The following is a 144,179-nucleotide window of genomic DNA, read 5'->3' as shown; positions in this document are numbered from 1 at the left end:
TAGTCATACCTCCCAGTCGATAAATTATGCCCAAACGAAGGTTTTTTTTTTAATGTTTTCTTTACTGCACACAGCGCGGATGGCCCCGAAATACTTGCGCTCAATAAGCATCGCGTCTGATTCATTCTCATCTGTTGAATAATTACTGGTCCTGAAGTTCATGTAAGCGAGAGATGTATTGCAAATTGCAAATCACACACACACACACACACACACACACACACACACACACACACACACACACGCACACGCACACGCACACGCACACGCACACACACACACACACACACACACACACACACACACACACACACACACACACACACACAGTGGTCCGTTTCCCTACGCGAAGGCAAGCCGACATCGTTGCTGTTCTCGCCGCACATTTCACCACAACAAATGTGGCACACTTCCTTGGAGAAGCCGATATTCTTCATTGCACAATCCATCGCAGACCACCACTTCGTGGTTCGCGTTCGCTAGTAAAAAAAAAAGGCCAGCGTCGCCACGTTTTCATCACGCAGTTTACTGCACGCCGATTTTCTCCGACACACATTACTTCTAATCTGGCTGGCAAGAGAATTGTGGAGGTTCACGTAAAAATAAAAATAAATAAAAGAAATAAAAATACGCGTCCACGTGGCGCCCACCTACACCAACTACTGCGCGACTGCACCACGCAGAAAGCCGGCGGCGGCTGTTTTTTGCCTACCAGGGTCACCGCACGTGCGCCGCTGACGTCACTGTGACGTCCCTGGTGCGGTGTGACGTACCCCAGGAGAGGTTGATTGCTCGTCGCCGGGTAAGGACAACACCACCTAGACAGCTTTTGAGGTGTTGGTAAGGAGTAAGGAGGACGATAGCGTTCCTTCTCCCGTCCGGTCTGCAACGTTTCAACTTGTTGTTTGAGGCGTGTGGTTTCCGCAGTAGTGAAAAGAGCACACGCAGTGCAGTTGAAGATTATGTGTTTTGATAACATCTAAAGCATATCCAAAGGAAAGCTGCTAGATAAATGAAACAAAACCTTTGATTGACCCGCTAAAAATATTTGCCTTTACTTCTCCAAAAGCATTACACCCCACTATACATCATGCTTAAATCATGGAAACATCATTAAGTTGTGCTGGGGACGTATTCTGAAACGATCCACTTCGGTGATAGTTCGCCTAGGCGACAATTTCGCCTTCAGGCGCGCCCTGATTGGCTGGTTGAGCAAAATTGAACGACGTCGAGCTCAACCAGCTAATCAGCTCATCCAATTTTGATCAATCAGCCAATCATCGCCCACCATAAGGCGAAATTGTCACCTAGGCGGAACTATCGCCGAAGTGAAACGTTTCAGAATACGTCCCCTGCATGGTTTGTCCGATGCATTTCAGTCATCCCCAAAGTATCATGGATAATTCCGCGAGGTCAGAAAGATATTCGCTTACCTTGATAAACAGCTTCGATGGTTTCTGCGTAATTTTTGTTTTCAAATACTGTAAGCATTAAGCAGACTCATATATCACACGGCATACAAACGTACGCGTTTCTAGCTACAGCGTTGCAAATAAAGGCTACACAGTAGATTTGAGCGCAATAGATGCGAAAGCATTGTGCGGCGTCCCTATGTATATCAGTTCTCAATTCCATCATCTCTCTCCCTTACTGCTCCCTCCCCTCTATTGTCGCTTGTTATGTTTTCAGCTATTTGGCAGTCTTTATCACCTATCCACGGCCGCACCGCTTCTAAACGCGCAGACATTTGCTCGGTTGTCTCAATAGCCCGACGAGCTATTTTCACTTCAGCCCTATACGGCTGTATATTTAGTGCTGCTGTTCGCTCCTCCCTTTCCATCCCCACTGTCCAGTGCAGCGCGGTTGAGCTGTCCTCTTTGCGAGATGCTTACTGCGCGGCGCATCACCCAACTTTCCTCCCCGCAAACAATAATATTTCATGTAACTTAGAGTTACACTAGAAGTTAGAAGGGCCTTCAAAGACATGACCAGGGGAAAAGCTGCTGGAGAAGATGGAATAACAGTCTATTTAATCACAGATGGAGGAGATATCATACTTGAAAAGCTTGCGGCCCTTGCCTCACGACTTCAAGTGTACCAGAAAGCTGGAAGAATGCCAACATTACACTAATCCATAAGAAGGGAGACGTCAAAAAATTGAAGAATTATAGACCCATTAGCTTGCTTTCAGTATTGCATAATTTAAAATATTCACCAAGATAATTTCCAATAGAGTCGGGGCAACACTTCAGCCAACCAAGAGAACAGGCTGACTTCAGGAAGTGATATTCTACGATGGATCATATCCATGTCATCAACCAGGTAATAGAGAAATCTGCGGAGTACAATCAACCTCTCTATATGGTTTTCACATATTATGAAAAGGCATTTGATTCAGTAGAGATAACAGCAGTTATAGAGGCATTGCGTAATCAAGGAGTACAGGAGGCATACGTGAATATCTTGGCAAATATCTTCAAATATTCCACAGCTACCTTGGTTCTCCACAAGAAAAGTAGAAAGTTACCTATCAAGAAAGGGGTCAGGCAAGGAGACACAATCTCTCCAATGCTATTCACTGCATGCTTAGAAGAAGTATTCAAGCTTTTAGACTGGGAAGCCTTAGGAGTGAGAATCAACGGCTTTGCAGATGACAGCGTCCTATTCAGCAACAATGGCGACGAATTACAACAAATCTGAAAAGAAAAGTGTACAATCATTGCATTCTACCGGTACTAACACATGGGGCAGAAACTTGGAGGTTAACAAAGAAGCTCGAAAACAAGTTAAGGACCGCACAAAGAGCGATGGAACGAAAAATTTTAGGCCTAACGTTAAGTGTCGGAAGAGAGCGGTGTGGATCAGAGAGCAAACGGGGATAGCCGATATTCTAAATGACATTAGGAAAAACAAATGGAGCTGGGCAGGTCATGTAATGCGTAGGATGGATAACCGGTGGACCATTAGAGTTACAGAATGGATACCAAGAGAAGGGAAGCGCAGTCAAGGACGGCAGAAAACGATAGGTGGGGTGATGAAGTTAAGAAATTTGCAGGCGCAAGTTGGAATCAGCTAGTGCAAGACAGGGGTAATTGGAGACCGCAGGGAGAGGCCTTCGTCCTGCAGTGGACATAAATATAGGCTGATGATGATAGTTACACTAATTCTATTAGCAGCTGATAATGATGATGATGAATTACTTGCATCCCCTTTAAAACAGGGCGGTGACAAATAGTCACCTAACCTGATTGATTTAATCAGGTATGCTATACATATTTTCATCTAGCAATTTTGTATACATCTCTTTTTTACAGCGGAGCTGTTAGAACCTCGCTATAATCGCAGCTTCTCCGAGCTGGGGGAGAGAGAGAGAGAGAGCTGAAAGAGAGTGAAAGCAGAGTATAAAAATAGCATCGCGTAGCATAGTGAATGCGAGGTGAAGAGGAGGAGTGAGGCAGGTGGTAGTGGGACGCGTAGAGCTGCTGCCGGCGCCGACCACGTTTCCCCGTGTTCGCGACGAACGCGCCCGGTGTCCGTGACTGCATTATTAATTTTGTGCTTCAATACATAAAGCTACGTTTTGTTAAGAAACTAACTGGAACGCACTAACTGGAACGAACTGGAACGCATTTTTCCGCAAAGTTCGGGAATTAATATCTCAAAACTGATGTCATCCCGAGAATTCGTTCCAAGTGGATCCGTCTTGCGAACTCCACGGCTACAATTTGTAAATTGCAATATGGGCCATCAGGTAATTAGTTAAAAACTTAAATAGTGAATTTTTGTTAATTAGTCGATTATGCATTTCAATTTTTTGTGGAAATAATGTCCGCCGCTTCGAGTATACCAGCTCATTAACTATAATTGTGCTATCTGCCACAGGCAACCTTTAAGAATTTTTAAGTGTTCGCTGAAACACCCTGTATAGCCAGCATTTGTTACATACTTGGTGCACCACGGCAAGTATGGTCGCTTAACTGGGTTCTTCTATCCTATGTTCTTCTATGGATTCTATCCTATGGATTCTTCTATCCCCATTCCAGTACACCATACCTACGGCAACGTTACTAGTCTATAGTAACGTTGACTTACGGCGTCGTATTTCAGCCAAGAAAAACTGCTGCAGTGGAGGTCACCTATACCGGCCTATGGAGTACACTGTATGCTATGGGCTCGGGCTAGGAGGCGTTGGCTCGAGTGAAGCCGGCGGCGGCCATCTTGCGGGGGGCAAAAAGCGGCCTTCCAAGAGCTTCGCAGCGCTGTTCGCCGACTTTTGCAGCGGTTTTTAATTGCTTAATGGATTTTCAACTTCTAATGCAACACTGTGGGCTATGAGGCGAGCCATATTGGAGGTCTCCGGATCGCAGATATCCGAGTACCAGGGCATTTTTCCATTTTATCGGCATCAATTAATTTGCAGCTGCCGCAAAGTAGCAAAAAAACTTGCAGTACGCTTAAGCTTCGCCTTTAAGAGTGGAACGCGATAGCGTTATCGGGACCCGTTCGCACACGGCAAGTAGGCTTTATTCACTGCAACACTGAACGTGGGAAAGCCAGCTTACAAAGACCAATGCTTACACCGATCCCCTTAAAATCGGCTTCACTTTTAAACAGAAATGCATTGCTGGAAAGACGTTTTCCCAGGGGCAATATAAGTGGTCGTATATTAAAATGTGAAGGCCCTAGCACCTTTTTTATTATTTTATTAATTGTTTGATATTGCCCCGACGCGCGCGCGTGTCCAAAATTAATTTGCAGGCGAAGTCCCAATTTGCCCTTCCTTAAAGGGACACTAAGGTGAAATAAAAAGTCAGGCTAAAGTGATAGAGCAATGCTCTAGAACGTCTCAGGCGTCAATATAATCACGAACAGAGCTTTAGTAATCGAGAAATTGAGGTAAATGTAGGACACGATAAGAGACGCCCCAGGGACATTCCGGTACTTACCCGATGACGAAGGCACTCCTCAAAAAAAAAAAAAAAAAAAAAAAAAAAAAAAAAAAAAGCTGTCATTGGTTGTTTCGTTGGATTATAAGACGGAAGAAAATGCTACTTGTCTACTTCTATTAGATTCTTAGAAAAAATACCTTTTTGTCGTTACACTTGATAACGACGCGGGCGGTCAAAAGGTTTCGTTTTCGCTCGACTCTGCGCCGCGCTCGCTTTCGAGTTACAGAAGTTTCGTTATCGCGTAGTACTGCACTCATGGAGGAAAATATTTTCCTTCCTCCATGACTGCGCTGGTTTTGCTGGCTCGCTAAACTCGCACTTGAATTTGCTAGCAGCTTGAGAGTCGCGACGGTCCGGGACGTCCAGACGGTGACCAGCTTCGTCGCCCGACGTCGCATTGCAGGAGTCCTCGCTGCTTTCGCGCTCCGAAGAGCCGGTGTCGAGGCCGCCGTCGTAGTAGGCAACGACGCCGGCAGCGCGAGCCCTCAGCAGCATGTTACGCTCATCGGAGCTTAAATCACTAAAATCGAGCCCAGCATCGCAAGCCAATGTGTCGTTGTCAGGGTCGTCAACTAGTTGGTCCATTGCGACGAGCGTCGACGATCACCATGTTGACAATTCGGCGCGCGCTTTACCTTCCTCCATGGTGGCTAGCCACCATACTTTCGCTTTCGCACTGCCGTCGGCTCTGTCTTGGCTCTGTTTCTGGCCGCGCGTTCGCGCTTTCCGCAAAAAAAAAAAAAGAAAAAAAAAAAAAAAAAAAACCGTAGCGCCGTCTGCGGGCGCCGTTTTACTCACCGGCGGCACAACGTCACGATATGGCCATGGCGTCACCCATAGCGAGTTTCAGAGAAACTCTATGGCGTCACCACTCCTCTCTCGGGCGCGCGATTTGAATTGCGTTAGAGGTACGCGGACACTTCAGACGCAATTTTCTCTTAAAATAAGTCTTTTCTTGGCACGAAACAAGCGTTTCGAGGTTTCTGGTATCATATTTTAACAGTCCGCGTTGAAATAATATTTGCCTTTAGTGTCCCTTTAAAGGCTTTACCCTCATGGAAGGACCTCCATGTTTACCCTGCCTTAAAACCCCTATATATAAAAAGTAGCGACACTCTCCTCATCCGCTTTCCCTCCTCCTCGTTTCTCCTCTCTTTCGCGCTCCTTTTTCGAACCGCTGCGCCGCCTACACCGCTTGAAACACGTGCACTTGTTTATCTTTCGCCGCTGATCAGATTCGACGATCGCCGACTGTGTTCGCCGCTATCGTTGTGCTCCTCGCCAGTTGGTAGACTGCTTCTCGGGCGAAAATGGCGATGGAGCGTGATTGTAAACAAACGCAGCCAGCGCCCGGCGGCGCGACGGTCCACGTGATGCCATTAGGCCAATACCGACGCGGCGTCGGCCTCGGACAGGGTGTGCGAGGAGGCGGCGGCATTCTTTAAAGCGTGACGCTACTTTTCATATATAGGGGTTTTACCCTGCCTTAAAGGGACTTTACCCTGCCTAGGATGCGAGCGCCATCTGAATGTCATTTTCGTAAGTAAATTGTACCCGAACGTGCGGCTGTAGGTCTAGTAGAAATGCTGGAAAAGGGGTTTGTGTTTGAGTTTCCTCGTAGCAGAATTAGGTTTTCTCGTACATTCAAATTACAATCCGACGCCGATTGGTAAACAACCCAACGGCGAATCCAACGCCGAATGGTAAAGTTGTGCTTTACCATTTTTCTGACGGATTTCACTGTGAGAACTTCAATTTTTGTTCACCAAAACCTTGCACCACGTGGAGGGCCTGCGCGATCGATGTGGTTGGATGATTTTCTCCGCCACGCGCCGACATCACATCACACGCCGACGCCGGATTTTCTGCGACACGGGGCCCTTAACGCGTTAAAATTTGCGCAATAATTAGCGTTTATTCACCTTCTTTAATGCAATGGAGAAATTGATCACACATGAAAGCTGTCAGAACAAAAAGCAATTAAAAACTAACAATGTAGCATGAGAAATAGTACAAGCAACAAACATAAGTATTCATTATTATCTTAATTATCATCAGGTGTTGCCGGTGATTTAACATCCTCATTGCATGGAGGGTCTCAGAACTTTGGTGGCGGACGTTTACCTTTTAGCGTGAAATATAAAATTTTCCTTTATTCTGGAGCAAGGCAATGCTAATCTGCGACCTTAATTAAAGGAGAACGATAACGCTATCATCCCAGCGCGCTAGCACATTTTGGAATCCGCGCAGCACCGCGCACGGCAAGATACGACGACCCGAAACACATTAGCTGCGGCGAGTGGTATGCTTTTGCCCCCCGCAAGATGGCGATGCGGCGGCTTCACTTGACGGGCGCTCCCTCAACTCCGCAGTTTTTCTTTAACCTCCTTGATTTCAGCACGGCTTCCGACACTAGAGTCAACTAAAGACCACAGTGGTGCTAAAGGCCATCCATGCACGTTTCCGCCGAGTAGAGCCGAACAGGGCTCATCACGTGCTACCGGTGCGGTGTCACGTGGTGCAATGTCACCGCTCGCGCCCAGTCAATCCGGCCCCCATCCGCACTCTCTCTGGTTCAGAAAGCGGTCCTTTTCCACACCAGTGGGTGTATTGCCACAACTATCTGGCACTATACCGCAACTCCACCCCACAAAGACCTGCCACCCCTCCTGTATAATGATTTATCCAGGTGGGAGTAAATGAATTAAAACGCGGTGTTCCCTACCGTGTTCCCATTTCGAAGTGAAATTTAGTGAATCAAAGGGAAGTACGAGAATACTCTCAAACTGAATGTAATTTCCGATACCACGGGCGCTATTCACTCCTTTAGTGATACACCACTACTCCACTTTTTACATGGTCCAAACGGGAGTGTCTCGTTGCGTTCACTAGAATGCATGTCGTCCGTTATGTGGTGCTTCAAGGCAGCCCCGGGGGAAGGAAGGCTGTATGAGAATTCTCCACGTTGCCGTTGCACTAAAGTTCTTTTTATTTTTCAATAGAAAAAGATATTACGGAATAATCGGAATTGACACATTACACGCGTCCTTAAAACAAAGGTCGCTGCACTCCTCAGAAAAAAAGTCAGCCGACGGATTTCCCTCAGGTGTGTTGCAAATCGGAAGGTCCTGACCTTAGGTTGCCACAGATGCGCAAGTTCTCGTGTACTTGCACGCACGTGCTTCCAAGCTAGGATACGTGAAGGTCATCATTTCCGATCGATGACGCTCCCTACGCGGCATAATATTCGTAACAAAAGAGCACTAAGCCACAGATAAACATAGTACGTCACGGGAAACGCGACAGAAGGCACGGAGGCAAGAAACCGTACACAACGCTCACTTTGCGAGACAGCGGAAGGGGCAGACCTATCGCTATTTATAGTCATGCTCTCCGAGGAGCCGATCCGTCCGGTGATCGTCCCTGTACCACAACAACTCATGGCGCGAACAAAGGAGACCTGCCTCGCCAGGAAGTCACGCTCACCGAATGTGACGTGTTCTACGCGTCTCTTGGTCATATTGCGAGAACTTTCCACGTATACCGCTGCCTTTCTTTGTTTCTTTATGAAAGAAACTGCAACGTTGCTCTCAATGATAATATACTATGGCATGGCTTCCTCAGGACACCCTGACGGGGCACAGTGAAGACATATATATATCTTCATCATCAGCCTATATTTATGTCCATTGCAGGACGAAGGCCTCTCCCTGTGATCTCCAATTACTCCTGTCTTGCGCAAGCTGATTCCAGCTTGCGCCAGCAAATTTCCTAACTTCACCCCACCTAGTTTTCTGCCGTCCTCGACTGCGCTTCCCTTCTCTTGGTACCCATTCTGTAACTCTAATGGTCCACCGGTTATCCATCCTGCGCATTACATGGCCTGCCCAGCTCCATTTTTTTTTTTTCGTTTAATGTCAATTAGAATATCCGCTATCCCCATTTGCTCTCTGATCCACACCGCTCTCTTCCTGTCTCTTAAAGTTAGGCCTAACATTTTCGTTCCATCGCTCTTTGTGCGGTCCTTAACTTGTTCTCGAGCTTCTTTGTTAACCTCCAAGTTTCTGCATCATATGTTAGTACCAGTAGAATGCAATGATTGCACACTTTTCTTTTCAACGACAGTGGTAAGCTCCCAGTCAGGATTTGGCAATGCCTGCCGTATGCACTCCAACCCAATTTTATTCTTCTGTAAATTTCTTTCTCATGTACAGGGTCCCCTGTGAGTAATTGACCTAGATAAACATACTCCTTTACAGACTCTAGATGCTGACTGGCGATCCTGAATTCTTGTTCTCTTGTCAGGCTATTGAGCATTATCTTTGTCTTCTGCCATGCTAATCTTCAACCCCACTCTTACACGTTCTCGGTTAAGGTCCTCGATCATTTGTTTTAATTCGTGCCCATTGTTGCTGAATATGACAATGTCACCTGCAAACCGAAGGTTGTTGAGATATTCGCCGTTGATCCTCACTCCTAAGGCTTCCCAGTCTAAGAGCTTGAATACTTCTTCTAAGCATGCAGTGAATAGCATTGGAGAGATTGTGTCTCCTTGACTGACCCTTTTCTTGATAGGTATCTTTCTACTTTTCTTGTGGCGAACCAAGGTTTCTGTGTAATCCTTGTAGATATTTGCCAATATATTCAATTATGCCTCCTGTACTCCTTGATTTCGCAGCGCCTCTATGGCTGCTGGTGTCTCGACTGAATCAAATGCTTTTTTCATAATCTATGAAAGCCATATAGAGAGGTTGATTGTACTCTGCAGATTTCTCTATTACCTGATTGATGACATGGATATAATCTATCGTAGAATATTCCTTCCTGAAGCCAGTCTGTTGTCTTGGTTGGCTGAAGTAAAGTGTTGCCCTGATTCTATTCGAAATTATCTTGGTGAATATTTTATAAAATACAAGCTAATGGGTCTATAATTATTCAATTCTTTAACGTCTCCCTTCTTACGGATGAGTATAATGTTGGCGTTCTTCCAGCTTTCTGGTACACTTGAAGTCGTGAGGCATTGCGTATAAAGGGCCGCAAGCTTTTGAAACATGATATCTCCTCCATCTTTGGTTAAATCGACTGTTATTCCTTCTTCTCCAGGAGCATTTCCTTTGGTCATATTTTGCAATTTCCTTCTAACGTCATCCCTAGTTATAGAAGGTGCCTCTGTATCCTCTTAATCATAACTTCTAATGAACGTAGCTTGACTGCTCTGGACACTGTACAGGTCAGTATAGAATTCTTCGGCTGCTTTTACTATGGCATCAAGATTGCTGATGATATTACCCTGCTTATCTTTCAGTGCATACATTTTGCCTTGTCCTATGCCAAGTTTTCTTCTCACTGATTTCATGCTGCGTCCATATTTTACTGCTTCCTCAATCTTTTCCACGTTGTAATTTCGGATATCTCTTACTTTCTTCGTGTTGATGAGTTTCGACAATTCAGCGAATTCTATCTGATCTCTCGAGTTTGACACTTTCATGTTTTGCCGTTTCTTTAATAGGTCCTTTGTTACTTGGGAGAGCTTACCTACTGGTTGCCTTGGTGCTTTACCTCCCACTTCAATTGCTGCTTCTGAGATCAGCCCAGTTACGGTTTCATTCATTACCTCTGTGTTGTCTTCATCCCTGTTAAAAAACTGCATATTTGTTTGCGAGCACCAGCCTGAATTGGTCTACTTTTACCCTTATTGCGTCTAGGTTGGCCTGTTGCTTCTTTACTAATTTTATTCTTTCTCTCTTCAAATTGAGAGAAATCCTAGACCTCACTAAGCTATGGTCACTGCACTTTACCCTACCTAACACTTCTACATCCTGCACTATGCTGGGATCGGCAGAGACTATGAAATCTATTTCATTCCTTATTTCTCTATTAGGGCTTTTCCAGGTCCACTTCCTGTTGCTGCGCTTCCTGAAGAAGGTATTCATTATTTGGAGCCTATTCCTTTCCGCGAATTCTACTAACATCTCTCCTCTTGCATTCCTAGAATCGATGCCGTAGTTGCCAATTGCTTGCTCACCAACCTGCTTTTTTTTCCACTTTTGCATTGAAGTCGCCCATGACTACAGTACACTGAGTTTGCACCTTTCTCATTGCTAATTCGACATCTCCGTAAAACTGTGCTATTTCTTCATCAATGTGACTGGAGGTTGGGGCGTAGGCTTGTACTACCTTCATTCTATACCTCCTATTCAGCTTTATTACGACGACTGCTACCCTCTCATTAATGCTGTAGAATTCATCAATGTTGCCCGCTATGTCCTTATGGACTAGAAATCCTACCACGAATTCTCTCTCATCTGGAAGACCTCTGTAGCAGAGGACGTGGCCGTTAGTCAGCACTGTATAAGCCTCACCAGTTCTAACCTCATTAAGGCCAATAATATCCCGGCAATACCTGATAATTCTTCAAATAGCCCTGCTAAACTAGCCTCACTCGATAAGGTGCGAGTGTTGAACGTTGCCAGGCACAGTTTCCAGTGGCGGCCTGTCCGGACCCAGAGATTATTAGCACCCTCTGCCGCGTCGCAAGTCTGACCGCCACCTTGGTCAGGTGCTCCGCAGCCGCTGGGGAGTGAGGGCCATGGATAAATTGTAGGAGCCATGAGGGAGGTAGTGGCCCAATACTGCACCAAGGAGGCCAATTCCTGTTCTAGTGAGGGAGTGACTTTGTCGAAGCTTAGTGGGGCTTCCTAATTTGGTTGCACCTTCACTAGTATAGCCACACTAGCTCTCGGCGATTTTTTTATTCTTTTTTTTTGCCGGTTCAGGCGTGGGCCACTTCCATGCCTGAAAATGTAGTGGACTGGAAAAAAAAATCGAACAGAACACTACACGTCTATGCATATACAACACCAAAATCATCCAACTTAACTGCAGAATGGCCCTAAATCATTGAGAAATCATTGAAAATCAGTGCGATTCGCGCATTGAAGAAACAAAAACAAGACACTTGCGCAAATTACGCGTTCAAGACTACAAGAAGATTCGCGCTTATTTACAAGTACTTCCACGCACTAAATGAAAATCAAATCCTGCCGCTGTCTAAATACACGTGCAAGACACGCATTAGACATACCCTTACATAATACGTCGAAGAAAAAAGAAATCTACTAAAAGCGTTCCGCGCAGCCTGTTTCTAAGGCGCAGTACTCTCTACGTGCGTGCGGGAACAACCCTCCGGCGATTTCTAAAATCAGCTGAAGTAGTCTGCAGGATAACCAGTATCTAACCTGATACAGCGTTATTTTCATAACTCATGAAATCCAAAAAGAAAGTCTTAGTTTAACGGAAGCTCACGCGAACTATCTACATATCTCTGCGAAAAAACCACTGACGCTATCCTTTCTCGAGCGTTCAGCTGTGTGTGTTCTTGGTGTCTCACAGGAGACCAACCACCACGGGTTCGAGCTTAGCGAGCCACAGGGCCGCGTCAGCCGTCGCCTCCAGCACCGCTCGCGCGCGGGCTCAGAGGCCGCAAGGGGCTACCGAGCGACGCAGGCAAAAACACAGTAAAACCCTGAGTTGACGGAAACCGTTTATTGAATCCGTCGGCACCAGCACTGCACAAACGCCCGCGTGGCAGGGAACCAAAGGGGTCCCGCAACAGGACGAAAATACAATAACAGGCGCCTATAGCACGTCGCTGGAAGAGCACAGGTTCAAGCTGGGACACGCCGCTAGGAAAAGTCCCGGCGGCTATGCTACTTGCTCTGGCGATAACCAATGGGTCAACTCGCGAGAGTTCGGGCAATCTCCTTCGGCTTAGGCTTTCGGCAAGTGCGGCTCGGTGTGGTTACGCCGTGGTACGTCCTCGCGCGAGCACTAGGCACCGCTCGTCGGCTTAGCGTCGGGAAAGGATGAGCACTAAGTACGCGCTCCTAGCACGGGCAAAGGCACCGTGTGAGCTCCAGTCCTAGCCACAAAGGTGTCGGCGGACGAGAGGAAAGCATGTAGTACGTACCTTGTGCCGGTCCCGGAGATAAGAGAGCCTAGAGCACTGCACGGGCTCGGGCTTACCCGAAAGCCCGAGCCCGGCCCGGCCCGTGGGCCGGGCCGGGCCGGGTAGAACAGTTTTTTCATGGGCTCGGGCCGGGCTCGGGCACGGCGTGTGCTTTTGACCCGGGCCCGGGCCGGGCTCGAGTTTTTAGACGCGGGCCCGGGCTGGGCTCGGGCTTTGTGGTGGTGTGCATGCAACGTGCAGCGAGTTATTCTCGGGCGTCTCAACTCTGAAAAACATTATTTTTCGGTCTCGGGCCGGGTTCCCGTGAAGAAATCGAAATTAGTGCGGTTTAAATATATTGGCAAACTGTCACCCCCCCTCCCCCCCCCCCCCCCTGGCAGAGATCCTGGGTGCGCTACTGGGCCGCGTAGTGACGTCAGCGCCCCGCCCTCACCGCAAACCACCGCGAGTGGAGCGCCACCGCGGAAACCGGTTGGCAGCGGGACGGGGAAAAGACGGGAGACGGCAGAACAGGTGAAGCCCGCGCAATGGCGCCGGCGCCTCCCTCAATCCCCACAGCTGTACGTTTTCCTGAAACAATTATCAAATTAACTCGAATATTTATCTGCCTCTACCACGATCAGAAGAGACCAACACTGCCCTCTGCCTAACAGAAAGTTCCTAAAACTCAAAGTTGTTCCAAAGTATCCTCAGAGAAATGAATAATAATGATTGCAACTTGCCAAACGTGCCTAGAAAGAAAAGTACTACTGTCAAACAAAGCACGACTTGTCACGAGCTCGCGCAGAAGCGTCGCTCATCAACTGGCGCAACTTGCGCGTGACCTTCCAAACTATATGCCGTTGGTCAGCACAGAAGCAACAGCGGTCGCCGGCCATACGGCTCCCGTTAATCGGCGTATGGTTGTCTCGAAACTATGCCGTACCGTGAGACCACGACGTTTTGGCGCCCGCTAATCGGCGTGTCGCTATCTCGAAACTATATGCCGCACCGTGAGACCACGACGTTTTTTGCGCCCGTTAATCGACGTGTTGATGACTCGAAACTACGCCGCTCCGTGAAACTGCCCCCCCCCCCCCCCCCACTTGCACGAGTGGCATTTTCGGGCAAAAAAAATTAATAGAACAGAAGACTACACGTCTATGCATACAACACCGAGATCCTCCAACTGCAGGATGACCCTAAATAGTTGATAATTGAAATGTCATATATTCGTGATCTACATCCGTTATTAACGCACTAATAGTGCCATTGAGAGCCTCGTTGACTCACGGATGTATTATCATACTCTCTCTCATTAGCGGTCAAAACTCTTGCGTGCGACTCACGCATTGAAGAAACAAAAACAAAACAAAAAACTTGCGCAAATTACACGTTCAAGACTCCAAGAAGGTTCGCGCTTACTTATAAGAACTTCCACGCATATATATATATATATATATATATATATATATATATTGTGACATGTAGTAGTGGGAACAGGGCAAGCGCAGAGGCACAAGAAAAAAGAAGTGCGCGTGCCGTCCTCCAGGCAAAAGTAGACATTCCTACGTTTAGTCACGTCGTCCCATTCGTTGTATTCGGCGACGCGCTCGAAATCGGTCAATCCAGTCTTCGACGTCTTCTAAGACGTCGCCATGGAACGACTTCAGCACCAGTGGATTTTGAAGTGTGTACCGGTTCATCATTGCACGTTCCATACCGGTTGGGTAGTCTGAAGCGCTGCGGTGTCTTCAAGAGGACAGTTCCCCGGATCCTGCGGCTGGTCCGATGGACGAGAGTATGGACTAACACAGGGCTGGTGCTTCCGCTCCCAGGAGGAGTCTGCGGCATGAGGGAGAAGTGCCCAGCCCTTTGAAGGCGCGCGGCAATATATATATATATATATATATATATATATATATATATATATATATATATATATATAACGGGCAACGGACTCTGCACGCGTCCGTTCCATGTGCGGTGGCGTCACGCGGCTGCTCGGAGTGTCGACCCCCCCCCCCCCCCTCCATTTTCTTTCTCTTGACACTCCCTCCGATTTCTTAGCGCACATTTTGTATAATGAAGAATATAAAATAGTTTAAAAGGGCAGCGCTCTTACTTCTTGCCTGTAATTTGGCATATATTTCTGTAAAAAAAGAAAAAAAAAAGACAACATGGTGGCAGTTTGACATATCACATTTTTTTTTTTTTTTTTTTTTTGTAAGCGTTCTTTCTGTGTCAATGAAGGGAAAGCTGCGAAGACAGAGCGCTCAAAGGTGAGAGCACTTCTGAAAATAGTCCCGCGTTTAAATCCACGTTAGTTTATAGGCTGGGGAAGAGAAAACGCAAACACCTTATTAGCAACAGTTAAATAAGACAGAACGCACCACGGGGTGTAAAAGTGTGCTTATTTTGCGGTTTTTCCCTTCCGCGTCTCGGCAAACGCGAAACCGTCGCACGTGGGTAGCTGTGTCGATTCAGCGTCTGTTCCGAGCAGCCAAAAGCACTAATCAAGCTCTGCCGGACTACTTGGCGCGGTAACACATGTGCAGCAGCCACGCGCACGCAGCAGCTAGCTTTCCCTTCATTGCCGCAGAAGGTTGTCCGCGAGTATAGCAATTGTGCCGCTAGACACCACTGAACTGTGAGCCCGCAGTTTAGCAGCTAAAAAGACCCGCCGCGCTGGCTTAGCGACGATAGGTGTTGCGCTGCTATTTGTATATTCACCAGGTCGCGGGATCAAATCCCGGCCGCGGCGGCTGCATTTCGAGGGGGAGAAATGCAAAAAAAAAAAAAGGAAAAAAAAAAAAAAACGCCCGTGTCCCGTGCATTGGGGGCATGCTAAAGATCCCTTGGTGGTCAAAACTGATCCGGAGTCCCCCACGACGGCGTGCCTCATGCATATAATCAAATCATGGATTTGGCACGTAAAACACCAGAATTCAATTCGATTAGCAGCTAAAACATCACACGTTAACATTACATAAAGTAAAACAATGCCGTGCGCGATACAAACAACGCTTATATATTATAACTTAACAGGGTGTGAACTTGCGCAAGTTGGTAGTCCAATTTAACTAGCTATATAAAGCGCGTTACTGGCGGGACTTGGACGAAGAAACATGTAAGACAAACATGGCCCTACTGCCAACTGGCGTTTATTGAACGGTAACATAATATATACGAAATAAATACAATATAAAAAAACAGATAATGTTGTCATCAGCGTGATCAAATCGCGAAGGAGAGCACTGCGTCAGAGCTTCCTCCCTGTCCTTTTCGAACGAGGAACTGTGTTTCCTTGATCATGTGCCTTGATCACGTTGATGGCAACATTATCTTTTTTTTATATCGTATTTATTTGGCATATACTCTGTTACCCTTCAATAAATGCCAGTTGGAAATAGTGCCCTGTTTGTCTTATGCATTTTTATTTACACAATACGGCCAGCCGTCTGTTGGCAGCCAAAGCAGGGAGGGGTCACAAAAAATTGAAAAAAAAAAGAAATAATAAGAACGAAGCAACTGACAATGCGCGCGACGAATATTTATCAATTACACATGTTTCTCCGTCTATAATTCCAGTTAGCAACGCGCTTTAGCAAGTTAAGATGCTTATAGCAAAATATAGTTACTATTCTTTATAACTGGAAACAGTTACTTTTCATAAATGATCAGGCAAAACAGAAAAATATTGAGCGAACATTTTCAAGGGACCTTAGTACACCTGAGGTGTATTTAAGGTATAAAGAGCAAAATTAAGCTTACACGAAAGCACATTGAAATCATATTGATTGCAAAGCTTGTACGTTCAACTAAAAAAATCAAACGGATATGCATTACGAATAGCTTCAGAAGTGGTGACTGTCTTGCGCACACACATGGAAAGAGCTGGGAAAATGAATGCACGGAAAATACCGCTGCGAACTCACTGGCGCTATGTGATTACTGATAATAGAGTGTGGGGTCTCACACGTGCTCTTGGGTCAAAGGAACGACAACACAGTAGTACAAATAGTCAAAAGGGCATTTATTGCACCTTTCATACACTAATGCACGCTAGCCGAATTACTACGCATAGAACATTCACATGGGCGCGCGACAAATCAAGGAAGTCCGACTCACCGCGACCGGATAGCGAGTGAATATGTTCGCCCCATGCTATGACACCTGACACTATCGCCTAGTCGTTCACGTGTACGGTCACGCGAACGGTGGCGCGTTCGAACGATCCGTGTTCGTCCATACCGGTGCCCTGCTCCTAGCCACGAGAGACGGTCTCGCGAAGCGTGGATCGGCGCACGCGCGGGGCGTCCGACTGACCCCAACCCGAAGAGGAACAGCCTTCTCTCTTTTGCGCCCGCGCAACCCCCCCCCCTCCCCCCGCCGTCAGGTGGCGTTAGCAGCGCAACACTAGCGCCATCTCTCGTAATACGCTGCAACTCCGCCGCCGTAAAGCTACGCGGCGACGCCGGATTACAGGAGACAGGAGCCATGCGGGGAAAACAACATCGGGGGACGCGTGAGAGTCGCGCATCCCCACGAGTTACTGCATATGCTCCCTTTGGGGAGCAGAGTTGCGTATCTGATTGAACGCGCAGCTCGCGCCCCTATTCGCCAAATCTGGTCACATGCGCAAAAAGCATCACTTTAAGAGAAAGCCAACTTCACGGCTGCGCCTCCACCATAGAGTTTCTATGGCCTGCACTGCCATCCGCCGCGCCACCTGGCCTTCGCGGAATGAAGGAGCAAGCACACTCGGTAGCTCCCATTTAGCTCTAAAATTTTACAAAAAAAAAAAAAAAAGCGGGCTGCACTCGGGGCAGCTCCCCCCCTAGTGACGCCACTACTCTTGCGCTCGTCGCGTATGTACACTATGCATTCCAAAAGTCAAAACCTTTCAGGCCTCTTTCTAGACACATTCCGACGATCCTCACACACTTATAGATGGAAACATCAGTCATAATGTGACCACAACGCGAGAAGCCTCCGATGCGCTCGAAGTGAGCCAGACGGACACATGCCACTCAAGACGAATCTTTAATCGTTTACACTTGAACTTGAAATTAATCAAATGCCAAATAGGAGCTGTTAACTTTCTAAACCCGCACCAGTCTAAATTGCAGTACGTAAGCAAGTGAGAAAAAGGCTAGAAATGGAAATGAATTTCACCTGAGTATCCGCAATGACCGCGGAACGTATAAAAGCTGAACTGAAGATAGAACGAAAGACAAACGTGTGTTCTGGCGTCGTGCTCTCACCTCATATTTGTCCTCTGCTAAGTAATTATTAAAAACATAATAAAGATATAGACGCCGTTCCATAAGGTTACCCATTATCCCCGGCGTACATCAGAAATTGTGTGATAGACAGATTTGCGTTCGATGTACCATTTTTCTCACAAAACCTTCCTTGCGCATCGCTGGACAAAATAAAACTACGTTTACACACCAATGTGTTCCGTGGGAGTTCTTGGCGAAAAAGTAATATCTTGAAAGTGACACAAACATCAGGATTGAGTTCCACGACCCCAATTCCACATTTGCAACATGTGCACAAAAATACAAATTAATAAAGAGTGAACAAGTAATATCGCACGAATTTTTGGCACAAATGTCTGTTGGTGCTAATAACAATCATTGCCGAGGAAATAACCTTCATCTAATCTACAAAAATTCCTATATCAGAGCCAGTGTGTCGGAACGAAACAAAAGCGAAAAACGAAAAAAAAAAAAAAAACGGGCAAGTTTGCACTCGGTCGTGCAAAGCTTGGGCACAGCGTAAGTGTCAATCCTCAAGTCTTACTGGCTGCTACTGCTAGGTATTAACTCGGTTGCTGCTAGGTCTTAACCTGGTTTAACTTAACTACGCATGTAGGGAAGGTATTCTAGAGCCATCATTTTCGGAGGTACCTTCCCCTTCGCGACATTTCCCGTGACTAGCGCTGGACGCGTCGGCGCCTACGAGCGACAGCGTTCCTGGCATGCCACAAACGCAGGTAGACAGAAGCCGTGCCTGTGTCGGGCGAAGCGAGCGCGCACCTGCGCAGGCGGTTACTAGGCAACGCGAGGTGACGTCATCGCTACTGTTTCGGCGCATGCACGGCCAGGTAACGCGGGCGGTATCGGCAGAAGCTATGCGCGTTGCCTCGTTGTTGCTGCTACAATTTATTTATCTCTCTATCTCGTTCTCTTAGAGAGTTTTAGAATAGGGGCCCCAAAACCCAAAGAAATAGTGTCGAAGCCACTGCGCATGTACGAGACGCAAACTGCGTTTGGGTTTTGCGTCGGGTACACTATTTCACTGATATAGACGTTTTCCCGAGGGCGCTTCCGACGGTCTGCATGGCGTGGAGAGTATGTGTCAGTGTTGCCTGTTCGGTCTAGCTGGACGGTGAGCTTGCCTTGCGCTTGCATTGCGGAGTGGCAGCTTTCCTTCGATGTTTCCGTTTATTTTTGTCACGAATGACTTACGCTCGTAAATAATGGCATATATACTCATCAAAAGGCTACAGGCCAGCACTGTGCAGTTTATGGGTGCACAAACAACCAGCGGAAAATAGCGATTTGGGGAACTAAGTGTGTCCACAACACAGCACTCCACGAGACCACTGCCGCGATGTGGTATGTTCACGCTTCGCCGGTTTCCTGCGTCACCTGATGACTTGGCATTTCAGTCTAATGTGAACCAATGCACTCATCAGTAAAATAATGCATTGTGGTAAACTCGTTTCGGCACATTTCCCAACAGGTTGCGAGAATTGTCAGCTCTTCGATGCAATATCTTCTCGTATGTAGTGGCAGAGGCTACATTTGTTACTCTTTCAAACACGACTTCATTCCAGTGCCTAACACGGGGTCACACGGCGCACTTTTGATCGTGATCGAGCCCGATATGGGTCGAATTTCTTGATCGCGATTGGCTTCTTTGCTCAATCTGCGGAAGGGAGCCAATCGCGGTCGAACATTCCAATCCAGATCGGCCTCGATCGCTATCAAAAGTGGCCGTGTGACACCGGTATAAGACAAATTGGAGCACTCTGCGAGAGAACTAGTCGGTAAATACACTTTGCAACGATCTGGAAAAATCGTGTCCTATGGAAGATGTATGCAGACCCTGTGTCCACCAAAACATTGTCTCTGCGTTCACACGCACCCTGCGCGGCCCTGCCCATAAAGGTAATTAAGTTCAACAGTGTGGTGCTGCATCGAGCTCACCCACCTTTGAGCGTTGTCTATGTGCTTCGGCAGCAAGAGAATGTAAAACGAACGTGTCAACCTCATCAGTGCGGCCTAGCGCCTTTGCTAGAGTTCGGGAACCGTAATGCGCTAACTGTGCGTGGCGTAGAAACGCGCTAAATGAGCCCGCGCAAGTAAGAACGTAAAAAACGGTATTCGCATGGGTACGCGGACAATAGCATCATGCTTGCAAGAATAATAGTAATGAAAAAATAAATTACTCGTACAGTCGATCAAGTGAAATACGTGCGTGCAGTGACCGCTTCGCTGGCCACTAAGCGCTTTTCACTCACGGTCAGTAGTGGTTTACAGTCATATGCATATTCGACAAATGTTAAGACTCGACATAACTTTATTATGAACATAGCACAGTGAGATGGTGTAAGGGAAACAAGAGAAAAAGCAGAGATGGCCCTAACGCTGCAATATTATTGGCTTATATCGCTTCAGAGATAAGCGCACAGGAACAATTCATGCCGTACGCGATATCTTCAATACAAACTTCGCGCACGATCTACGTTAAGGTTCACCGCGTGAGCGAAGCTTGTTCCAAATTCAGGCATTCGAAAGAAAAGCCATTCCAGGTAAACAAACGTAAAAAATAGGTAAACAAATATATCTTTATAACAAGTCCTGGTATAATCCCTATTGGCATTGACAGTATATAATAAATAAATAAATAAATAAATACTAAAAATAAAAATCTAGCACCTGGGCTGTATCAGTTGCGCTGGCATCTGTGATCACTGTCGCGCGTCGGTTCGCTGTAGGTACCGCGCTGCTCGATTGCCACGCTTATGCTTTGACATTTGGTTATAAGCACCCTGCACTGCACCAGATCCAATAAATTTTGCATGATTGAGCTGTTCAGTTGCGTCGGAAGCGTATGGAGTAACCACCGCATATCTACCAACCACTGACACTCGTCGTCGAGCCACCGGCGCCTGGTTCCAAGCATTGCCCGACAGCTACGTACGCGCCTGCTTTCGCTAAATGAGGCAACCCTCAACCGCGAAACGTAATGGTGTTAAGATTCAATCGACGATACGGTCACATGTGCCCAGCAATAACAATGAAATATGCCGCTGATTAGCACGCCAGGCCTCGACGGCGGCTACCGACGACGAAACACCACATCCACTGGCTGGGCTTGCTGTTGCCATGGCACACTACACTGAGCACTCACACGAGCACGTGAAACATGTAACAAGTCAAGCGGCACAAGACAAGCGAAGCGGAAGAAAACAATCGAAATAATGCGCGGCGAAGATCACACACCCGAAGTGCGGCCGGCCTGCTCTCGCAAGGCTCACAGTCCAAAATGGCGGCATAACATGTTCTGACGCTAGACGTCGCCCGTGTCGGCTAATGGCGCTGCTCAATTGTCGGTTTGTGAAAAGGTCTATAGTGGGAGCCCCAAAAGCTGCCCCAATAGCTTTGCGTCAACAAATATGGCGGCACCCATCGAAGCGACGGCTCTAACCGAGCACCAAACTGGGCTCAATTCGTGGTAACGCGTGAAGTTCGTAAGCTAGGAGAAGTGACTGCGGTTATCGCTTTCTCTCAATTAACGTGTGTGAAGATTGATTCATTAGACGTAGCTGAATTGGATTGTCGATTTCATGGCTCGTAGGCCTAACATGGATTAGCTTGGCTGCTGAAGGCACGTAAAGTTGGTTGCTCAAAAGTAAGCGTAACAAATTAAATCGCTTGCTGCTAATAGAATAACCTCTAAATTGTAATTAAACGCAAGAACACGAAAGTCAAATTTGCTCTTCTTATCATAAAATGATATAGTTTATTTTAATATTTATAATAGTTTTTATTTGCCACCATAGTGGCGCTGAAAGCGCAGGACGCTATTCCCAAACACAAATCTCTATTCTAAAATTCTTCACTCCTGCATGCCCCAACGTTAAAACCCGCAAAGCTCTTTGGGGCCCATATTCTAAAACTCTATATTTTCTCTTTCCCTCTCCTTAACGTCCCCTGTCAAGGCAACGTGTGCACGGTACGGAGAGGAGACGAGGCACACGCCGCTCCGCGAGGTGGTTGCTAGGCAACGCAGTGACGTCATAGCTCGGCGAAGTTTTGCGACAGCAGGCGCCACTTTTACGGTTAGCTAGAACAGCTTCGCTGTTAAAAAAAAACTATATTTTTGATCGGTTTCCGGTTCAAGGGGAAAGTCAGCAATATGCAACAACCGTCGTCAGGCAACGTCAGAATTTGCGCGTATAGCAGACAGCGATTGTGCGAGCGATAGCCGGTCGAGCGCTCCACCACCTGCCGCTCGATGCACTAGCAGATCGGCATCGTAGCAAAACCCAGGGCTTGCGCGCTGAAGAGCTCATCGTCTTGTTTTCTACGGGTACAACGCTTTGTTACCGAAGCTTTATCGTTCTTTATGTCCGTTTAAGTTCGTTTTTTCGGAACAGTGGTCTCGCATTTTGGCGAGTAAACTCGATGACGTGCTGCTTCTGAGATCATGCTCAGTGGCTTGACTCAAGGCGCTGAGCATGATCTCAGAATTGACAATTGCCCGAATAGCGCGAAGCAAGGACGGCCTCACCGCGAGGACGAGACGGCTAGCCGCATCACATTATCGCTACCGTATCAAACCACACGCAAAACGGTTACCGCGCACATAGACAAATAAATTGAGAGAACAATATTTGAGAATTATATTGAGAAATCTATATTCAAATTATTTAGAAAAATAAATACTATGTTTTTATCGTTACTTTGCTTCGAAAATTTTTGCATGCGAACCAAAACCGTTATGAATCGTTACGGATCTTTTTTTTTTTTTTTTTCAGAGCAGAACCGGTGCAGAACTTTTTTCAGTGGAACGAAACTAAAAGAAGAACCAAAAACATTTCGTTCCGACACCCTGATTCAGAACACACAGCGTTATTGAGACCAGGGATTTCCCTTTAAAGAAAGCACTAATCATGCGATTCAGTGAACTAGCGGCGTATTCATTCCCGATGGCATTAAGACGTCAGCCACGAAGAACCAGTCACTCACTACTGACTGTGTCAGCAAAAAATAAAAAAGAATAAAAAAAAGGGGGGGGGGGGAATTTTGGTGTTACGTGCACGCACTTCCTCCGCCGCACACTTTACATAAACTTTTGTTGTGTGTGATTCGCGAGTGCCGACGTTTGCCGTAAAAGCGACTATGAGTGTTGAGCAAAGCAGTTTAGCAAGGCTGTTTTGTTGTGTGTGATTCGCGAGTGCCGACTATTTCGTTTGCCGTAAAAGCGACTATGAGTGTTGAGCAAAGCAGTTCAGCAAGGCTGCTTGATGGGCGAGTTGGTTCATGGATGCTAACAAACCAGTCGACCCGTCGATTAAATCCACACGCGGACGCACACATCATTCGTGCTATGCGCTGAGATGCCACGTACCGTACTTTATTTTTTTTCTCCTTCTTTACAGTACTTCATTACACCGGAACTATTTTCTCCACGGATCCGCAGAACAGCTTATCCACGTCCTAGACAAAAACAAAAGTGGATTTTTATCATGGTTTTCAAGTAATCCTTTATGCAAAAAAAAAAAAAATGAAAAACTATACTCAATTTCACAAGCTGGTGCAGCACTGTGGAAGCTACACGAATTCTTAGCCAATAGGAAGGCCGAATGTCCCTCGAGATGTGCTCATCCGCGCCGCGTCGTCTGCTCAGCGTCTGATTGCCATTCTGTTACATGCTCCATGGTTGTTGGATTGACGCAAAACATATATTTTGACGCCGTAACCATAAGCTGCGTTTACATGCATGCGACAGCAGGGCTTCGCTTTACCTGTACGCTTTCCCTGCAGTTACCTTGCAGCCTCCTTAGCAAGTAGTATGGGCGAATGCCCTTACAAAGGTCACCTGTGCCACAGCGTCTGCTCGGCTTCTACTTGGCGTTTGCTGGCCACCGTCATCGCGTGCCATGCTAGAGCGGGGTAGACAATTAATGAACGCATCACCAATGCTAATGCTATGACGCCATCTGTTAACTAAAAAATCAAACCAGTTTTACGGCTCGGTGCCGTGTCTGTAGTCATAGCAGCGTGAACACAAACAGCCGATCTCAATAATTACGACAAAACATATCTAATGTTTCGTACATCAGGTAAACATGGGCTAGAGGATTCTTGGATGACGCCCTTGGCTAGCATGCCGTCGACCTGTTCAGCGATGATCTTGCGCTCTGACACGGACACGCGGTAAAGCTTCTGCATTATGGGATGCGCGGAAACCGTGTCGATCCTGTGGCGAGCCCGTGTAGCTAGAACGCGAACTATGCTAGCGTTCTGCTCGAAATCAAATAATGACGCATGCTTGCGAAGGACGCTGAGCAGGGCTTGACGCTTCTCTGAAGACAGTGACTTGTTTATCATTTTTAGAAAGGCAACGAGTCTTCAGGGACACCGGGGCCAGCCCCGTGCTCTCGGGATTCGTGTGACGTGTCATCAGTTAAAGCGCCTATGTGGAGGCTGGTATCCACTTCAAAAGAGGCAAGTCGCATACCCCTAGCTGGGTAGCACAACTGACTGGGAGGCTAAATTTGACACCCACAATGTAGTTATTCCGCAGACCACAGAGAGGACGCATCGAGGTATAGGCGTCTTGCACTGGAGTTTGAGGTATAGTAGCGGTGCCTGGTGGCGGCGAAAAACGTCCTCTGGGTAGTACCAGCTTGGAAAGTATTGAGCCCTGGCTGTGGCGAAGCACGTTTCTAGCCCGCGTTTTGCGTCGATTCGCACTTTTTTCTGCCCTGTTTCGAGTGCAAAAAGGCTCGTCACTTCTCACAGACCATGGCGACCAAGCTGCGAGCTGGCCGCAGCCTATAGTTTTACAAAAACGGACTCTCCGTGTGCCGTGGGACGTAATGCTGGAAGCAGAAGACATCGGCGACGCCGATCCGGAGAGACCTAGCTCAGCCTAGAAAAAGCGTCACCGTCGTTATTGCTGCGTCGTGGGCTGCCATGAACAAGACGGCCTGAATCCCAACATCAGATTCTACCGTCTTCCTTCAAGGCCTCACGCTGCGGAGCGTCGGGCGCGCTGGATAACTGCAGTTCGTCGCGCTGGGTAAGCGAAATGGGAGACCGACATAGCAGCAGGCATGGCTGGTGATTCACGATCCGAGACCCGGCCACAGCGACAATTAACAATTCGACCGGTGCGAAGTGGTTAAGTGACCAAGTGTGTGCAAATGACCACAAATGGTCGGGCTGATTCGGTGACAATTCACTACCCCACTACGAGCAGCACAGGTTAGAGAGTTCAATGTGCTCATCCTTGACCTCAAGCCAGCACGTTGAGGCAGCACAGCAAGGTAGTATTGATTACAGCTAGCACATCGATGTTCGAGCACTGTCATTAAAAGCTACATCAAGCGAGCAGTGCACGAGCGCGCGCTGCAGCGCGATTCGTTCGTACGTACGTTAGTGCGAGCTTATATGCATTGCATCAGTTATTTATCAATTGCTAGACAGATGGCCACTACTACAGCGCAGGCATAAGTATACTTGTCTAGCGACAAGCAGTCAACAAAGATTGCAGGAGACCTGTCGTTTCGCGGCATGTCGAAAGACCGCTGCCGTCGCGGCGCGTACGATCGTGCGCTCGAGCAGTTCGTACATGCACTGCGGCATGCTGAAAGACCGCTGCCGTCGCGGCGCGTACCGTCGTGCGCTCGAGCAGTTCCGTACACATCTCTGCTTATCGCTGCTGTGAATTCATTTATAGAAAGAATTTCCTCGCGTTTGTGCGCCTGAAGCTAGCAGCGTGCAAACCTTACCTGAAGTTCAACTTCGCAGGAGCGTGACTCGCTTCACTTGCGATTGATACCGCGCGAAAACTTCGCCGCTTATTTCTTGAACGGCGTACACGTATTCGGGTTGCATAATTTCTTGCCTTTACGCAGCATGCCACCCATGGAAAAATCTTCGGCGCCCGATATTCGCTGCAAGCCGTGGTACAACACAACCGAAAGTGGCGGGTCCATATTGTAAACGTGCTTGCCGAAGCAGACGACCGAGCTTGGTACTACCCAGTTTCGGATTGAGGGCGCTTTTTAGCACCATTTTTGCAGCGCCCCCTGGGGCAACGCAAGAGCCCCCATACGAGCACACTTTTCTTCAGAACCATTGAAGGCACAGGCTCAACAATTGCATCAAATGTATCGGCGTCGACACCGCAAGCAGCAACTCGAACTCTGGATAAGGAACGTGCCGCACGGTAGGACAGCATCTTCAATGACGGCGAGAGTGCATGAACGGGTAGCAGGTTGGTCGGCAAGAGGAGAGAGGAAAAGCTCGCCAGTACCGCAGTCAACAGTGGCACGGCGCTGAGCCGTGCTCCCTCAAGGGCTGCAGAAGATAGCGCCAACCTTTCCCTTTCCCAACGAACCACTTAGTAGTAGCACTGTTGTAGGAAATCGAGGCCAAGAATTACGTCGTGAGTGGATTGAACAAGCACTGCAAATTCGGCTTGATACACGTTATCAGAGAAATAAACGTTCGCGGTGCACACTCCAATAGGTCGGAGCAATTCTCCACTCACAGCACGAAATGCATTAACCTTATCCCAGGGAAACATCACTTTACGGCCTAGTCGGGTTTTGAAATCCAGGCTGATAACGGAGACACTCGCTCCTGTGTCCACTAAGGCCAACGTAGCAACTTTGTCCACTAAAACACGAATCTTGTTATGACACATGGTGACTGGCGGAGGCATATGGGCGTGTAGCTGATGATGACTGGCGACCTCACCTCCATTGGTCGCGCCGCCTAGTTTCCCCGGCGGCGGTGACGTCATACGTCGTCGCGGAGATGGAGACCTGCGCTGGCGTGAAGGCGGTGGCGTCAAGCTCAGCACAGAAGCTGGTGAGTCGCTACGGTAATTCGCCTGGTGGTTTGCCCTGCCATCGGAGTCGGAAGGCCAGCGTGTCCCGTCACCGTGCCGATTGCTACGCCGATAAAAAGTGCGCGGTCGCTCATACTGCGGTGGTGACGTGCGACGGCGATGAGGACAAAATCTGGCGACGTGTCCGCGAATACCGCATTGGAAGCAGATGGGACGCGCTCACGGGACGCACTGAAATTGTCAGTAGTAGGATAACTGGCACGGCCGTCCCACTCTCGAGAAACTGCAGGTGGTCTGGGTGAGTAACCGCCGTGGAACTGATAACTGGGATGCGCGTTCATAGTAGGGTTTGACGTTCTTGAACGAGGAGCGAGGTTGTAGGCGTCTACGGAGGCGGCGGTGATGGACGTCTCACCGAAGTCGCAGTGAGAAAAGGGCTCTCGAACCCGCGGAGTCGAGAGGGAAGCCGCCTCACGTCGGTCAAGCTCTTCGCGCACGACTTGCCGAATGACTGACGCAAGGTCGGATGAAGCTGGGACCACGTCAACACTGGCGACGTTAGTTACGTTGGCCAGGCGGCCGAACTTCGGTGTGATACGCCGAGCTCTCAAGGCGTCAAACGTGCGGCAGTGCCGACTGACGTCACTGACGGAGTCCAGATTGTCTTTTCCGATGAGGAACTGGTACACGTCCTCGGCGATCCCTTTTAAAAGATGACCAACTTTGTCCTCTTCTGTCATCTGAGGGTCCAGGGCCTTGCACAATTTCAGCACTTCCTCGATGTACGTCGTGCATGTTTGGGCTCGCTGCATTAGGAACTTGGGCTCGCTGCATTAGGGTTTGTTCTGCACGCTTCTTTTTAGCAGCTGGATCTCCGAAGCACTTCTTGATTTCATCTACGAACCGTTCCCACGTCTTCATGCTTTCTTCGTGGTTTTCAAACCACACTGACGCGGTTTCCTTGAGGAAGAAGGCAACGTTGTTAAGTTGGGCGGTGGCATTCCAGCCATTGAACCGACTGGCGCGTTGGTAAAAGCTGAGCCATCCGTCCACGTCTTCCCCGGCTTTTCCGGCGAAGGTTCGTGGTTCGATGTAGGGCTGCCATTGGGAGCTGGAAGAAGGCGGCGGGTTGTCGCCGTCGGAAGCCATCTCTGGTGGCAGACCGGCAAGTCGGTGAAGTTCCACGGATTGCGCTTCTGCGGGCGGTTCGTCGTCGTTGTTCGGGGACGCCGTTGTTTTACCCAGCACCTCCACCAAACTGTTACGATGGGGTGCTTTTATTTAAGAGATGAATTAATGAAATGGAGCCGCGCCGACACCGAGCCGCTACAAAGACAAGCGCACTTCGTTCTCCTCTTCTTCCGTCCTTGCCGTAGCTTCAGCGTAACAATACCTTCCCACGGAAGTGACCTCAGCTTGAGATGAATCTTAGCGATGAAGAATTTTGCCCCCTTGTTTCTTGCTGACAGGGCAGAGAGCCAGTAAAAAACGCCAACTCGGATCGAAGCGAGTGGTCGGCGCTGTATGGGCATGCTGCCAGTGATCTGCGGTTAAGGTGGCTATTACGGTTACCGGCGGTAACTGCCACAGTGGTTTAGCTTGTCCGGTAATCGGGTAAACGCGGGCGCTCCGGGCGTTGGGGCGTGTTAGCGGAACCGTAAACGTGAGTGGCCTGTATGGTGCTGCCACCTGGTGGCGCAGAGCTCATACTGACAAAAACAGCTAATATTGCAGTAACCAAGTGTATTCTACTTCGCTGCTGATATAAATTTTCGGCAGTGGCGCAATCGTGTTGCTGCCGAAAATTTACACCAGCAGCGAAGTAGAATACACTTGGTTACTGCAATATTAGCTGTTTTTGTCAGTACGAGCTCTGCGCCACCAGGTGGCAGCACCATACGGGCCACTCACGTTTACGGTTCCGCTAACACGCCCCAACGCCCGGACGCCCGGACCGCCCGCGTTTACCCGGTTACCGGACAAGCTAAACCTCTAATCCTCGGCATACGACGTGCATGCGCAAAGGTCTTAACATGTCACGTATCGCTGTACCGTATCATGTAGCGAGCAAAAATAAAACACTTTAATGTGGCCAATAATCAGCCAGTTACGCCCGGAACTATATATTGCTGCGCAAGGATATTGCCTGTGTACGCCTCGTACCTTCGAGAGTGCTGCAACCACGTTGTGAGATTGATGTGATCACTGCGCTAAGAACCTAATACCGGTCTCACGCGGGGCACTTGCAATCTCGATCGGGCCCGACCCGAATCGAATTTTGCTATCGCGATTGGCTCCCTTACCTGCGCAAATGAACCAATCGCGATGTAGAAATTTGAATTCGATCGGGCTCAATCGCGATCGTAAGTTTCCTGTGTGACACCGGCATAACAGTAAAGGCTCATTCACACCGGCGACTTGAGGAGGTCGCGCGACCATTTGCGACTCGCGAACAAAAAGCGACCGAAGGCGACTGATGTTCACACCGGCAAGCCCGGCTACAGCGTACTAGAATTCTAGTACACTGTAGCCCGGCTGAGCGCGACCTGCAAGTCGCAATCCCGGACATTCTCGTGCTTCAGCGAGAATTCTAGGGATCTACGCAGTTAGCGCGCACTTCGCTGGCACTGTGTAAATTTTTTTCGCGTTCCGGCAACAGCCATGGATTTTGATTCGAGCGAACAGGAAGACGTCGTCCCTGTGCTGATGTGCTCTGCCGGGGTGTCAGCTGTGGCAGCGCGAAGCCTCCGAACAAAACGCGACGCTCGTGGGTGCGCCCGTGCCTCCGCTCGCGTGAAGTGACCGGCCACGCAAGCCGCCTCCTGCCCGAACTTTGTGCGCATGACAACGAGTATTATCGAGAGCAAGTTGTAATTTCTAGTTCGCATTGCGTGTTATTCGGTGCATAATATTAAAGCGAAGCTGTTCACCTTTGGGTGGCGTGCTCATCCAACGAACGGCAGCTGGAAAAGGGGTTTGTGTTGTGCTTTCTTTTCCTGCTGTTTAGCTTCCAGCGAATGCGACCGCGTACATTCGGCACGTTGCAACTGCTGCGTTCCAGAATCACAAGACAAGACACCAATTACTGGCCTGTAGCCTGCATATCGTGACGCGGACATTGCATTTTGCGTGGACGACGACACATAACATCACTTTTGGCGTGGCGCTGATTGGTTGAGCAGCTTTGCGACCACAGTCGCGCGACTGAAAAATCGAGCAGTGAGCCACTGGCCCAAAGTGGTCGCTTTTCGAGAAAAGCGACCATTTGCGACTAGTCGCTTTGCGAGCAACTTGGTCGCGCGACCACTGTCAGCCGCCGGTGGGAGTGCCTATGTGACTTAAAGAACCCCAGGTGGTCAAAATTAATCCGGAGCCCTCCACTACGGCGTGCCTCATAATCAGAAGTGGTTTTGGCACGCAAAACCCACCAAAGAAGTAACTCCTATGTGACAGCGTCTTCTCGACCGTATATGAATGTACCGCCTTGCCGTTCCCATGAATTGTTGACCCGCTGAACGCTGAATGGCGGACATCATAAAATAGACGCTCGCAGCGTCACCGTTGGTCACATTCGAAACTATGCAGGCAATCCGTCGTTTGCATAGAGTTTCTATGGTCGTTTGGACAAAATAGCTAATTTCCCGAGTTGTTTCTGTTTGCTATTTGTATCACTCAAGTGTGTGACATTTAGTGAGCAAGGAGTATCCGCAGTGTAGTCATGTAGTCACTCTTGAATACCACACCTGTAGCACATACTCGAGACACCGAAACCGAAACCTAAATAACATTAGTTTTGACCCTGAGAATAATTGTTACTCTGAAAGCACCGTTGAATACATTTTGCGATCTTGAAGGCCTAGTGTACATGCAACTTTCTGCTACAATGCTAAACAACTGCACTTAACCTTTGCTGGAATATGCTTCTGCGACTTGCTACTTTCTCTCAATGCCATATCTGCTTTTACAGATGAAAGCGTCTCTCTGCTTTTCTCCGCATACATTTGAATCATGTATATCGGGCGGCGGAGCTGCGCAAGCTTTGACGTTCTTGAACTGTTCCAAATCAGGGTTTGATCAACGTTACGACATTGCACAATTTTTCACCAGTCTGCACTCGCATGGCAACATGGGATCAATAACGCAGTGAGCTTTACGTCAACTTTAATGAGGTAACAATTTGAGTGACTGGCAATACTTTCTTCAGCGCAAGAATTTTTCGGCACGAAGTTTACATATTTGCATCGGTCTGCGTCAAGTGACTCTACGCTCAGGAACAAAAATGACAAGTTGATCTAAAGCCAAAGCAACAAAAATGGCGTCGGCAGCGACCTTGGCATTACCCTCGCCGTAAACCGTGATTGTGGTAGCAGCAAGCAGCAGGAGCAGCGCAGAGCTGTAGCGTTGTAGGTATTCTATTCTGCGGTTGTAGCATATGATCCCGGACGAGGTGATCCATGCATTTGCTCTCGATTTTGGTGGCAGGTATACGCAGAGACGGTACCGTGAGTGTTCCTCGGCGAAAAACATATTTCCGGCGTCGGGCTTTTGGTAGTACGGCCCGACCTGCCACACAAACCACGCGGTTCGCTAGGCCCCCCGTGCGAATGGGAAGACCCGAAAGCATTGTTCTGTGCTGATAGCCTAGCATCCAGTATTAGGCTTAACATCGGCTCAAGAAAAGAATTGTCTGCATTTTCTTGCGGATCCGTCCGCCAGCGGTGCGAATGTGGCCAGTCCGCGTTGGGGAAACCGCCTCGGGTGCCGTATCGGCGTGCTACGCAATTCGGCGGCCGCCTTTCGCAAACGCTGAGGAGCAGCACCACCGCCACTGAGTTCCGCTCCGAGTCCTTCCCCACTGCCTCTACCCCACCACCACCTCCCGCGGAAGTGAGCGGTCGCGTCTTCGTCGGAGGCTCGTACGCGACTTCGTGCGGTGTGCGTCTGGCGATGCCGTCCGCGCGTCGAGGACACTGTGCGTGAACGAGCCCCGGGCCTGGTGGCACGTTTGTTCCAGGTTTCTCCTGCGTGCTAGCGTAAGATGATCACCCTTTGGAGCTGACACAACCGCCGAGCGACACTGTTGCCACAGCGCCGGGAGACCCTCGCCGGTTCCATTCGTTGAGGTGAGTTCCTTCGTATTCTGCGTGCGCGCGCGCGCGCGCGCGCGCTCAGTCCTGTGCGTTTTTCGCCGTCCGCGCTTCGGGACGAGGCTTCGTTGCCATATTCTTTCATTGTAACGATAAAACGTAAGGGTGGAAAAGTCGCCTTCGACATGTTATTCTCCTGTGGTTCAGCTTCGCGCATGCTGCGGCGCCGGGGAATTTCTCGCGTGCGTTTTCGTGCGAGGCCCTGAACCTGGAAGTTTTTGTCGGGAACGGAGGAAGCGGTGCGAACAGACTCGCGAAGGTAGAGATTTTTGCGAGCCGCTCTTCCTTTCGTTTTCATTTTTCTTTTTCGTCTGTATCGACGAGCAGCGCTAACGGACATGCCGCGCCTCCATCGTCGTCCGTCGTCGTCGTGCGAGAACCGGCGTTGCTCAATCAGCTGTCGCCTGGCCACGGCCTTTTTTGTTTCTTCTTGATCGTGGCTTATTTTACTGAGAAGGCTAAGGGATTTTTTCTTCTTCAGATTTTGCCTGTGTAGCGCTGTATTTCTGCTGCCGAGTAGCGCAGGTTGCTTCAATTGCTGCTGTCTGAAAGGGATTCGTCGTTTCGTTGTAATTGCACGTTCCTGTTGAATTTTTGGTTGAGCACCTACTGTGGAGTTTGCGCATTGTTGAAAAAGAAAACGAAGTGCCGTTTTGCGCGCTAAATGTGATTAAAATCGTAGCAGTGAGCTCGTGACTCCTGCGCGTGGTGACTGTGCGCGTGTTTCGTCTTTCTCAGTAGCGGTCATTGAGGTGCGCGCGGCATTTCACTTCGTTCCATGTAACTTTGTGTGCTCACGTTGACAGTATGAGCTCCGGGGACAGGCCTAGAGAAGGGTTTGGCTGCCGTATGTGTTGATAAGTAACATATATTTCCATTTTCGTTTGCTGCAACACTCTGTGCTGTAGCAGAACGGTTTCGTACGTTTCGGATAATTTCTCGCTGCAAGTGGGTGTTTTATGAACTACAGTTGTGTTCGAAACGAGCCTTGCCCATGCTCTTGAAATGCAGTTGCGTTCGAAACTATCCTTGCTCATGCTGTTAATTCGACGAAATTGACGCAGGATATGATTGCAAGGTTTGCTATTGAACATGTTTTTAGGCTGTTGTAACTTTTAACAATTTTTTTTTTTTGTTAGCTCATTGGTTACTTCGCACAAGCAATTAAATCTGGATAAAGGGCGGCTGGGCTTATTCAGAAAACGAACTACTTTTTCATAAGTGTCATCTGTATGGATAGCGGTTTCTTTTAGGTGGTTTTGCCCGCAGCGGTAGCTCAGTGGTGCAGTTCACGATACTCAGTGGCGATGGCGTTCCGTTGCTGAGCGCGAGGTTGCTCGTTCGAGCCCGGCTGCGGTCGCCGCATTTTTATTCGATTGTAATGCAGTGATTTGGCCTTGTTGGTCCCCATTCGATTGGGGACCGAATACTAAGTACGCTTGTGTACCGTGCATTGGGTGCACGTTTAAGAACCCCAGGTTGTCAAAAATATTCTCCCCCACTATGGTGTGCCTCATAATCAAATCGTGGTTTTGGCAGATAAAACTCCAGAATTTAGTAAGTTTTTTTAAAGCGGTTTTGTAAGTTTTATTTTTTCTTTTGCTACTGCAATTCTGTTTGCGAAAAGTGTGCGCACCTGCATGGAGAGCTAGTTTTTATTTCCCTCTGTAGTGCACATAATTAACATCAAATTTTCATTCTGCCACACTTTGTGTAGTTCAGTATTTAAGTTAAGTTCAGTATTGTTTCTTCATGACCCCTGGCCTTGTCTTTGTTGCTCAAATTACATTTCATTTCTGGTTCAGATACACAAAAGTGAGAGTTGCTTGTTGGGCTAGTTGAGACATGGCCATACTAGAATGCCAGCAAACTTGCAAACTTGAAAAAGGAAAAAAAAAAAGAAATGGAGAATCTCAGCCACCTTCCTGTCGCTTTGTCTGTCTGCCTCTCGATTTTTTTTTTTCCTTTTTCAAGCTTGCTGGAATTCTCCCAGTATAACCCAAAAGTGCAATGTATTTGGATGATGGAATGCCAGTTAATATTGTGGCGTCTTTTCATGATGCTCCGCCAGGGCACTGGAAACCGTGTCCTTTGGCTACTGTAGCCTTCTTTCAAATTTCCCCGTCTCGCCTACGTAGCACACCTGGCAGTCCTGGCAAGGAATTTTGTAGACGACGCTGGGATATTTTTCTTTTTTCAGGCGGTCTTTGACTTGGACGAGTTGTTGTTTTAGCTTGCTTGAAGGGACATGGTAGATTTGTACTTTGTAATCTTTGAAAATTTTTGACAGAATTTTCAAATCTGTTGTACTCCCTGAGTTGTACGCAAGCTCATTACGTCTTCCGACGCATATATAGTAAAGACCACCATGCATTCGTTAATTGTGAACAGGGCATCCGTATTGGGCACCGAAACGTCAATTTGTTGTTATGGTGTTTTTTCAGTTGGCAAGTGTATGTTTCTTCAGCCATGTTTTTCCTTGCCAGACAAGATTTCGTCAAATCCTAGACTCAAATATATTTACATATTAGGGTTTGTACACCTCTTTGAATTCCTTGAGTACCCTTGAATGAGAAAATTCCTTGAGGACCCTTAAAACTCCTTGAAAATAAATGTGCTCCTTGAATTTTTTGAAAACTGTGGTTGGAGGTGACTTTTGAACATCGAAAGTAACAAACTCCGCATTAGGACTGTGCCATAGATACTGGGTGTCTTTGCTTTGTTGTCCTGGACTGTCCAGGACTGCTTGAGATGCAGCCTATGCAACGCCCATTGGCGGAAAGCACCGCCTCGGGCAGTTTTGGGCAGTCTGAAATGGCAAATTGAAGAGCCCCATTGTCTATCAGGAAACAATCCTTGATGTTTTCTTTTCAAAGTGCCACTAAGTGATGAAATGTGGTATGTTCACAGCCACCAATGACAGGCTTGTTTAAACTATCATTGCCATCATGGAGCTAGACGAAGCCAGACGAAGTGACCGAGCCGTACCACTATATTTGTTGTTTTGCTAGTTTGTTCATACCGCAGCCATCATGGCTTTATTTTCAAGCCTTAGGCTCTATAAAAAGGCCTAACGGAAAGTAAGTTTCAGCCATTTGGCTTTAACGCAGTAAGTATCTTTGGCTGAAGCCAGACACCACTAACCATCATGCAAACCATCAGGGGACTGACATCGTTACATTTGGAAAGTTAATTTTGAAAAGCCAACTGAAAAGCTGAAAGCGTGTGTGCAGCAGTTAGTTGCAAGAAATTGCAGCTTAGAAGGAAATTTCACTATTTTCTAATGTGTATGTATGAATAAGAATTTGTTCGCTGTGGAGCATAGCAAATCAGTCGTAACATCACTATCATACTGTTGCTGTTAACTTGCTGCTGTCATCACAAACACAAATAAATGCTCGCCACAAACATGTTTGTCCATCTGGTAATGCTTTGTAGAACCCCAAACCCTATTTTAGCCACTGTGACCATGGTGCCGCAGATGATGTTGGATAGGCATCTAGCTGCAAAATCCTTTGCATAACATTAATTCGAACAGTGCATGGGACGTGCATATTTTTTTGGAAGTCAGTATTGAAAAGTGCTTAGCTAGCTTGATATCAAGCATCTCATGAATAGGATGTTGCTTATGCTTGTAACTTTTTTCCAGTCAGCTATTGTGCATAAGCGCTGTTTTAATGGCTTTAGTAATGGCACCATATAGCCATCGTTCATATTGAGATATTACTGTGTTAAAAAGTTTAGTTACTCAACACTTGAGCTTATTTATGCGGATGCTAGTTAAAGTAATCGAAATAATGGCTGATGCATATCTGTGTGACGACACATACTGGTTGCAAGTCACAGCTGCTTACTTGGGACAGATTGCACTGCTAAATCTGTGATTTCAGTTTCTTATTCTTTGATTGTGTGGTTTCATAGATGTGTGGGTCTTCAACTGGCTTATGCATGCAGACCACGGCCTATATGCCGGATTCTTGCAGGTTGCCCACATAGTTTAGTCAAGTAATAAAGTTTAACAGTGTAACGGCATATGTGCTGGGTGACTGCTCTGCCAAAATTTCTAAGGTTTAAGTGAACGGGTTTGCCGAGACTAGCAGTCAGTTTAGGGAACATCGAATGAGTGTGTTTTTTAGACACATCTCAAGTGTCGGTGTGGCTTGGGATTGCTCTTGTGTCGATTGAGGGTCTTCCTGGTGATCACTATATATAAAAAAAAAAATGTTCCTTATGCAATATTGTGGTATCTGCTGGTGCAGGGTGGCCCTCCCCATGTTGGTCTAGGATGACCATGACCGCGCGCATCAAACAGGTTGTGAGCAAGAACAAGAAGCGATACCAGGATGAGGACTTTGACTTGGACTTATCGTGTATCCTTTGCTGCCTTCTCGTGGTTTTATATCCCTGAATTGTATCCGTTTACGTTATATGGTGCCTGTCATTGACATTTAGTGGGAATAACAGCCCATCATAGTTTTGTCACTTGGTCATACATTGTCTCCTGTATCATATTTATGTGCAAAGATGGATGGTGCTTGTATTGGCAACATATCTAGCAAAGAAGAGAATCGGAAGGGTAGAGAGCTGCACTGCATGCCTTAAGTTATGACACAATACTTGGGGATGTTGTTTGAAAATCCTTGGAGCTTCTAGCTTGCTCACATAAAGTGGACAATCAAAAATCTGACCGATGCCCGTGTTCACAGTTGCTACTTTATCTCAGGTGAGCTGCACTTCAAAGTGAATGCTCCAAAAATAGCAGATGAACTCTCCAAAATTAATGAGCGCATTTGATTGGCTTTCTGCTGCAGCGGTTGTTGTGTTCAGTGTCACGTTGATGAGAACTTTTGCTAGACTTCTTTGCCTAAGTAGGTAACCGGTAAGTCGCAGTTTCTTGCGACTTTGTCTTTGTTGTTTTGACCGATGCTCAGTAATATTATGCTGTTTGTAGTGGCTAGTAGTAGAATCGATTTCACCTCAATAAACAACTTTGGTTAAACATTCAACAGTGGGAGTAGTGTGGGAATGATGTTACTATAAGAAAACAGAAGAGACGAAGCCACATGGATAAATGCCTTGTGGTAAATGCCTTGCTAAACATAGCATTCTAGTGGTCTATTTTTATGAAAGCAGCTTTTTTTTAGGGCTTGTAAGCCCACCTGCCTTACTTAACATTCCGAAATGCTTCAGTGGTAGCTGAATCACCATTATGCTCTTCACACGACTGATAGTGAAGCAAACATTACGCCTCTAAAAACTTCTCGCTTTCACTTCTGCAGTGCTTAGTTCATAGCTAAATGTAAGTAGTTATCACTCACCCGCCGGGGTGGCTCAGTCAGCTAAGGCGTTGTGCTGCTGAGCACCAGGTCGCGGGATCGAATCCCGGCCGAGGCGGCCGCATTTCGATGGAGGAGAAATACAACAACGCCCGTGTGCTTGCGTTGTAGTGCACGTTAAAGAACCCCAGGTGGTTTAAATTAATCCGGAAGCCTCCACTATGGCGTGCCTCATAATCATAACTGGTTTTGGCACGTAAAACCCCAGGAAGAAGTAGTTATCACTACCAGTGTGGATTGTGTCAGGCAGTGAGCTTGTCGAAAGCCTTGTCAGTTCCTGCATACAGCCCGTATGTTGCGACGCCATAATGTCTTCATGCACACTATGCACAGGCCCATCCAATTCAAGAAGCAAAACTTGTGCCTTCTTGCCTTTGATCCTTGCATTTAATTGGAGTTTGCACAGTAGTGAAGGGATCCACTGTGCTAGCAATAATTTTTCCTAGTTCCATATAGGAGTACAAATGTGGAATTCCTGACTTTTTGCAATAAATGAAGGTCCCAACCCTCTAAACCATAGAAAACATTCTGGCAAAAGTCTCTCAGCATCCTAAATAATTAATTACAATACTTATTTGTTCCTATGAACCAGTTTTAGTATCGGTACCCAGGAGGTGGATGCATTGTGATGCCACGACACGTTGGCTCACTCAGTTAGTGTGGTTGCTTCGGCTGCCATACATGATCGCAGCCAGAAGAAACATGCGCAACAGTAGCCATATTGCTACACGACGTCAGCAAATTTTTAGGTGTGTTATGATGTCGCATTAATGTAGGTCACCAGGCCTAGCATTTCAATACCAAATTATTTGTCCTTCCCAACCTTTATACTTGCAAAGTGTCATCCTTTTACATGCGAGAAGCATGTGGTAGAATTTCTGCAACTTCGAATGTGCGTCACTACTCCTTTAAGGTGGGGGCAACAAATACTAGGAGATGATACAAGGCCATGTGAAAACTGTATACCGTTGCTTCACTGCATGTGTCGATACGGAAGGGTTTAAAAGGCAATATTATGGGTCTGCAATTGTAAGGCTTGTTTTTGAGTTAGTGTGCAAAATTTTCTTGCATGGAAACAATGCTATTAGTACAGAGGGAAGTGTCTAAATGCTTGTGAGTTTAGTGCAGTTCAATTTTTGTGAGCTGAGATAGGTGTTAAATTAAAAATTAAATTATGGGGTTTTACGTGCCAAAACCAGTTCTGATTATGAGGCACGCCGTAGTGGGGGACTCCGGAAATTTCGACCACCTGGGGTTCTTTAACGTGCTGAGATAGGTGTGAATGCATACTGTGTGAAAGTGTATGCAACCTGTACTGTGCTCGTAGCTTTGGCATTCACCCTACTCACTGGAGTATAGTGTTAATTTAGAGCAGCATGCTAGTTAGAAAGTAAATAGCATTCTGCACCCACATCTGTTACATGTTTTCAGGTGGCACCTTTTTGTCAGCATAAAACACTGCAACGCAGTGACTAGCGAGTGTCTTCTGGCCTGCTCAGCGAGCCATTTTGAGCGCACCTGGGTGTGAGAGGCACATTGGAGCCACACGTGTAGGCGCTCTTTAAGGTGCTGATCCATATCCTCTTATCTAGCTATCAGAATGGGCCATTTGGCACAGAGGCTGATAAGGTCAGTGTATAGTTGTATGGGTTCCTTTGTTGTATTGGAAAGCTCGCATTCTATTTTTTTTTTTGCTAGGCATTGTTGACTTTTCCGGGTGCTTTGGTGTGGTGCCTACTACATTGAAGTATTCTTTGTGTCATTGTATGTTGCATACATAGAATGGGTTCTAGTTACCAGAAATGTTACATTATTCAATGGATCTTTTGAATTGAGGTTTTTCTGCCTTTTGTCCCTGCCTTGCACAACTGTTGCATGCATGCTGTAGAGTTTATCCTAATCAAAAGTTTTGACGAAGTTGTGGTGTTCAGGTGGTACTGGGCTTTAATTTTTGCACTGTGCAAATATATTCACTGGTTGTACCACACACAATGCCTTATGTACTTTTGTGTGTGTGTGTGGAGTAGGGGGCGCATGAGTGTGTGTATGTCCACTTTTCGATATGGAGTGAAGATATTCATATACGATGTCTGTGTCAAAGGCTTATGGCTACTTCATGCATTACTGCAACTGTTGCTTCACCATGTCGAGCTGGGTCTTGAACAAGTATCTTACATTACCCTTCTACTAATGGTAAAGGAGGGCCTCAGACATGTTGCTCTTCTGTGTATTGCTCCCTTTTTCGCCCATATTGTTTAAATCTTAGGCTATGGTGCCACTCACCCAAAAACATGCTTCTATGCTGATCGCGGTGAGTAATGTACTGCATATGTGGTGTGATGCCTCGTGTGAGTTTGCGACCTGTAATGTACAGGGCCTTCTGTACCTTCAGAGTGCACTGCTTGTGCTCTTAAGGTACAGAGGTTGAGGAGGGCATTTCTTCATAGCTTTGACATGCCATCAGTACTACAGAAGGCCCAATACATGGTGTGCTGTAGGAGTCACAATGCAAAGAGTGGCTTTTAACATCTGACACGCATGGTTCACATTACACAGTACCAACACAATGATATTTCATTTTTGATGCACTCATCGATGGTAGTGCTATATGAATGAGTGAAAATTTCAATGCTTAAAAATACTTTATGGTAAAGCACATTGCATTGCACAGTGAGTACAGGCTTTAATTTTTGCTATAATGGAATTGTTGACAAAACATTAATTGTGCTGGTTAAAGTTTATGATGAGCATTAATGTGCTGCATGTACGTAATTTAGTATGCTAAGCTACATGCTGCCTGTAAACTTGAATTCACAACCAGTCCTGTTCTGTTTAGTGGCAGTCTGTCAGAAGGCTGGACTAGATGGTGGATAGGGTTTATCTTTGTGCCATAGTATCCAAACAAATGAAATATTAACTAGCCTTGAGGTAGCTAGTTATGGAAAGAATAAACATGGCCCCCAATAAAGGAAAGGGTGTTGAGCTTTGGCCTGGCCTTTAAGTTTTAGAAGATATACTTGTGAACATGCTGTCTGGTTATGCACATAATATATATATATATATATATATATATATATATATATACACAATGAAAATGCCTGCCTTTGGGGGCAGCATTATCATAGAGTAAAATGCAAAAATGCCTTTGTCCTAAATCAGTTGCCACGCAAAATCTTTTTCTTTTATGAATAGCTGTCAACTCAATAATTATGGTGTGAAGCCTCAATTTCTTGAAGGTTCAACGAATAATTACTTACATTTTATAACGTATTGCGACCAACTCAAAATGTGTCAAATACATCTCGACAATGGGCTTGAAGCATGACTCCTTGTTACACCTGGACATCAGAAGTGGTGGTCAAGCAGTACCGTGAATCACCGATGCGTGGTAGTAGTTGCAAGCTACACCATAACCATGTCACTGAAAGCTGGGCACGTGCCCAATGCAGTGGGCATTCGTGGGCAATTAGTGCCCTCTTTGCTCTGTGCTTCTCACCATTTGAGATAAGCCTGATCATCTGCTGTTGTTCTTCCAAGAACACTGAGAATCACTCTCACCTTCTGTTCTTTATCGTCTCTTCAATTGCCTAGTAAGCTCAGATTTTGGGAATGTGGTCATGGTGTGGCATGCGACCACGGTACTTGGCTGACTTGTGCATTAATGATTTGCAATACCACTTGACTGCTACCTCCTACTTCAGTGCTATGACAAGGGAGTCCAGCTTCAAGCTCAAAGCAGTGCTGCACTTGGTCGCATTTTGTATTAGTAACATTGAAATATGATTTAATTGACTCTTATGTGTTTGAAGAATTCAATGAGTGCCCCTTACCATGATTATTTAGCCAACTAAGCAAAATTAAGGGCAATAAGTAGTTGAAATTTTTGTGAACTGTCCACTGTGATGTCTGTCATGGCTGTGATACAGCTTTTGAGGTGTATGGTACTATAAGGAAGTACAATGACAAATTGTTTTTGGAAAAAAAAAAAGTATTGTTCGAGGGAGTGATACATGCTGGGGCGGAAAGATTTTCATTTTATTGCAAATTTTTCAGAAATAAAATATTTGTGTGGTGTCACTAGACTGCACAGATATTTGGACGCAATATTCAGTCTCTCCATTAGAGTTAGCAGCTTGAATTTCTCATGTGTGGTTCTCAAGTCGTCTTGGGCCTGGGTTCATTAGTGAGCGGTTGAATTACTGGTGCAAATTGCGTTCCACTTCTGACATTGTGAAGGTTTGTCTTTGTACCTTGACTCGCATTACATCACAGACATTAGTGACAATATCATTGCCATGGGCTTCCCTGCTGAGAAGCTGGAAGGCGTCTTCCGCAACCACATGGATGATGTTCAGAAGTAAGTGGTACTTGCCTGCTTCCACTTATTTTCTAACCTGGTCTCTTTGTTTGGTCGCGCTTTTGCTGAGAGTTTCGAAAAGTGGTGCTCTGGAAATACATACGAGCATTCACATACACAAGAAAATGCTAGTTGATTTCTTGATTGTCATCTGTAATTGTGCATTCTCAGTAACAGCGCAGAAAGCAGCTTTTGCTATTGGGTTATAAACTTCTGCAAGTGCCCAACACTGATGAAGAATAGGTTATGTCAAGCATGTATATCCTTTGAAATCTTGGAAGCAATTGGATATGAAGTAACAGGCTTTTAACAAATTTAACTTTGTTTAAACTGCTTTCAAATGGCTAGGCTACTGAGAGGATAGTGTTCCCTACAAAAATTATTAGACGGAAATCTTGTGTTAGTTTATTTGGGAGCTACATACTAGTGGTTCATCCAGCATGGGATTAATCATCGGGTAGTACATAAATGAAATTGACTGAACCCTCTCCCTCTGGCTTCAGCTGACGTGCTTTGCAAATTGACCATTTTCAATTAAATATTGGGCTATGCATGCAACAATTTGCAGTGATGAATTGTGTCGGCAAAGACTATTGTCATCACGTGTTTAGAAAAAGATTGCTTGGAAATTGAGGAAAGTTAAGTCTTACAAATAATGCAACAAGAATGTCTGAAGCCACAAGCATGAATATTAGACAGGTAATATACTAGCCATCATGGCTGAATGTTGGCAGCGCCAGAGTTTCCTTTAGTAATTTCTGCTAAGCGTGAAGGTGCAGAATCAAATCTCGACCTTGGCTGCCACATTTCGTTGGGGGTGAAGTGTAAAAACCCCCATGTACCATGCATTGGGTGCACGTTAGTGAACCCCAGGTGGTGAGAATTTATCTGGAGGCCCCACTACGGTGTGCCTCATAATCGTATTGTAATTTTAGCTTTGTAAAACCCCAGAATTTAATTTTAATCATAATTGAATAATTTCTGTAGGAAACTTATTGAGAGAAATAGACACTAAATTGAATGGAAAGTGCATGAATCAATGACAGCTAGAGTCACTAAGGTTTGAACTGTTTCGAGCATGGTGCTGTTGCTTTTCTTGCCAATTCCTTTGACTGGCATGGCACTCTGTTGAGCAGTGGAGCTGGTCTATTAATAAGCATGATATTCATTTGTCTGGATTTGTGTTCTCTTTCAAAACAAATTGGCAATATCAAGTGCCTTCTTAAATCTTGTATTATCTGGAACTATTATAAATTGAAAGTTACCGTTAGAATTTAAAGGGGGCCGGGCCCTGCAACGCCTTTTCTCCAAAACTGGGAAACACTGGAGTAAGTGTGATGCCTCTGAATGAATCTTTTCCTGCGTAAATTTCTGAAAAGGACCTCTTTATTTATAACTGAGATGTAGAGAGCATATTGCTTACTTTCCCCATTTCTCCTCAACACATCTCCTTTCAGCTGGTGTGGCGCCGATAGCAATGCCCTGCCTATGGCTCCTTTTTTACTTTTTCTTCTTTCCACGGTGCATTTATGGTAACCCTTCAAGGTTGGTATCTGACAAAGGTGATGGAGGGCAACAAAGGAGCAGTGACAGAACGGGCAAGATACAATAACAGCCGTGGCTTTTCTGTTTGATAGATGAGTGGAGGGGTATATTATCTGAACCTATTATGAATTGAATGGCTGAATGGCCCTAAAGCTGGTGTCTATGGCCTCATTCTCCCGCATACTGCAGTCTATGGGCTGTCGCACAGGTCTATGACATCATAGGCAGGGCATAATATGTCTATGGAAGGTTTTGCATCCAACTATTGTGATTGTCATTGGTGTGAAGCAGCAATATGCTGAACTTTCCTTGCTGAAACATTTGCTTCTGCTACTATTGGTTTGTTCCAAGAAAAAAGAAATTGGCAGGAAAGCTAATGCTAAGTACAACAGCACTTCCCGATTCAGCTGCCTGAATTGAATGAGAATGTTATTGCCAGAGCATGTAAGCATAGCTATCTGACTGAAATTTTATCAAGATATTTCTTAAAGTAACAGCTTTGCTGCTTTGTTTTCTTGAAGTTTTTTTTTTCTTTTTTTTTGGGGGGGGGGCACACTTTTTATTCGGTGTTTATAAAAAGAAATGGTTTTCTAAAATTGGACAATAAATTCTGTGACTGCAGCAGCTGTGCATCTTAACCTGCATAACATTTTTGTTGTTGTGCTGTACGTGTTACGAGTAAGCTGTACACTTGCAGAGGTTCAGGGAAAATGCTTCTGTTTGGTAACTGAGGTGCTCATCACACTTCAGGCACTGCATTGTGCATCTTTTGTCTCACCTCATTTCTTGCACCATTCCACAGGTTTCTTGAAAAGAAGCACAAAGGCCACTACAAGATATACAACCTGTGAGTGTTCAGAATTTTCTCTAGTGCATGATACAAGTGAATGATACTTTTGTTTGCTTTGGCAGGCCACTTTCATGCTGGGAATGGGGCATGGGTTCAGAGGATTTGTCATGTCGTAGCATGGGCACGAATTTGGATGTTTTAGGACATGGCACATGGATGCCCTTGAAGGCTTTCGTGCTCACAATCTTATTTTAGATTGAACTGGCAGCAGGTTGGTTGCTTCATGGGCATCTTCAGTGGCCAGAGTCCGACTTGGCATCCTTGATTGTGGTAGGAGGGGGGAATGCTAGAGGAAGTCCTGAAGAAAGGGTTTCACAGTTTAGGTTCCTGGTATGGTTCCAATTATGCACTACCTACAGGTGTTTGTAGGTAGGAATATATCTTCAGCAGGCTTCTTCCCAGAAATTTTTAAGGGTTTGACATCTTGCGATCGAGAGGGGGGATTACACTTCAAAATTTAAAAATTTCGCCAGTCAACCGGGGAGTGACGGGCGCCAATTCCACAGCCACCTATCATGGAGAAAACCGAAATCGTGAGTTACCAGCAACAATGAGGAGAATAAAGGGGCCCTGAACCACCCCTCGGGCTTGGTGAAATAAGAGTCTGCGGGTAGCATACGCTGCTGTGAGCATCTCAGTGAAGCTTTGCTGTCGTACGCGGTGCGTGGAGCTCGCAAGCGGAGCACAAAGTCACCTTTCTCTCAAACGCCCTCGTTTCAACAGAGCCATAATCCTCATTCTCTTCTGTGTGCTTTATTGCGCAATAAAGCACATTCCAATACACGGCTGCTATTTTTCGCGGCGGTCCGTTACACCGCGGCCACCGCGGGGTGCCGCCACGAGTCCACTGGCTTAGCGCACTGCGGCTCTCTGAGGAGAACCGCGTTTTGCTTATGTGTAGTGCGGCGTAGACACCAAAATCGGAAATTTGAACTGGCGCCACGGGGGGGGGGGGGGGGGGGGGGGGGGACGTTTTGAAGGCCGAGCGTTGTGGCCCCGCCCCACTCTGCTGTAGCCTTCGCAGTTCAAGGCATTGACGAAGGGAGGGGGAGCACAGTGGAGGCTGTGTTTGATTGCCAATAACTCCGCTTCTGCTGAACGCATTGAAGTACTTTTTGCGGCAAAGTATTTCTGAAATAGCCTATTTTTACCTCAAATGTTTTTCTCCACTTCGACAGAAAGTGGTTCAGGGCCCCTTTAATTCGTTGGATCAAGCAAGCGCAGTTCAAGAAAAGTGTACTGAGCAGCTCGAGTGTTATTAGTATCTCAGAAAAAAAAAGAATCACCTTGTATCAAAAAGCTCTGCCTAAAAAGTAAGCTATCTTTTGTTAGAACCTAAACACATGTTATAAACAGCATTTTTTACTTGTGCAGAGCAATTTCTACAGGCTGATTAATTTGGGGAACGGGAAACCAACATTTGTGGCTGTGTCCTGCGATGCACGTGGCACAAATTGTTGGTCATTACAGCAGTTGCTGGGTTTCACTATGTGGCAGTGATGTAGTTTCAAACCTGAAGGAGCTTGGAAAAAAAAAAAAAGCTATAAAAGGCTGTTCACTGCCTTTTGAAAGTGCCTGTGTGAAGTTGTTGTATATACGCCAAATATGGGAGATGCCGCACAAGCTAGTGTACGTGTTTGGCATAATTGGGACTGTTAGAAGTGAATTTGCAAGTGCAAGTGCGATGGAGCGGAATAAATTAGCTTTCTTTGACAGGTTTTGTCTGGATATAGTTCCCCATTCAGCAAAGAATTGGAATCTGTGTAAAAGCCCAGTCTTGATTATTTGCAAGTAAATAGAGCTAGTTTGACGGAAAAAAAAAAAAAAAAAGCTTGATAGCAACCGTAGTAGTTTGTATTCTGAAACAGACTGTTGCGTGGAAGCTTGGGCATGTTGGTGATTCATTGGGAAAAAACACCGCGCAAAAAAGACACACACGAAAGAGCAACACGCACACAGCGTTGTGTGCGTGTCTCTCTCTCATGTGTCCCTGTCTTTCTTGCGCTGGTTTTTTTCCCAAAGACTGTTGCTGTACTTGCTGGCTGCAAGACTTCAATGCGAAGGATCATGCACGCAGGACACAGATGAATAAAAGAATCTGTTGTGTAAACAGATGGGAAACTGAGTAGTGCTAAAAGGACAAATATGTGTAGTGTGTATTGATGTATAGTGTGGTAGCATATGGTGCTAACTTCCACCTGTTTATTTTGAGGAATGTACAATTTTTAAATAGAACATGCCTGGCAAAATCAAACGAAGAGTAGGCACATACATGATGACTCAAATTTTTAGCAGACAAACGTGCAAGCACTGCTTCCTTTTTGCTAGTTAAGAAGCTGGCATTCTTGAGTGGTCATGTATGGGCACAGCCTTTGAAATGCCGTGCCTTTTTTGCTATGCATAGTGCACTGGATAAAAAACTGCATTCCTCAAAATAAGCATTTGCAGTTAGTGTTTTGTATTGTCACACTTCGTATCTGGTCTTTTTCCTTTAACCCTACTCAGTTTCTCAATGTAATAGGCCAGCTATGTCAAACTGCTGCCTAGGTAAAACGTAGGAAACGGGAAAAAGCCTGATGTACCAGAAACTTGTTGCAAGATTGTGTTCATTTGGGCTGTTTGGTTTTTGGCATTGTAAAGGCAGTGGGCACACCGGACATAGAAAAGAAAGACACCCAGTGCTGATGTGTACCATCACTTGATGGAAGTGGGTGTCTATTTTGTGTCATGAATATGTACTGTTTTGCCTCAACTTGTAGCCCTTGTGGTGGAGCACTAGGCCAAATGATAGCAATGGTAATTATGTTTACAGCTTTCAACAGAAATATTTCTTTTAAGAACTTAGGTGTAGCTTAGTTCTTAAATAAGAACTGAGCTACAAGTGAGAATGGACAGGGACAAGAAAATGCATCCATCATTTTGCATGATAGGGGGCATGCTCGGTGTAGCTTAGTAATACAAAACAAACTTTGATTTTAGCGTTGATTTAGCATTAGCTTAATTTTGGTAGCTTGCTTTTAGAAAAGGCTTCAGAAATGGACATGAGTTGGTAAATTCAGACTGGTTTGGGTAGTTTTTCTTCGTGTTTATTTTAGTGTTGCGTACTTGGGTAATGAGCAGGGTTAGTGTTTAAATTGCGCATGAGGGTGGCGAATATGGTTCATGCTGCTTAAAGCAGTACTGGGTGAACAGACGGGGATGTTTTTTTTTGTTTTTTTTTCCACCTAAGCTTCTGACCAGAGCTTGCGTGTGACACCTTAGCTTATCTGAAGTTTGGTGCTTTCAAGCTTGTAGTTCCATCCATGGTAATTTATACTGCTGATGTTTTGCAACATTCTACTGAAAACCCATCTTGTGTGAATGCACATAATTCACTACAATAATTTCGCCCATGCTGTCTCTGCATACCTGTCTGGTATATATAAAGGCGATAATAATCTGGCCCACTTACAGTACATTGTGTGCGTTGGCTTGCTGGTATTACTTCGAAATATTACCAACCGCTAGTGCCTTACTTGGGATAAAAATGGCGCAACATTAGTGCAGTATAAATTAGGCATCCAGTGCCCATTGACCTGAAGGGAGCGCTAAAATAATGGTGGGTTTCAATTTTCCGAGTTGATGTCTGCACCTGCCTACATGTGTTCTGCATGTCGAGCTCGCAAGAGAGTTCCCTTGCATCTCAATTGCACGGCCTGGAATTGGAGGGGGCACTGCGTAGTGACACAAGGCCTCATACACTGCAAAGTGCATACCTTCATTTGTGGGTTCATGCTTAGGTAGCAGATTTTTATGGGTACTAGGTTTTGAAAACTTGTATGTCCCAGTATAGTAAAAAAAAAATTCTTGTAATACGGTGCGACATTGGTATATGGAAGATGTAGCACTGTTCAAAAACTCGCTTTTAAATTTGAAAGATTTAAGGTATTGTATGACATTATCCAAACTCTGGTACAGCTTAAAAAAAGTGTAAATGTCTCTGTAGACATGCTAAGGTGAAAATTTCTGCAAATGAAGCTCGCTGTGAAAGCATTTCCAATCAGAAATGCTTAATTTTGGGATGGCTACAATTTCTTGCTGTGATTTTTTTTTCCTCTAGTGCACTACCACCCGACACTGTTGCGCAAGAAATTGGTTTCGTGCCAGACTTATGTCATTTTGCAAACTAAAAACAGATGTTTCGTCTTGCCTGTTTGTAACAAGTGATATCAAGTGTGACATTGTTTGATCCTATGTGTATCAAGGCCTTTACACTGCTACGTAATGCACTTGTCACGGCTCACAGTGCTTCGGGGTGGTTTCAATACCTGCAGTTGCTCTTATCTCTTTCTTCCCCAGCGTGTGCTGTTCATTGTCCTGCACCATCTTTTTTGTTTGCCTTTGCTTTGTTGAGACATTGATATGAGAAGTTCGTCTGCTGCATCCCCTTACTGGGTTGATAATGGTGTTGAAACAGCAAGCAGCAGATAATGTATTGGGAAAGGGCAACACTACTTGGGGCATCAGCAGTATGACGTTTGTAACCATAGAGACACCATGTTTCGACAAAAGCCCAACTTTCAATGTGAATTCTAGGCGGTATTTGTCTTCCAGACTTTGAGCTTTAAAGAAATACGAAAAATGCAGCCTGTGACCAGTTCTTCACCTGCTTTCCAAGTCGTGCCTCAACTTTGTGCTGCACTTTTGTGAGCCTTTATTGTTTGGATGAGATTTGTACAGTTTCAGGGAAGTGTATTCGTTGAAAAAGGGCTATTTTAGTTGGCTTAATGCACTGTGTATATGTAGTACGTGTGTAGTGAACTGTGGGGGGAAAAATTGTATTTTGAATAGGGAGGGTTAGTTATATGTACTGGTAGCTTTGTATATGAGAAGATGCAGCATACACTGTGCTCATGCGCAGTGTGAAGTAATCTTTAGCATGCAGTGCACGTTATTCATAGCATAACCAAACTTGCATAAGAAGTGCCATCTATAACGCTCCCTACATATGGTAACGCTCCCCTCCTTATGGCAATTGCTTACCTGTGACCAAGTAAGCTGTCGTTCTGCGCTGCTCACCATATTCGTTGCCAAAAAATGTTATGCTGGCTTCCACTTTGTTCAACCTTGCAAATGCAACAGATTGACTGATTACTTTGGTGAAAGTGCTTACGGTGCTTCTATGCCTGTTGGATATGTGACCTCCCAAGGGCATGGAAGCAGCGGAAAGCATTCTGGCAGAAGTAAATTCATTTTTAAGTTGCCACTCACTGTTCTGCATTGCTAGTACTGTCTGTCTCAAAAGTGTGAAGACCACTGCTGGTAAGCTCCTCCGCATTACGGCACCATTGCTCAGAAAATAGCAGACCTCTAGTGGACCTCTTCTCTTTTTGATATTTATATATGATATACGTAAACAAGTATTAAGCCATCTCAGATTGTATGCCAATGATTGTTGTCTCTACCATGAAATGAATTACTTAAAATAAATGATGGTGTTCAATTACAAAGTGATCTTGACTCTATATTACTGTGGTGCAATCTTTTGGAGTATTACACTGAATTTTTCCAAACGCAAAGTTGGCCAGTTTACTAATAAACGTCACATTCTAAGTACCATGTACTCTCTCGATGGTGAAAATCTATCCATAGTTTCAACTTTCTAGTACTTGAGTGTTTTGTATAAGAATAACCTTTCCTGGAATGACCAGATTGACTATATAGCAGCCAAGGCTGACCATGTCAGTGATGGAAGTGCTGCTTCGATTGCTCCAAACTGCTCCAAAAGAGAAGTGCTGCTAGATGCTGCTGCAAACTCATTTTTGTTAGTACCTGCTCCGAACCTGCTCCGAAACGGCACTCGGAATCTCATACTGATCACCAACTGCTGCTGTGGCAACTGTGATATGTGGCTGATTACTTTACATTTTGATGCTCAGCTTTATCGGCTTTGATCTCATTTCTGGCACAAGAACTGGAATTTTAAATATATAGCTCATTTAGCTGTATTTTTGAAATTGACATGCAGACTATTTTCGTGAAATATGAAAGTCATTGAGATTACTTCTCATACCGATTATCAACTGCTGCTTTGGCAACGGTTATATGTGATTGTGGTTACTTTAATAATGTGGTGCTCAGCTTTACCAGTTTGATCTCATTTCTGCCACAAATACTGGTATTTTAAATATATAGCTCATTTTACTGCACATTTGATAATCATCCATTTTTTTTATTGTTTGTTTCTTGCAATTTGCGTTGATTATTGTATGTACAATATCTTTCATAATGAATGTTAAGGGGAGACGCGGGTCGAAAAGTCACGGTTTTCTAAAAAAAAATCACTTTTTTGTTTTAATTCGTATTGTCATCTTTTGTCTATGAACTTTTATTTCTGTAAATATCAAGCCGAAATTCGCGCAAGAAGTCACCGAAAAATGCGCCGAAGTGAGCGGCGGTGACACTAGAATTCACCAAAAGTCGCAAAAGTTCGCGCCGTTCGCATTGTTCCGACGCGGTCGGGCAGCGCCGCCCGCCATTTGCAATCATCAGGGCGCGCAGCGTCACCCCTCTCCTTCAAGGTTCAATAGCCGCTAGTCTCGTATCTTCTCGGAGAATAAAAGAAAAACGAGAAAGAAGACGCGACCGTCGCGCGTTTTGAATTGCGCGCCAAGCAGCGCGGGGCCGCCATTGGACGGCGGCGCTCTTTTTGTGTAGTGAAGCCGAACCACCGCCGCCGTGCGTTCTCGCTAGCAGCAGTTTTCCGTGTTCTCTCCGCGTTTCCTTGAGATGACAAGCCCGAAAAAGTGCAGTTCCGACGTCCGGAAGTATAGAACTCGGCACAAGTACCGAGGAAAACGACGTAAGCCGCTCCGAAAAACGACAGCCGGGAACGACGCCTGCGACGCTCCGACGGCGGTTAGGCCTACCGCCGACATCGGCCACCACGACATCGGTAACCGCGACAGTGGTTCTGAATTCGACGCTGCTGTGGAGTTCGTCAGCGCATCACAGAAGAAGATAGAATTCTTCAAAAGTGAGCCAAGGTCGGCTGGTGCTTCTGCTGCTAGCACGGTGTTGTGCGAGATCGGTGCATTGACAGCACTAGTGGCAGGTTCGGCATGCCCCACTTGCCGCGAACGGAAACTCGCCGTCCGAGAAGCAGCCGAGAAGCGCAAAGGACTTTCGTCCTTCCTAGAGCTACGCTGCGACAATGCCGAGTGCCCCGAGTCTGTGCTGTCATTTACGCATACGTCGAAGCGGATCAACTCGGCCTGCGTGAGCGGTGACCCCGGAGCGAACATTCGCTACGACGGCGGGAGCTCGCGCGACGGCTTCGCCGTAAACGTGAAGGCGGTTTTGGCAGCGCGTGCCATAGGTGCAGGACATGACCAGCTTTCGCGATTTTGTGCGATCATCGGCCTTCCAAAACCGCTGCATCAGAAGACATTTCATGGCATTGCCAAGAAGCTCCATTGTGCTGCTATGGAGGCTGTTAGCCAAAACTTGGAAGAGGCACGAAGGGTCACGAAGGACGCCGTCGGCGGCGGCGATGTGCCGGTCATGTTCGACGGCACTTGGCAAAAAAGGGGCCATAAAAGCCACAACGGAGTAGGCACAGCTGTGTCCCTGGACACAGGTCTTTGCCTGGACTTTGAGGTCCTTTCGAATTACTGCCTCGCTTGCAGTATACACAAGGACATAGGCGATGAAGAAGAAATATGGGAAGCCTTCCATCGTCCTGTATGTGAAAAAAACACCGATTGTTCATCCCATGCAATGGAACCGGAAGCAGCAGTGCGCATATGGCAGAGGACAATGTCATACAAGACCCCACTGCGCTTCACAAATTTTTTGAGTGATGGCGACAGCAAGGCCTACACTGCCGTCTGTGGGGCGAAGGTGTATGGCAATACTGTCATCGAAAAAGAAGAGTGCACCAACCACGTTTCAAAACGCCTAGGCACTGCTCTGCGAAAAATGACAACGCCACTGCCACGAGGGGAAAAACTAAAAGTCACAGCCATCCAGAAGCTGCAGACATATTATCAAATAGCTATAACAAACAACAAGGGCAGCGTCCGCAGCATGTACACTGCTATATGGGCCTCCTATTTTCATTCTTGCTCCAGTGATGGTGCCAGTAGCCACAAATTTTGCCCTGCTGGACCAGATTCGTGGTGTAAACACAGGCGTGCTGAAGCACTGGGGGAGCCTACACCATGCCACACCCCCTTGTTGACTAAAGCACAGGGCTTGGCAATTATGCCTATTTATAAGCGCCTTACGGATGAGAAGCTCCTGGCTCGGTGCCTTCATGGAAAAACACAAAATGCAGCCGAGTCACTCAACAGCAAAATATGGCTGCTGTGTCCCAAAACAAAATTTGCCTCCCGGACATCTGTAGAGACAGCCACGGCTATTGCCGTGCTGTGGTACAACAAAGGCCATGCCGGCTTTGAGCATGTCCTAAAAGAGATTGGACTACTTCCCCCAGAAGAGTTGGCCACACACACTGACCGTTGCGATGACCTGCGCATAAAGAAAATGAACTTGAAGCGTACAGCAGAAGCAAGGGCGCACCGTCGGAGTGAGGTGAAAAGGGCTCGCACCGAGGAGACCAACCGTAGGAGCCAAGCTACAGTGCGGGAGGATTCTAAACACTTTGTGTGCTTTCTGTAAAAGCTGCTATTCACTGTGATCGAAGATTCATGTCATAACAATTGCATTTTCAAGAATACATGCTTTTGTAACATTCAAGCCTGTTTTTCTCATTTTCAAATTTTTGGAAATTTTCATGTTTTCCGGGAAGCCTTTTGTTCACTTAGAATTGGCGCATACTAACGAAATTTGGCGTACATATTCTTGAAGGTATGTAGAGTGCCGATATCTACTTGAAATTGCGTTATCTCTCAGTAGTAATTACAATAGTACAAGGTTTTGTTTCATGGACCTGAGAAAACCAATGGTTGAAATGTCATAATTTTTTTGGCAAACTTCCAGTAACTGTACACCTTTTTTCACTAGATATCGGCACTCTATGATCTACAAAGAGCTAAATAAACCATAGCACGATACCTTTTGTGAAAGTTTAGTACATAAAAATGTGCCCGTACAGATAGCTATAATTTGTCATCGAGTATAATATAACTCAAGAACTATATCAGCTACACAAAAACTAATTGTACATTTGAAATCTACATGAAAAACTCTCTAATTAGCTGAATTTCCAAGTCTCTAGCACAAATAATAAAAAAAAAAGTTGTTTCGAGGAGTGTCTCCCCTTAATATTTAGGAGACGCTTCAGTGATGCTTTTAACTCCGGGAGTCATGTGGTATGTTTTGCCATCTGCTCCAAAACACCAATAGCTGCTCCAAACTAGCATTTTTTCTGCTCTGAAATCTGCTCCAAAAATTAATATGTTGCTTCCATCACTGCCGTGTTTTTAACTTCCTAAAATGAAATTTCAAGCAAGCCCCTGCTAAATTAAAAGAAACTCTACTTTTCAAACATGCGCACTATATTGGAAAAAGGATGCTCTGCTTGGGGACCCTGGAACAAAAACATGTATTGCCGAATTAGAGTCCATCCAAAAGCATGCAGCACGATTTGTCGCTTCGAACTATGACTTCATCCAAAGCTCCTCGGACGTAAGAATCAATTTAAAGTGGCCCCTTTTGCAAGAAAGACTGAAATTCATGTGCCTAAAACTATTCCACAAAATGTTTACAGGTGCAACAGGTTTAAGGAAAGAAACATATATACTTGATCCCACCTACAGGTCTGCCCGTGTTGATCACTCCCTTAAAGGTCTGAGAATAAAAGTGTCGAATCAACATTTGCAAACATTCTTTTTTTCCAAAAACAGTCCATGATTGGAATGGTCTGCCGGAGGAGATTGTCTTCGCGTCACCCACATGGTTTGACGGTGCTCTTGCTGAATTTGTGTTTAATTAGGTATCGTATAACATTTGTGTGACATTTGAACTTTATCTACCCTAGAGTAGTTTTGTATCCACCTTTTTCTATCTGCAAGAGCACCGTCATTGACAGTGCTGTTCAATTTTTTTGTTTAATTAGCTATAGTGTAAGATTTATGTGACATTTGAACTTTGTGTGCCCTACAGTAGCTTTTGTATCCCCCTTTTTTTATATTATATGTCATGTTGTACTCCTTTTTTTTAGTGTGAATGCGTTGAGAATGTTGTGTTATTTTCGACCAAAGCTTTAGTTTTTTTCTCTTCTTCCTTTTTTTTTTTTTGCTGTTGTGTTGTACTACCTGTACTACCTTTCTATATTCCCCCCTCCCCCCCTACAATTATGCCCATATTAGGGTGCTGTAGGTATTTGAATAAAAAAAAAAAGGTACACTTTGGTGGCAAGGGTGGTATGTCCTTTACAGTTTTTCAACACTGTCCCCACTAAGCACTCGTGCATGACAGCAGTTCCCAGCTGCCATGCACTGATGCTTGGTTATATTTTCTTCATAGTAGTACACATACACACATTCACTGATTATAGATACTATGCTATCTGCCATTAGTAAGCTATTCAAAAGCAGGTTTTTTTTTCTTACAATTTGGTGTCAGATCTTTGTGTTGTTGAACCTGATGTACTCAACAGCATGATGCCACAGATTAATGATAACATGTGCAAAGGTGCCCAGTGTGATTGCATACAGCAGGCAAAAAAACACTTGTGGTTTGGTGACAAGGCTTTGTAGATTTCAAAGTTCATATCAGCATACCAGCTGCCACCTCCTTTATAGATATGTGCTATTCAGTGAACTGTGACGTCATTTTGAAGGTTACTTCCAGAAATTGAAACTAAAATCTGTGGCAAAAACGTATGATAAAAAATTTTGTGAACATTTAGAAATTATGCACTAGAATTCATGTTGAGAGTTGAAATTTCAATTCTGATATAAAGGTTGATATTTTGATTCCATTTTAAGTATAATTCAGTTGCCTTGCAGCAGCTTTTTGCATTTTGTAAAGTGCACCACACTACTTAAACTCATTGAAATTACTTAGTGGAATGTATTTGCAGAAATGTTACGGACATTGCAGACCGTGTAATACCATGATAAAACAACTATTAATTGGTGTGCATGTTGTAAAGAATACCCAAGAAGTGGCAGAGCACACGGTAGAGCTATGGGGGGGGGGGGGGGGGGCAGTGTCTATATATTGTCTTAGATATGGTACTTGAAGCATTGTGAGCTAGCTTGCTTGTACCGTCTCCTTACTAGGCAGATGTTACGAGCATGGGCATAAATTCTTCCCAGATACACATTACCTATGTCAGCTGTGTTTTCGGTTCAGAGTTCCTGTGTGCATCCTGCTTAAGGGTATGATTTTCAGTTACAAGCAAGATTCATAGGAGCAAGCCAGGTTTGAGACAGAGCATTTGTAACTTGGTAGTGTTCCTTGTCGTGGGAAGCAGTGTTTCTGCTGCCAGCTAGTCTGACAGCATTTCTGCAACACTTTGCCCACCCCATGATCATACCACAATGTGTTGCACATTTTTGCACACCATTGGTTGCATGCTGGGCACTCACTAGGATGAGAATTCATAAAAAAGAGCAACAGTTCTTTCTTTTCCCCTCACTCTTGGAAGAGTAGAGAGGAATGGGAGGCTGCACAAAAACACACAACTGTCTTACTCCTTTCGTGCCTTGCAAATTTATTCTTCCATGTTTAATCTTTCATCGTGGTGTGAGACTGCAGGGCAGGTGAAGGGTCTTATTATGAAGGTGGCCTATGTGTGGCAGTGGGGAAAAAGTAGGCTGAGACTAACAGTGCAGACGGTCGTTGTGAAGTAAATATTGATGCTTATGTTTCCTATCGTAAATCGCCATCATCCACCACCAGCCTGTTCTCGTGACATTTTCACCTTTCAGACATTTCTGGCTGAAAATATGTCCCTGACATTCTTTGGCCTATCACAAACATAGTTCATCTCATGAATGTGTGCAGTAGAGTTGGCAAGTGGTCTTGCATGTGCAACATGCACAAACTTGTATTCTCCCAGCAGTGATGCTAAGGTTACGAGTGTGTGCATGTGTTGCTCAAGTTAACTTCGATATGGAAAGAGGGGTACAGGTTTTGGGAACAGCCTTGTATTCCTTATTCAACTAACTGAGAGCTCTGGCCTGCCTTCTGCTGCAGGTGCTCTGAGCGGCAGTACGATGCCAAGAAGTTTGAGAACAGAGTGGCACACTACCCATTCAAGGACCACAACCCTCCGAAAATTGACCTCATCAAGCCTTTCTGCGAGGATGTCGCAGAGTGGCTGTCCAAACACCCGGCCAATGTTGCTGTCATCCACTGCAAAGCGGGCAAGGTACATGCAAGCTGTATTGCATGTTATTGTATTATACCTGTCACTGGGCTGACACGGTGTGTGCTCTGAAGTCGGTATTTGTTAAGTGTGGGTGTGTTATGTGCTTGTTTGTTGTAGTTGTAGGCTTGAGAGCTGAGCTTTTGAAAAAACATTTTCCTGTTCTTTCATTCTAAGGTTGTGGAATTCATGGTAGTATTCATAGAATTCTGTTTACTTTTGAAAACTCATTTTTTTGTCTGTATTTTCTGCCTTTTGCATTGTGTTGTCTAATAGAGCAAAATATATATATTTTTTCTTTTTCTGTGCACTGCTTGGCATAGTAAATGACTGAGTTATTGGCCTCTTCATTGTCATGAAAAGTGGACATGAAATGTAGAAATAATACTACAGTGGTTGGATGGAAACGCTGCAGTAAACAGATAAAAGAAAAAAAAATTACTGCATGATGACATCGTGCACGCTTCGGGAGGCACACAATGTGGTGAAATTTGTTACTTTTTTTGTCCACATCTTTTGTGCTGCCCCATAAAGCACATACTATACCAGCTAACCTGAGGACGGCAGTTATTTTCCCAGAGCACTGCATGGGCAACTCTAGCTGGTCTCTGAGCATGATTGATGATTGAAAAGCAATGCAAAGCACGAAGTGTGCGAGGAAGAGAGGTATGTGGTTAAATGGGAAAATTTCTAGCATGTAAACTTGACCTCTCTCTCCGGGTTATCATTTAAAAAAGAGAAATGTGGCAAAGGGCTCTAGCAGGTTTTTTAGCTAGATTACATTTCAGTACTAACAATAGAAGACCTCTACTGTGTGTGCTGTTCTCAAGAAGTAGCCCATTTAACTCTTTCTGTACCGCGCCCATTGGGCATGGTTATCCCTCTATCGATGGTTTGAAACGCCACTTTCGAGACCTTCCGCATGCTCACGGACATACTGCGCTATCAGATGTGAAGGAGGAGAACTATATTTTAGTTTTCTAAGCAGTTCGCCTTTTTCCCACGAGGCAGTGATTTTTAAACACACTCCGAAGTTTCGCGATCGTCAAAGGAGAACGAAAGAATGGCCGCCTGCTGTCGATAGTTTGAAACGCTGCTTTCGAGACCTTCTGCTGCCACGGAAACACTGCACCATCGGACGTGAAAGAGGAGAAACTATATTTTTGTTTTCTAAGCAGTTTACTCTTTTCCCGCCAAGCGGCGATATTTAAACGCGCTCCGAAGTTACGCGATCAGCGGAATGCAAAAATGTCTGGCTCCGGAGACATCGCGCACGCTTCGGGAGGTCACAGATAACGCGATTCCGCTGCCTCTGCGGCTGTTCGTATCGATACATCGAATAGCAATGAGTCGGAGGACGCTGACTTTTCGTCGGACTTTGAGTCTGAAATCGACGACGCAAACCAGTACGGAACATCGGCGGCCGCAGCACGGCAGGCTCAAGTGTAATGCTTGCAGTTAAATTTTTGTAGCGGAATACCTGTTCAATTAAAAATTTAGATTTTTTTCGGAGATAGTGCCTAATAGAGCGCAATAGATTTTGTATATCTCAGAATTTTCGTAACACTTTTTTCTTAGTAGATACAGGCGTGTCTTTACAAACTTCGTTCAATTTTATCGCACAATCTTGATTTTAACAATTATATCTTTTTATGACGTACATCTCGTTAATTAAACATTTATGCATGAAAAGTGCATTCATTTTGCTTTCTGTTTATGCATTACATTAAATACATCTCGTTAATTAAACATTTATGCATGAAAAGTGCATTCATTTTGCTTTCTGTTTATGCATTACATTAAATATTGAGTGCTGCAGTAGTTCCTTCAGAAAAAACATCTGCTGTAACACTTAAAAAAACCTATTTTTCCCATGGTAGGAAAAGAGTTAAAAAAAATTTGTCACAAATGCATGAGCCAACCATCAGTGGCTTTGCATGACAATGAGTTTGCTCTTTTGAACCAATGTTCCTCGTCGTCCAGATTATCTGTGAACTTTCTTTTTTTTCCCTTTGCTTAGCTGTCTAATTGTTTCTGCTGTTTTCTTTTTCTTTACTTTTCGATCTGCTGATGTTGCCATGCGTGCATTGTAGTGTTTGGTAACACCCTCACCTTCTCTGTTTTTATAGATATATTCTTTGTCCTAAAACATTTTAGTTGGTCCATAGTTCTTTCATTTAATTTCGCACCTCTCTTCCTTCCACTCTTTGTGCTGCTTTTCACTGATGAAGCTCTCTCAAATTCATGTATTTTTGTTCAGTCTTGGATGCTTCAACTGATTTTGTGATATAAATTTTCATTTATTTAATTGTATGATCTTTATCCCTTCTACCAGTAGAAGCATGTTGTAACTGGACTATGCATGTGTGGAACAGGTATAGTGAAAGCACTAAAACAAAACACAATACAGTGGAACCTCGATACGATTCTGCGTAGTACGTTTTTCGGGATGATACGTTTTTTTTTGTCTTTTCCCGATAATATCTTGGATGATATGCTTTATTTTCTGGTTCCTGTGAAGATTGTATCAGCGAGGTTCCACTGTAACTGTCTAATAGAAGTTGCATTTTATCAGCAGTCAGAGACTTCTGGAAATGTGCAGGAAAAAGCACAGTATGGGTGTATTATTTTCTTCCCTTTTTGTTTCTTTTTAGATAACACATAGCATTCAACAGCATTGTATGCTGTTCTTCACTGCATAAATTTTTGTTCATTGATGGATGTTTAGCCTCTTCTGCTTAACAATTGCACTCAAGTTGGCCTGAATGTCTGATGGGGATATTGGATATTTTGTAAGCTCGAGTTCTATAATTTCTATAATGCAATCTTACACTCTTGTGTGTGGTTTTCAATTTCTTTGGGCTGTTTCCACGCAGCAAAAGTTTAATACAAGGACCAGTGTGGTGGCTTCTTGTGGCTGGTTGGGAACAGGTGGAGGGTCACATGTGGCCCATAAGTGAGCAAGCAGTTGCATCTTCGTTAACTAGAGTGAATGGAATTGCTGATAAAGTAGAATATGAGAATTCAGCAGGTGACATACCTAAATTGGAAGGAAGAATGAGTGCATTGCGAATCTTATCAGCTGTACTGAATGCTCGTAGCTTTCAGTGGACTAGCAGTGAAAAAAAAAGGAGAGCGGTAACATTGAAGACAGCTGTAGCGAGCCTCTGACTGCTGGTAACAATGCTGGGTAATCCTTGTCAAGATAATAGGTTAATAATAATGTTAATAAGGTGATGCTCATTTATTCCTGTGACATTTTGGTATAGTGAGTTATTGCAAGATGACTCACTAACTATTGTGCTTTCTGTTCATGAAACAAACTGCATTTCCACCTGCAGGGTCGAACGGGAGTGATGGTGTGCTCATACCTGGTACACAGCCGCATGTTTGCCACTGCTGGGGAGGCTCTCTCTTATTACAGTGAGCGCAGGACGAAAGACCTCAAGGTATTGAAGCACAGATGTTTTCCCTGGTTATGGTTGATTTCCCTGGTTATGACCTTGGCTGTAACTTTCCCAACATACAGAAGTGCCACTGGATTGCAAAATGCAGCTTCTTGAAGGGATGGCTGTTGGCACAGCTTTTAGTAGGAGTAACCGGGTAGAGATATAGAGCTTTCGGTGGAGCAAGAGGTGTGCCATTTCGTAACCTATGTGTAAAGACAGTGTCCTAAACACAGGTTGCAAAAAGGTGTCATGTGCTTCCATTGTAATTGAAGACAGTTACTACCCAAGCTCTATTGCAAGGCTTGAGGTTTGCTGGTAACTATAAAAGCAGCTTGACACAATTGCAGGGAATAAAAAAAGATGTGCACGATGACTGCTAGAAGTGTTGATACTGAAATTATGATCACGAGCAAAAGTTTGAGACTTTGGCAGTCACAATTTCTTTCTGGTGTGGCAGTGTAGATTTAAATTAGGGCATGCACAGTGGATGACCGACTGCACCATTTGCACCATTTTGCTGCAATTCTACTTGTCTGCGCCCACTCAAGTGCCATTTGTGCCAATCATGCCAAAGTGCAGTATTTTTGCCTGCTTTCACGGCAATGGAATGTTTTCACTAAAGATGTGCAAATACTCAAATACAGTTAAACGTCGATATAACAAGCTTCACTATAACAAAATTCTCAATATAATGGAGTATTTTACTTTTTCTTACTTGTCCATAGAACACCATGTATTTAGAACCTCAATGTAACTAAGTGTTTATGTATAATTTCAATATGACGAAATTTGACTGTGGCCCCGAAGAAATACCGAGACTATGAATGGAAACTTCAGTTGATGCAGACGATCGTCAAATGGTTGAATTACAAGAGATGGCATAGCATCGTGCCAGCTCTCTTCCCGTGCGTTTAGTACTAAAGGTTGCATAATCTCAAGTTTCGGAGACGCGTTGCGAATCATTCACTCCCTGCTGTTTGCTGTTTTCCTGATAGCGTCGTTGCACTGCGGGCGAAAACTATCAGCTGTGGGGGCAGAGTGGACGCGAAAGTGTGGCTGCATTTGCTTCGTACCGCCGACATGAAGATTCAGTTCAACAAAATCATTTTTTTCTCATTCAAATTTTTTTTTTTCCGATTGCCCAATAATTTAGAAAATTTTGCAGCCCCTTCCATGTAAGAAAAGTCCATTGGCGGCTGCACTTACTTGCATAAAAGGTGGCATTTTAGCATAACAAAACTTCGATATAACGAAGCAAATTGCCGATTTTACGTAGTTCGTTAAATCGAGGTTGAACTGTATACAAATACGAATTGAATTGTGAACATTTGAATAATTCAATTCACAAATTGATTATTCACCACTATATTTTTCAAATATTTGGTAAAACACCCAGCCGATGTTCGTACCTTGCATGCAGCCTTTTCACGGTGCTCTGTCTGTCTTGGTACAAAAAAAAAAAGAAATGAAAGAAAACAAAATTCTGTGGTTTTACGTGCCAGAATCACGAATCTGATTAAGGCAAGCCTGTCTTCTTGGAACGAAGACAAAAGCAGCATGTACGGAAAGCGCTATAGTAGTGTGAAGATAGGACTGATTAGCCACTGGAAGGCACGCAGATCGTCTTGTGTGTTCACGCACACTATTTGGAACTTTCTGCTAGCACGCGGTAAGCACACAAACAAACTACAAACCAAAAGTGCCAGTCATATGTCTCATTCTTGTTTTGCCCCCGCTCTTGTTTTTTTTTTTCCTTAGTTGATTGGCTGCTGCTGGCTGGTGGCTTGTCTACCTTTAAGCAGTAATAAGAAGCTGCACCAAGTGGCTACACATTACTGCTGTACTGCTCGAAGTGTTACAAAAAAAAAAAAAAAGGCCTACGTTTCTTCTTCAGAACTGCTCTCAAACGTTAGGCGTGACTGCTTTTAAACTTCTGCAGAAATTTGCTACAACTCTTGTAACTGGTTGGACTACCACTGCATGTACTGCACTGTGTAAGCAAGCACATTTGCATTGAGTCAAATTTTTGTCTAGGTTGTGGATTTTTTTACCCCACTTGTATAGTACCGGAACTTTTGCTCATGATTATATGTATTGTTTGGGCTTTTTGCATGTGCAGGCGACTTAAGTATAGCTGAGTGTGTGAAAATGCTCCAGTTGGTGGGAAAAGCCTGTCAAGTCGATGTTGACGTGGGTTTTAATAATCATAGCTATAGTAATGGGATGATTCTTTTCTGTTCTGTCTTTCTTCTGTTTTCTGTTCTGTTTCTGTCTTTCTTTGTCTTTAATGTTGTGCATTGGCTTTAATGAGAAGTAACTTGGTGCTGGCATTTGACACTGTCTACATTGTCATCCCAACCTGTTGGCTGCAATGGAGGAAAAAAGGGGATTGAATCCAATTAAGTTTATGGTTAATAAACATGGTGAAAACATGTTTATGGTAAAAGACGCCCGTGAATACACGCAAAATTGCCGTGTGACTGGCCGCTCAAGGCACTTTGCGTGTATTCGCAGGCTTCTACCACGCTTGAAAAAACTTTTATGTAGCACGTATTGAGCAACAGAAAGCTGTATCAGAAGTTTTTTATGTAGCTCTACAATTTTCTCAATGACACTTTTCATCTAATTATAATATCTGAGAAGTTGATTAACTAAGACTAATTATGTAATTAGGCAGAATGCAAAAAAAGAATCTATCTCCAAGCGACAGCAAACAACTTTACCGTGGTTCTGTCCAGCTATGTGGCATTTGCATATTTTTAACGGTGCATTTGCATCTTTGTGCATCATAGTTGGGACACCCTGTGTGCGTGTGCGTGTGCGTGTGCGTGTGCGTGTGCGTGTGTGTGTGTGTGTGTGTGTGTGTGTGTGTGTGTGTGTGTGTGTGTGTGTGCCAACAAACATAGGCACCAAGGACAACATAGGGGAATTTACTTGTACTTACTAATTAAATTAGAGAAATGATAGATTAATGCAAATCAAAGTGGATGAAAAAACAACTTGCTTCAGGCGGAGAACGATCCCACGTCTTCGCATTATGCTTGCAATGCTCTTACCAATTGAGCTACCGCGGCGCCGTTTTCCCATACACTTTCTGGGGTATTAAGAACTCACCCGGAAGTATATATATATATATATATATATATACACACACATACACAGTAAAACCTCGTTAATTCGGATTTCACGGGACCGAAAAAAATGTCCAAATTAACCGGATGTCGAATTATCGAGGGTATCCAGAAAACACTAAGGAAATCCTTATTACGTCAACGCACTTTTATCTCGTGAATGAGTGAGCTACTCCTGTTGCTATTTTGCACAACAGCAGAGTGGAAGCTGAAATTCTCGTCATCTCGTGACTCATTGGCTCTCGCAGCGGCGATCGAGGCCTCACAACTTTCTTTGCAGCACGGCCGCGGTGCGCGCCTTCATTTGCGACACGCTTTGTACTATCACGTGCACATCGCGATTATGTTTTGCCAGTGAGCTGGCAAAAACATAATCGCAATGTAGCCAGTGCTCTTCAACCTCGACAGCTTCGTGCCGAGTCAAAACAAAACTGTTTGCCGCAACCGCTGCGGAGAAGACCATGGCCGCTATTGACGCGATTATGAATGGCGACTTTGCGGTGCTAAAGGCACGCGCCCAACGCGCGCACTGAGTCTGAACGAAGCTATCATTCGCTGCAACAACTGCGGACGAAACCGCGGTCGCTATCAATGTGATCGTTGATGACGACTATGCAATTATGAAAGCCCGTGGCCAACGTGGTGCTATGCGCAGCGGTAAACGCAAGAATACAGGCTTTAAAGACACAAGTAGGCATGAATCGTTCCGACGTTGCTGTCATTCATGTACGATTTCAGCTGATGACTATGGCAATGCGGACGTCGCCGCTTATTTTCGGTTGGACGCTAGCACTGTTGTTCTTTTGCGTCGTACATTTGCGCCGCTCCTCACTCACCGGGCTCCGTAAGTTGTCCAAATTTACCGATGTGCGGCCAAATAAGTCCGAATTAACGACAGTTTGATTGCACTGAATAATGCATATGCCGGCCGGGACCAGAGGACGAGCCTGAAATAACTGATTTTCCAAATTAATGAGGGGGGTTGAATTAACAAGGTTTTACTATATATATATATATATATATATATATATATAATCCCCTCCCATGTTGGCTGAACCGTCATACTTGCAGCTCCCAGTGATGTGGAAAATCGGCGATCTGTGGTGGGTTCATTTAAGGACGTATTGGTCTTCCCATTGCCTTGCTGCCATTGCATTGTGTCAGCGCTGTCTGATTAAGTGTGCAATGCAGGGGGTGACAATCCCAAGTCAGCGGCGGTATGTGGAGTACTATGCCAAGCTAGTCAGCACACGTGCAGAGTACAACCCAGAGACGCTGGTGCTGCACTCGCTCTCTCTTGAGCCCGTGCCTACCTTCAATGGAGGAACCTGCTGTGAGTTGCACATCCTTTTACTCGCCAGTCTATGGGGGTGACCACTTTCAGTTGTGAATCTGTACTATTCGTTAATACTTTTATGTACATCTGGCATAGGTAGAGGGTAGACATACCGTTTTTATTCGAATGTAAGGCGAGGTTTTTCCCCAAAATTTTTGGCCTCAGTCACACCCCGCCTTATACGTGTATTTTGCCTTAAGTGTGGCTTCACGGCAGCGTGTGCCGTGGTGCTGTGAAACCACACTGTAAGGAGAAATTTGCATTGCCGTGAAGCCACACCTAAAGGCAAAATTCGCATATAACGCGCACTCCGTGTGTTGGCCACCATTTTGCATTTTGGCTGTGTTAGTAATTCATTATTTCGGGCGACCCCCGGCGAGTCTTGATAATCCGTCGGCTACCCTGTATCGCCTTATATTGGTTTGCAAACTCAAGTGTTTTTCTTGGGTTCCCCCAATTGCACTCTCGCCTCATAATCATGACCACCTTATGATCGAATAAATACGGTAGAATGTACAGCATTAGTGCATTTCAGGGTTTACTGCTGCTTGTTTTCCTGTTATCATGGACGTGCTTGCTGTTCATTCATTTGTTCTTTTTTTTTTTTCTACCGTTCTCTCTCTCTTTGGACAAAAAGAAAGGTAGAAATACTGGAGTTCTTCAATCACCATATTTATTTTATTTTGGTTAGGGTTTAGAAGATTCTTTACTTCATGGGTACTCTCATTTTAGCATTTAATGGCTTCGAAGTAAAGTGCTATGAGGTATTCTGGTCCATCTTGCATATTGTTCCAAAAACAACACAGTTGGGCGTCAATGTAACCAAGCCGTCTTTTCAGTTGATAACAATGTTAAAGTGAGGCATTATGTGTTGCCAGTCCCAAAAACTCAGTGGACTTCTAGGCAGCTATTGGAGGATGAAACTTAAAGTCAATAAGCAGTTATCCATGAAATCTCCTGCAAGAAAAACAAAGCAAATGTTTTGTGACGAAGCGTGCTGGCCATCACATGGTGAATGTGCCAACTCTCCTGAATTTTTCATAAGCATTAAGAATTTTGGATAGTTTACAATTTTACGAATATGGCATCAACCTTTACGAAAAATGTTGTTCGCTAAAAAGTTCTGCTCATCATTCTCCGAACTTCCGTTGGAAGCTTGCCTAGGGTGCAACGTGGGTCCTTCCTTCGAGCAAGTTAGTTTCCTGAAGCAGGCAAAATCTGCAACATAGCTGCCGAAAGAGCGACTTACCGTGATATAAAAAGCTATGCATTGCTTTTCAGTCTCGGATGTACCAACTTTGCTGTTGCTGCTATTGTGCTGCAGGGTGTCGGAACGAAATGTTTTTCGTTCTGGTTTTAGTTTCGTTCCACTGAAAAAAAAAGTTCCGTTCCGGTTCTCCTCCGGAACGAAAGAAGTCAGGCCTAGATTAGTGGAGCGCTCGACCGGCTATCGCTCGCGCTATGCCTGCCTGAGATACGCACTTATGCGGACCCCTGAGATAATACACGTTAATTTTGATGTTGCCTGACGGCAATTGTTTCGGATTGCTGACTTTCCCCTTGAACTGAAAACCAATAAAATATTTCGGGTTCACTTGGAAACAAAATAATAAATAACGTTTCGGTTGCGTTTTCGTTCCTGTCAAAAATGTTGTTCCGTTTCGTTTTTGTTTTTGTTCCATTCCGACACAATGTTGCTCTGTGTCTTAAGCTAAATTGTTAATAAAGTGCTTACGTATCCCACGAAAGGCATGTGCTCGAGGAAGACATTAAATGAAAATGTGGTACGTTTTCATTTAATGAAAATGTACCCCCCTCTCTGTGGTTGCCTGTCGGAAAAACTTTTATGAATTTTAATGTTCAGAGGTTGACAGGAATGCCATCATGTTGATTTTAAGGAATGTAAAGTAGACTTGTGCGAATATCAATTTTTTGGTTTGAAGCGAAGTCGAAGGAAATTGTAATTATTGTCGAATAATTTCGAAGCAAATAGCTCGAATAGTTGTGGGATTTGCATAGAACCTTGATGCAAGTGCCAGATGTTGACAAATATAAAAAAAGTTGGTTCGTTACTTGCCAAAAAGGAAACTGATTTATCTCTGGAGTCAGTTCATTTAGAAACGGCTGTCATTAAGATACAGACAAACCCACTTACAATACCAGGATATAACAAAGAGCAGCCAATGCACTGTCAAGTTTTGTATGTGTTCTACAGTAAAATAAAACTGCTTACTACAATGGTCCCATGCCGCATTACTCGTTATAACTAGGGTTGTACAAATACTCAAATATCATCGAATCGAATATCTACTACAGTATTTCATTTTTCTATATATTCGGTGCACACGCACGCAGTGCCACTTGTCATGTGCGGAGTGGAGCCGCTCGTGCATGATGCCGCCCAAGCGAGCGTTTCACTTCATTTTTGGCGCGAGAGGAGCGCTGAGCGCGCAGTGGACGAGCCTCCTAAGCTGGATGCGGTTGTGGGCTTTGTCACTGCAAGTGCTCCTCGCATCGGCCCGTTGTGGAAATCGCACACACTGCCCCGCAACGCTGCAATTTGCAGAACAGCGCCGCGTCAGCGGGGCCACCCTTGTCAGTACAGAGTTTGTTGGGTTGACAGGACTGAACGAAATGATAACGCTACGCGGACAGAGGGAATGCAACAAAACCTGTGTGTACTTTGTGAAGGGCGAAGATCGGGCCGATTAGCTGCCGATAGGCAAGCAGATTGTGTTGAATACACGGCGACGAATTCCACGCCACTTCAACAGCCGTCAATAATCCACATGCGTGATCTCTGGACCCATCACTGATGAGCCATCCGTACGAACATATTAACGGCAAGCATATTAACGGCCCGTTACCACATTCGCCAGCCGCAAAGAAAAAGACTGGAAGCGTCGCTGGCCTCGCATGCCCCTCTTCCGTTTCCCTTCCACGCTCTCGCCGACGTCGGAGAGTTGTAAGGGAGAGGGGCGACGCAGGCTTGCCGGGTATGCGGCACAAAAGCAGGTGTGGCGAAGCGGCTCACATTTTTTTTCTTTTCCGGGATTTCGCAGTCCCTTTCTTTTTGGCGCAGACACCCAGTAGCCAGATTTAATTGTTATAGCGAATAGTGCGGTAGTAAGCGATTTAGCATGTTGTAGCCTAATGGACCTTGGCCGGGACCACTGAAAAATTCGTATCACCCCGAAATTTGTACGAGCCATATCGTATTACCGCAATTCTATTGTATTGCTCATTTGAGTTCAATAAATGAAAAATATATGTCTGCGATCTCAAAAAGACAGAAAAACCATTTCATCTTTGCACTGCTGGTCTAAACACAAAAACTGTGGCAGTGGTATTTTAACAAAAAAGGGGGTTACACCCTGACCCAGCTCTCAAATTAAATCAAAGCCTGTTACCAGCACGAACAAAAGTTCTTAGGAATGATTTTTGATAGTAAACTAAACTTCATCGCCCACATTAACAGCGTAAAAACTAAGGCAAACAACGCGCTTAACATCCTGAAGGTCCTATCACGTAAGCATTGGGGCGCCGACCAAACATGCCTGTTATGTATTTACCGCTCTGTCGTGCGCAGCATTCTTGACTATGGTTGCATAGTTTACGGGTCAGCAAGGCAGTCGTACATCAAACGTCTTGATCCCACACACAACCACGGACTACGCTTAGCAACTGGTGTGTACAGGACCTCACCAGTAGAAAGCCTATATGCCGACAGTAACGAACCCTGTTTGGAGCACCGAAGAGCCTTGCTTACAATTTCTTATGTGCTTAGAGTCACAGCTCTACCTAATCATATACAGTGGAATCTCGATGATACGATCACGGCTAATACGAATTTCCGGATGATACGAATTTTTCCGTGGTCCCGGCCGAGCCCCATTACTTTGCAGCGTGCTAAAGTACGGTTGTTACGAATCGATTTTCGACCCGCGTTGGTTGATACAAATAAACGCCGCCCCACCGACGGCCGCGAAAGAGAACGGCGCGCAGTCACGCACTTTCTCCCTTTCTCTTTTTGTTCGGAGGCGCGGACGCGACGCCGGACAGCGCAGAGGCCGCGACTGGGCGCGAAGAGTTTGAAGCGGTGGCGCTTTTGTTGCTTTTGTGCTTTTCCACCTTTTCGGCGGCCGTCCATCGGACGGAGTGGCTGCTGTGCTTCGGGCCGCGTTCATTGCGTTTGCGCCATTTTGCCTAGTTGCAGCGAGCTATGTCGACCGAGATACGATCTCTGCTGATTCGCGCGGCGGTACGTCGAGGCGCGGGAGCCTCAGTTGGGCGCGTCTTCCGTCGACTGCGTTATCGGTGCCAATGGCACAGGGCGATTGTCGGTTTCGCTGCTGGAGTCACACGGTGCAAGGTAGCGCGGCACGTTCAGTGGGGTGCTCCTCCGCTTCTCTTGCTAATCGCCGTATTTTTCTTGCCGTAGGAGGCTTGCGTTTCCGTATTCCGAAGGTGTGCTTCATCCAAAATTTCTTCTCCAACGAGCGACGATCCATCACTAACCTGGGAGCTCTCAGTAATCCGAATTCTGCGTGTCAAGTGCAGACGCCGGCGTGATTTACGAAGCAGACAACTGCGGTTGTCATCTTGCCCCTGCCACAGCAGCAACCAATGGACGCCTTTCAGCACGGCAGCCAATCGGAGGCCCGCTTTCATCGGAGGGCCCGTGTGACTACCTATCACAGACCCGCACTTCTTTTGAGTTAGCGCGTTTGTTACAAGATGGCGACGACGGACGAATTGAGAAGCAGAACGGCAAAACTTTGAGCTTTTGAACGATACCAAGATGGCGGCGCTCGGTGGCGGAAAATACGAGATGTCTCCGTGAATTGCGGTGATCTGGCGCGATTTAAAGCTGTTTTCTCGCCTTGCGCACTGACGAATAAATCTTTTTCGGCCACTTTTAGTGCGTTTTCAGCCAAACCATTTTGATACAGCGTAGATTAGGCGTTGCAGATACCGAAACGCGTGGTTTCCAAAAATAAATTTTTCTCGCGATTTCGGCTAATACAAATATTTTTCATGACCCCGTGAGATTCGTATCATCGAGATTCCACTGTATGCCATTCTTGTTACTTACACCACACACAGAATACACTATGTCAACAAACCAAATAGCGTGAGACCACTTATCCTTCGATTCGAAATTATGTGCCAAAGCTACAGTGTTCCGAGTGAAACTCTCAAAGTCGCCGAAAGACCGAACAGACTGCCCCCGTAGTATGATTTCGCACATTTTTGCGATTTTACTCTAACATGCCGCAAGAAAAAAGAAACACTGCTTGAACACATAATGCAAGATTTCTCAGAATCGCAAGAAAAATACAGTGACGGCACAGAGTTTTACACTGACGGTTCCAGGAAAAATGAACACATTGGAAGCACAGTTATCGGAACACTGGGAAAATTGTCTTAGGTTGCCACAGTTTGCTTTGGTTTTTACAGCCGAAGCATATGCCCTACTTATGGCCTTGGAAAAAATAGTAACAGGAGATTATACAAAAGCAGTTGTCTACAAAGATTCCCTCAGTTCACTTAATTCCCTCCATAGAAAATCAGAGTGCGAACCTTTCGGGCTCCATCCTGAAAATGCTTGGCAAAAGTGAAAAGCATGGTAAAGTAATTCGTCTCTGTTGGGTTCCAAGCCACGTGGGAATCCCGGGAAATGCGCAGCAATCACAGCCCGTAAAAAAATTACACAAATAAATCTTCCATTCAAGGACTGTGTCCGGGTTGTCCGTGTTGCGATCACCTCAAAGTGGCAACAGGAGTGGGGCTGTCAAGTAAACAACAAGCTACAAATAGTAAAAGCCATACTACAGGAGTGGAAGACATGTCACCAGGAACGTTTCATGGAAGTCATTCTATGTCGCATTTGCATCGGACACACGCATCTCACACATAACTTTTTATTGAAAAATGAACAAGCGGTTTGTGATCAGTGCCAAGAATCTCTAACTGTGAATCACATTTAATAACATGTCCAGCGTTGGAGGAAAAAAGACAAATATTTTTATGAACTTTACAAAACACTAACACCACTTCATTCATCCATGATCGTAGCTGAAAATGCACTTGTATCTCTAGACGATGTTTTTAAGTTTTTAGATGAAACATGGTTCTTAAACAAACTCTGAAGTAAATGATCTTTGTTGCTTGAAGCACTTTCATCAAAATATATATTTTCATGCTGTGCATGGCGCATCATAGCCTTAGTTGCTTTTGCGCCATAAAATCTTACATAACTATCTAAACATGACAGTTGCACATTGCTGCGGGACCACCACTTGGTGCTGCCACGAGCCGTCTCATGTTCAGCGTTTGGGTGGGGCCATTCGGGTATTGCTCCCTCGTGCCCCCACGCCATCGCCCCTCTGTAGGTTCCAGCGCGCTAGTGGAACTGAAAGGAATGAAAAAGCCGCTGATTAGTCCAATAACTACATCTAGCTTCGCTTGTGCTTGAAGGATTAAAAAAATTCTTGTGGCAGGAGGTTCGTGAGTCAACGTAATAAAATAGTGATGTCATTCTATGATTAGTTAGAAAAGTGTTTCATGGCCCCTTTACCCCTTTAAGACTCTGTGTACACAATTTTATACGCCAAGAAAATGCGTCAACTGCAATAGCATTCATAAAAGTAATGATACAGTGCAGTCGACTTATAATGATGAGTCGACATAAGAGTGTCAACTTATGCATTAGGGTTATGAGAAGAAAAACCATATATAACGATATGTTATTCATCACATATTGGATATAACGATAGAAATTTTGCTTCTGGGCAGCGTTTTTCACGCAGAATAATCGTGAAATTTGCGTTCCTAAGTTGCCCTTAATCAAGACGGGGCAAGAGTTTGCCTACGCGAGTTCGTATCTGCCGCCATTACCGCGCAGCGCATCCCGCCCGCGTGCCGATTGTGAACAAAAGCCACGGAGAGCATTGCAAGTTGGTGCAGCGTGCACAAGATGGCGCCAGCTGCTTCGCGTCCGCGTCGCCGGCGGTCATGCGACCATCCAGAGAGGAGGGGGAAGAAAGCGATAAGCGAGCGCCGCCTGTGCAGCCTTCGCCGCCTACACTCTCAGCGAGCGCGGAAATGCGCCGTGGAAGCAGCTAGAGGTGAACCGACGAAGTGGAAAGCTGTGTCTTTTGAGATGAAGCTGCAAATTTTGCAAGACTTGAAGAAGTACGAGCTCGCGCAGTCGATGATATCGACGATTATGAAAACCGGGAGTGCCACTATCATGAAGGCTAGAAGCAGTGGCCATGCCGATAAATGGAAAAAGCGGGGCTCGTGCGCCCGGTCCAAATCCCCATGGGCGAAACCAACACGGTGGAAGCCGCTTACATTACCGAACTCTGTGAGCACGTCGCTACTGACGTCGCTATGAAATAGGAGGTGCTTCGATGGAGGAGTTTCAAAGTGCAGATAGTAGTGCCTCTTTCTGCGAAGAGATCTCCGATGGGGAGATCGTTGTTGCGACAGACGGCGGCGTTGTGCGACGGAGGTGACGACAGCAGCGGCAGTGACGACGAGATTGGCAATGGCCCGTTTTTGACACCGACCCCGATGTTCACCCAAAGTGCACTGTCGTCGATCGAGTCGCTCATTCATTTCATGCACGCTAAATTACAGCTGCCAGTGTTGGCGCAGCAGCTGGACGCTGTGCACACGGCGGTTACGAACCCGAAACTTCTGCGAAAGCAAGTGCAGATATTTCTATTTCAGTGCTCCTAACGATTGAGACGCTGTTTATAGGAATAAATAAACATTTTATTTTTCACAGCCGACTTTCTACAACGACGATTTTTTATCGCAAGTGGCAAATTTGGTTTCGGGACGGCAAATATATATATATTTTGTTTTTTTGTGGCAGTCCAGATATAGGGATCGGTTATAACGATCGGATTTTTTGTTCTTCTTGATATGGTTATAAGTGAACTGCACTGTATTTGCAATGTGTCGCGTACATCTTGAAACTGTTCTGAGTGAAATCGTGTTGCAAGTTTGAATAACGGGTTCAAAATGTTTTAGTAAAACGAGTGGGAAAGTAGACGGTTCGAAGGAGCCTGTACTTGTTTGGTGCGATTATGTCGTTGTATGTAGTGGGTGTATGTACTCCTTCCATTGTTTTTTACAGTATGTTGCATCAGGCATAATTTTCCAGTACCTGGATGGCTGCTTTTCAAGCCTTCTAGACATGAAATAGTTGATGTTCTCATATGTAATGTTCCGGAGTTTTTGCATGGAGTTCTGTAAACTTGACAAAACTCACTAGAGAATTAAAAATTCTTTATCTATTTTGCAGCTGTATACTTTTTATGATTCTGAATGTGCAAGACATGCGGTAAAAGTAAGTTTTCAGTCAACAGAATTCATTGGCGTCTGAAAGGGTTAAAACCCATTTGTAACAAAACACAATTCGCAGTTTGCCTTCTACAAGACCGTTCACGAAACAACACATACTGCTTTGTCTGCTGTATTTATGCCATTGTATAACGTTCCTTGGTTTTAAACATTGCAGCGCCATTCTTCCTGGTTTGGAAGAGTGATGCCAGCAGCATGGAGAAGTTGTACGTGTCTCCTGTGCTGGAGGGACGTAAAGGCAACTCCGCGTCGCTATGCTTCCACCTAGGACGCACAGTGGCCCTCAAGGGCGACATCAAAGTGGAGGTCTACAACAAGCCCAAAATGATGAAGAAGGTGCGTGCCACTGCTTCCTGAAAGCAGTGTACAGTGGAACCTCGTTCATACGTTTTTGAAAGAAACATGAGAAAAAAATGTGCTAACCAGAATAACATATGACCTGAACTCACTAAAAAATCTGCAGCCTTGTTGTTGTTTTTTTTACTTGTGTTTGGCAGAATCAGCTTCACATAATGTGAAGTGTTGCGCAAATAGCAGCAGCACAAGACGACGCACGTTGAGCTGGAGCAGGGGTTCTCAAGCATGTTCGTTCCAGGGAACCCTGCTAAGCTCCATGAAGCGCCAAGGAACCCCCCCTCCCCCCCATTTAACCGAATTAAAATGTCCTAATTAACCGAATGTCGAATTACCCAAGGTATCAAGAAAACAATAAATGAATGCTTACTACGTCAACAGGCTTTTATTTACTGAATGAATTAGCAAATCTTGTTTCTATTTTGCACAAGAGCAGTGTGGCACCCGCCGCGGTGGCTCAGTTAGCAAAGGCGTTTCGTGGCTGAGCACGAGGTCACGGGATCGAATCCCGGCCGCGGCGGCCGCATTTCGATGGAGGCGAAATGCAAAAACTTTTGCCCGTGTACATGCTTGTGTTGTAGTGCATGTTAAAGAACCGAAGGTGGTCAAAATTAATCCGGAGCCCTCCACTACGGCGTACCTCACAGTCAGAACTGGTTTTGGCACGTAAAACCCTTGAAAGAAGAGCAGTGCGGAAGCTGAAGTTCTCGTCATCTCATGACTTATTTGAGCTAGCAGCGGCGAAGGCCTCGCGACATCCTTCGCAGCGTGGCCGCGGCGCGCGTCTTCATCTGAGACACGCTTTTCACTACCGCGCGCACATCCCGATTATTTTTTCGCTAGTGTGCTGGTCGCCAACAAATTGCCCGCCCATCGCGATGTAGCCGGTGCTCTTCATCTTCGACAGCTTTGCACTGAGTCAAAGCGAAACTACTGCTTACCGCAACCGCTGCGGAGAAAACCGCGGCCGTTATCGACGAGATCATGGTCGGCGACCTTGCGGTTCAGAAGGCAGGCGGCCGACGCCATAGCCGACGCACTCACCAAGTCAAAACGAAACTACCGTTTGCTGCAACAAGTGCGCACGAAACCGCGGTCGCTATCGACGCGATCATGGATGGCGACTACGCAGCTGCGAAAGGCACGCAGCCGACGCGCGCACCGTCAAAACGAAACTACCATTTCCCGCAACCGCTGCTGCGGACGAAACTGTGCTGGTTATCGACGCGATCATAGATAGCGATTACGCACTTATGAAGGCACGCGGCTAGCCGCCAACGTGGTGTTACGCGCGGCGATTAATGCAAGAATAAAGGCTTTGAGGACACAATTAGGCACGAAGAGTTCCGGCGTTGCTGTCAGTCACGTATAGCGTACGATTGCCGCTGAGGACCATACCAATGAGGACTGCATCGCTTCGTTTTTGGACGCTAGCGCCGTTTTAGCTCTTTTGCGGCGCGCACTTGTGGTGCTCCGCGCATCAGTTTTTTTTATTCCTCCGAAGTATAACATCAGTGCGCATGCTATCGGCACCTACCCTATCTACAAACGGGAGAAATGCGCACGGTCGTAAGTTAGAGCCTCCGAGATTCAAGTGCGAAAGCTTAGGCGCGCTGCCCATGGCTGCCCGTTTTCGGAGATTGGGTGGCTACAAGCTGCTTGCGGATTTATTGCGCAGTTCGCGCGTTGCCGTTACGCACTGTGATGTGCTTTTTGACACTCGGGCATAGGTAATTAAGGTTATGTGCATCAAGCGCACCTCGTGTTCGCCGTTTTCGCCACTTGGCGAGCGCGGGACCACGGAAAATTTATCAGTGGCTTGCGGAACCCCGAGCAGGGGCCTGCGGAACCCCCGGGTTCCGCGGAACCCACTTTGAGAACCCATGAGCTGGAGCACAGCCCGGCGCAGTCGAACAAACAGCAAAATCTAATACTGGATGTTCAGTTGTCGAATCGAATTATTAAAACGTTCACTATTCGATTCGGTGCTATTCGAGTATTTGCACACCCCTAATTATCAGCCTATTAAGAAAGAGTGCCTGGCATACTGCTGCTTCCAACAGCAGTATGCCACACACCTGGGCGTTGAGCAAATCTTTTATTACTATTGCTACTATAATAATTAAATTTACTGTTACTAGGTAATTTAATGGACTAGTTGCAAATATGCAGCTAGTCTTTCTCTGCCTAATGAAAAAAAATATATACAATTCTTTCTGTTCCAAATTTTTGGCATGACTGGCAGAAAATGTTTTACTTGCAGTAAGCAAACTAAATGTTATGTGAATTTATTCCTGAATACTCAAGAAGTGCAATAAGCATTGTTTCATGTTTCTAACTCTTATTTTATCCAAAGTTACGAGAGTTCAAAATTTTAAATATGAATTATTTTCCTTACTGTACTTTCCAGCTTATCAGACGCATTTTTTTTTCTGATTTTTTCGTTGGTGCATCTTATATAACGACTTATATACAGTCAAAATCGGATTGGATTAGCCGCGCCCCTTATCGAGCGGACATCAAATGACCCTCCACCGCGCGTCGCCTTCTGCCATGCACAGCAGTTCTTTTTTTGCTTCTTTTCTTTAGTCACACTGTTATTTTACTATTTTAATTCTTGTTACTACTTGTTACCATGCACTAGCACCCGCCCGTTCGGTGAAGCCACGTCAACATCAGCCACTTCATTGCACTCGTTGCTGTTGTTGCTGCTTTCGTGTTTCGTCGCAGCCTCTCTAAACATGGTGCGGCGTGCTGATTTTTAAACGAAAAATGTTGCCAAAGGACTTCTTTCCTCCCGCTGTGGTGGTTCAGATGAACACAAAGGGATGGATGGATCAAGAAATGATGGGTGTGTGGCTTGACCGTTTTTTTTGTTTTTTTTCACGTCGACCCGATGGATTCTTTCACGTGACGCCAGGAATGCTGGTGATGGACAGTATGCAGGCGCATATCAGCGATATCATCAAGAAAAAGATAAGTTCAAAGAACTGCATCCCAGTCATCATACCTGGCGGCATGACGAAGATGCTTCAGCCACTCGACATTTCTGTGAACCGCAGTTTTAAAGCGGTTCTGCGACGTTTGTGGGAGACCTGGATGTTGGAGGGAGCATAGCTTCACAAGAACAGGGCGCATGGGGCGCACGGACTATGGAGAAGTGGCCAAATGGGTTAGTGAGGCATGGAACCCAATTTCTGAGAAAACCATTGTTTCAGGGTTTCAAAAGGCTGGGTTGATGCCGTTCACGGCCGATTGCGATGTTGAGTTGGATACTAGGGAATAAGAAGACGACAGTGATGTGGCCAGCCGAACCTGAAGTAGCTGCATTGTTTGTCAGCGACTCGGAGGCCAACGACTTCGATGGCTTTGACTGAACGCCATGATGTAAGCCATCATTTGCACTGTTCGTGCTATCAGAATAAAATACTTTTGTAAAGTATTGTCTAGACATTGGAAGGCGCTTGCACGCGTGTCAGCGCTGCCTACCGCGGTATACGTGGAGTGGCGGCGACCGCTGCAACTGTATATTTTCGTCACACTTCCTCGCGACCTGATCCTCAACGAGTTTTTAAATCGCTTACCGAACGAACAGGTGCGTCTTGTATACCGGTGCTATTTATATACGCTTTTTTCCGGAAAAACGGCCGTTTTGAGGGGGGTGCGACTTATAGCCCGGAAAATAGGTAATTCCTCAAAATTTGAAAATGTTTCAGGATGCAGTAACATGGTATTGTAGACTTATTGCATTCTTTGGAAGACCAGCTATGGGATAAAAAATTTAATGAAAAGAGGATGATTAGGAGAATAACTACGCCTTTCGGAAAATTGCTGACGAAAAAGAGTTATCTTGGAAAAGTAAAAAAAACAAACAAACTATCACCATGTGAGAAAAGCATTTTATTCCCCTGTATGTGGAAATTTTTGCAGGAAGGGAAACATTCTTGGCAGGAAAGCATGCCAGAAAAGATGCTCTCTCAAGCCAGGCCAATATGGCTTGGCTTTGATAAGGGATTTTGGAACGATGAACAGCAAAATTTCTCATTTTTTGCACTTTCATGGGCAAAACTGAGCATTTTGTAGGGATAAAAACGGTGTTATTTTATTTGACATGTCGCTCTAAGCTAGTTTTTTTCCACCATGTGCGCTATTACATGTAGATTAAGTAACAGAAATTAAAAATGTCCCAGCAATATTTTTCAGTGAAAAATGCTTCGTTTTAGTGATATTTTTGTCTCGCCAAGACCCAGGGCCGGTATTTTGTAGCGATGCCTTTAAAGTAATAATGCCTTTTCACGCTTATCGCGCTTTTTCAGTGGTCGGAGCGACGATCCGCTCGTCTTATCAACGGGATCAGCCGGCCGTGAGCGGTGGATGATAAGACTAGAGTAGAATAAGTCATAATGCGTCGCTACAAAATCGCGGCCCAGGTCCCTCCTTAATGGGGGAGGTGGGGATCAGAGGGGAAATCATTTTTTGTAATAGAGCAATGAAATTTGGCATGCTTATTGGGAAGTGTGCTGGATGACTAATTACAAAGTTTCATTAAAGGGACAGTACACTAAAGGCAAATACTAAGTCGACGTGGACGGTTTATATACCAATCCAGGAACCTTGCAACGCTTGTTTCGTGCTAATAAATGACTTAGTTTAAGAAAAAAATTGCATCTGAAAGGTCCAAGTACCGTTATAATAATAATAATAATAATAATATCCTTTATTTCATGAAAATAATACAAATTCAATAACCGGTCAGCCCAAGCCATGAAGGCTTGTCGGGCTGTACCCGGCAGTCAGCGACAAGTACTAGAAAATAAAGCAAGTTAGCAAGCTATAAACGGAAGCAAGCTGCAAAACAAAAAGCAAACTACAACACAAAAAGGTGGTTACAACACAAAGGCAAAGTACCAAAGAGGAAAAAAAAACCACTTAGAACCAAAAGCAAGCTATAAAATGAAGTGAAACAGACAAGGATACACACCAATCTAGACCAAACGAAACTAATCGAAGCTATGGCACGGGCTTTATGACAACTAAACAGAAGAAAAATTCAAATCTCCAGCTTCGCCAACCAGGGAGTGGTGACGTTGCATACGCCATCAACACCCTTTGGTGCCGTCGGTGAGTGAAACCGCTCGACAGATGGCGGTACAGTGCGCCGCTAAAGCTGCTTTGGTCTAGTGTCGTGGACCGTTCGGGCATCCCGAGACATCACATGGAAGTAGAATTATTTGCTACCTGCAGTTTTGCGAATTTCGCGAGCCAGCAAAAACAGCGCAGCACTATGCAATAACGGAACTACTGAAACTCTGGAGTGGGGGCGGCGCAAGTCAAGTGAAAACTAAACCTTTCGACCGCCCGCATCGTCAACGGTGTAATGTCAATGAGTGCCTTCGTTATCGGGCAAATACTTGAATGTCCTGCAGGAGTCGCTGATTGTGACCTGCATTTACCTCAATTTCTCGATTTTTAAGGCTCTGTTTGCGATAGTATTTGATGCCTTAGAGGTACTCGAGCACTAATCCATTGATGCTTTAGAGATACTCGAGCACTTATCCATCACTTTAGCTTGACTTAGTATTTGCCTTTAGTGTCCCTTTAGTGTCCCTCAGTAGTTTTGACATACATTTTTATTTGTATCATCGTTGTACTAAACATGCAGAAAGCCTGGCGGGACAAAAAAACATGGTAGAAGCCCGCAGTTGCTCTTATATTTTAGCCATAGGAATGGTTCATGCGGTGACATTCTCCAGATATTTTTATCACTGATTTCTTTTTACACAGAACATAATATTCATGTTTGTATAATGCGGTCGTTATCGCCATGTCAAATTAGCAAAGACTAAAAAAATGAGATAGTAATTCAAAAACATAGGAATGTTACTGTGTAGAGAATTTACTAAGGAATACAATACAACAGACCTTATGAAAATCCATCAAGCCATACTCGTGCTACGGTTTCTGCTAGCAGGACAGTCGGGTCAGAACACTCTCGTGAGAAAACTGGCACTAACAAGTTGCACAGCCACTACATGTCCATCAAAATGGCCCGGGGCTGTAATATTTAGTGTCTTTGCTTGCAGGGGTCTTCATATGTCCTTGCTCTTCCATTTTTTCTGCCCTGCATGCTTTTCTTTTTTTTATTGGTCCTTTTCCTCAGCTCTTTGAAGGGCGAGGCTACCAGGTTTGATGCCCACAGACTTGCATATGTCAGTGTAGGCATGCAAGTTCCCAAAGTTGGTAGCGTGGAACTGTTTCATGTACTGCCGTCTCCACTGCAAACAATGAAGTGTGCTGATATTTTGAAGTCATTTACCAGATGACTGAATGCAGGCTTTTTGCCGCATTCTGTGTCTTGTTGCCCTTGCACCGTTCCAGCAGTTGAGGGTCAGACAGGCGTTGGTAGACAGGCAGCAATGCCTCTGCTACTCGTCTCGACAGCTTGTATTTATGAGGTGGTGGTGGCTTCATTTTGGCCTGTGCTGACCGATGCCTGCACCAACTGTCAGGGCCAGGTGGGCACAGCTCATGATGAGGCTCGTCATCTGTAGAAGTCACATGATAAAATGTGGCCATCACTGCTCTTTGCATGTCACTGACGTCTGTGTTTCTGCGCCAGGCTAAACCGTAGTAGCTGGTCAGTTCTTTAATTAGGTCCTGTGTGAGTCCACCTTTTCCACCCAATGGCTCCCCTTTCTTTGCTCTTGTCACCAGTGTACGGAGAGCAGTGCCCATTCTCTTCTGCACATAATTTATGCTGTCCTCCTTATTCAGGGGTATAAAGCCATATACCTCATCTTTGCAGAGTGCAAGATAAGCTCGGCTGTCACCATCGCATATTATATTCGTGTAATGAAGGCCATAGCTGCTGCAAGAGTGCCTGAAAAGCACCAGTGCAGCTTCCACCTCCATTTGTCCGGAGCCAATGTCTGTATTTTTCTGGCACTGATGCTGCTCAATCCAAGTATCAAAGCTAGGGTCACTTTCTGCTGGTCGCTGACAGCACCCTAGACAGAAGTTAAAAAATACGATGCAATCCAGCTAAAGCCTGGTATAAAATTCAATGCAGCCTTCACCAATGTGAGAGCTGTGGCCTCATGTAAGCCACGTGCCATCATAAAGGACAGTGATGTTATTTGTGCTAGATGGCTGCATCTTGCTGTAGATGTCTTTTACTGCACGTACAGCATCTGCAAAAATGTTTTGTGCAGCTTCCTCTGCTCCAGGTTTGTACATTTTTTTAAGATGTTCCTGATAGGTTTTTTTTGATGCAGCTCATGATGTGAGATGTTCATTTTAGCCCAGAAGTCATTCAGGGCAGTGGGCCCTTTTCTAATAGTCTTGATAGCTTGCATAGCTCTTATATTCAACTCAAAAGCCCTTCCTCCAGACTCTTTTTGATGACCAATGTGAATCAATAGGGCCACAAGTAGCACAGAAAAGCACCAATTTTACTGCTACGCCCAAAGTTGTCTCATGCTGCGCTGACAAACTGTTTTTAAGACAATTTGGGCAGAGTGCAGGCACTATTAGTGACTTCGTTGCACCAGCCTGTATTAATGCGAACTGATCCTCCTTTGGGGCCGATTCTTCCTCTGTCCGCTGTGCGACCCTGAACTTGCACTCCATCGTCGACACCACGCGAAGTGTATCGCAGAAGCTGCACGCTTGCTTCTTGGCTGCTTCCAAGGTCACAAAACGAGGTTCCAGGTGCACCTCAACGGTGTGCTTCCGCCTAGGCAAAATATGCTGTCGTCCTAAATAGCTGGCGCCGCATCGTCACTTGCTGTCGCAAAAACTGAACTTTTTTCCTGCGTCGAGACTGCACTGGGACGTCACGGCTAGTTGACGGTGCTGGGTCTTTAGATTCACTGCCGGGCGTTGATTCCGAGCACAGGTTGACTTCCAACAACACATCGGCGTGACTGGATGGCAACACGGTCCTCGGTTCGTTCGGTTCAGTTGCTCCTGATCGCTTCTTTTTCGGAAGAGGAGGCTTGCGTTTATGCTTCCCGTACGCATACTTTGTCCTGTACATCTGGCCCGTGTGACGCTCCATCGCTGGCACACATACGAAGCCTCATGCAAAGGAAGAGCTGATGAAAATGCACATCGTACAGCAGTAGTGGATTTGCGAACTACCGAGTGAAACATAGCGTGCGCAGTACCACGTGACTGTAAGGTCCCTGTATGTTCCAGAGGTAGCGCAAACCATTGTTCAAATAAGAAAGGAGAATATGCTCCCCGCCCTCTACCCCTCTCCTGAATTCGCCGTTTTCCACTCTCCCATTGGACGAGGCTTGACACGTGACGAATAACCTCCGATGACCCCGCGCACCTTTCGTTTTCGCGGGAAAACGGCGCGATTAGTGAGCGATAAATGCCGGGACACATGTGCGCTGTGTGTGAGTGTAGGCTTTTTTTTATTTTTGAAGACGCCCTTGCCTGCAGCACGATGCCGACTTGCTGTGCTGTTGGACGTTCAAATAGCATTGCCAAGTGGGGCAAGCTTTTTGCGGTTCCTCGTGGCAAATAAAACCTCAAACGGCAAGCGATATGGCTCCACCGTATCGGAAGAAAGAAATTTGATTGCCACCGAGAGACGCTTTGCGAGGTTGATCGCTACTAAACGCTTTTGTGTACACGTGCTCCTCGAAGCCTTTCAGGTCAACAGATGCTTGATACTGACGCTTAGCTTGAACGAAAAAAAAAGCAGCGTGCAGTTTCGATACCTATGAAAGCGAGACTGTTCTAGCTCGCTCGTATTGGACACCGGGTACCTGAAAGTGCCGACAGTAATTACAGCAGAATCTTTACTATTCGGAATTTTTTTACATTTGCGAACAGTTGTGCACACGCCCGTGAATCACTTATTAAAGAAGCCACCCCGCAGCCCATTTATTTCGCGAAATTTGGTTGCCACAAATTGTTTGAAACAGATTCCGCAAAGGTTGGAGGCTGCGAAACTGGGGGCTTTAAAGGTATTCGCAAGTTGTTTTTAGGGTTTATTTTTCTGCAGTGCATAAAAAGAGGGGGATGATCAGATGCGTACAATAAAAAGGAATTGGCACATACGTAACACCAATTCACCAAAACAATGTAACTTGCAATACAGGGCGTTTCATTTTAGCTGCACCAAATTTTTTAAAATTGCCTGTGGCAGATAGCACAATTATAATCCTTGATCTAAACTACTCGATGAGGCGGCCATTACTTCCACGAGAAATAGGAATGCCTAATTGAATAATTAACATAATTACGATAAATTACTTTTTAATTATTTTACGGCATGTCTTTCAATCTACAAATTATAGCCGCTGAGTTCGCAAGGCATATCCACTTGGAACGAATTTTCAGGACTGAACCAGTTTCGAGATATTAATTTTCAAAGTGTCCGACGAAATGCATGGGTGTTCCAGTTAACTTTGTGCTTCAATGCATAAAACAGCGTTTTCCTCAAAAAGTTAACTGGAACGCCCATGCATTTCGTCGGACACTTTGAAAATTAATATCTTGAAACTGGTTCAGTCCTGAGAATTCGCTCCAAGTGGTTACGCCTTGCGAACTCAGTGGCTATAATTCGTAGATTGAAAGATGTGCCGTACACTAATTAATTTAAAAGTTAATTAGCATAATTATGTTAATTATTCAATTAGGCATTCCGATTTCTCGTCGAAGTAATGGACGCCTCATCGAGTACTTTAGATCAAGGATAAAATTGTGCTATCTGGCACAGGCAATTTTTTAAAATTTGGTTTAGCTAAAATGAAACACCCTGTATAATGCGAAGCTGCCCATATGCATTTTGGAAATAGACAAGAAAAGCACGTTGGGGGGGGGGGGGGGGAGGGTATTTACTGCATAAATGTCTCCGCCGTGTTGTGTGTGCATAATATGATGTAGCTCTTTCTTTTTTCGTAATTGCGTCAGGTAAACAGAACACCATTCGATTCCGAGAAACAATCAGCAGTAGTAAAGACTGCTTAGGATTGTGTTTAACTTGTTCTACCTTTCGTTTTCCTCGTCTGAGCAACGCAGTTTCTACTAATAATTGAAGGTACTGCATATCTTGTGAAAATGCGCCCAGAACAGTCGTGTTTCAAGCAAGCGCTTCAACGCGCGCTGCATGCGATACGAAATGAAGTGGACGGTAGCGGGCGGTCGCACTATGCTCACTAATGGCAGCCGAGAGGGAGGGGCGAGGAGGAAACGTAGCGGAGAGGAGTTTGCGCTACCTTTGGAAAATACAGGGACCTTATGTGACTGGAGCGACCAATTGGCGCCTAGCTGTGGCTTCGTGGAGGCCATCGTATTTTTCACGTTTGTGCGTTTATTTTTTATAGTAAAAATGAGGTTCCATTGGGAGAAGTACTGCAGTGAAACAAGCTTTCCAGGGATACCAAACTTTTTGCGATCGGCGGTGAAAGTACGGACGTATCGTGCTAGGAAATTGGCCATTTTCGCGCAGATTTCAGCCAGCTTTTTGCTACCCGTGGTCAGAAAAACATTTTTTAGGCACACTTTGAGACTGTTTTTGGCGGAAATTTTTTTAGATGTGATAAAAAGGTCATGCAGAATCCAATCTGCCCTTTTCTAAAATCGATTTTTCACGAGAATTTTGCGATTTGATTCCCGTGTCCCCCCTTAAACAGATAGGTGAAGATGCTTATCGCAATAGGGCTGGTGGCAATAGCTGTGGATGCGACATACCGGAAAAGTGAACTGAGTGTGTGCTGGCAGCATTTTCATGTGATACGGGTGCCTACTGCTCTCTATCCCTATCCTTCTTATGTGATCTAGTGGCTGGAAAATGTATAATTCAATCGCAGTTTGGTGATGTACTGAATGTTGGTTCATGCTTTCCGGGAACATTACAACAGTAAAAAAGGAGCGTTACTGTATTGGGTAATTTTTGTGTTCTTAATCTCTGATGTTGGCGCTGGGAAATCATACGAAATGGGATCATATCAACGAGGATGTACTGTACTTGCTAATGGGTGTTTTGCGGTTTTACACATTTCGAGCAGACCATTGCTGCTCTCGTGGTGCGCTGCTCAGCCTCACTGGAACAATAGCATCTTAGTTACTATCCATTTGTCCTGCTTGATTAAACATACTATGCATGCTCTGCCATGTGACTATTATTAGTTCTGCCATGCGAAGTTTGTGGTTGCCATGTTTTCAACATCTCACATGCGGATGAGTTTGAAAAATCGAATGCAGCACTGTGTGGCATCCAAAATTTCGGTCACTGTTCCACATTGGTTCTTTGGAGTAGGTGGCATTGCCGTGGGAAAATCCACATAACTGAGCAGGTCCGAAAAATCGGCCGGCGTTCCTCTATAGCTTTTCTTGCCCCCTGTGTTATTTTGTCTGCTTCATGCAAAGACTGTGGGTGCTTGGACATTAACCTTGCAACGTTAGTAAATTTAAACAGATGTAGTGTGGATATTCGCGACTCCAGCAACTTATGTTATAAGCGCTCTGGGTGACACTGTTTTCTATAAAGACATAAAAACTAGGTATGAAATCAGGTCATTGATGGAATCTCATCGGGTCGGGACGGAACACGATGAAATGAAACAAAACACCAACCATGAAAGATTTAGTAAAGTTATCGTTTCAGCTCCCCCACAGGAGCCTTGTTCACAAATGTGACTCTTTGTGAACTTTGGTCACAAATGTTAGAAAACTTTGTTCGGAAATTACTCTTCAGTCTCATTTGTGAACAAGGCTCCTGTGTGGTAGCCAAAATGTTACCTTATTAAATCTTTTGTATTCGTTGTTTTGTTTTATTTCATCAAAAACTAGGTTTGCATTAGAACCGGGTAAATACTGCCTGTGGAGCAGCGGTGTGCTTAGACATTTCTTTTTCTGCCTCTTCTTTAAAAATAAATAGATCAGTTTTCTCAGTCCCATTAGGTAGAAATAATGGACCTCTCAGCACTAGTGCTGAGAGGTCGTCCCAACTTCTTCAGTCTTGTCTAAAATTGCCTGCTAAGTATCTTCTTCCTTTTTCTTTCCCATTCAGTTTGGGAGGAATATCAAAGGGACACTAAAGAGAAACAGGAAGTTCAGCTGGAATAAAAGAGGGACCTTCAGGAATGCGTGCAGTTTTTGTTGGGTGCAAAAATATGAGTTATTAGCGGAGAAATTCGTAAACAAAGACCAAATATCTCTTCCTCAATTTCTCTCACCCCAGATTTGGCGCTGAAGCAGTGTCATCACAGATTTCATTGCTCTCGGCGAATCGGAATGCGCCATGATACGGCACCGCTTGCGTAAACGGCCGAGGCACTGGATGCTTTATGGCTGCATGCATGGTCGCTGCGTTTGCGTTTGCCGCGATGGATACCGTTGCTGCAGCTGAACCTTGCAACGAAGAGCTCGCCAGGGAAGCAGGACTGCATTTCAGCGATATTCAGTGAAACGGAGTGCGAAATGATCCTCCATGCTCGAGCGGTAGGTGTTTCCGCGTGCGATGGCGGTGAGCCGCCGGCCGCGCCGGCGGAGAGCTTCATTTTCGTCGACGGAAGGCGAAGCGTCCGGTCCGCCAGGCGACGATGTTCCCGACAGAACAAGTGTAGAAAGTTGCGCACGTACTCGGTATGGTTATTTCGTGGCTTTATTTAATGACATTCAGCACTCACCGAGCCGCCAGTTTGCTGCTGCAGGGGCACCGGAAGGGGGTTTGATGAAGGCCGCATTGAGGGAACAGCTGCTCGAGAAAGGACTGGCCTCTGGGGCACGCCAAGATACTTTCCGAGGGCGAGAAATGCAGAGAGCACACCTCTGGCTCTTTTGCCGTTTTATCATCGGCAGAGCACTGAGCCATTGCAAACGCCGGGGAGCCGGGGCTCACCGCGCGACACCACATGAAAGGACACAATTGAGTCACCACTGCCGCTGCCCCTGAGCAAGCGCCTTGGGCCATTTATACAGCCCTCAACACTACACACACGAGGCATTTTCAGGCTGTTTCCCGCGAAGTCAACGTTTTTCGAGCCACGCAACACGCAACCAAACACCGTAGAGCGGAACAGGCGCGCGCGACGATGCATTGACCAAAAACGAAACTACGAAACGATCACGACCGGATGTATCGCCATGCAATTTTTTCTTATTTATTTAATTTTGTGCTAAATTTGTACTTCCTCGCTTGAAACGGTTTAAAAAGTTAGCAAATGCTGTTTATGTACGTTTAAGGTGTATTTCATTTTGCGTTTTATTAACAGCGATAAATCGCTCTCGACCAATCGCAACCGGCCTGCATTTGTAATCTCCGACGTCGGAACGTGTACTGCGGGAAATTCGAAGGGGCGTCAGCACCTATCCTTCAGTTTTTCGCTATTTTCTCGCCTATTAAACATCTGTTTGCAGTAAGAATGGTATGGCTGTGATCGTGAAAGGAAAATATACCATTTAAGCACAACTTCCGGTTTCTCTTTAGTGTCCCTTTAATTGAACCAACTGTTGTGCTCCTTTTGTATGTTCAGCCAAAGGTTGCTGGCTTTTGCATCAATTGTATTTTATGTTCATGCAGGAAAAGATGTTCCAGTTCTGGTTCAACACCTTCTTTGTACCTCCAAGCTGCAATAGTAGCAGTGGTGGCAGCAGTGTAGGGCGAGGTGACGCACACTCACACCCCAATGGTGTCGCATGGGGGAGGAGCAGCAGCACCTGCAGAGCTCAGGTGAGAACTGCCTGGTCGCATTGTCGTGAATCCACGGAGAACTCAACATTATTTATTGCTTGGGGTTACAGTGCTCCTTAACCCTTTGAGGGTCGAATTTTTTTGCCAAATGCGACCTCCGAGGGTAGATTTTTTTTATTGCCGATTTAAATTCTTCGAAAGAACCTATTTCGAAAAAATATGCTTGTAATTTTTTTAAAGTGACAGTAAAGTGAGGAAAAAATCGTTTGTGTTGTAAAATACACAATGTTTATTCATGAATAAGAAGATAAGCGCACTGAAAAAAGTTGTCGCAGTTTCACCTGAAAGGCGAAGCATCAGTTGCGATAGCAAACTTGTAGAGAGCTATACGGAGTAATGATATTAGCTTTATCAGCTGTATAAACTTGGACATGCAGCAGCATCGGCAACACGCAGAACTGTTGTCGACGCCATCGGCGTTTTGCCCGCGTTCGCTCAAAATGCGTGCGGCGTTGGTGACTGTTGCCGGAGCCTCTGATATAAATAGGCACTGCGTGCCGCAGCTAAACGTCGCCTCCCTTCCCTGCCCCTCCCCCATGGCCTCTCGCTCGTCGGAAGAAGGCGCGTTTGCTCTACATACATGGTGATTGTGAAGGAGAACAGAGACGCCTACTTCTGCAGCCCTTAAGCGAGCACGGCGCAGAACGCGCGTTTGTTCTCCGCCGTGCGTTCACTCCCCGTGAAAGACGCGCCCCTCGCGCCCTTTCACTCGCACATACAGCGTTCGGCGCGCGGCGACGATTTCTTCTCCAAATGACGTCATACGGAACCTCACGGCGACGGCGACGCCGACGCCAGAAATCTGCTTTTGAGTGTCCATATAATTGCTATCGCAATAAAATGGTTGTGTGCACGTCCGTAAACTGAAACAAGTGAGACGCCTTCGTCTTATCGCCAACAAGGTGCGATAGGGCTTTTGTGGTCTCCAAAAAAGGAAATGCAAAAACGGCAGCATCGTTTGTGTATATACGCGCTTCCCTGGAAACAGGTGTAATCGCGCCGCGGTGGGCGATAAACGATCGAGTGACAAGCGGTCACCCTTTGAGAGATTTGAAACGAGATAGCCATCAGTTTAGCGTGCAACAAGCGGGATCTGCCGCAGGAGAAAACCGTAACTTGCCGCTAGTGCCGCGCACGCGCGCGCTGATGCGCAAGCGATAGCTGACGTGCCGTTGCCATAAAGAAAAAAAAAAAAAGAGACGGGGTTCGTAGCGGTCCTTGAAACCCTTGAAAGCCCTGGAATTTAAAAATGGCATTTTCAAGGCCTTGAAAACCCTTAATTATTTTGAAGTCCTTAAATATACTTGAATTTCGTCAATAGGCTTCCGTTCAGCCGGTGTTTAGAGGATGTCTTTTGGACGCCTGGCAACTACGTACTCGAGCCAACGAAAGCATCCAATCCAATCCGTTTCTGTAGCCACAACGCAGTAGTGTGGTTACAGTGGCGGAAACGACCGCGACTAAGCCTACCTTCGTTGTGGGAATGCATGGTGTGCGAATAATCGCTGTCGTGCCTTTCGTAGCTGCAATATGCCGGGAAAGTGCACTTTCCAGCAGTCGTGGTTAAACACTGCTGTTTATAGGGAGTGGATTTCTCCGGATACGTCAAACTCGCATCGGGCAAAGTGCAAGTCATGCGGGAAAACCTTCGATGTATCGTCAATGGGTGAGTCGGCCCTCAAAAGTCATATGAAGAGTGCAAAACACATTGCGAACATGAAAGCAACTACGGCGCATAGTACCATGCGGAGCTACTTGACGGCAACTGTTCATGAGCAACGCATCGAGCCAGCTCCGTCAACGTCGTCGGATGTGAGCAGCCTGTGCAAAGCGCACGAGTGTGTGACTGATGCGGAGATACTGTGGACACTGAAAATGGTAACATCACACTATTCCTATGTTATTATTATAGAGCATGCTAATGGCAACTATTAGTTCTGGTTGTTGCCTGTGCACTGGTTGGAAGAGGGTTTTTGCCAGCCTCAAGAATTCTTTCCATATTTAGGGTATGGCTGCCACTGACACTGAGAATAAGAGGTCACGGCTGGAACCCTTCACTGGATTTAGGAAGTGCCTTTTGAGATGGAAGTTACCGGAGTGCGACAGCAGAGTAGTAATGAGACATGTCAACTATGCCTCCTCATATCCGTATAATCTCCGATAGACATAGGTCTGTCATGGATTGTATGGGAACGTCTTTCACTGTTTGTGAGCATATTCTTGTGTGGGTGACTGCCGTACAGTTTGTCGGGTTGGGGGAATGCCACTACTCTGTGCCTCGGCACACCGAGCCCCGCGGTTGGTGCATGCCTGCTCATCAACCGCGGTCCGGTACAAGCTCGAGGAAACAATAGACGACAACCACGTGTACACTCGGAAAGCATTTATTATGACTGCAACTAACACTTCGAGCAGGCCAGCTAGCTATAGTTGACATCGCTGAGGGTTCCCTCGAAGAGAATAATACACTAGGTAAAGAAGGGCTTCCGACTTACCAACTGGGGAAATACGGGGGGGGGGGGGGGGGGGGGGGGGGGGCGCGGCGTTTGCCGCGGCAAGAACGCGGTTGACTAACTACGTGCGGGAATACCGGAGCGGCGGCGGAGACTGCCGCCGTCGCCGCTTGCTGGCGACCAAAGAGACGGGCGATGTCCGCGGGATCTCACGTGACCCACCCGGTGGCGCTGCTAGCGCTTGCGATTCCCGTACACCGCCCGCGGAAGGAAAGTTTCCCCTCTCCCAACTGTCCCTGGCGCGCATGCGTCTGCCGCGACGTTCGCTGCGCGTGCGGCGGTCATGGGACCTGAGGGTTCCCACAAGTTGATCCTCAATATAATGAACACAGATACAACTAATTATCAGATATAATGAATGTTACGATGTGGTTCAGAGAGCAGGCTTAATTATAGAGTTTTAGATTACAATCTAAAACTCTCTATTGTGTCAGTCAGAGACGCCTCCGAGGGCAGCAAGGACGGAATGGCAACAATCACGGCACACAAACATATATTCCAACACACACAAAATGCATGTACAAGGGCACAGGGCATGGGGGCAAGTGAACACAAGCGTCCCTACCAAGTGTTCAGAGTGACTACCACCGCGCACTCACAGTTTGGCTGGTGTTGCGTCGCTGGATGAACGGCAGCAGCGGAGACGGTAGGTGAGCCCTCGTGGACTCTGGTTCGTAGGTCCGTAGGTCGGCTGGTTTCCAGGAGTGGAAGCCGTGTCGTTAAAAGGTCTCCTCGAGCGTTGCTCGACTGGATTCCTCCGACGGGTGGTGTAGTATGTCGTCCGACAAGCTGCACGAGCGGAGACGGCCGGCTAGCTCTCGCAGACTCTTGTTCGTCTGCTGGGTGACAGGAGCGGAAGACGAGTCGCCTAGAGGTCCCCTCGTGCATTTACGCCCGACCGGGCCCCTCCGACATCTGTTGGCCTCCCGAACGTTGACGGTCTACCCAAGCCAACGCGTCTTCCTTCTTCTGCTGCTCAGCGAATGGGCAAACAACGCGTGGCTAAAGCAGGCTACAGAAGGTGAACAGCCACGTCGGGAAAGCAGATGGAGCTGAGAAGCAGAGGAAGGAAGACTCAACCGGGTCCCTCTGCTACAGTCGAGTCCCGCTACAATGAAATTCACAGGACACGCGAAAAGTTTAGTTTCGTTGACGTGAAATTGGTATGTACATACGTACGCCAAGCGGCAAAGCCACGAACGAAACCGAAACCATCGTCCGGAAAATCTCTGCGATGGCATGGGGGCAAAGGTTGAGATGTACCGAAGGCAGTCGATAAAGTGTGAACTTCACTAGAGAATGCATTTCGCGCCACTGTTACAGTGTTACAGCATCTTTCATTCATTGCGGCTGACGCCTAACCCAATGCGCGTGCCCGGCTGATCGCGAAACACTCATTTTGCAGCACACGCACCGTCGCAATGAAGCGATTTGGATTGTCACATTTTCACTGCATATTTATGACAAGGTCGGCAAGCTTGGCAAGCTTGCGCTTACCGGAAGTTTTATTTCCAGAAGTCGGTCAGCCTGGATTTCTTAAGCTTCACGGCAATCAAAGGCGTTATGCGAGTCTCACAGTCCCTTAAAAGAGCGATCGCAATGTCATTCTCATGGGTTCTGATAACTTTTCTGGTGAGGTGAAAAGGATCTGTTACTTTCAAAGCAGTCGCCAGAGTCTAGCGAATTTTTTCCCCAGACGACGAGATGTTAGCATCTTCTGGACAACAGCGGCTGCGGCGCGGCTGCTCGGGCACTATCTTAAAAGCAATCTGCGACGTGCGACAGTGAGCGCCCGTGCGGGCCTCATCTTTAAAACGATCTGCGATGTAGGCAAAGTGCAACCAGTGCCGGTAGAGTCGTGTGCGCTGTGCTTTCGACGTTTAGTTTGCGGTGAAGCAAGAGACGACACGGAGGTCAATTCGCTCGCTGCTATTGCTGCGCCTTCTCACACCAGCGTGTTGACACACAGTTTCCGCGTTCATCGACCGAGATGTGTTCATGTTTACCTGTGCATGCTTTATACCGTGCTTGTTAATTTAGCTAGTAAGCGAATGTTTGCAAGTTTATACGACCGATAAAACTACTATCCTTAGTTCGTATAGTTGTCTACTAATTTGCTATCGCAATCGATGCTTCGCCTTTCAGGCAAAACTGATTTTTTTTCTTCTGCTTTCTGCCTCGGCGATATGTGCCTTTTCCTCGAGAGAGAGAAATTTACGATTCTTCGTTGGCATAGCCATTTCAACCGGACACAGACTACAGAAAACAGCGATTACGGTGATCCCCTGCAGTCTCGCGCAGGCGCGTGATGGCCACGCGTGGCTATGGGTTCCAGTGGCTTAAATCTATACTTTAAATTTGATTTCGTTTGCGAAAACCTCGTTCAAGCGGACACGATCGTCACAGCTTTGGAAGGGCCTTCTAATTTAACTGCTCGGCAGTTCCAATTTCAATTCAGTCCCTGTTTCGTTCTCTAAAAGTTAGTTGAAGCAGAAATACCGAATAAAACGCCTTCGTTATGAAGAGACTTTTTTTTGTATTATTTTCTATGGGCAGCTGACGAGGAATCAGAAAACCTTCGTCGACGCAAGCAATATCGCGATATAGATCGCGATATCTGCGATTTGAGATCTCCCGAAGTGGGTGCACTGTTTCCGGAGCCGGACATTTTTGCGTTTTGCTTTGACGATCGGGAAACTTCGGAGCGCGTTTAAAATTTACTGCCTGGCAGGAAAAAAGCGAACTGCTTAGAAAACAAAAATATAGTTTCTCGGAAGGTCTCAAAAGCGGCGTTTCCAACCATCGATAGCGGGCGGCCATTTTTTTGTTCTCCTTTGACGATCGCAAAACTTCGGAGTGCGTTTAAAAATCACCGCCTCGCGGGAAAAAGGCGAACTGCTTAGAAAACTAAAATATAGTTCTCCTTCACGTCCAATAGCACAGTATGTCCGTGAGCGGCACGGAAGGAAACCATAGAAAGAGGGGTAATGATGCCCAATGGGCGCGGTACAGAAAGAGTTAATCAAGCAGACAAAAAAAAAGAAAAAGAAAAACTTTTGCAGTAAAAATGAATTTCGTTTTTTTTTACAATGCCAGCATTACAATGAATTTGCCTAATTTTGCGCTGTGTTGTGCTTCGTTGAAATAGTCTTTACTTAAAATAATGTGAGGGCTGTGGCCGCAGGGTCGCTGGCCCATCATGCAACCTGATGTGTGTCGCGCATTGTCATTAAATTTTGGTCAATTTGGAACTTTCTGGCTGCACCATTATGTCCAGTAAGCGTACAAGTATATAAGTAGGCGAACTCGTAGTAATTACTGGTGGATTGCCTGTGGACCCGATCTCCGCTACTGTGGCCGCCAGTTTAGTCCGTGCACTTGATCTTGCGTCCGGTTGCCAATGAGGTCTCTGGTAGGAATATGCAGACAGCAAGCATTCCACGACAGCTTGCTGCCCACCACTCCACTGACTGGCCAGTACGAACTTTCCATCATGGCCATGTGCTGCTAAGCCTAACCAGTGCCACTTAGTCAGGATCCTGCACAGAAAGTCGAAGTTTGGTGCCTAGCCAACGAAAATCTTTTAGTAGCAACCGTATGGCATTCTGAAAGTTGAGAAGTCGGTTAAAGAAATGAGTGGGGTTAGGGCAGCCACACGAATGGCGTAACTTAGTTCACAATCGCCGTGTTTGCGTCATCGTGTGTGCAGATCGTGTCCAAACCATTATTATACATTGATTCTGTATGGACTGGGGCGGATTCACTGTAGCTTCAAGGGGTGAAGGGAGGGGTTTGCATGTTCAACTTTGTCAGCGCTTTAGTATCCCCCCTTCCTTTCTGGATCTGCCAGTGTCTGTGGAGAACACGGCTGGGCTGTGCTTAAGTCTGAACAATCGGAGCCGGTACGAAAAATTGATCAGCGATGTAAATATAACAATAGAACTGATACTTCTGCTAGTTGGCTGAAATGCACTTTTTTGCTTTTATTGGCACCTATTTGTCACTGTGTGCTCTTTTGTGGCACATGATTTCTCACTACTAAGCATGTCTGATATTTGCGATCACTTCGCGATCCATCAGTGGTATCTACACGCATTTGATTAGTGTTTTATATCTGGTGTGCGTAGTTTAAAAATATTTAAGTACTTCTCGTGAAGTGCGATTGTGAGGGTACAGCTGCTCGACATGCCTTTCTCACGGTCGATTAGCGGTTTTGACAAATGTCTACAGCGCACTTTATTACCACTTTATTATGTGAAAAACAAAATGTGAAAACAGGACACGGAAGTAGACACGGATGCACAAGCCACACACAGACGCTATTCCATCTATGCCTGTGAGGACAACAAAAATAGCTTTCTTATTTCTGTTCCATCTCGATTTGCACTGCTTAGTCGTGCTTCTGATCAGCTACCAACTCGTTCAGCTAGTAATTTCAATTGTAGTAATATATAGTGTCGATATAGTACAGCTGCCCAATTCCTTAATATCAACGCGAGTGCCGTCCAGAAAGTGCGCCAGTGCCTTGCAACGAGGCAGACATGTCTCTGTGAATGCAACAGCCTAGCAGACCATATGCTGTGACTAGAATGGGCTTTAGCACATGAGCTTATTCTGGTGCATTATTATTAATGCACGAGGATACGGCACTCGTACCATATTATTAAAATATTGTGAACTCTACGTATTCAACTTGTGGACATCAGTTTAGCAGATGAAACAAATAATGAAGCCGAGGACGACAGCTGGGGGACGAACTCACTCTATATAAAAATGCAGCATTAACGGTGAATTAGGCTTAAATCTGCATATATCTTCTTATATAATAATAAAATATAGAACAGCAAGTTGAAGAAAACGCTTACATCTTAGTGTAATACATGATTGCAGTTTTACAAAAAGTACTAACTTGTATAGTGTCTTTTTTCGTTAACTGAATGCAGAGCTGCCTCTTTGCACCAGAACAGTAAGTTACTGCTCCAGAGCATTATTTCCTTGCTCGAAACAAAAAATTTTTCTTCTCCAAAATATATGTTCCTGCTCTGAGCTGCGATTCTTCCTGCTCCGAAAGCTGCTCCAAAACACAGTGCTCTTCCATCACTGAAAAGTTAATAAGGGTAATTCTGTTGAATAATCAGTATAGGTAGAACCCATGCTCCTTTTGTGATAGGTGATTTAACTCTTTTGCAGCACCTTGAGAAGCAAACCACATGCAACTATTCACAGAACAGCAGTATGCAATTTAGTGTCTAGCTTATAAGAACTTATGGCTCACCTTTCAGGATATGTTATCTTGTAATTAACAAAGTGGTCTAATATACTCATACCTTTCTTGTTTTGCTGCTCCTTCGCAATAAGAGGTCGTTGAACTCTAAAAAAGTGATTGATGTAGGGCAATGTCCAAAATTTTTAGGGAGGTGCATGCACTGAAGAAAAGGTATACAGTATAGACCACTTATAACGTAACCGCTTATAGCGCAGGACCGGATATAGTGCGGTCTTTTCAGACTCCTGTTAAATTTCCCATAGCACTCTATGTATACACGTATCGCTTATAGTGCAGTTGCAGGAAACGAAATACCGGTTACAGTGCGGCTGCCTGGGAGTACGGAAGTCAGCGGAGAGGGCGAACGCTCCCCTCAAACGGGCGCCCCAAGGAGTGCTCGAGAAAGAAAGAGAGACGAAGTGGAGGAGAAGGGCACGGGGTGCTAACGAACAGCCAGTGAGGCTGAAACCAGAATCTTGAGTGCGAGTCGTGAAATATCACGGTGCGCATAGCGAGCGAGGGCCACGAAACTGCCAACGCCGGCCAACGCTCGCTTAACTTCAGGGAGCGGGCGGCGCCGGCACGGCACGGCGAAGGGCGCACGCGGAGACCGTGGAATGTGAGGGAGGAGGGCAGCAGGGAAGCGGATTTCGCCTCGGCAACTCCGCCGCTTTCGTGGCTCCCCTCGCCCTCCCTCGTAGCTCCCTCACTTTTGACTGTCACCGTGCAGGCACCGCCACTCCAGCCGGCCCGGCGCCAGCTCCCCGAAGTTTCGTTTTCTGCCGTTATCAGGAAGCGGTCGTTCGCCGGCGGGGGCAGTTTGTTGGCCGGCCTGGGACAGTGCCGCTGCTTCCCTCTGCGCTGTAGCCGCAGCGTGCAAGGTCAACACGTGACTAGAAAGTAGAGGAAGCATAAAGGAGAAAGAAGGGTTCACTGCCATTTTCTACACATGGCTACGGTAGCGTGGCTGAGACGTCGGCATGTACACGCATGTTCCTGTTCCAGCGCAACGCAGAATGAGCGACCTTGCCATTTGAGAGAGGGTGAAATTTCCACTGCGTTTTTTTTTTCGTCTTTCTTTTTTTTTTGTTTTGTTTGCGCGCGACATTGAGGGGTCTCTCCTAAGCTTTTACTCTATGGCAGTTCCGGAGCAATTCCGGTCGGAGGCGCCGCCGCGTGATTTGGTTCGAATTAACGAGATTTGACTGTAAATTGAATGCAAACGTTCTAGCCGCATTCCTCGACTGTCGCATACGTGTGGCGGCTCGGTGCACATGTTTTGCATATGTGCGGGCCTTGAAAATTGTTGCTTTGGTTATAGTGCAGGACCGCTTATAGTGCGGATATTCGCTACTCCGGCGACTTACGTTATAAGCGATCTACACCGTAGTATTAATTATTTTCACAAGCTGTATAAGATGTTTTACTGCTGCTTTGATAAATTTGGAACTTGATTGTTGGTAAATACTATTGCGTATGATATCTGTCATCAATATATGTCAAACATGCTGTCTGTGGCAGATTGCTCCACATAGCACTTTTTTTTTTTACTTGAGTGACCTCTATAAACAAGAATGTACTCTTTCTCTTTTTCTTGATTTTAGAAGAGCAAAAGCGCAGACTAATGCAAGATCACTTTACAAGCAGTATATGCAGACAACAAACATACGAAAGTGTCGCAGGTGAGATGTGATTAATGTTGGTGCCAGCAGTTCTGGAGAAGTGATGGGAGAGAAGGTATTTTTATTTATATGTTGTGAGCCTTGCACATTGCTGTAAATGGTTATGCCACTATTGCATCTATTGTAAATTATGCGGGATTGGTGTATGTGCTCTTGTAAAAAGTTGGTAGTCTGTAGTATTACACTATTTCATCAGACTAGGGCAGTGTGATACAGTGCTGAATATATTAAATGCTACAGTTAACCCTCGATATAATAGAGTCCGTAAAATCAGCACTTTATTATATTGAAATTTTGCAACATTGAAGAAGTGCAGTAACCAACTGATTTTTCTTTCAAGAAAGAGGCCAAATATGTCCGAATAATTGGGCAGTTAAAAAAAACTAATTTAAATAAAAAAATCAGTTTCGGTGAATTTTAGTTACTGACCAATGTCACAGTTTAACGCGGTGTCGACAAACAGTGGCCATGCGGCACTTGGAAATACGAAAAAAGTGCAGGTCCAATAAACTGGTGATCGACGTAGGCGGAGCTTCTGCGTCTACCCCGCTGCCGCAACTTGCCAACACGGTCTCCATTGTCGCCCAGAGTTGGATGACAGTGAGTGCTATGTTCACCTCAGTGAACAGCCCTCCACACAGTCTGACCAACGCAGCATGAACAACATAACACGCGGTTATTTTTCTATTGTGTAGTGTTTTAAGACGGGATGGGAAACCGAAACGAAATCGACCTGGTGGGCGACGCCAGATGCCGCTGAAGCAAAACGTGATGCTCACATTGCGCCACCTGCAGCAGGGAACGGCGACGCATTTGGATTATCGCCTACTAAAAGGTTGTGGTACACTACCAACGGCATTACGCCCCCCATGCTTTAAAGCAGATAAGTGAAGGTGCTTATCACAACAGGTTTGGCGGCGATAGCTGTGAATGCGGCGTGTGATGATCCGGGAGGATCCGGGGTACTGGAATACGAAGCTGAGTGTGCGCCGGCGTTTTCACGTGGGACAGGCGGCTGAGTATTGTGTGGAAGCTGATGCGGCGGGTGGCTACTGTTCTCGATCGCGCGCGCCTTGCGCATATTCTTGTTTACATGGGATCTAACGGTCCGAAAACGTATCATATGATTGCACTTTGGCGATGTACTGAATCTTGATGCCGAAAAATCATGTTATTTGGGACGGTATGAACCGGTAAAAAATAAGCATAATAACTACATTGGGTCATTTTTTGTGTTCTCGGTTGTGAACGTTGGTGCTGGGAAAATCGTACATAACGGGATCGTATCAATGAGGTTCTACTGTATTGCCATTCATGCTGTCAATGTCAAGCTGCGGTTGGCTTGGACGTAACCGGCGGGGAGCATTAGCCACAACACAAAAACACCACATCAGGCGCTTATGCAAGGCATGTACAAATAAGGAACTACGTATTATACTGAGAATGCATCGATAGCTCAATAAGTAGGCACGATACGATATAGTACCCGTATGTATGCCCCCTAGTGCCTGTGCTCGACACCACAATCGCCAGATCATAGCCTCTGAGATCGGGCAGCAAGCGCTGCCGGGTCTTTTGAGGCCATGGCCGGCTATTTGGTGAACCGCTTCGCCGGCTTCACTTAAAAAGTGCATTCACAAACAACCGCATGTGATTCAACCATGACCACTAGTTCCTGCACTAGTTCACGTTTATTGCCTTGGTCTTTTATCATGGCATTGGTGGAACTTTGTTATATTGTAGTCCCAGATTAACACACCTCGTTATATTGAAGTTAAATATACATGTTATTCTATAGGACATGAAGTTATGAAAAGTGGAATTGAGGATTTCGTTTTATTGAAGTTCGTTATATTGAGGTATAACTGTACTTGTCAGGGACTGTGTATCTGTTGTCAGCTAGTGCATTGCGAAGAGCAATTTATGACAGTGGGGCTCGTATTATATGACTTCCAGGGAACTGTATCATGAATACATTGTACAGTTGCTGACTAATAAGTCGGATACTGATAATTTTGACATGCTCGACTGCAGTTGAACCTAGTCATAACAAAGTCGAATTGGCCACAAAAATACCTTCGTTATGTCCAAGATTCGTCAGAAGTCTTCATGCAAATATAGACGAAAAAGAAATTGCAATCACATCTAGGTAAAAGAAATTACATCGGGGTGCCTCCAATGGGCCAAGTACATGCCTGAAATGGCCGAAAACTTCGTTAATTCGCGAAAAAAGAAAAGCACGGTTTTCAAGGGCCCTCTTTTCTCTTTTGTGGATGTTGATGGCCCATAGGCATTTTACCCGTACACGATGCATGGGAGCAACAATAAATATCGTATTTTTCCGTGGATAACTTGCATCCTTGTGTCACCCGCGCCCACAATTGCAACACGTCGAAAGAAAAAAAGAAATCCGTGTGTATAGCCCTCAAAATTACTGCACACAACAGAGCTCAAATCTTCATAAAAACAGTCGTGAATGCATGACCGCAGAAAAGAGGAGAAGAATGGACGACTATAAAAGAGGGGAGAAGGAGCTTCAACACGCTTTTTTTTCTTATACCCGCTGTGGTGGCATAGTGGTTATGGCATTGCACTACTAAGCCCAAGGGTGTGTGATTGAATCGCGCCTGTATTTCGATGGGGGTGAAATGCAAGAAATGCCCGTGTACTGTACATTGGGAGCACGTTAAAGAATCCCAGGTGGTAAAAATTAATCTGGAGTCCCTCACTACGGCGTGCCTCATAATCAAATTGTGGTTTTGGCATGTAAAACCGCAGAATTCTTTTACTATAAATATTTTTTGAATTTTTGGTGCAGGTTGTACTTGCAAAAAATATGCACGTGCTCTGCATTGCCGCGAATATGCAACTGTGCGATCGGTGTTATCATGCAGGATCGGCACGTTGGCTTGCTGACTGCTGTCTAACCAGCCAAGTTGCTGGCCAAAGCACGCACGCACACCCAGTATGTGTCATTTCAAGTTGCTATTGTGGAGTTTCATTGCCGGCAGACTTTTCGGACAGGGAAGGGCCACACGTGGATCCGTACTCCAGTACTACAGCTGTCAGTCTAACCTGTGCATCTGATCTCACACTCGGTCACAAGTGAAATCTACCAGTGCGAACATATTGACGGTGAGCTTCCAGCGATGGCTTGTCACCAGCCACTCTGCCGGCCGAACTGCTTAGGCCAGTAGGCCTAACCAGTGCTGTTTTGCTGGAGTCAACAGCCATAGTTGCAGGTTCATGCCAGTTGACATGACGGAAACTTTGCTCATCGCCGCCTGTTTGGTTCATCGCACACAGGAATCATTCCCAAAACATTGTGTGCTGTCATCGGAGGGCAGTACCGTTGAGACGTGCATTATCAGAATTGCCCCGGTGCCAGGCTGCAATACCAGGCAGCTCATAGCGGCACCTGTGGCCCGCAGCCACCCGGCTCCCAGAGCCGCGACTTCCGAAGTCAAAGAGATAAAAGAAGCTATTTACATGAGAAATTTGTACCACCCGCGAGGCTACTGTACTCACTCACTTCAGGCTTGCCAATGCTCCGCGAGCGCCAGGCCTCACTCTCCCAAGATGCAGACCACGTGGCTCTCGTACCGACGAGTGTACTTCAAAACACTTGCGAGAGAGCTTAGCGTGTTGAAAAGTTCAAACACGCTACAGCAACCATCGCCTCACTCAAGAAAGCATGCCGCCGACGCTAGCGATCAAAATCCACGCTTGCACTTCAGTTGAAACAAAGGTTGTCTCGAACCGAGCAAAACTCAAAATTATCGTCCGATGCCCCAAGAGGTCTACGTCGGGCAGCCAGATGTGGGGTCTCGCACGTGCTCTTGGGACAAAGGAACGACAATACAGTATTGTAAACAGTCAAAAGGGCATTTATTGCACCTTTCATACACTAATACACGCTAGCCGAATTACTACGCCGATGGGAGCGCAACAAATCGAAGTCCGACTCACCGCGACCGGATAGCGAAGCGAATATGTTCGCCTGGCATGCTAGACACCAATCGCATAGTCGTTCACGTGTACGGTCACGTGGACGGTGGCTGGTTCGAACAATCAGTGTTTGTCCATTCCGGTGTCCTGCTCCTAGCCTCGCGAGACGGTCTCGCGCAGCGTGGATCAGCGCACGTACGGAACGTCCACATCGCTCACCAATACCCAAGAGGAACAGGCTTCTCCCTTTTGCGCCCGCGTAACCCCGCCGTCAGGTGGCGTTAGCAGCGCAACCCTCGCGCCCTCTCTCGCGCCGACCGGCGCCGATCTACGCCGACCGCCGCCGGCGCTTAGCTACGTGGAGAAGCCGGATTACAGGAGACGGTAGCCATGTGGGGAAAACAATACCAGGGGACGCGTGACAGTCACGCATCCCCACAGACTTGAGCTCGCCTACTGTGCCTTTGCACATACGGCGAGTGCGTACCTTGTGTTGATCCTTTTCCGAACACTAAGCTGAAGAGCGTGCAGGGTAACTACTATGCCGAGCCGCACTTATCGGAGGCCCAAGCCGATGGAAAGTGCCCGAGCTCGCTTGAGTGGGTCCATTGGTTATCGCGAGAGCAAGCAGCTCTCGCAGCAACGTGCTAGCGATGCCCCTTTCTGTATTTTTCTCCCTTTGATTCCCGCGCTGGCATGGGACCGGGTGCTTGTGCAATGTAAGCTGTCGCTGGACAGAAACGGTTTCTGATAATTGCAATACTGTGTTTTCCTGCGTGCATAGTGCTCGGTGCCCCCCCCCCCCCCCCCCCCCCCTTTTTTTTGTGGCCTGAGCTGGCACAGTGGCGCGCTAAGCAGGAGTACCGACCACCTGCGGTGGTCGGCACTCTGCGGTGGTCGGCACTCTGCGGTGGTTGGCACTCTGTGGTGGTTGGCACTCTTGTGAAATACTAGACTCCCACAATACTCAGGGACTATTTTGTGGCACTGAAGGGAAAGCTACGAAGGCAAAGCGTGCTGAAGTACAAGCGCTCCTGAAAAAAGTCTGCATTAGTTTAAGCTGGAGAAGGGAAGACTTACACATTTTACTTACAACAGCAAAATAAAGCAGAATAGACCACTGAGTGCTAAATTTGTCTTATTTCTGCTTTTCTCTTCTGTGTTTCTGCAAATGCGAAACTGACCCACGTGGGGAAGTATCTCATTCAGTATCTGTTGCAAGAAACCAAAAGGGCTGTCAAATGTTGCCGGAGTACTTGGTGCAGTAACACACGGGCAGAAGCTCTGCCCCTGCAGCTTTCCCTTCATTGCTCCAAAAAGTTATCAAGTATAATATCTTAATAATATTATGCTTATTGCCTTTGTAATATGATGGAATAGCGAATACAATGGAACCTACCTATAACAATATTTCAAGTGCCAAGAAAAATTCATTGGTATACCCGATAATTCTTATAACTGGGGTGCATGAAAAAAACAAAAGAAAAAAACAGAGGGGACAAGCATCGAAACATTTTAATTTGACAGTAATTTGACAAACCCCCTTACAGCATTACGAGCTTTAACAATACTTTGGTTTAACGTGTTAGAATGAGCAGCCATGGTGCCATGAACTGTTGTGTGTTCTATGGTAAAATAAACTGCATACTACAATGATCCCATGCCACATTAGTGGCTGTAACAATTAAATCTGGCTACTGGGTGTCTGTGCCAAAGGAATGTAAAATCCAGGGTAGAGAGAGAGAAATAAACTTTTATTTAGAGCTGGAGCAATGTCTTTGCCCTAGGTGGGCAGCCTCCTCAGTCCAGGAAGCCGTGGACACGAGCCATCTCCCGAGTCCGGTTGATCAGACCATGCTGGTCATCCAGGCTGGGGCTTGATAGCTGAGCCCTCCCACTGCTCGTTCTTTGGTGCTGATGGTTCCCTGTGGTCCCTTGCATCCCCACACCACGTGTGGTAGGGTGTTTGGTACTTTGTAGAATGCGCATTCGTAGCTGTAAGTGGTCAAGATCATATGTACTAAGGTGCCATGGACGTGACTGTTGGCTTGGATTTTTCAGACAGCCACTGCTTCTTTTGTTAGTTTTGGGGAGGTGCTGTGCTGCAGTATGGTTGAGCATTTGGAGTTCGATGGTAGAAATTGTTCTCTTTTGGTAGTTTCTGCATGTCGATTGTGAGTGTGGCTTGCGCAGCACATAGGCGGGTGTGGCAAAGGGGTGCGGTGGCTCACATATTTGTTTTTTCTTTTTAAGGAGTTTGCGTTTGGTGCAGACACCCAGTACCCAGATTTAATTGTTATAACCAATTATGTGGCATTGGAACATTGTAGTAAGCGGTTTATTTTACCCGTAGAACACGCATAAAAGTTAACTGTGCTGGGGCTGCTCATTGTTATATCCGATATATTATTGAAACCGGTATTACTATAAGTGAGTTTGACTGTAGTAGGCGATGGGACAATATGCATGGTGCGAAGGCAGTGCCACTTGTCAGAAAAAGTCTCTGTAGTTACTCTCACAACATTAGAGGCACAAAAACCCTAGTAATAGCGTAGAAATAACTTGATGGAAAACGGAGCATACTTGTCAGTGCCTACGGCACTGTTTATCTGCCATCACGAGACAACTTGTCTGGTTAATACGTTTCATCATTGTGTACAATTCAATTTCAATTCAATCCACATTTATTTACACTACATAAAAAAAAATTTCAGAGCCATTCTACTCTGAAGGTGGATGACCACCAGAGCTGTATGTGAGGTCTATACACGACCGATGACACGTCGTGGCTACACTGATGTTTATGTAACATTGAATGCCGAACCTTTCCAAGAGAAAGCAACGAACCACTTTCCATCTGGTCGAGACATGTCTATGTTTAAATCACCCACAATTACGATGGGAGTGGAGTTGGGAGGGGTGATCCAACCAAACGTGCATACGCTTGGCGTTTGCGGCACAATCTTTGTATTACGTGCTGCCCGCCGTCGCCACGCACATTCCCTCTTCTGTTCACGGCGGTGTTCTTCGTAAGCACGCTGTTCTTCTGCAGTCCTCACCACACACGGCCTACCCATTGCACGCGTGGAAGGGATCTGAGATAAGGTTATGTGGTTTGCCTATAGAGCCCGTGACATCAACAAATCACAATCCATACTAAACAGTGTCTATTCTGGTTTTAATTTTTTTATTAAGATATTTTTTTTATCACAGTATGTTTGGACACTTCTCGCTATTAAATGCAGCTAGCTGGGGCATACCCGGCGATACGCTTTTATCACCAGTGATAAATCACCAGTTTTATCACCGTTTATCGGCCAGTCGTGAGCTCTGGGGTGGCCGCCATCTTTTTTTGCCTACGCACACAAACCACCAGAACCTAGCGTATAACAGCTCTGCTGTAGAAGTCGTGTTGAAGGACTCTCTGGCAAAGAAGCTGTAATCGTACAGCTTGCAGTGAATCGATTGCAGCACCAATTACGCTAAACTGTACTAAGAGGTGAAACCTGCTACATCCTGCTGCATTTGGACAAAAATTTGGGTAATTTATGCTGAGCCTGTACCATGATGTCGTTTTATCGGTCTATTGGAGAAAGAGAAAACTGCGAAAACTCAAAATCTCTCACTGTTGCCTCCCATGACTGTAGTTCAATTTTTAGTTGTCGTGAGAGTAGTAAGGCGAGTGCTCCGGAGGTAAAAAAATTTCTGAAGGCCAGCAGCCATGTACTCACCAGAGGACAATATTGGACTAGCTGATGGTGATAACTAGCTGACCTAACACACACTTCACTATGTGTGAAAAAGTGTGGCACCGCGATGAGCAAGCGAAACCGCAGCTTTTGCCACTTGATGGATACAACTTATAATAGCCTTAAGTTTAATTACCATTTGTGCGGCAGCTACAGGGACAGAGACATGTGCCTCAACACTACATCTCGCAAACAGTGAGGCCAGTATTGAGACACATGCTTTGCTGTGAACTGCATCATTGTTTACTTTACGGAGCAAGAGCACGCATGAAACATTTGCCCATGTACAGTCGTGAGCAAAAGTATACGGACCAGGGGTTGCGCGAAAAAGCAAATTTTCTCCTCTACCTAAGAACGCAACTTGAAATTGAGCACTGCAGTCTAAACTTGGTGTTGCGAACTTTTCAGTGTACTCATTAATTCCAGTTCATGCTTATAAATTACGAAGAAATTCCATTTTTCCGGCGACCCTGTGGTCCGTATACTTTTGCTCACGACTGTACAAAGGGTTTGTAGCGCACGAAAATGTGCTAGCTTGCATGAAACCATCATGTACTGACACGGATGCACGTGAATCATTATTAAAGAACATCAGAAATTTGGCATTAGAATTGGACAACCGTTGTCTACCATGAAGCCTAAGAGTGTATGTATACTGTATAAACATTCTTTTATATCGTGAAGGAATTCGTTTGTATGTTACAGAAAACCCGTGCGAAAGCTGCAGTTTCGCTTAATGCCTGCAAATGATAAATGCTTGTGGCCTTGTTGAATGAACTAGTATGAAACTGCACAGGAACAGAAGTGGCTACGAGAGGGGGGTGATAAACGATGGGCAATTTTCTCCAGTGGCCGGCAACATAGTGAAGTACTGCGGTAGTCAGCGACTTTGATGCATTCACTTGGGTAGAAATCAACGCGTCTTTCACTTTGCTGGTGAATGGCTACTGTGGTTGCTTTGCATTGAATCAAAAGAAAACTGTCCCCTTCAGTAGCAGTGTACACATTTGTGTACGCGACTTATTAATGCGACGTTAAGGGCCCCGCGTCGCAGAAAATCTGGTGTCGGCGTCGGTGGCATTGTCCGTTAGCGAAAAATCATCCTGAACCACGCATCCTGAACCACGCAGGCCCTCCGCGTGGTACATAGGCATTACTGAACTAATTAAATTTCTCAAAGTAAAATGTGTCAGAAAATTTGTGAAGTACGACTTACACACAACCTACAGACATGATACTGTCAGTTTGTAATTATTTTACGCGGAAACTCGAAACACAAACCCCCTTTTCCAGCTGCTGTTTGAGGTCTGTCTTAGCGGGAGCGGTGCGCCCCGTGCATTCGCGGCAGCGGCTGTGCTTGCCATGTGGGATAAAAATAAAAAAAAGAACCAGAAAGCTCGTCTTGGGGCATAGCGTTCGCTGCCAGCGTTTCCAGGTAAACATTGGGGTTACATAAGCTACACTTGCCAGGAAACATGATAAGCAGTCAGGGATCTTTGAATTCTATCACGTCGAAGTGTAAGCGTCCTCCATGTTTTTTTGTTTTTTTTTGCCATTCCTGTGCAGTTGTGGCAAGGAATAAACCACAGAAATTAAGCTTAGGGTAAATTGAACGTTCTGCATACCTCAAGTACCTTCATTTTACTTCTGAGGGAAATCTATCGCCACCAAAGATTGCTTTGGAAAAGGCACTACAGTGTTTGGTGGGAGGTGTGATATGGGACGTTCCTGTAGCAATTGTGAAATAATTTCTTCTTTCTAGTAATGCTTGCAACCAACAATTAACTTGTGCAGGTAATTTAAGCTAGTGATTCAATTCTTTTTTATGAAGAAACGTATCATTACTGAGTGCACAAGAATTAGGTACTTAATCACTGTAATTATGGTGACTAATCATAAAATGCAGGAAGAGTCATTCTACCCCCTTGACTTGCTCTTAATGGAGTCTGCAGCACTTTGGCATAAAATATGTAAATTTCATACCCTTATCGACAGTCGATCATAATTCATGACTGAAGGGGCTATAGATACTCGCTGTTCGCCATGAGGATGGGGTGCCATGCATGCCGCCGCAAAACCATATTGCGATGTTTAAAAGCAGTTTCAGATGGATTATAGGTGTGCTTTTCAGTTGCATCTTCATGATTTGCGGTAATGCCCTGTTGCAGGGCTTTACTTGATTAACAGGTAGGTAACAAAATACTTCCAAATCAACAAATGCTGATACTGCTACCATGGAATAATGGGGACAGGAAAATACGGGGAAATCAAACTATCCCTTTTACTGCAAGATTGTAGCCTGTGCACACTGCAAGTATGCATAGAAGTTTTGAATTTTTCAGCAAAAAATACGCAAACCGTACTGCGAGAAAACTAAGTTGAGGAAAGAGTAGTCCTTTAAGTGTTGTAAACATAGAGAGAAGAAAACAAATATAATTACAGGTTTTGTAAGGCAGAAGTTCTTTAACTTGAGGCCTAATTGAATTATGCGAATGTAATTTGCCGTTTCTTTGCTTTTTCACAACATGTGTGCTTATATTTGTTCAAAATGATAATCAGAACAGTACATGCAGTACATTTAATTTAAATGTATGGCAGAGGGCAAAATTTTTCATCAATTATTCTCCCCACCTCAGTAGCATAGTGCCTATTGAATTCTGATACTTGTGGTTTCGAATCTCAGCCGCACCAACCTGGTTCCAGCATGCGTGGAACGTAAGAACATGTGTGTACTTAAAGAAGTGTATGTTAAAGAACTTGTTAAATTTAATATGGTGCCTTCCATTGCCTCAACCTTCATATTTATAGAGTAGGTTTCGGGCACAAAGCCCCAGATTATTGTTTATTTTCTCCTGTTTTTTATAGACCGCAAGAAACCATTAGCCTAAGGATTCTGCACATCAGCCAACGAATAAGCACATCACTTCCCCACAACTTCCACACCTACCTTTTACTGAAAGTGCGAACAATGCCTTGGAACTTTACTCAGCTCGTGCTTCCAGTACTGAAACGAAGCCTGCTTCTTGTCTTGGACACTACAGTATCTGGGAAAGCCTCCTTGAAAAACATACTCATATGAATTGTAACCTGGAAAGCGTTTTTATACATTAGGAGGCCTGGGGCCACAGAATTGAAGAAACTTAAAGCTGTTAACAGGAAAATGAAGATCACTACGTGAATTTTATCCTCTGCGATATCCTATACAAGAATCTGCTTGCACGTGTGAATATACAGATTCTCGTTGGAGAGCGTGGCAATACTGCTCTAGATAGCTAGACTTAATATTTATGTACGAAAACGTGTGGCTGGGCGACTGCTCCAAGAGGCTGACTTGCTGGTCCAAAGGGAGGTTTTAGCTGCTCCAAAAGGTGTTCCGATGTGGCTCCGAGGTGTTCCGAGGTGTTTCGATGTGGCTACAGTATCTGGGAAAGCCTCCTTGAAAAACATACTCATATGAATTGTAACCTGGAAAGCGTTTTTATACATTAGGAGGCCTGGGGCCACAGAATTGAAGAAACTTAAAGCTATTAACAGGAAAATGAAGATCATTACGTGAATTTTATCTTCTGGGATATCCTATACAAGCATCTGCTTGCGCTTGTGAATATACAGATTCTCGTTGGAGAGCGTGGCAATACTGCTAGACTTAATATTTACGTACGAAAACGTGTGGCTGGGCGACTGCTCCAAGAGGCTGACATGGTGGTCCAAAGGGAGGTTTTAGCTGCTCCAAAAGGTGTTCCGATGTGGCTCCGAGGTGTTCCGAGGTGTTTCGATGTGGCTACAGTATCTGGGAAAGCCTCCTTGAAAAACATACTCATATGAATTGTAACCTGGAAAGCGTTTTTATACATTAGGAGGCCTGGGGCCACAGAATTGAAGAAACTTAAAGCTGTTAACAGGAAAATGAAGATCATTATGTGAATTTTATCCTCTGGGATATCCTATACAAGCATCTGCTTGTGCGTGTGAATATACAGATTCTCGTTGGAGAGCGTGGCAATACTGCTCTAGATAGCTAGACTTAATGTTTACGTACGAAAACGTGTGGCTGGGCGACTGCTCCAAGAGGCTGACATGCTGGTCCAAAGGGAGGTTTTAGCTGCTCCAAAAGGTGTTTTGATGTGGCTCGTACCTATCGCATCACAGAGCTGCTTTGACGGAGGTCAAGGGGCCAGTAGCCGGTATTAGTGACAACCAAGAAAGTGTTGTCCACATGATTGATTAAAATGACAGGCACATATCTGCATACTAACATGGATATGTACCCATATGCATATATAAATATACACGCATGTGCATACAAAGATGCACACATATGCACGCCTTATTTGGTTGTGTTTGTAGCTGTAGTTTTGTCATTTATACTGGTAGCAAGTATGGTAAAGTGGGGAGCGCATTGTGGAGGAAAATTAAGTTTGCCATGAATCACTACACAGAAGTCGCAGTGCAGGACACAACCTGCAGTGTGAGTGGTTTAAAAAGTGCATTAAAACTCCGTAATGTGGAGGATGGCTCCAGTAATCTGGAGTCAAGCTCTTCCCTACAAGAAAATGATCATGGATCTTAGCATTCTGTCAAGCATTGCCTTGCCCTGAATGAGTGCTTAGATGGTATGATTTGGTAAAAGGGACTCAAGGACATGTACGTGAGCCTTCCTACCTTCAAGTTTACTCTATATGACGCTTTGTCATTTCAACAATGTCATCAGAGGCACACTTGATATGCTGAGACAAGTGAGAACCGTGCTTTTACACAATCAAAGCTTGTCTCACAATTCACTAACTGCTCATTGTGGTAGCCTCCTGTCATAGTATTGACCCTGCAAAACCAGCTAGAAAAAAAAAAATTTGAAAAAAAAAAATTGGTGCCACATGGGCAACAGCAGACGAGAAGAAGAGTCAGGAGGATATGAGCTTTAAATCTAAGGGATTGTAGCCCTTATGAATGTGCTTTATGTGCAATTTATGTTGTCGGGACCTGAACGCAATAACGTCGAGACCCAGTAGTTTTGAATTTAAAATTTCTTCTTTTATTAAAACTGCACAAGACAGTCTCCTTCCTCCTCACTAGGAGGGCCTTGGTGGCGGTGAAACTGTGCTGGCAGTGTCTTTGTCCTCGAAACACTGGTTGTGATAAGGTGTTTCAAATCTGTTATGTTGATTTTTGCGGAACCTTTTTTTTTTTTTTTTTACAATTCTTCCATAAGCCAACAAGCGTAACTTCTTTTCTAATAAATATTTTTTACTGAAACATTGCACACTTATTTCTGACATAGTTCTGTGTAGTGGTCTGCAACAAAATAAAGTTGTATGATTTTATGCATGCCATACCGATCAGAACAGCTTTTTTTGTTTTTTGTTTTTTCGTCTTTACGCTCCCAGGATTCTTGAGATCTCATTAGTTTTGGTTCATTGACCCGCTGCGATGGCCTAGTGGCTTTGGCATTGCTCTGCTAAGCCTGAGGGCACGGGATCAGATCCCGGCCATGGCGGCTGCATTTCAGTGGCAGCAAAATGCAATAACATTCTTGTACGTGCATTGGGTGCATGTTAAATAACCCCAGGTGGTCAAAATTATTTAGGAATCCCCCACTGTGGCATGCTTCATGATCATAATGTAGAGTTTTTTAACACGAAAGTGTTTTATGCCGGGGTCCACCAAGACTTCACTGACGTATTTCCGTCACGGAAATACGCCATAGAACATAATACAAAGAAAGAAACCAGAAGAAAAAGTTCCACAAACATGCAAAATTTGGAAATCGAACCCACGACCTCTCGGTCCGCGACGATAGATCGCCGAGCGTTTAACCCATTGCGCCACAAACGCATTTGCAGAGAGCTACACAGACGCGCCTTATATATCTAACACTCCTCCGTGTACCCGCGCTCTTGCTCGGGGCGGTGCCGCCGCCTACGAGCAGAAAAGAGAAGTACTGCATTATGACACTAACGCGCACCGACAGTGAACGCTTCGGTGGTCTCAGCACTACGACGCCTTGATGCCAGCATTCGAAGAGACGCTGGCATCAAGAAGCACTACCAACGCCACCTAGGTGGCGTTCACCGTACTCAGCACAGCGGAGCGTGGCCTCCGCAATTAGCTCTGAAAATGTTTCTGAAGTTGATCGCGGAGGCTGCAATTACGACGCGCTGTACGCGCTGATTTGACTCGGTGACGATTCAGTTACGTGCTTTGTCTTGCGCGTTGTATTAGTGTGTCAGTTACGTGCTTCGTCTTTCGCGTTGTGCTAGCGTGTGCAGCGTAGTGCAGCTTCCATATGCACGACGGTTGCTCATGGTCATCGACGTTGGTAGTCGTGATGGAGGAGACGTGCCACCAGGCGTCAGCGTGGGTGCATCAACGCCTAAGGGCGCTTTAGCCACAAAACACCAATAGACATTATATATCAATGTGCAATAAACATTACACTACTTCTGTGAAGACACGTTTCACTTTCGTGTTCTATACCGATTCCTATATAAGAGGGATCAACCACATTTTTTTATCATGTAAAACCCCAGAATTTAAGTTTTGGTTCACTGCGTAGCTCAAAGGCTCACTTGTGAGTGTAAAAAATTGTTTTGTTGTGATGATCTAAATTAAAGCTAGGGGGCTGGTCTGAGACCCTCTCTTGTTAAAAATATTTTAAATAAAAAGTTTAAAAATTTTTACATATATAAGATGGTGGTTTTACTAACAAGATGTGCTCTACAAGCTAGGCTATTAATATGCATTCTTCCTCTTCTAAAAAATGTTTGCCTCGACTTAGCCTCATACTTTAAATAGCCTGCTTTTAGAGAAGCAAAGTTATGATATGTAATCCCTCAGCAGTAGTGCAGAAAACATACATACATGCATGTGTGCATGTAGAAATTTAATGACAGCCTTATTTCAGGGCATTGTGTTTATATTAACCTATGTAACATCCTCTGTCAACCCTATACTGTTATCTGACGATATACACTGAGACAACAGACATGAATCCAATTACACTGGCAAGATATATTAATTTTCGCTATGGTTTCTTCAGGTATTCCAGTCGCATGTTGGACTTTGCTGAGAAGCCTGAAGCTTTTTGTCCCCCCCCCCTCCCCCCCCCCTTTTTTTTTTAAATACGTACATGGCTGTTATCCTCCTCTGCTGCTATATCACTTCTTTGTCAGCTCCACTGCATATTGATTAGAGCTTACATGCAAGTTTGACTGTCAATGTTTAAGCTGCTCGTTTGTGAGGTGGGAAAACTTTTAGTTTCCTTGTGGCAGTGTGCAAGCAGCGTTTATTGTTGTACCTGGCAAACAACACAGATGGGACAAGGTATAAACAGGGCACGTGTGACACAAATAGGATGCATGCGCTTTGTCCTGTTTTTATCTCTTATTCCACTGTTTTTGCTGTTTGTCATGTTGAATGAAAACCAGTTAGCCCAGCTTCAAACTTTGATTTATTGTTGTAGCATGAATTTCTGTGTACCTACCTGTGTAAAACCTTCTGCTGCTTTCTACTGCAGGGTTCACAATGGGGGAGAAGAGGAGGTGAGGACATTAGTCCTGTGCAAGGACGACCTTGACAAGGCATACAAGGACAAGACTCATAGCAAATTCAGTAAAGACTTCAAGGTGTGCACTTCCTCTGTTATTCTCAACTGGTGTGGGTACACAGATTTTTACTCATTTTGGGAACCTAGGTGCAGCTATTTGTGGTAGTATGTAGAATATACTGACAATGACGAAAGGGTAAGCAAACGTATGTGCAGTTGAGCGTACGTATCAATTTTAAGCAGATTGCTTAGCAGCTGTAAACACTGGGAGAACTTGGACTTGTTAGAAAAGGGGATGACTAGGTATTAATTACTATGGAAATTTTAAGTACAGCGAAAAAATAATTTGTGAGATGGATATTGCAAAAAAATGACCTAGTGACAGCACCAAGATGGTAAGCAGACCTCTTCCCCATGTGGGCGACAGTGGTTTTAGCACCCACCAGTCCACTTCAGTGCCCACTTCAGTGCCCATTTCGTGATTAACTATCCACCACTTGGTTACACCTACCACGGCTGCAGGGTGCACCAGTAATGTATGGTGTGCCACAGCCACCATATGTGGAAGGGATGTACTCTGTGCACAAGTGGTGATAGTTGGCTAATGCTGTCCATAACCACACAAGAAACAAGCTGTGTTGCGCCATAGCAGGAAGATATGTTGGGAAATGCATTCTTAAGAAGTACTGACCATTCTTTGGCCAAAAGTGGGGCAACATCTAGTCGCACCAAAAAAAAAAAAGCACTTTTGCAACAAGCTCAAGGGCTGTTCCACCATTCTCTTCTACTCTTGTCCCTGCGAGTAATACAGCATTCGCAGAGCTTGCCTCCTAACATATATTGAGAACACTATTGCCGTGCGATTCAACAGGCAACTGTCATCAGCTTTTTGGAATTCACAGTGTGGGCTGCAAGTACCAGAATTGAAGAAAAAAAAATTTACGCGAAAAAAATACGTCTTTATGGCATGAGCAGCAAGGAGTGTCCCCTAAACAAAACACAAAAGTACAATATTTACACAATTCTAACGCACTTCCGAATCTGTCGCGCACCCAATTTTCATGGATTTAAAAGTAAGAAAATAAAAGTGAACTTGAATGTACCATGCGCCCAATTTATTTTTAAAAATATGGCATGCCCCCACATTCACAATCGCAAGAAATGAAATGTGCAGAATTTACCTTCACTAAAGGAAGAAAAAATTTTTTTAATGAGCTTTCATAATGAAACCGGCATGTTGTCGTCGCCGTTTGCGCTTCATTGGTCACAGATACGAAGCACATAGGGGCAGTATACTCGAGCGATCACTTTTAGAGATGTACTACGATCACTTTCACGAGATTTTCGCGAGTGCATCGGAGTTCTCTATGTATACAGCCGGGAGCATTCCTGGCACTGTGCACTGATAGCGAGCTTGGCACGGAGCCAGAAACACTGGCAGCCGTATATGCTGATGCATGTGGTGCTGAGTCACGTGAAATCTCATGAAAGTGTTAGTATGTCCGAAAGTGATTCACCAAGAATACCACTCCAGATTGTAGTCGAGCACAAAAGGAACCCACAGCTACCTTCACGAAAACGTGCTTTGTCACCATCTTGTGATGGCAATGACGCTGCATCTGACGGCTCTGGCTGTTGCCAACACCGCAAGTGGGGTTTTGGTTTCATATGCAATTGTAAGCTCAGGCAATGTGTCTTTAGCAATCCATTCGTTAAATGATCGTGAGTGCGCTACGCTTTTGGCTTTGTCAGGTTGTCGACTGAAGTGCGGAATGCCAAACTACTTTTTGTTTCCCCGAGTTTAGTTAGAGCGATAGACGGCGCTTTATGATATCATACACAACTGAGTTTCCATGCTTTGTCACTTCGCGGAAAGGGGACAAGTGTGGACTCTGTACCACGTGCGCCATTTCACACGGTGGCAAAATTTTTTTACCCCCCCCCCCTCCCCCCCCCTTTGCGCGACGGTCTCCTGAATTTTTATGTTGCTAGGTTGGCAGGTATGGCAATGGAGAACATACAACCAGAATAGAGAATCAAAAGGACTCCTCCGTCCTGTAGTTGCCCTTTGTGCGACGCCTGCTGAATGGAAGCTTGTTGGAAGGCTTAGCAGTGCACAAGAGTTGAGCCTTCTTCCCTTTCAGAACACACAGTCAGCTCTCATTGCTGATTGGCTTACACGAGCACTGGACTTTGCTGCACTGTTTGTAGTTGGGGAGATGGAGTTCGAGACATTTTTGCTGCAAGCTAGCGTTGCAGAAGCACGACCGAGGGCAGTCACTGATCCATTCAAGCAACTCACAGCAGCATGCACATGACATGCATGGCCAGCATTGTGTTCATTGTTTTGACCTCTTGCTTCTCATATTGCAGACGAAACTGGCCATTTTGTGCATCTTGATGCCTTGTACAGTGTCTGCCATGACTCATGTATTGCTCAAAACAATCATTAGATTGTACGTACCTGCACGGAAATGTACACACTGGCTCAGACATTTTTTTGTAATGGTAAAATTAACTTTCCTGCAACTCAGTTCTAATGGTCAGTTTTGAAGTAGTTCTGCAGTCAGTGTGCATCTGTACAGTTTGCACATTTTATGAGATAGAAAATGTAGATGCAACTCTCATGATGAAACAGTGCAGAAACAGACAAGCATTAGCATGTGCAGTTTGCACTTTGTCATTTGAACATTGACTGGCGCCGTCATTGTTTGAGCAAGAAGCTGGAATGGGGTGATTATGAATTACTGGACTGTATTTGCTTACAGTGAGCCCTCTTGTGGGTGTTTGTAGAGACTGTAATGATTTATTGTAGATATCAATGGACTTCATGCTTGTAACATTCTTAAATTGTTTTGTCCAGGTGTCACTCAAATTTGTATCCCCAAGCCATCTGTGCCCCTCGGGTGGTGGGGGTGATGATCCCAGCAGTGATATTGACGGGCCAGGCTCTGACAGTGACACTACAGACGACGAGGATTGGGATACACAGGAGGCGACCCACATCTAGGTCCGGCTCTCTCCACCCTTCACACACACACCTGCCACTTCCCACAACTCACCTCTGCCCCCCTCCCCCCACTGCTTGGAGGGTGCCACCACGGGCACAAGTGAACCCCCCTCATTATTTCACCACACCATTGGCATTCTCTCTCTCTCACCCACATACTTGTGTAATGTGTTGCCGTGTGTTTGTAAATGTGCATAAATCTGTATGTGGAGTTAGCGGCGTGCTTTGCTATGGCAAGGTTCTGTATTTATTCAAACGTTGACCAGACATTTTGCCTTTGAGGAGGCAGACCTTTGTTGGACTAGTTCAATCATCCAGTTAAAAAAAGAATACAGGAGCTTACACAGCGTGCTGTTTGTATTATTCGGGTCTTGCTCACAGTTAATTCTTTTGGTTGACAGTGGTTGCCGACAATTGGCTGCAGCATGTGGCCAAAAAGCTTTAATGCAGTTTGCTTTTGAGAATGAAACTGCTGATGGAAAGCACTCTGTAAACAAGCACTGCGCTTTTATTAGGGGATCATTTTTGGACAATTTTTGGATGTATTTTGAATTTTGATCCATGGCAAGTGGGCAGTAGCCATGTGGTAGAGAAAAGGCGTATTTGGGAGAGAAGTTTTAGACAGCTAAAACTCCTGTGGCAATATAAATGTCTAAAAGATGTGTGTGTGTGTGTGTGTGTGCATGCGTGCGTGCATATGTTATGTATGTATGTGTGCATTAGTCTTTTTTGATAGCCTTTTTTAAGGAATGTGTTTCGTTTTTAATACCTTGGGTTGAAAAGACTGCAAGGTCGAAACTTCGGTGTTTTTAAGATACAGAGATGAGCTATTATTTGTGCAGGCAGGTGTTTGGGTCATAGTTAAGTACCTGGCAATGCTCCAACATCGCTAGTGCAGATTTCTTTGTGATATGACACTTTGAAGGTTTTTATTTTCTTCGTAAAGAATCTGCTGTAATGCAGTGACACTGTGTTCAAATGGCATTGACATGGCTTTCAGCCTTTGACATACGTGTAGGTTGCAGCACAGCCTTCTCCGTGCATAAGGTGATCGATGTGCAACCAGAGAATACTGGTGACTTGATTGTCAAAGTTGCCATGCCATGTTGTCATTGGGCGTAATCAGGTTGCATTAGAAAATAGGGTAAGACTGGATGAATGCAAGACCCAGAAAGGAGCAGTACTGAGCCGGGATAATGCAAAACTATTCCGACCTGTTTTCCAAATCCTCCATTAGCACTCCATGATAGGTCAAAAGGGCTTGGGCTCCGCCCATATGTGCATGGTGCCCGCCCATACGGGCTGGCCGAAGCCATTTTGGCCTATTGTGGAGGTTTAATGGCAGATTTGGAATAAAAACAGATTGGAACAGTTTTACGTTATTCCAGCTTTGGTCTTCTTACTGTTCACTTCTTTGTTCTGTGCTCAGCTAATGCCTATTGTTGTAATGAACCAAAATGTACTGTCCTTTAGCACAGTGTAATTTGGGGCCTCACAATTTTCGTTTGGTTTGTGCTCCACTGTAACTGTTAGAATGCTCCACCTGATTTTTTAAGCACCTGTTAGTGAAGGCATACTTTAGTGGCCAAGTTTCTGGGTTTCTTGTCTTTGCCTGTAGCATGTGCGGTGTGTGGAAGGCTTGCTTTTCCAGTGAATCTTGGTCACCGAGCCCAGCTCTTTTACCTGTTTTTTTCCTTCCCAGTGAATGAGTTGTCGGGGTAAAGGAAGTCTTGATTATAGATACTTTTGGTTAGTTTAAGAGTACCTGGATATATGTATGTATAGGTATATATATATATACACAGGCTATAGATTTTTATGAAGGCCATGTGTGCTTGAAGAAGCTAAAGCATCCGGTGATCATGATACCTTTTGGTGTAGTGAATGGAAATTACACTTTGTGCAAATCTGTGTTATAATTGAAAAAGGCAAGTATGCAGTGCATTGTCAAAGCATAGTAGTGTTTGTGCATTTCACAATTTCACGCCATAGTGTAGCGTAAGAAATTAGTAAGCAGTATGGAGTGACAGATATGCAAGTAAAAATAATAATAATGAAATGCTGTGTAATACGTATTAATGTTGCTGCCAGTTTACATTGTCTATTCTTTAAGTGCTTAGCCAATAAAAGGAAGTTGAAGGAAGCTTAAAGGGGCACTAAAGGAAAATATTAAGTTGAGTTAGATTGGAAGATCTTTAATAACAAGTTCGTCATTTGTAGCGAGAATAGACCTTCTTTAAACAAGAAAATGACAAAAATGGGAAATAGGAGTGGCGCCACCTGTTGTGGGATATGGTACCTCATATGCGACGCCAACACTGGCTGATTCACAGAGTGAGATATAGAGGGAGGAGATTACGGTAACTCGCCCTTTGTGGCGCGGGCGGTTCAAATTGAGGACTAGCAGCGGGGCTTTCGGCAGCAGTTTCCTAAGCAACAAAGTGGTGTATGGGCACACAGAAAATGATGATCGGCCCCTAGACGAATAAACTATTCATCTAGCTCAACTTAATATTTTCCTTTAGTGTCCCTTTAACAAGAGTTATATTTATTGGACTACTGGTCACATTAAAATATTACGCATGGTCCCGAGTACCATGGGTTTACCACCAAAATTCCACAGCTTTATGTTCGTAAAAGTTTTATTCCTGTGTATGTTAGTCATTGTAAGACAAGTGGGAAGTAGCTCAACTTTTGAGACACCATCTGTATTTGCAGAAAATCTTTCCATTTTTTTTCTACATGTTAAAAAAAAAAATCAAGCACACATGTGGGTTCATTCTCCTAGAGGGAACAAAATTGTTGCTTGGATGTGTGGTTGTGCACATGCACATCAATCCTAAGAACTTTGAGGTCTTGTTTTAGAGAATTCCTTGTGTGCAGGGAGTTTATAATTGCACTATAGTTGCACAAGCCAGTGACCGATACCTGACAGCTGAAGATTTTGACGGTGATCCTTAGCACTTGTTTTCAAAGGCCGAATTTTTTTTTTACCGGTGTGATTATAAACAAGCACTTATGTGAGTTTCTTAAGTCTTACTGCTTGCACTTGCACCCTGTATATATGTGTATATGTAGAAACTTTGTACGAGGCTGCATTAATAATATTAAAGCGTGAACGTAGATGTGGGTTACCGAAACGCTGTACAATACTGTATCAGACAAATTTGGTGGAGGCATCGCAAAATGTTAGTGTAATTGGTAAACGACGGAAGAGACATTTATATTGAATTCTGCTCTGTGTTTTGCTTTATTGAACATCGGCATGCATAGTCAATGCTACACCCGTGCGGAGATATGTAACCTGCATTATTGCAGTGCATTTGTCCAGCTTCACTATCCCGGCAAAGTGAGTTGCAAGTGGAGGCCGCATATATGTGCTGGTATTGGCACTTGTGAGGCTCAGTGATCTCATAGTGTAGACCAATGACATTGCACTGGCTGTGAAAACGCTACTGTGTGATGCGTTTCTGGCGTTCAGGCTATAAAACCGTGGTCTGCTGCATGTCTCGGTATTGTGTAGCGTCTGCTCTTGTGTTGCTGTGTGCAAGTCCTCCCTTTTAGAATCAAACAATATCGAATTGCGATGGGACGGGTTTGTGTGCCTAATGTGAATGATGTGCATGATGCCTGGGGAGTCAGTGCAATGTGTGAAGCTAAAATATGGTCACCCAGCTTTGTTTTGTAAAAATTTAGTTGGTTTTGTGGGCTCACTTCCTAGCTTGAAAGCTGTGAGCTTTCTTACCTCGTGTCTATCAGTATGTTCAGTTTTTGCTTTTCAAAACTCATTGACGCGACGTAAATTTATAATAATGGCCCCTGTTCACTGACTAACCATTGCATTAACCCTTTAGCGAGCAGTGGGAATATATACTCCCTACTGTTGGCTTCTTGCTGCTGAGCTTGCAGTGAGCATTTTTCCTACTGCACGGCAGTCACCCTCTAACTGAAACAATGGAAAACAGAAAAAATTGCCTGCATCATCTTTTATACTCCACCATGAGCTTCACAGAAACTGCTTGTCTCATGCAGTGTGCAAATATGTGGTAGGAGCTGAAACTAGTGTAAAGGCTGCAAAAAAAAAAAGGGGGGGGGGGGATAATATGGCATATATGCAAGGCCTTTGCTGTGCCATTATCATTCGTTACGGACTACTATGCACAGTGAAGTAACTATATTTCTTTATGGATGCATGTCAGTGTCTACCCTAAGGGAAGTGTCTTAGGATATTGCATTGATTTTGTGCATGAAGTCTGAATAAATTTTTCATCGAGTGCTGTTGTGCTGGGTACTGGGCAATACTGCCTACCAGAATATTCCATAAAACAGTTCAATTTTGAAACATAACTTTTCAAAGCTCTTTTTTTTTTTTTAAAGTACTGCAGCAAAACAATATTTCTGTAACATCTACAAAAAATTTGCCTATGGGAGGGTTAAAAAGCAGCCATTCAAGCATTGCACTGCATGCTGCAATGAGTTTGACATCGTTGCCAGGACGCTGTGATCGTAGAACCAAGTTTGAAGTAAAGATCGCCATCATACAAGCTACTTCCTGCGCACATTGCATGGCTGTTAAGCTCCACTGACTTGTTTGTGACAAAATGTGGTCAACAGCGTCATGTGGTTTTTCCAGGCTGAAGTGTCAAATTGTCTGATGTTTGAACGAGTTCAGATATGTTAAATTTGATTTGGAAGATAGAGAAGATTCCTTTCACACTGCAGTAGCGCACCCAGGATCTCTGCCAGGGGGGGGGGGTGACAGTTTGCCAATACCATCTAAACAGCACTAATTTCGATTTCTTCACGGGGAATTGTCAAAAAAGTGCGCTTTTTGCGAGTGTGCAGATGATGGCGTGTCTTACATCTTAGTTGCAGTACTCAAACGCGTAAGGAAAGAAAAGGGGTCAAACAAAAGGGGGGGTTAAGTCGGCCTCAGGGGGGGGGTTAGAACCCCCGAATCCACCCCCGTCGGTGCGCCACTGTCACACTGTCATTCTTATTTTATTTTTCGTACTTTGTTCCGACTTTGTAAAATGTCCAAAGGGCCAGGGTATCCAAGCTCTGTCTTAAGCAGTTTAATGCCATTGCCAAAGTTGATTAATGGGGCTTGACTTCTTGCTTACTTTTTGGCATGGCTTGATTGACTGTTTCATTATTTTATTGCCAGTTCTATGTTTGTGTCGTGATTATAGTGCTCTGGAGCTTTCAATGTGAGCTTTACAGGTGACCCTGTCTTTTACCTAGTGCTTGTATGTGCGTTCGAGTTCATTGTCATTTCTGGTATTCTGCATTGTTTTGCATTGTGCTCTTCAGCTTTTTATTGGTGATCCTATTTTTGCTTACTTTACCCATTACTTCTTTTTTCCCTTTCCTGTTTTTTTGTAGCAATGTATTTTTGCTGGGCCTGTCAGCATTTTAAATAATACTATTTTTAATGCTTTACCATATGCTGCGTGCTTTTGTGTTGAAAAACAGTGTTTGCTACTTGTAGCAGTCTGTTTCATGTTGTGCTCGGTGGGTTTCTTCAATTTTGTTTTCATGGTCCGATTTTTTGCTCGCTTTTGTATTGCGCTCTATGCCTTAGTTGCCCTGTTAACAGGCACAGAGAGGCAGTGTCGGTGTAGTGATTACTTTACAACTGGTAAACATACTTGACTGTGTGATTGGTTTGGTTGTTTGACCATCACGCAGAGGCCTTTGCTGTCGGCCTTGTTCATTAGTTTCCGATTGGTGCGTGTCATTTTGCCAGCCTGTGCATTTCAAGCGCACACCTCACTTGACCTTTTTTACATCAGCACAAATAGCTGCCTTGTTTTTGTTGTCTTCCCCCATAGGCACCCTCTATGCAACACACTTTATAGCTTTGTGCAAACTGATGCTTATCATATCCAGGCAGAGATGTGCCTCTTTACCATCCCCTAAGGGCTTTGTGGATATTACCACATATGGAAAGGTGTACATGCAAATTACGGACATATAAATTCGGGGTTGACGTCGATTATGTTGATGCCATTGTAAAACGAGGAAGGACTGTAATTGTAGATCTCAATATATAATCCATCGGGTGCCTTGGTTTGTGTATTTCAGCTTTGTTTTAGGTGCAGTTTTAATTATTTTTATCAGTTTTATATTACCCAAAAGGCTTTTATTTCCCCTTTGCTTCATATTATTTGAATACACATTATTTGAAGGAAAGCATAATTTGTAGGATTGTGCTAGAATACTGGAAGATGGGATTTTTTGCTGCTAAAGGGTACTAAAAATACAAGATCAAAGAAACTAGACAAACATATGATCTCAAGTGTAACTTCTTTTGGTCCCCTGGCCCATGGCATTTAAACCTGACAGAATTTCCCGCCCCTTTGTTTGTGCATGCGTGTGTGCATGCATGCGTGTGTGTGTGCATGCGTGTACATGTAGAAGGACATGAAACAATCAGTTCAGCCAGCCCACTTAGTATTTCTGCAGCAAAGTGCAATGAATAGTTAATTTTCACTCGAATGAAGAACAGCTTTTTCGTAGTGTGCATATGTTCTTGGATTTTTTCTGCCTTTCTCATAAATACTTTAGGCTCCAGCTAAGATTATTTGTTATTTGTGCATTGAAATGGAATCACAGTGCCAGGAAATATCCACAGGGGTAACCTTCCTCATGAGCTCTTATTTTTGTCAATTTAGCGCTGGCTTCATCTGCTGCCCCTATAGATTAGTAGTCAGTAGTTGTAAACCACTTTATAAACATGCATCACAAGGAAAATACCCATGCCACACGGGCGCGAAAAATGACATTAATTGCTTAATGCTTTCCAAGTTTGAGACCATTCACGCGGTGCCACACGGAAATACTTAATGGTGTCAGAACTTAATGCCATTTACGACATTGTGTTTTCTTCCATCTCATTCAGCTGTCGAATGCGTACTCTAGCTCGCAGTTTTTTTTTTTTTTTTTTGTTAAATACATATATTTTTTATGATTCAAAACAAGCTTACTGCTTTCACCTCTGCTATCATTATAGTGTTCAATGTCATTAAGAATGCTCGTGTAGCACCAACTTTAGATTTAGACACTTAATGACATTAACTCTTCCGTGTGGCATGGGTATTTGGTTCATAGAGTGCCAAACTACACAAAAACCTCTGCAGGCACTGTTTGTAGTGTGGTTGAAGACTTCATTGCCATCACCACCAGCAGCTAAATCGAGTCCACTGCATGATATTTGAGCGTTTTGTAACTAAAAATTATGAAAGGTAGTAAATGAGTTGACTGGGTTACAATGTAATAGCAATGTAATCGTTTTTTTTTTTTTTTTTCATCGACGCCAGTTTTTACACACCTTATCAGACCACCTATTTAATAAAAAAAATGTCAGAACTTCTGTATGGATCAGACCATTGCTTTTGCTGGCATTCACAAAAGAAAGTGTTTGTGGCTCCCAATCTCTAAATTTCGGATGCAAGCAACTTGTCTCATGTCTATCCTGTACTGGCCCTGCCAAGCATTATATGCAGTTAGTGTCTGATAGTGCTGTTTACATTTTTCATGTGGTGCTGATATGCAAGTCCAAATTTGGCCCATAACAGCACGTCATAGAGTGATAATCTCTAGTTTGCAAGATTTAGTGCCAGTGATTTGCCTGTCTACTCGTAGTTCTCTCTTACACAGCCCATATGAAACTAGGAAGTGTCTTCTGTAAACATTGCACCATTACAGATTGCTTTTCTCAGACTGTGTCATAAAAAAAAAGAAAAAAAAAAAAAGCTGGGATTTAGAAAGCATTCTTGGGTCTGTGAGAAGTGTCCTGCCTACATGTGCACCAAGTTGAAGGCTTGTAATGCGCTGTCATTGCTCCAAAGTGTAGTGGTGCTGAACAGTTCATGCTCCAGCTAAAATTGGCAAATTAGAATTGGGAGGCAGGATGTTAAGTGACATTTGTGTTTGAGGCTCTGGGTATGCCTTCAGTTCTCGGAACTGGCTTAAAAATAAGGCTGCAATATTTGATTTGCCGGGCATCGGTGCATTGGCCATCCTTCTATTTTTAAATGCAATAGCATTTATTCTTTCGGGCTGCACATTGGTTGCAGGGGTTGAAGGTAACAAAATAGTTGGCTGATGTTTGGCTGCAGTGGAGCTAGAAGAGAGAAGTGGTCAGGAGCATGTGGGCTGCCTGCCTTTTCTGTGCTTGTACCATTTTCTTTGTGTGTCAATTTCGCCCAGACATTTGTGCATACGAAGCTTCATTGCCTGCTGTACGAGAGCATTCAGGGGAAAATCTCTCATCTCTGCTTCATTTTTTATCATGGGGCCACTGGCAGGGCTAGTGAGCTCATGATGGAGCTGAGCATGATGAGAATCTTGATTATGTGACAGAGGGGTTAACACATTCACCTTTATAGACTTTGTTATGTCATTTTGTTTCCACCAGATAGATAGGTACTTTCACATTAATGTTTTTTTCTCTTTTATTAGTTCTGTGACATCTGTGCAGTATGATAATTTATGTACTTTGATCAAGAGATGAATGAATGCATACCCCTCTGCTTGTCACTCGTGCTGTTGTGCCTGTTACATGTACAAATTATCCCGTGACCTGCCTGCTTAGAGTGCATGTTGGATGGCATGTGGTTTTTATATAATGTGATGTGTGGACACTAGGAGACATGTTTAGTCTTGTGTACAGTTAGATTTGTAGAATTGTTTATTGAAAATATCTGAAAGTGTCAAATGGGACTGAAACGTTGGTTGCTGTGGGCATGTTTACTTTCTCATTAGGGAGCTGTTGAATGTGTCCTCCATTGTGCTGCAAACTGTGACTTGGCAAAAATGGCATGTGAAATTTTCTTCTTTTTGCTGTTGTCTGTACTGATTTTGACTTCAGATAATCCGAGGCAATTCGCATCGGCAGTCAATACAAGCAAAACTATGCTTATTGGTGTTTAACTCCTTGTTTTCTTTATTTAAATGGAGCTTATTCACCTTCTTGTTGTCACAATCACATGCGTGATGCCCAACTGGGGGCTAGCCTGGTGTGCGGATGGCTGTTGCCAGCATTTTGAATGTGTGTGTGCATGTGTGGGAGAGAGAGAGAAACTTGTTAAAAACCCGAAAATGAGTGCCTGCTTCTTTTGCACATCTTGCCATCACTTTCATTTCATTGATTCCTGTTTTAGTATGAAAGTGCAGAGGGGTGATTGTTGACACTAAGGCCTCCGCACAAAGTGACCCGGGAATGTTCTTGTCTGCTTGTATCCGAGCGTGTGCATTCTTCTTAAACCCAGTTTAAAAGATGTGGCTGCCCTTACAATTGTTCTCACTGATTAACCCCTTTTTCTTCTATTTGGTGCCATACTTGTCATGACTGACCGGATCGCTGTATGGACACGCGAGTAAATCGCAGGTTCAATCTCTTCGCACACCTCTACTCAGGACTGTGGTCAAGCATCGGGTGGTTTGCTATCTCTCTTTTTGGCGCTTTCTCATTACCTCTTTATCATTTGTTTCCTAATAGTGTTTTTTAGCTAATTAGCAAGATTCATGTCATTCTTATCCATGGTTGGGGGTTTTCCTTTGTCATCTTCTGCTCCTCCTGTCAGTGTAGCTTTTCTTGGACAGTTCCGTCAGCTCCGTTCCTATTGCTCTTGTGCTGGCCAATAGGGGTATCATTGCGGAACATTGGACATATCTGGGCCACTTCCAGAAGATAAGAAATTCATTAGTCTGACTACAGAGGTATTCTCCGCTTTTTCTTTATACCAGGCCTGTGCACAAGGCCTTCTCAAGTGCTCTGTGTTTGCTGCAAATTCGGTGAGCTTGTTCATACCTTCCCTCTTCAAGCCAAGTCGTACATATACTGGATATGCTTTCAGTGGCAGGGGCAGTTTTGGCCTTTTGGTGTGGAAGCATTGTGGGGGAGCAAATTCCGACTGAGTCAGTAATTACCTTTGCTGGGTCAGTCAAACCTACTGTAAACAAGGCCTGGCACCTAGTCTATCTTCAGTGCCTCAAGTGTTGGTGATGTTGACATAGCATTAAAGGTGGTTGATTTTCTCCCTGATGCCGCACTTGCTATTAGAATCACAATTCGGGTTACCCTAAATCTGGGTTAGAAAGGTACTGTCTTTTCTGCAGAGCTAGGCCTGTGCTGCTTTGCAAAGGCATGGGAAGTTTAAATTATTGAAATCGTTGAACAAAGTTCTTGCTTCCGTCGAGAAACTATTGCTGAGGTTCAGGCAAGAAACTCGTGACTGCACCGTTGCACAGCCCGTTAGCCCTGAGGAGCAGATGTGGCCCTTCCTCAGTCCCTTGCTGATGCAGTAGAAAGGGCTATGTAAATGATATGGAACTTTTGCATTAAACCTGGTGTGACTTCTGAAATTTCTGATCATCCACATTCCTTGCATGATAAAATATAAACCATTCCCTTGCCCTCAATGTTCACTATGCAGGTCCATTTACTGCTCTTAACTGGCCTCGGTCAGGATGCCTCACTAATGATGTGCATGATTATGATGATGTGGACATGGATCCCTGCTCCCGCGTGTGCTCTCAGATCCCCTCTTATCTGAGAATATTCACTCTTATTCAATTGACTAAAAATTATGTGACAGACAACCTTTCAAAGGAATGTATTTTAAATTGGGAAGTCTCTCGTTTAATCTTTCCCTACCATAGTGTCTCTCAAAATATTGCCAACCGATTCATTCTGCAGCAACAGACTTATATCTGGCTCCTTAGTTTTCTCCCGACATTGTTGTGTTACTGAAAACTTGTTTTATCTGTTCAAACATTTCAATTGAAGAACTCTTGCTTTTTTAGCTTAAGTGGAGGCCTAGTGTTCATTCTAAAATAATATTAGTCTTAAGACAGATATATCGGTGTATGTCTAACTGCTAAAGTTTTGTCATAAGCATAAGCTAACAATATTGTTTGGTGTTAAATTATTTCTCTGTCAATGTGCAAGATACCTGCTGTGGAAGCAACCATCAGTCACATCATGCACGAAAAAAGCTTTTCATTCTTCACTCGGATGACCTTGGTATGCGTTCATTGCTGATCCTTACTTCCTTTTGTCGCTTATTGGCCTTAAGTTCATGCATCTCAGATGGTGCATCAAAATCTTTAATCTTCAATCAAAATCTTTAAGATTGAGTTTTATGACATTTTTGTCACAAAATGATAAGGTTCAGTGATTCTGGTATCTAAATATAAACCAATATTACCTTGCTTGTATTGTTATAGCTACTGGTGCTTCATTGTGTGAGAAGGCTGGGGTAGGTATTTTCTCCCCTTTGCCGGTCTTCTCCTTTATGGCTTCCGAATTTCACTCCCATCTTGGAAACTGAGCTTGGTGACTACCATATTTATTAGAAAATAGGTTGAACACGAATATAGGTTGGCCCATATCTTTTTAGAAAAACATAAGCTGCAAGGAACTGCCAGAGATGTCGTCCTCATCGGATGCTTTGCAGCTGTCCTTGGCACCCCAAACACGTTGTCGTAAGTGCCATTGAGTGCATTGGATATGCACCATTTCTTAAAGCAGGTGTGGATAATCTCCAGACTAGCTTTATGCCGGGAACGATGGAGGAACTCCATTCGCTGGATACTTTTGGTAATTTTTTTTCACAAATAGGTTGACATTCTTTAGTCACGGATCTAGATTGATAGCTCATTTTGGGTAACATTTTCAAGAAAAACAGGTCGACCTATATTCGAGTAAGTTAGGTATGTATTTTCGCATTGACTGCTCTTAAGAGATCATTTTCTTTCAGTTTGTTCTTTGCTGTACTCACAACATCCTCAAATTCAGCTGTCTTGGGGGCATTCCTCTTATTCATTCCCCAACCCTTACTTCTTGTTAGAATATTATGAGCTCCTGGCAACTGTGGGTTATACTCAAATAAAATGGCTGATTCAGTAGTGCGAGCATCTCTCAATGAACTATTATGCCAGCTCTGGCTTATGTCACCTCAATTAGGTAAAGAAAATTTTAAATATCTAGCAATTTCATCAAACCATCAATGATGTTCTCTGACTTTCAGCATGTTTTTTATTATTATGGAAGATTCCCTGGTACCCCTAAGACATCTCGAGGTTTCATTTGCAAGGTCATGTTGCCATGTCCACCTTTGTCTAGTATTTATACAGACCTGATATGGTGCCGTTCCTCTGTGTTGTTTCTGTAGCGAAAAGCAATCGATTGACCATTGCTTTTTATTCTCTTGTGGATTTATTCAAAGAAAAATGCTTCTTGAAGCTTCACACTACTTTGAAAACTTTGTTTGGAACTAAGTTTAGGCTCACTCTCCTTTGGAGCATCGGCACTAGGTTCTAGCTGCAGGGATGTTTGATACTGTATTCGATTTTATACAAGCTATAAAACATTAGCATATAAATTTTTTTCTTTATTTTCACTATTATCTTTTTTCCAAGTTCTTCGTGGTCTGAATTGTTTAATGAATTCTCTTTTAAATTTATTGGCTATTTATTTTGTCTGATTACTCAGATGCACAATTCTTTCATTTCCAGTTTTCATTTTTTCTACCTTTTTATTTTCTGTATCTTTATTGCATTTCTTCCAACTGCCCGATTCTTGGGCCCCATCCCCCATTTGTGGGTACGTGCCATGTTTGAGGCTCAACAAGAACATTTTGCACAAAGTACTGCTAGCTGGCACACAACTAGTGGGCATGTTATTGAAAGCGCACTCAAGAAGGCATTGCACACCGATCAAAGAAGTAGAAACTGAGCAAGTGATACACTGGGCAGTACTGGATTGGAGCTAGAGAGGCACTTGCTCCATGGCACATACAGGATGCATTCTACATAACCAAGCAAAAGTGGAGGAGTATAAGGCTGGTCATTCATTAGAAGTTCCTCTTACGAAGGGTGATAACCTTGGAGGATGCAATCATTATTTACATTGGTCAGTATGTAGGTCTTTGACGAGGAGTGAAGCAGATTCCCGAGGCTGTGAGGACTGTATTATTGGCGGGAATGAACATTTTGCCTTGCAGACTTTATTGACATGCTATACTACCGTTCAACAGAGGAGCAGTGAGTGGTACCAAATTATTGCTTCCAGGATTTGGCAAGATGTTGGCAACCAGACAAAAGAAAATGTACCTGCTCGGATAGAAGTAGACGAAGATTATGGGCAGTGGTGTGATCCTAGGTTTCTTTGCAAGCAAATTTGCCAGTGTCTGCGTGGAAAGCTTTGTGCCAACCATGCTTGATGCTCGTGGTGGTGCCATATGTGTGGCGGTGTACAGTAACATTGCAAGAGTCGAATCTTTTCACCTGTGGCGGAAACGCAGGTCGCCCACTGTGTCATGGTCGGCTGCAGAATGGGTGACCTTCAGGGACGTACGCCAGCCATAGCTGTCACTCGTACGTGTGCCTGTGCGTGTATGTGTGTGTATATGTGCGCATGCGTGCATTGCTGTTGGAACTGGGACAATGCCTCGCCGCTCACTAACTCGGCTGTTGCGAAGAAGGGACAGCAGGCGGCCCACTTACCAGTGCACCGAGTGATGACGCAACGATAACGTTCCTACGGACGTTACTTGACTGCGACGTGATTGGTTCGCCGTTTTCTGTGAAGTGGGAGGGGCTTCAGGACTGCTGCACGTGAGTCGCCGCTTTCACTGGGCGGTGTGAAGTGTCATCTGCTAGCTACATTTAAGGTGGTTGCTGGCCTTCGTAAAATACGGCTGGGGAACTCTTGTTGACAAATGTGCTTTGCGAACACTTTATTTTTGGCTGCGTTTTCTGTTTATAGCGCGAGTGTTTGTTGACCAGTTTTGTGAAAGAGGGTCGCAGTCGCACGGACAGTTTGTGTCGCGACCAGCCAGTCGGCTGTTTTGATGTGCAAAGAGTTAAGCAGGGGCTTTCAAAAACTCGCGAATGACCTGCCTCGTAGAGTGAAGCATTGTTTGCGTGTGCATGGTAGGAGCGAACGCGTTGTGTTGTTCGATATGGTCCCGCCGTGGCCGACTAAAGAAGTCAAAATAGGTTTTACCCTCCCCTTTACTATGTTTTTTCTCGTGTGTAGGAACGGCATGTTTGGGCAGTGCGCGATATTTAGTCATGTTATCGCGACAGGTTTTTGCACTTGTTTAGTCCGCGAAGTGATGCTGGCAACCATCACGCAAGAGATGCACATTGCGAAAGAGGGCAGTTCTTTGCAGGCCTGTGCTCTAATCGACGTCACACGCAGAAGTAGCTGAAAGGCAAAGCGCTGCCATATATGTCCAAAATCGCCATTGTGGCCTGCACTGTGGAGTTGGATTGTGATTCCGTCTCATTAGCTCTCCATTTGCAGCTAAGTGCCCAGACAACACAAACCATCTCGTGGATGTCCCAGAAAGATCCGAATGTCCTAACTTTTTATGGGACGTACTGAGGACGTCCACAGCACCATGCCCAGAGTGAAATTTAAACACATCTGCTGGACTTATCATGAACCTAACTTGACATATATCCGAGCAACATCCTCAGTAGGATATTCTCGGGTTGTTGCTTCCAGATATGCTTATTTGGGAGTGTCATGCTTGCCCAAACGAAATTGGGTATAACCAAAAACGAAATACAAATGGCACACTGCAAAAAAAAAAAAAATCTTCATAGTAGACTATTTTGTTTTAACATTATTATTATTATTATTCTTGTTATTATAACATTATTATTAGTCATGTCTAAAGCGCACCTTTCACCGACGGTTCTCTTGAAGCAAAAGCAGATCTCAAAGGCTATGCTATTGTAAATACGTAGATGGTGCTGCACCTGAGGTAGTTCGTTTGATACCGAATTGCTTTTTAATGGTGGCAAGAAACACGCAAAATTTCTGAGATTTCAGAGCACATGAAAGCGCACAAATATCAAAACGGAGCCCTACTGGGCGAAGGATTCAATGTCATCCACATGTGTATCCCTGTCTCTGTTGCTCGGCATAGGGATTTTTATTCTCCGAGTACGCATTGGAAACTTTCGCAATCTTTCGACACTATTACCTTGAGATTGTGCCGCGCTTAGGGGCCCGTATTGCTGCACGAAACTAGCGAGACGGAGTCTAGCGAGAAATGTAGCCGTATTGCCTGCATACCGGGTGGCGGTGGTTGCGCTATGCGCCGCCCGGCTTGCCTAACCTAAACCTAAACACCGAAATTCTGATTATGCAAGCGGAAACTTTACTCTGGGTGCACCGTATTTCCTCTCGACGGTTCGCACACGTTTTGACCTGCCAAATCGTGCACCGAGAGCATTCGCACAGTGGCGTTTCTTCTTCTTTTTTTTTTTTTTCAAAAAATCTGCAGCGTTAGTCATTTTTCTGTTGGCAAAGTAACGTCAAGGCAACCGGCAGCGTGCCGATTGGCACAGTGCGCTTTCTACATGGCAGTGCCGCAAAGTGATGACACGGGAGGTCGTAAAAACGGAGCAGTGGCACCTCTGTGCCCGCAGGCGCCGCGCATCCGAAACCATCTCGCCTGATTTTGCGCGAAGGGTTTGCGGTGCGTTCACGACAGTAAGCAGCGTAGACGCCGTCACTGCTTCAGCAGCCGATGTTTCTACGATGGCAGCGAATCGCGATTAAGCTGGTTTGTGTACACGTGTGTACTCTTGGGTTGCTTGGTTTCTGAGGGACAGGTGCGAGCTGATGGATCGTGCCGGTTGCGGCGCAACCAAGGGCTGGTTATGAAGACGCCTACTATTTACGGCAACAGACGCCGGCATTGCCTTCGGCACGTAGTGCACGCCCGGTTCGGTGGTATAGATTACACTATCAGCTGCAGCCACCGTCTACGAGGTTCGACACAGTCTAGGAGGCTTGAAGACTGCAAGGCAGATCCAAATGGTCGCGAAGCTTCGGGCGAAAAGCGGTTCAGAACGAATTGTCACTGACATCAGCAAGGGTGGTTATGGGAGCAGCGATTAAAGCGCGACTATGTTTGGAGGGAACAAACATTGCGAAAGAAAAAAAGCGTTTTTTAATTAAAGCGCGACACAGTTTGATTCATTCAACGAAAATAAAATTCCTAATCAATTTTATATACGCATGGCGAAAAAAGAACTCTACTCTACTTGATAATTATCAATAAATACCTTTTTTCAGCGCCCACCGATAGCGGCGGGCGTTGCTATCACTTGCAATGCAATGCAGCTCTTGAAGTGGACAGAAAGGCGCGCTCGTAAAGTTCACGCCCCCTCACATGTTGTGTTGCTTTGCTTGTCGACGTTTATCTGAATTTGGTGACGGGGATAGTTTCTGTGTTTCTTAACCTGTTCAGTCAAAAGTAGTGAGTTGTGACCGCCAGATAGTTGTTCAGTTGCTTTCATGGGACAGCGCTGGCCGACGGGCTTGGCGTCCGACGAAAGTACGAGCACTCTAGGCCCAAAGCGAACGTCGGCCTCCAAAGAAAGTATGTTCCGTGCAGTGATGCGATTTCGACACCCGTACGTACGGCTGAACTTTTTCCTGCATCGCTTTCCGCGCTGAAAGCTCGAATGGAGGGGCATTTGAATACAATATACAGCTGTAATGGCAGGCCTTCGGAAACAAATTTCGCGCCTTTGAGAGCAAAATGACGCCACCTGTGTTATAAACGGATATGACGTCAAATTATTTTTCTTCCGCCGGAAGTGTTCCCTCCTCACACAGATGGCGCTAAGCCCCATGAACCGCAGATGAACCGCCATGTTTTGAACGTATGGGCTTCTATAGAAGCTTCGCTACCAGGTATATTTACCTTGGACTGTGGTTCGCAGTGCAGTAGATGGCCGCGGTCGGTGCTACCACGTCAAGCTGTCGATATGAAGATTTTCGTGTGCGCGCGATTGTTCACGCATGCTGTTTCGGCCACAAACATCGGAGAGTCGCACAGACGCATTTGGTGCTGAATTAGTGCGCTAGTGCTACTGCTCGCCACACTAAAGGCCCAACCACAATGAACAAGTTTACGACAGATCGTCGCACGACGTCTACCGGTTTTCATGCTTCGCCAGCCACATTAGGTGTCTGCGCTGGGATCTGGCAGGGCCAGACTTCGGCGGTCGAGCGAGCGTTCTTGAAGAAGACGCCGAAAATCCGTCGGAAACTTGTTCCTTGCGATTGGGGCGTTAACGCCGTGTCGATCGGCCGAAGTTTCTCGCTCAACTCGCAATACGCCCTCCTTCCGTCTTAGTGCTGTTGGATGACCAGGGCCGGTATTTTGTTGCGATGCCTTTCCGGTAATAATGCGTTTTCGCGCTTATCGCGCTTTGTGAGTGGTCGGAGCGACGGGCCGCTCGCGTTATCAACGGGATCAGCCGGCCGTGAGCGGTGGATGATAAGACTAGAGTAAAATAAGTCATAATGCCTCGCTACAAAATCGCGGCCCAGGTTGCGTACGCAAAGTTGGACTCAAACCGCCGGGCTTGTTTAAAAAAGAACGCAAAAATGTATTCAAAAGAATCCCAGAAGAGCACAAAACGCAACCCGGGCGTGGCGCTTTGCGTACGCAAACCCGTTTGCGTCCGCGAAATCTGAAGCTATCTCGAGACACGTTCCGCGCCCCTTTCCTTTCCCTAATGAACTGCGCCAACAAACGTTTGGCACTAGGAAAGCGACGCCAACGCTGCTCTGACGTTGAAAGGACACGTGGTGAAGGGGCATTCGCATGATACCGCTTCTGATTAGCTGACGGACAGCTGTAGCTTCCACTTGCGTTGTCGTGCACGTTAAAGAACCCCAGGTGGTCCAAATTAATCCGGAGCCCTACACTACGGCGTGCCTCATAATCAGAACTGGTTTTGGCACGTAAAACCCCAGAAAGAAGCTGTAGCTTCCACTCCAGTGTCGCATCGTTACGAAACAATGTAGTAGTGTTGGACCGTAGGCACTGCCAGCTTACAAAAGCTGTTCTGTTTGCTGTTGCGTGGTGCAAGTTGACGCGCTGTCGCAACGACTATAATTCGTCTGTTCCAAGTCTCCGTTCTTTGCCGGCTTGCTCCATAACTACTGGCTATATAGTCTCGCCACTGTTCAGTTAACAGCCCGTCATGGAGGCGTTTATTCGTTTTTGTCATGTATTTACGGTGCCCGAAGAAGAGAGGCTCGCTTAACTCCTCTCTCGAAAAATTGTCGGTACTCGGGCAACTCTTAACTGCCAGTCCTTGGTCGCGCTGCACTCGGTAAACCTAGGGATGTGTAACTTCTGGGTGCATTGCGTCGTGAGAATGGGAGCCAGGTTGAAGTCGTTGAGGGAGTTTGATATGTCTGTCGCTAGGCCATTATTTGGAGAATCGTACAACCCTTCTTTCCTTTCACAATCTACGATGTGTTTTTTTTTTTTCTCAAATACTGTGAGCGATGCTGCGAACACGTCTGGTGGACGCAAAAACGATATACGACGTAGAAGTGGAGTCGGCGTCCGTTTCTGTGTTATTTCGCGCTTTGTTCATTTGTTACTTGTCGCGCTGCGAACCCTGCGCAGTGTTTAAACGACGTTCTTCCCCTCATCATGCTCTCGTTTCTTTTTCTCCCTCCTCCTCCCTCATCTCCCAGTGTACTTACGTCCCAACGTTGTGATATTCCTGTACGAATACATGGTTTGTATTTTGTTTGTCTCCTGCGTTCCCCTCCGCGCGTTTTTGTATGTGAGTGTGCGTGTGTGTGTTTAGTGCGTATCATACAGACGAGTCTGTGCCAAAAGCTGCTGTAAATAAACATTGTGCTCTTTTAATTTGTGTCCTGGCTGTGTTAGTGCCGCGGAGGCACCGACCTGCGGCTATTTCCGAGGCCAAGCCTGGAGGGCTAGCTGCTCGAGGGTGAAGTGCGTTATTTACGCGTCTCGTTACGATATATGTAAACCCTTGCTGTCGTAGGTGTCAAGGTGGTACCTTTAAACCGGCTTTCTACCCATCGGAATGTGCGCTGTGTCGGTCGAACCAAGTGCTCGAGCTAACTTCATTGTGAAAGACGGTAACGAGCGCCGACTTTCATTGTCTCCCCCCCCCCCCCCCCCCCCTCCGCTGATTGGTGGAAGGAGTTATGTTTGTGTGCACACAGATTAAACGAAACGTAGCTGAACAGTGATGCAGGCGTAGTTCGCCTTCGAAAGTACGTTTGTTACGCAAAACGGTGGCGTATATTCTCGATTACGCGCTGTTATGCAAAGGATAATTTTGAAACTGGACGAAAAAACACCATACACAGCGTATATTGACGTACAGCTTTGAAGGGGCACTGAAAAGGAGTATTAAATCAGCTTCAAAACTCCATTTTGCTGCAAACAGTTTTTATCATTACAGCGAAAAAATAAACGCCAAGCTCACTTGAATAAAGCGCCGAAATCTCTGCGCCGGTACACAAGTAGATTAAGAAGTATTTTTTCATATTTGGCCTGTTTTGGCACAGGAAAGGTTCTCCAGAGTTGTATGTTGAGTCTCCGTTCTTTTTAGAACGAATTGTAATCCTTATTTATCGAGATACAACTAAGCTCTAGAGCCTAGTAGACGCCGAAAATCAATAACTCTAGGGCAAACTGGTATGGTTGGGAGGGCGGTGTCTCCACCTGTCCAGTTTTTTTGCGTCATTTCCGGCTTTCCAAGCTTCCTCTAATGCAGTATCGTTATTCACTTACGCAACTTTACTTAATATACCTCTCTTGTATTCCTTTAAGTGGCAACCACATAGAACACATCTAGCGTGTCGCATGTGCGATTGGCACCGCGAAGGTATGCGCATGTGCACTTCGCCCTCTCTCGACCTTGCATCACGGTAGCGGATTGCGCAATGCTAAAACCAAAAACATAACTTTTTAAAGTGCGAAGTACTTTAGGGGCCGGGGCTGTCGGCGTTTGATGTGATTTCATGTCGTCGTGGTAACGCGCAAAAACAAGATCTGCCGAAAACTCGCGTCTCGTTCACTTGGTATATACCAAAATTGGCATGGAAGGCTACGAATGTACGACTAACATGGCTGATAGGTCACGACATCAATAACGTCACGTGCTTGTCAGTTACGTCACGATTAACGATAATAAAATCACAGTGTGGCGCATACCCGCATTGGATATGCGGGCATCAGCAGAGACTCGTGAAAATCCCTTCTGAAACGCCAGTCTGGTACCAGCGCAGCACGAGAGGGCGCCACCATCCCATGAACGCTCGATTCCTCCTCACTTGTGCAAGAATAGCACAAGGATAACATAAGGGAACCACCGGCGCATCACTGCTTCGCACTTCCCCAGGTTTCACGTTAGTGGAGCTGCACTAGCGCTAGATTTGAACTACACAAGCGGAGAATCTTTTTTTTTTTTTAATATTTTGTGCGGCGTTGATATTGCGCCGCGTGGTGTGTAGTTATGGCGCAATCAGCCTTCGTCACGGGAACAAAGAGCGTTCCTGCGAACCTCATCGCTCGAAATATGAAAGATGACGCTTTCTCGAGTCTGTGGAAACGTTTTAAGCCACGACATTGGCTGCCGCACATCCTGGCTTGTCGCCCCACTGAAATTGTTCCATATGCATTCCACTTCCATTTATTAAAGCGAATATTTCTTAGCCGATTATTCCGCTTTTCGTGTCGTAGAGTTCTGTCTCGCTGAGCAGGGCTTAGAGGGAGGTCTCAGCAGAAGCCCAAAGGAGTGAGTTACGATTAGTTCAGCTTGCCACCATGAGTGTAATTGTGGGGCTACGACAACAACATAGACAGGAAGATACGCCTGTTCGTCACCGGGTACTTCCATCTTCACGAAGCCTAAAACGGGTGGAGCCTCGATTCCATGAAGGACACCAATGGCCTCAAGTTGATATCTGCCATCAACACGCCCCCCAAATCAATTTGCTACCATGTCTTGCAGTGGGGTTGCAATGGGTACGTCTTGGTTGGCGAGTTGATGTCCGTAAACGTTTAAAAGTACGCATGGTGCTACTACACGCACAGGCCCATCTTGAGCATGCTGCCGGCATGCCCGAGCGCTGCTTTGTGAGAAAACGAGAAGAGATGAGCAAGCAGTCTCTCCGTCCAGGGCCTAGCTCTATATATGTTGTCTTGTGGCACCCCGGCGTCGTGCAAGGCCAAAATGTTACAAGTGAAGGAAAATTTGGAACCCATGCAAGCGTGTGCGATGGTTGTGCGTCCTTGTGTCGACCTCCAAAAAAGAGTTGTCCAGGGAAAGGGTCATTTTCCCCTCGTGGTTTATATTTGTTGTCAGAGTCATCTCAAGGAGGGGCTGTGGGTATATCCATAGCGGTGCCAGTGCCTGAGACTTTTGGTCCTCTTGTCGATTTGTGACGTCAGTGGTCTCCCCTTCCTTGCTTATAGTTTGTCGCCCGGGTCAGCTCAGGTAGTGGCAGGGGACAGAAGTGATAACATTTTCTCGTAGAGAAGGGCAATTAGCTCGACAAAGGAAAGCGAGCTGGAACGTTGCCCGAATTAGCGACGCTGAATTCCAGGCCGGTCATAACAATGGCAACATTGCATTGGGTCTGCATATTTTTCAGATAAGGTCTTCTTAGCTGACTTAACCCTGGTTTGGCGTACATAAAGCGGGAGACACACGGTCCGATTCGGTGTCCGGTCCGGCGTCCGGCGTGCCTGAACGGCAGCCGGAACCGAGGCGTTTTGCCGTGCCAAAGCGCCGGATCGGATGCCCGGTGTGCGACAAACTACAGATTTTCACCGTCCGACAACCGCACCGTCGTTGGCCACAGCCAATGACAGCGCGCCTGGCATATGACGTTCTCTGACGCTCCCTCCAGAGAGGCGGCGCCGGCGGGCCGGTTTCTCGTCGCCTCTTTTTTTTTTTTTTTTTTTCATTCTTTTTTTTCATGCCGGCTGCCACGAAATAGTTACCAGTTCGGTAAAATTATCTCGAACCTGTGCCTGTTCTACAAAGCAGCGCCTTGTACTAGCGCTCAGCTACTTGCGAGACCGGCCGGGAGCCGCGATGCGACTGTTGCGACAGCATTTCGCAGGTAGACAGCACACACCGACTGTCTGAGCGAGGCTACTCGCTTAGCTTGCACGCTTGCCCTTCGCATCGATGGCGTCGAGTAACCGAAGTGTATTTAATTACGGGTAACCTACGTGTACAGTGTTAATCGTGTTGGCAAAAATAAGCGCACTTCGACGAGCTCGGACTGGATCGCAAGAGCCGTCGGCCGTGGCGTCCGCCGAGCTAGGCCTACCGGCCCTATCGCTGGCTGTCGGCGGAGCCGTCAGTATAGAGAACACACCGCTGCGAAGTGTTTTGTCGCTCGTAAAGACATAATTTTAGTGACCGTATTCGCGTAAAGCGAAGCCGCATTGCGCAAAGTTGTTTATTTGGTATTTCTCGACGAGGATACGAAGTCTTCCGAGCGTACAAGCTGGGGCGCAAGATCTGGGCGGAGCTTAGCAGCGCTCGCTCGTTCGGATGCCCGTCCCGTGTGCCCCGAATCGTCGTATGCCGCATGCCGGAGCTAAAGTCCCTAGATAGAGCAGGAAACTTTAGCCGGAGCATGCGGCGCCGCACGTCGGATCGGACGCCGAATCGTACCGTGTGTCTCCTGCTTTAGTATATAGTAACCACTTTCAGGAAAAAAAAAAAAAAAAAAAAAAAAAAAAAAAAAAAAAAAAAAAAAAAAACCGTCCCTTGCGCGCCTCTAGAGCGTCGTAGCGAGACGCAAGAGGTATAAAGATGTACGTCTCAACCAAAAAAAAAAAAAAAAAAGCGTAGCTTGCACTGGAGGCGCAATGCTAAAGAGACAGCGGAGCTGATGGGCACCTATAGCTAGTCCTGGCTTTTGGGCTAGCCTAAGCACTATCAAGTCATCCCCAGCATTTTCCGGAATTTATTGATTATTGATCGATTATAAATTAGCTATCGATTGGCTATCGATGACTAAGCTTAAGTCCTAACCATGCTCATCTAGATTTAGCGAGGCTCAACTTCGCTAGTTAACAGGGGTATGTGCCATTGCGCTTGGATCCTTTCTGCACTACCGGCGCCAGGATCGGCCCACATTTTCTGTTCGCATGTTACGGACTAGCGCTCGGCTTAACCCTTTGATACCCAAAAGTTTATTTCAATATGGAGCATCCGTTGTTAAAAAAGGACAATCGGTCGCAGAGTAGGTAAAAGGAACAGTAAGGCGTAATTGGCGCCAGTATATAGTGAAAATTTAACCACATTGCACCATATACTGCACCATCTCCGTAGTCGGCCCACCCGGTCTCGTGGTAAAAAAAAAAAAGGGGGGGGGGGGTCAACCATTTGTCGAAGCTAAAGAAGACACGATCGACATAAATGCGCGTGAAATACGGTACAAATATGATACTATGAGTCAATAATGAACAATGAAAAAGGCCGAAAGAGAGAATAAAGATTTAATGATCATTTAATCGTAAAATAAATTGAACCATCATGAACGTCAAACGTGTCTTTACCGTCGACGAAAAAAACCATACGAAAAAAAAAAGGGGGGGTCAATCAAGTGACTTGATTGACCCCCCCCCCCCCCCTTTTTTTTTTTTCGTATGGTTCGCGCATTTTTATTGCGGAATCGATATGAATTCTCTATTATTTAGGCGTAATTTCCGTAATAATAATACGGAAGACATGTATCGTTGGATGTATAAGGAACGTTTCAGTACGACGGGCTGTTTCGATCTCAGGCCATTCTTCGGAGCCAGGCAATTCGGCGTCCCCTAGCTATGGGGCTAAGCCGGCCTCCATCCTTCGGCAACATAGAGATAAACGGCTTCGCTCTTATGATGAGTGGATCAATTCACCGTGGTTACCAGCCCGATGGTCGAAAATGGCGTCTTGTAAATCCTAGCCATTGGCGCTCCGACGTATGTATGTATTCCCACGCCGACCCGAAAGATGCGCACGCTTGCGACAGACTTCGCCAGCTGGCGTGGAATGTAAGTACACGTATGTTCGCAAGTATACATTCGTTCCTGCACTGCATGTCAGCGGCGGAAGACCTGTCTTTGTACCATGCGGCTAGCCCACTACGTGCCCTACTCACCCATTCGATCAAGCTGGTGCAGACGTGGGCTGGTATTTTGTAGCGATGCGTTTCCGATGCTAATGCCTTTTCGCGCTTGGTCAGTGATAAAAGCGACGGTCCGCTCACGTTATTAACGGGATCAGCCGGCCGTGAGCGGTGGATGATAAGACTAGTATAGAATTAAGCATAACGCATCGCTACGAAATACCGGCCCTGTACTCGCCTCTTCCTTGCACCCCTGGGCAGGCAACCGGTGGATCGTTGTGGCTGTTGACCACTTAACTCAGTATGCCGAAACCGCCGCTGTGCCAGCCGCTGCAGCTCGTGATATTGCTGTTATTTATCTAGCGCTGCTTCATTCTTCGCCGCGCTAGCTGCTTAGCGACCGAGGACGTTTGTTTCTGAAGTTGTCCAGGAGCTTCTGACTAAGTGCAATACGGTTCACCGCACCGCACGGAGCGATTTAACCAAACGCTCGGCGACGTGCTCTTTATGTATCTCGCCTCCGACCATGCAAATCGGGAGTTAATTCGTACTTCCTTTCGTTACATATGCGTACAATACAAGCAAGAAACTACTGGATTTTCAGCTTTCTTCCGTCTCTACGGACGTGGGCCCTCTTCCACTCTTGATATCGCCTAGCATCTAAACTCGCCCAGCGCGCTGGCGAATGCCGCCAGCTAGCACGTAATGTTTACATCTGCGACACAAGTCCTCTAGAAAGATCGCCTTGACTTGCACAGACCGGCTCACACATTTCCCGTCGGATCGCTCGTGTGGCTTTGGATCCTGTGTCACTCTCGTGGCCTCACCCTAAAATTTGCTGCTAAATATTGCGGTCTGTATCGGATCGTCGAATGCACGTTGGCGGTCAGCTAGGTCATCGAGCCATGTGACACTTCCCACTGACAAACACCGACGTGGCTGCGAGACAATCCACGTCAGCCCGCCCTACCATGCATGACTGATTGTCGCATTGCCTTGAGTCGCCGGGGCCAACGTAGCGAGGAAAAGGCTACGTTCCCACTTGGTCTCGAAGCAGGCGGAAGCGGCAAAAACTTCGTAAAAATCCGCCCGCCTAAGCGGCAAAGCGGGCGGAAAACCAGGCGGCGAGCAAAATTGGTCTCGGACCGATTTTTTTCGCCATGGCGAAGCGGAAACGCGGCGGAAAGTCGTTCCGCTCGACCGGAAGCTCCACTAGCATGTAAGCATCCGGTCGTAAAATTGTACATGGCACCAAAAGTCTAGGCTGCGATGGTGCTCGCGAGATCTAGATCCACCACTTGCTCTACGACAAGAGGGGTACTAAAACGTACTGTCAGTAATACTCGCGATAGTATTCAACGTCGCGCGACTGGAGGTGCGGCAACGAAGCCTTGGCGTGACCCAACTTCTCGCGCTTTTGCAAAGCCGGGCGAACCCACCACCGCCGCTTCCGAGGTGTCCGCTGCTTCCCTTTATTCATTGTCCATTTCTAGGAAACAAGTAGGTAGAAGTATAAAAAACCAATTTCTTCTCCCACATCCATGGCAGGAAAAAGTTAGGCAGATTCCTCGTTGGCGCCTTTTTCACGGCGCTACGGCGCATGCGCCCTGCCTTAGCGGATTAGTCGCGAAACGTTTTGGAAGGGTCGCGCGCGCGGCCGTGCGGCCCCGTCTCGGGGGAACGTCCCCCGAAAAAAAAAAAAAAAATGCGCTCGCACGCGCGCTACTGCAAGTGAAAACTCGTGCTATGTACCTCGTTGAAACTTCACTGGTAGCTCGACGTCGGTGCGGTACCGAAAACGTGCGTAGCGTAAGACTGCAACTCCACTTTTAACAGAAAGCGGTGAGGGCTTCGTCTAGACTGCACAGGGAACCACGTAGTTGCCGCCTTGCATTGATGGCTGTAATAGCAAATTTATCGATAAACCCCTGCGTTACACTTGGACGACACTTAAAAACACGTTGCTGACGAATACTTCATGCAGCGTCGGTTCTCGCTTGCTGGTAGTGGCAGCGTGTGCCCGACTTCACGTACTCGTTCAAGGCGCGGTAACACTGGGTCGATACGAGACCGACAAGACGCGCACGCCTACGATTGGCCGACCATTCAGCACTGTGTCGCTGAGACCATTTTATCATACCAGGCCTACAAGGCGTAACCGACGAGCGCGAGTTGTCGTACTGTGATGGGCTTTCTTGTCGACGGCACCGATAAAATCAGCGTGCCGACCATCATTTGGCCGAACGCCGCGCGATCGGCCGTCGAACCGATAACGCGATAGCCGCAACGGCTTCGTTAGTATATATAAATAATCGCGCTCAAAGTGAGTCAAGACATGCCTACGAAGTTGAAATGCACAAGATTCGACCCTCTCAATCCGTGCACATAAGTTTGAGCCAATGTTGATCCTGTTCAGCGAAGGTTAGGCCTGGCGATCGGGCCGTCAAGCTCGGCTTGCCGGTCCCTACGTGGGACTAGCCGGGTGGCGCGGGGTGTCCCCTGTGTCTTCTCTGGACCTCAATAAAGTTATTTCACTCACTCACTCACTGGCGCCGTCGAGTTCGCGCACCCGCTACCGGCGGACTGGTACTGAAAAGTAAGCAAGTTATAATGAAGGAAACTGCTTTTATAGTCCAATTCTAGCCTTAGCGATTTGAAATAAACTACCCTTCGCTTCGATCGCCGCGTACACAATCAGCTGCAAGCGGGGACACAGCGCTGTGCCCAACGCCTGTGCCAACATCTGTACGTCACCGTTCCCGTAGGCTGCCGGTCGTATTCGCGACGTAGATGGGTGGGGTTTTACGTGTTGGCATACTGACACATTCCTTAATTCCTGCGATGTACTCTTTATCTCTGCGTCAAACCCGAAACGAGACGGTACATGCGGTACAGCAGCATAAACAGCCGCTTCGCTCAGTTATATACCAACGGTGTCAGCGATGGCATCCGCGTTTTTGCAGTAGAACAACACCGCCTTTAAATGAGCGCTTATGCAAGCACAGTTTGCTCTAATAATGCTTTATGACACGCGCAAACTAACTATCGCGAAGTTAAAGAAAAGCGAGAATCAGTAATAAATTCACAGCGCAATATTTGTAACTGGATCACAGCCGCCATTGTTTAAGTGGCTCAGCCGCTCATACTGACTCGTCTCACGATGGAACGACGCGGCTCATATGAGCAGATATGTGTGTTTTATTCTACGTTTTGACAATCTTTCATATCAGCGCCTTTTCATTTATGCACATTTTCCCCCATTTTTTGACGTTAACAACGATCTGTGGCTTTAGATGCCGATGTAAACAAGTGCGTGGCTTTGCTAAATTCGACGCGGAAGGCTGCGCACTCGAAAACATCTTATTTATGCGAAATGTCTAAAGAACGTCTAAAAAGAATTACAAAAAAAAGCGAGGTGCAAGTGCAGGAGTTAGCGCCAACAAACTCCAAAGCAGCCGCTACGGCAGAGGGAGCTCAGCATGCCTTTATCGGCAGCACTGTAAACAAAACAGCACACTCAGGCCTGCTCACCCTACATGTATGTAGTTGATGAGTGCTACATGGCTTCCAGGAACGACATGCTGCCCCCCAGAAGCCATTAATAATTATTCGTGATCCACGAAACGCACAACCGATGCGCACTTAACACGGGCGCAGGTTCACAAATCAACCGGCGAAAGCCCCAGCACCCTACCAAAACGTTTCCAGCGGCGCGCGGCAGAGGGCAGCACAGGAAAATGAAAAAGGCGGATTCTCGCGCGGGCGCGGTATGTTGCAGAAGTCGCAGGGCGCTTTTTTCGTTGCGCGGTGCTTTTCTCGTCGCGACAGTAGATATAGGAGCATAGGTCTCACGTAGGACGCGCAGGCTTCGGCGAGCCCCAACACAAGGGCCAGCCCGGGTTTTAGCTTTGGTATACTGGAGGCGCCGCCAATAATACGAAATGATGAAATGTTATTACAACCTGTGAATAAAATCTATTAAAGAAATATAATCACGCCTAGGCACCAACCTGTGACTCAGCGATACCGTGCCCGTGTGAGGCGAATTACGGAACGCCAACGAGGAATTTACCGAAGGTCGCAGATGACACGCGAAGTTGCGCAAAATGATCACTTTTGATGACGGGTAGGACAATGAATGAACATACCGCTCGAAATGGTGCGATAATGAGCGCCACCACGCCGACAAACGTACGCAGGCTAGATGGATGTGGGCGAAAGCGGCAGCGGCGGCCGCGGCGGTAGCAAAACAAATGTGAACAACTTGGACAAGTGCGCAAAAGATTTTCCGGCCGATTTGGCCTTTCCGCCCGCTTGCCGCTTCCCAAGTGCGAACGTAGCCGAAGAGACGTTATTTCAGGATGCTGACAGTTACGCTATATATATATATATATAGTTATGTTTATTTTTAATAACATTATATAGAAGCGTCACTTGGAAATGTGCGGCGACAGTCGAGACCCTCTGGAAGTTGTCCACAAGGATTATCCTAAGATTGCATTCGGAGTAACAACGCGCTCGCGCGCTTTCTGGTCAGCAGTGAACTGTTTGAGCCCTCATTTCGCGGACAGATCGCGTGTCCAGCATGAATTTTGGCCACGAAACCCAAATGTTCCTGTGATAGTTACGCCATCTTTTTATCAGAGATTCGCAGGTCTTCCAAAATTAAATTGTGCACCCGCGGCTGTATCTTGTAATCATTCATTTATATTTTCATCATTTTCGCCGTTCGTCATTAAGTCCGATACCGTCGCGATGACGCTATCGCAGGGATCGGTCAGTCGACGCGGCGGTTTATTAGAAGGATGGAAAATGAAGCGGATCATTACAAAATATGGTCCCTACTCTCTTTTGCTGCGAATTCAATTGCTAAAGCAGTTAACAAAGCAAGACTCATCAGCATCCCCTTACATACAGTAACAGTGTATACTATACTATAAACGCGTGCATCTAGCACGAGGCTGAAACTTCGGGGACGCTTCACAGCTGCGATGCCGTCGAAAGCAGTGCACGCGCATTGCTCAGGTGCCAAGAGGGCCCAACACCACCTGCCACAAGTTGTTTATTACGAAGCCGGGCGCTTCCAGAGTTGCCACGTAAGGAAGGTCGCCGATGTCCCCTGCTCACGCCTTCCTTCTGAAGGGCGCTGTACAGATAATTGCCACCGCACCACATGGAGTTGTACAAAAGTGTGCGCATGCTTTAATTAGACCTTACCTCACACGGGTCGACGCTTCGGTCGGAGCCCGGCCTCCTTCAAGACGACGATTCAGAGGTATAGTTGGTCCCTATATACACACAAATTATTTTAAAGCGTATATGGCTATTTTATGTGCTTGTGTATATATACATGAATAAGCATGAACGCACAGACAGAGGGAAACTCGTATTCTCGCTCCATGCTAGCAAAAATTGTCGCAGACTTTCGTCGTTGATAACACTGCTCGCCGGTTCCGACTTCCTATATGGATATTAACACCTTCTCGTTAATTGGTTCCTCTTCCAACGGTGCGTGTAAACGGAGGGCTGCCGACGAAGAGTTGCAGACTTCTCCGCCCCATTCCTAGGCCGGGCGTTGCT

The 144,179-nt window shown here is 45.6% G+C and overlaps 2 protein-coding genes and 1 long non-coding RNA gene across 5 annotated transcripts; all 3 read left to right on the top strand.

The window, feature by feature from the left end:
* The first annotated feature begins 31,320 nt into the window (after positions 1-31,320).
* Positions 31,321-117,375, top strand: LOC119436865 (phosphatidylinositol 3,4,5-trisphosphate 3-phosphatase and dual-specificity protein phosphatase PTEN-like). 3 transcript variants are annotated; one of them, XM_049660051.1, is made up of 12 exons: positions 31,321-32,129; positions 36,413-36,523; positions 41,762-41,846; positions 44,194-44,238; positions 56,392-56,566; positions 59,905-60,012; positions 64,335-64,476; positions 73,016-73,194; positions 86,756-86,866; positions 102,420-102,442; positions 111,598-111,706; positions 114,491-117,375. In XM_049660051.1, exons 2-12 carry the CDS (start codon positions 36,439-36,441, stop codon positions 114,635-114,637), a joined length of 1,209 nt encoding a protein of 402 aa, XP_049516008.1. In that variant the 5' UTR covers positions 31,321-32,129; positions 36,413-36,438; the 3' UTR covers positions 114,638-117,375. The 3 variants fall into 3 exon arrangements, 2 of the variants coding, with proteins under 2 accessions (XP_049516008.1, XP_049516007.1); XR_007464780.1 differs by lacking the exons at positions 102,420-102,442; positions 114,491-117,375 and adding an exon at positions 96,310-96,387 and having other exon boundaries at positions 31,325-32,129; positions 86,756-86,905; XM_049660050.1 differs by lacking the exon at positions 102,420-102,442 and having other exon boundaries at positions 31,327-32,129; positions 86,756-86,905; positions 114,491-114,628.
* LOC125942086 (uncharacterized) lies at positions 50,515-53,513 on the top strand. Its single transcript, XM_049660049.1, has one exon. It carries the CDS (start codon positions 51,010-51,012, stop codon positions 52,900-52,902), a length of 1,893 nt encoding a protein of 630 aa, XP_049516006.1. The 5' UTR covers positions 50,515-51,009; the 3' UTR covers positions 52,903-53,513.
* Positions 117,376-119,484: 2,109 nt separating the features above from the next.
* Positions 119,485-133,353, top strand: LOC125942088 (uncharacterized). The gene is made up of 2 exons (XR_007464781.1): positions 119,485-131,843; positions 132,012-133,353. It is a non-coding gene; the product is annotated as an uncharacterized LOC125942088 (long non-coding RNA).
* The last annotated feature ends 10,826 nt before the right edge of the window (positions 133,354-144,179 follow it).

Source organism: Dermacentor silvarum, chromosome 1 (assembly GCF_013339745.2).
Source record: "Dermacentor silvarum isolate Dsil-2018 chromosome 1, BIME_Dsil_1.4, whole genome shotgun sequence".
Classification (NCBI taxonomy): Eukaryota; Metazoa; Arthropoda; class Arachnida; order Ixodida; family Ixodidae; genus Dermacentor; species Dermacentor silvarum.
The sequence above is the reverse complement of the archived record's forward strand: the minus strand, read 5'-3'. Positions and strand labels throughout refer to the sequence as shown.

Excerpts from the sequence above, each read along its gene's own strand:
- LOC119436865 (XM_049660051.1), top strand. The coding sequence starts at position 36,439 with ATGACCATGACCGCGCGCATCAAACAGGTTGTGAGCAAGAACAAGAAG. Across the intron at positions 41,847-44,193 it reads CACATGGATGATGTTCAGAA|GTTTCTTGAAAAGAAGCACA; the intron begins GTAAGTGGTACT and ends ACCATTCCACAG. Across the intron at positions 64,477-73,015 it reads CTTCAATGGAGGAACCTGCT|CGCCATTCTTCCTGGTTTGG; the intron begins GTGAGTTGCACA and ends TAAACATTGCAG.
- LOC125942086 (XM_049660049.1), top strand. The coding sequence starts at position 51,010 with ATGACAAGCCCGAAAAAGTGCAGTTCCGACGTCCGGAAGTATAGAACT.